Below are 144,179 nucleotides of genomic sequence, written 5' to 3'. Positions count from 1 at the left end.
AATGTGAAATATCTCACTGGGGGAAAAAAAAACAGCAAATCTGGAAAATGGATCCAGGAGAGATAATCTAAGAATTATTTAACTACCTGAAAGCCATGACCAAAAAAAGAGGCTAGACATCACCTTTCAAGAAATTATCAAAGAAAACAGTCCTAATGTCCTAAAACCAGAGGGTCAAATAGAAATTTTTAAAAGTACCAATCACCTCCTGAAAGAGGTTCCAAAATGAAAACTCCTAGGTATATTATAGCCAAATTCCAGAGCTCCCAGGTCAAGGAGAAAATACTGCAAGAAGCCAGAAAGAAACAATTCCAAATATCGTTAGGATTACACGGGATTTAGCAGCTTCTACATAAAAGAATCAGAGGGCCTGGAATATGATATTCTAGAAGGCAAAGGAGCTAGGATTACAACCAAGAATCACCTACCCAGCAAAATCACCTACCCAGCAAAACGGAGTATAATTCTTCAAAGAAAAAAATTGATATTTAATGAAATAAAGGACTTTTAAGCATTCCTGATGAAAAGACCAGAGCTGAAACAGAAAATTTGATTTTCAAATAGAAAACTCAAAAGAAGCATAAAAAGGTAAACAGAAAAGAGAAAACATAAGAGATTCAATAAGGCTAAACATTCTTATACAGGAATATAATACTTATGACACTTAACAATTTATCACTATTAGGGCAGTGAGGAGTATACACAGACAGAGGGCTAAGGTATGAATTGAATATGATGGGATGATATACAAAAAATTAAAAGGTGAGAAAGAGGGATGCACTGGGAGAAACGGGAAGGGAAAGGTAGAAAGGGGTAAATTATCTCACATGAAAGGGGCACAAAAGAGCTATTGTTCCTCCTTTTGAAGAGGATCAATAATATCACATGGTGATGTCTTGACTTGCATACGAACTAGATTTAAGTGAGGCAGAGTTGCACAAACATCAGCCTCACTCCCTCTCCCAGAGTCAATGAAGTTCAGGGGCAAGACAAAAGTCAAGATGACCAGCCATGGCCCAGGATGCAATGGATGACCCTGGCAACTTAGATGTCTGACTAAACACTCCACAGTGCCTGTTTCAGCTGCCTTCATGGCCCCTGGAACAAACTGTTTGCATCTGTCCACTCCACTGGGGAAGTCTTCACAGGCTGGGGTAGACATCCCCCTAACTTCCCAACCAGTATGAGGCCTGTCAATTATCCCCAACCTGGTTTAGCCCACCTGCTAAGACAGTTTTAATGGAGTGTGGCCGCTGAACATGCTACAAATTCTTGAAGCTACAGGTAAAAGTCAGAGAACAGGTGAACACCAAAGGTGGATGAAGAGCCCTGTAAAAGGCACCGGAGGTGCTGTCCTCCTTGAACATCCCATACACTCCTTTAAAAAGGAAAGCCATAGACTACTTGGGGGAGGGGGTGTGGGAGAGCTATTACAATGGAGGAAAAATGAGAGGGGTGGCAGACAATGCTTGAATCTTACTCTATTGGAATTAGCTCAAAGAGGGAATAACATACACTATAAGTTGAGTATAGAAATCTATAAACCTATAGGGAAGTAGGAGGAGAGGGGAATAAAAATAAAAGAAAGGGAGGTTATCCAAGAAGTTACCCCCCAACTTAGAAGAAGCAAAAGACTTGTGAGGAGGGACAGGGTGAAAGGAAAAAAGGATAATAAGGTGGAAAATGAGGAGGGGAGGGGAGGGAAGGGAAGGGGAGGAGAAGACTTCGTTCTCGAGGAAGACTATGACATCAGGGAAGTGATGCCATGACATAAAAGTGGATTGGATTTAAGTGAGTGCAAAGTCACCAGCCTCACTTTCTCCTCTGGAGTCATCGGGGTCCATTGGCAAGACATAGATCAAGATGACTGATTTCATGAATTTATGACCAAACAAAAGATAGAAAGTATTACAAGATGTAAAATGGATAATTTTGATTATATTAAATTTAAAAGGTTTTTGCACAAATAAAACCAATGCAACCAAGATTAGAAGGAAAGCAGAAAGCTGGGGGAAAATTTTTTTATAGCAAGTTTCTCTGATAAAGGTTTGATTTCTCAAATATATAAAGAACTGAGTCAAATTTAGAAGAATACAAGCCAGTCCCCAATTGATAAATGGTCAAAGGATAGGAACAGGCAGTTTTCAGATGAAGAAATCAAAACTATCTATAATCACATGAAAAAATGGTCTAAATCATTATTGATTAGAGAAATACAAATTAAAACAACTCAGAGGTACCACCTCACACCTATCAGATTAGCTAATATGACAGAAAAGAAAAATGATAAATATTGGAAGGGATATGGGAAATCTGGGACACTAATGCACTGCTGGTGGAGTTGTGAACTGATCTAACCACTCTGGAGAGCAATTTGGAACTATGCCCAAAGGGCAATAAAACTATATATACCCTTTAACCCAGTAATATCACTACTTTTTTTTATAAAAGGGAAAAAGACCTATCTGTACAAAAATATTTATAGTAGCTCTTTTTGTGGTGGCAAAGAATAGAAAACTGAGGGGATGTCCATCAACTGGGGAATTGCTGAACAAATTATAGTATGTGATTGTGATGGAATACGATTGTGCTATAAGAAATGACAAGCAGGATGATTTCAGAAAAACCTATAAAGACTTAGATAAACTAATGCAAAGTGAAGTGAGCAGAACCAGGAAAACATTGTACACAGTAACAGAAATATTGTATGATGATCAACTGTGAATAACGTTATTATTCTCATTATCATATGATAATGATTGTACATGTATAGCCTATATCTGATTGCATGCCATCTTAGGAAGGGGGGATATTTTAGAACTCAAAATCTTAGGAAAGTGGATGTTGAAAACTAAAAATAGATAAATAAATAAATAAATTTTGTGCAATGATCAATTGGGAATGACTAAGCTATTCTCAGCAATACAATGATTTAAGATGCTTTTCAAGTATTCACAATAAAAAAATGCTATCCATTTCTAGAGAAAGAAAGAAAGAAATGATGGAGTCTGAGTACAGGTAGAAGGATACTTTTTTTAATTTTTCTAGTTGCTTTTGTTGGTTTTTTTTGGGGGGGGTCTGTTTTCTCTTGCAACATGACTATTAAGGAAATGTTTTACATGACTACACATGTATAACCTATACCAAACTGCTTCTCAATGAAGGGGGAGAATAGGAACGGTGGAAGACAATTTGGCAATCAAAATTTTTTAAAAATGAATGCTAAAAACTATTTTTACATGTAATCGGGGAAAAAGAAAAAAGAAAAAAATTCACAGAATTTCATCTGCCTCCCAGATCTAGGTTCAATTCAATTAAAAAACCTAATATGTGTTGTACTGGGGCAGTGGTGCCAAATTCAAATAGAAACAGTGCCACTGAGCAGCTTAAGTATCCCTGTAGGATGTATAATGACTTAGTTTTAAAATGTAAAATTATCTATGTTTTACTATATTTTTATTTAGTTTGCTAAGTATTTCCCAATTACATTTTAATCTGGTTCAAACAGTACTCAAGAAACTATAGGCCTCAGGAGTGTTGTGGGCCTCAAATAAATAACATCTCTATACTGGAGGAGCTACAAAGTTTACATGGTTCCTAGCCCTCATAAAACTCAGAGTCTACTGGAAGTAAAGACACAACTAAGGTTAACTATACTGTTTTTGTTTTGAGGGTAGAAGGTAGGGGAAAGTACTACACCTATGATTTAATTGGTATGTGGTACTCCTAACGAGGAAATTCCTTCTACCAATGCAGATCAGCATTTGTTCTAAAACTTACAATCTTTAAAGGACTATGCTATATTCTGCCTAAGTTGCTAACTAGCTAACTGAATATTCCTATACAAGTCCTTGACTTTTCTCTTGGTTTCCTCATTTATTTTCAAATATAGATAATAATATCTGTCCTAAAATTAAACAAGCAAAGATATGAGACAATGTTTTGAAAAGTATAAAGCATTACTTAAATGTAAGGTCACATTTTTATTAAAATAGAAGACTTTCCAAATCACAGACACTATGTATAGCTACCCTTCATGTTCAAAAATAATGTTGCTGATGGTGATGGTGATTTTTTGACAAGTAAATCAATAGGATCTTACAGAAGCAGAGTGTCCAGAACAAAAATCTGCTGCCCTCCAACCGGGTCAGACCAAACAGGAAGTATTACATCCAATTCTGGGTACTACGGTTTAAGGAAACTGACAAAATAGAATGCATTCAAAGAATGATGACTAGGATGGTGAAATCAGGGAAAGAACTGGTTATACTACTTAAGAGAATAAAAGTGTGAGGAGGAAGCATCATCCAGTGATGGTGAAAGATATGATAGCTGTTTTAAATTTTAAAGAACTGTCTTGTGTACAAGTGATTAGACTTGTTTTCTTTGACCCCAGAAGACAAAACTAGAAGTAATGGGTAAAGATTGCAGAGTCAGATTTTTAGCACAAAATAAGGTCCAAAAGTAGAATACATTGCCTTAGGAGATAGTTTCCTCATCATGGATGGCTTCAAACAGAGGCTAAGTGACCATTTATAGAACTTCATAAAGAGGACTCATCATGGTCAGGGCTAGAGGTATGTTCAGGTGCTAGACTCAACTAGAGTAGTGGTCTCCAAATCTTTTTGATCACGCATAGGTAGGTGGTCCGGTGGATCTTTGCCAGTTGTTGTTTTGCTATTCATACATTTCAGTTGTTCAACTCTGTGTGACCCCATTTGGGGTTTTCTTGGCAAAGATATGGAGTAGTTTGCCATTTCCTTCTCCAGCTCATTTTACAGATGAGGAACTGAGGCAAACAGCATTAAGTGACGTGCCCACAGTCCCCTAGCCAGTAAGTGTCTGAGGCCAAATTTGAACTCAGAGAGATGAGTCTCCCTGACTCGAGGCCTGGCACTCTATCCACTGCACCACTTAGCTGCCCATCCTTGCCAAGAAAATCCTAAATGGGGTCACAAACCATTAGACATGACTGAAAAGAAAACAACTAAACACCACAACCCCTTTAATTAAAAAAAAACTTAACTACATATTCCCAATAAATTTTATTCATAAAGTATACACATGTACATGGTTCTAGAATCCGCTTATTTCAAAACTTAGATTTGAATGGCTATCACCAGTAAAAAAAAATACCTTCATCCAAATACATACTTACAAAAAGAAATAAGTGCATTTTTAACTGTGCTACTTACTAAATCATGATACTCATTTATCAATCCCATCCACCAATTATACAAAGATTTTTGTTGAAATTGAAGTAGTAAGTTTCCATCTTCCCCAATGTTAATCAACTGTTTGTACAAACTAATCCAAAGGTTATTACAGTTTTACATTTTCAATCAAAAGGTTAAAAAACAATTAAAAGTCTTCATATGAAAAAGTATTACCAGGTTATAAAATTCTGTTTCCAAGTTTTTCCAAATGTGCAGATGAGTTTTTTTGGGGGGCTAGGCAATGGGGTTAAGTGACTTGCCCAGGGTCACACAGCTAGTAAGTGTTATGTGTCTGAGGCCGCATTTGAATTCAGGTCCTCCTGACTTCAGCGCTGGTGCTCTAACTGCTGCACCACCTAGCTGCCCCCAGATGAGAGTTTTTAAAGGTGACATATTTCCACTGTTTTTGTTATCAAAATCATATAACGATAGAAAAAATTCCAAACATCCCTTCAAAAGATTCTTAACATATCAGTTTCTTTTGCAGTTACCTTCTCATTGTTAAAAACCCTTTGTGTGAAATACTAGATATAAAAAACACAAATATGTAATATTTAATAAAAATATTTAACATGTAAGACTAAAAACTAATCCCAGAACAGTTCTCAAACGAATTGCAAACTATTAACAACCCAGTAAAAGAAAGCTCCTAGTTACTAATAGAATAAATGCAAATCAAATCAACTCTGAGGTTTCACCTCACAATCAGCAAATTGGCAAAGATGACCCAAAAATGGAACTAGTTAATGCTGGAGGTGTTCTGTAAAGACCAGGGGTCAAAAACATAAAGGTCTCATATACACACCAAAATATTTATAACAGTTGTTTTTATATGGTGGTATAGGGAAGAAAAGATTTTGTGTATAAGAGCTTAAGTATTATCACAATTGGAGAGGCAGGAGAGGTACACACACACAAAAAATACACCCCAGAAGCTATTGTCAACAACCCTAACAAAAGTCAAAGGCTGAACCGCAGGCAATGGACAAATGAAGAGAGTGTACAGGAATCTAGACTAGTTTGTCAGCTGGCTCATTATAATGTGGTGGTAAGGCTGTGTTTCTATACAGTAGAAAAGTGAGAAAGGCAGGTAAGAAGACCTTTGAGTGACAGCAGACTGGCTACTGGGAGTCTGATTACCCATGTGACTTCCCCAGTACTGTGTATGGTCTGTAGCTAGTATCAGGATAAGTTACAAGCCTCCAGAGGTCTTTAGAAAAGAAATATAGCAAAGTGCTAGACAGTGATAACTCTGTGTCCCAAGACCAATGCTAGCTCCATTCTTAATATTTTCTGTGATTTCACCATTTTCTTGGTTGCCCGAATCAAAAGAATCCTGAAAGTCAGATTAAAGGAGAGAATTATTCCTCTATGGTATGTTGATATTCATTATTGAAAAGGAGAGAACTAAACATTAATTTATTAAATTTTCCTTTTTCTTGTCTATGTAAGATGCTTTAGAATTTTTCTAAGCATCATATAAGTTGTATCACATATCTAACATTTTAATTTACCCTTTCCCTGTATTTATTCAACAAATCAAATCTAGATACTGCTAAAAGATATGGGTCAAAGTACCCTACAGCCATTTCATTAAGTCAACAGTTATTTAAGAATTTATTACCTGCTGCCAGGCACTGTGTTAAATACTAGGAATACAAAAAAAGGTCAAAACAATACTTATCCTCAAGGAAATCGTAATCTAATGGTGCAGACAACAATACAAACAACTATGTGTAGTCTCAGGGAGAAAAGGTACCAATGTTAAGGAGAAAAAAGGTGGAATTTTGGCTCGAACTCCAGAGAAGCCAGGAGGCAAAGCTGAGAAAAGAGAGAATTCCAGGGATGAGAGAGAGCCAAAGAAAATGCATGAAGTTTATAGCCATATGGATAAACACTCTAAATCACTAATAATTAAAGAAATGCAAATTAAAACAACTCTGGTGTATCACTTCATATGTATCAGGTTTGGCTAAGATGACTAAAAGGAAAATAATAAATGCTTAAGGGGCTGTGGGAAAACAGGTACACTAATGTATTACTGATGGAGCTGTGAGCTAGTACAAGGATTCTAGAAAGCAATTTTTAATTATGTCACAAAAATTATTAAACTGTGCCTATTCTTGGAAATTACTCTACTAGATCCATACCCCCAAAGAAATCAAAGAGAGAGAAAAAGGACTCATGTATAAAAACATTTACAGCAGTTCTATTTGTAATAATTGGAAATTTTTTACATTGGAATACGAATTGGAAATTGAAACTAGAAATTGGAAAATGAGGGGATGCCCATAAATTGGAGTATAACTAAACAAAACATGATGTATGAATGCAATGGAATAAGACTGCGCTTTGAGAATTGAAGAGGGAGGGAGCAGCTAAGTGGCACAGTAGATGGAGCACCGGCCCTGGAATCAAGAGGACTTGAGTTCAAATCCGACCTCAGACATATAACACTTGCTAGCTGTGTGACTCTGGGCAAGTCACTTAACCCCAACTGCCTCACCAAAAAAAAAAAGGGAAGAAGAATTGAATTGAAGAGAGGAATGGTTTCAGAAAAACCTGGGAAGACATATGAACTGATGCAAAATGAAGTAAGCAGAATAAGGACAATTTATACAATATAATAACAATATTAATAACAACTAATGTTTATATAGTGCTTACTACATGCCAGACACTGCACCAAGTGCTTTACAATTATCATCTCATTTGATACAACTACCCTGGGAGGTAGGTGCCATTTTACAGTTGAGGAAAGTGAGGTTAAGTGACTTGCCCAAGGTCACACAGCTAGTAAGTATCTGAGGTCACCTGTGAACTCAGGTCTTCCTGACTCCAGGCCCCAATATTGTAAAGACAAACAACTTTGAAAGATTTAAGAACTCTGGTCAAAGGAATGACCAACAACAATTCCAAAGAACTCCTGATGAAACATGCTATCCATCTCCACACAGATAGCTAACGGACTCAGAGTACAGCATGAAACATATCTCTTTGTTTTGTTTTGTTTTTTGAACATAGCTAATATGGGAATTTGTTCTGTATGACTACACATAATTGAATTGAGTTTTGTTCTTTCTTTTCTTGCTTTCTCAATGGGTGGGATAGTGTAAGGGAAGGAAAGAATTCAGAACTAAAAACAAACGTGAACCTAAAAAAAAAAAAGAAAATTCATGGAATTAGGAGATAGAGTGTCATGATCAAGGTAAAACAAGGATGCTAGTGTCACTAGATCGTAGAATGTGAGGAAGGGACTGAGTTAAGAATACTGGAAAGGTAAGAAGAGGACAGGGCAGCTAAGTGGCACAATGGATAGAGTGCTAGGCCTGGAGTCAGGAAGACTCATCTTCCTGAATCTAAATCTACCTCAGGCCTCAAAGACACTTACGAGCTAGCTGTGTGATCCTGGGCAAGTCACTTAAACCTGTCTGCCTCAGTTTGCTCATGTGTAAAACAAACTGGAAATGAAAATGGCAAACCACTCTAGCATCTTTGCTAAGAAAACCCCAAACGGGGTCACAAAGAGTCAGACCTGACTGAACATGACTGAACAACAAGAAGAGGCCAGGTTATAAAAGGATTTAAAAGCCAAAGGATTTTAAATAAGAAGACATAAGAAGCCTCTGGAGTTTACTGAATGGGGTGGTTAGATTCATATTTTAAGAAGACCATTTGATAGCTAAATAGAAGGATGGACAGAAATGGGGACAGATTTGAGGCAGAAAGGACAACCAAAGGATTATTGTAATTGTTCAGGCATGAGGTGATGAGGGCATGCGCCAGTATGATGACAGCGGCAGAGGAAAGAAGGGGGAGTAAAGGAAAGATTTTGTGAAAGTTGAATCAACACAACTTGGCAACTGATTGGATTGGGGCAGGGGTGAGAGCAACCAAGGATCTGAGAATGACAACTAGGTTGACTTAATGATTGAGTGACTTAAAGGACGGTAGTGCCCTCAACAGTAAGAGAAGTTAGAAGATGGGAGGGTTTGGGAAGAAAGATAATGAATTCCATTTTGGGCATATTGAATTTAAGATATTTATAAGACATCCAGTTCAATATGTCTAATAAGGAGTTGGAAAAGACTAGAAGTCAGGGGAGAAATGACACTGGAAAAAAACAGAACTGAGAATCATTGATGGGGGCTGAACATCAAGTGAAAGTGGGGGAAAAGAGAATCTATGATTAATCACTGGGGAAAAGCCACCTTTTAGCAGAAACAGTCTGAAGCAAGATCCAGCAAAGGAGACTCAGGAGAGATCAAATATATAGGAGGAGAACCAAGAGAGAGTAGTGTCACAAAAACTTAGAGAGAAAGGAATATCAAAGAGAAAAGGGTGAGGAACTGTGTCAAAGACTGAAGAGGTCAAGAAGGATAAGGATTGAAGAAAGGCCATTAGACCTGGCAACAAAGAGATAATTAGTAACTTTGGAGAGAGTAGTTTCAGTTGAATGACTAAGTCGAAAGGCAAATTGCAGACAGAGACTCGGAGTAAAGGATGTATAAAAATTATAGTCAATTAACAATAAACATTAAGTGCCTACTATGTGCTAGGCACTGGGCTAAGCACTAGGGATATAAAAAAGGCAAAAGACCATCCCTGTCCTCAAGTATCTCACAATCTAATGGGGGAGACAAGTGAATAAATATGTACAAACAAGCCACATACAGGATAAAAAGGAAATAATTAAAAGAAGGAAGGCCCTAGAATCAAGAGTGGTTAAGAAGGGCTTCCTGTACAAGATGGGACCTCACTTAGAATTTGCAGGAAGTCAGGAAAGCCAAGAGTTGAAGATAAGGAAGGAGAGTATTCCAGGCACGGAGGAATAGCAAGAGAAAACACCCAGAGCCAAGAGATGGAATGTCTTGTTCAACGAACAAGGAGGAAGCCTGTATCACTGGATCAAAGAGTAAGGTGTAAGAAGACTAGAAGGTGGGGAGAGGGCAGGCGGGTTGTGAAGGGCTTTGAACACTAAACAGAGGATTTTGTATTTGACCATGAGGGTGATAGAGAACTAAAGGAGTCTGTCGAGGAGAGAAGTGGAATAATTGGACCTACACTTTGGCAATCACTTTCCAGGTGAGAGGATAGATATGAGTGGGGAGAAACTTGAAGCAGGCAGAACCACCAGCAGGTTACTGCAAAACATCAAGTATACGATGATGAAGCCTGCACCAGAATAGTGGCAATATTAGATTTGAGAAGGGGACATATTCACTAAATGTTGCAAAGGTGAAATCAATAAGCCTCAGTAACAGATTGGATGGGGGAGGCCACCACACAACCCTCCACCACCCCCCAACCCCACCACTCCCGCAGTGCTTAGAGACAGTGAAAAGTCTAATTCTGTTTTAGCCACAAAAGGGGAGATGCAGAATGACAGCTAGCGGGGATGGATGGATGGATCAAGAGGCATTTTTGAGGATGAGATGAGGATGAGCATAAGCATGTTTGTAGGCAATAGGGAAGTAGACAGTAAGAAAGGAAGAGAGTAAAGATAAGTGAGAGAGTAGAGATGAAAGAAAGAGCAATCTGCAAGAGAAGATGTGATGGAATGGAATTTCTTTGGCAGGTGGAGGGGTTTGCCTCGGCAAAGAGAAAGGCCACCTTTCATGTGATACAGAGCTGAAAGAGGAGATAGTGGCAGAAGGCAAAGTGATATGAGATGAAGGGAGGGGAGAAGAGGAAGATCTAGGTGAATAGGTTCAATTTTTCTCAGCTGAGAGGGGAAGGGAGATCTTTGAGACATTTGCGGTAGGATAAAAAGGCCTGGCAAAGCCACCATGTTGAGTAGGACAATTCAGGAGGTGTGAAAGAATTGTCTTGATCTAGTGACAGCCCAGTTGACATTTTGTAATATAAAGTTGTAGTAGACCCAATTAGCAGAATTTTGTGATTTTCTCCAGCTCTGTTGAGCAGCACTTGGGGAGAGAAGGTAACAGATGGTGGAGGTAATCCAAGACTCTGACTTGACAGGGCAAGATCAGCAACAAGATAATGAAGGGGGCAAAGGACTTCAGAAGAGGATAGTGTAGAGTTAAACTGTTCACCAAGGCGTCACAACAGGGAGAGTATAGCCAATGCACAGGGTGACAGTCTGGCAAAGAACTGAGGAGTGGAAGGCCTGGAGGTCAGAGGGAGGATAAAACATATTCTTTGGATTTACAAGGCAGAGAGAAAGGCAAAATGACAAAATACTATGACCAGATATAGGAATTTCAGAGTTCATAAACATGGAAGAAAAACTTGCAGGTGATGACAAGATCAAAGACATAACCATCCCTTACTTGTTAATGAGCTGGGGTAGAGGAAGAATTCAAGATAAATGAGTAAAGTGAGAAATAGGAAGGTTAGGAATGTGTTTGAGGGAGTAGCAATATGTATGTTGAAGTCCCCTAATATGAGGACAGAAAACTTTTCTATCTACTTTATATGAAATTATAGGAGTTCAAGGAAATGTAACTGAGCTCTACCACTTTCATTTTGACAAGGTAAATATGAGGTAAGTGAAGGCTGCCAATATTTTTATAAGAGTGGTTTGATGTATTTATTATTGCATTATACTGTGGCCCATGAGAAAATGTTGGCTTATGTAATATTTCAAGTGTGAGGAAAGATTTTTTAAGAGTTTTTGTCTGTTTTTATAACGCCTTTCAAACACTAGATAAAACACTTTATCCTTATTTTTTATACATCGTGTATTCAGTTTACCCGTAAACATGTTGTATCCCCCCCAATGACATGTAAACAGACACTGTCACTTTCACATTTGCTCCCCCATTATCTAGCTAGCACATCATAGGTAATTCATGCTTAGTGACTGATTAGAAGTTATTGAGAAAAAATCTAGAAGCTTATGAAAACTGTTCTATCAAATCTCTGAAAAGAAAATAGATGGCAGCAGAGGCTGCATGGCACAGCGGAAAGAGCCCTGGACTTAGAATCAGGTGACTTGGATGTAATTCCTGTGTCTACTACTTAACACCTATGTAACTGCGGGAAGCTGGCCTTAAAGACAGATATTCTGTGGTAAGTAGGTCCCAAGAATAGTAGGATAATCCATAGTGAGAAGGTCCCAAGGGCTGAGGGCAGTTCCAGAATTAGCAGTAGAGGCACAATTTTGATGTCCAGAAGGTCAGGAACACGGCCAGAAAAGGAAACAGAAAAGTGGAGCCAATCCTTGCACTCAAAGAGCTCCCATTTTAATAGAGAAGACAACACAGATTTCAGCTACATGTCACAAGGAAGTGTCCTATGGTCCTCTGAGTGCAGTGGGAAGGCAGACAGTAGTGCATCTTCTTTAAAGTTATTTTTACTGATAAAATCCTATCTATTGATGATTCTGAACCATTAGATAGTGTCAAAACCTTTGGTGGTAAGGAAGTGTATTACACTGGGGAAGAGTGAAGATAAAAGAACAGGAACAAGTGATATAAATGTTGCACAGGAGAGATAGCAAAAAGGCCAGTCTAGGGAGGGAGTAATATAACAAGGTTGGGTCAGGTTGTGAAGAGCTTTAAAAACAGAGAAAAATATAATAGGAGAATATAGTAGGAGAATAACAGTCAAAACTAAGCTTCAAGAAAATCACTTTAGCAACTGTGCAGAGGATGGATTAGGAAGAGATTTAGAACCAGGAGACCTATTAAGAGGCTGTTATAACAATCCAGGGCAAAAGGTGATGAGGGCCTGAACTAGGATGGTGGTCCTGCGAGTAGAGAGGAGAAGGACATGAGAGATATTATGAAGTAAAAACAACATGATCTGGCAACTAACTGGATATGTGAGGTGAAGGAGGATGAAGAGTCAAGGATAACATTTTAGCTGTGAACCTGGGTGACTAGAAGAATGATGATGCCCTCAACAGAAACAGGCAAGTTCAGAAGAGGAGGGTAGGGGGGAGAAGATAATAAAAAAGCTGAAACCTGTAACTGAATTCAGCTACCCAGGCAGCATACTTTTTGAAACTGCATCAATGACACTGAAAAAATAAACCAACCAAGGGTGTCCAATATATGCTTTGGGATGGTGGTTACAAGGGAGGGGTAACAGTTCTTAACCAATGGGAGAATCAGGAAACACTTCTCAAATAGAATTAGAGACTCCAAGAAGTGAAGGTGAGGATGGAGAACAGGCATGGAGAATCACCCACGCAAAGTCAGTAAGGCAGGACTTGCTAAGAAAAAATTTCCAGACAACCCACAACCAATACCAACTCCCCAATCCCTTACTATATCCTATGAGAAATACTAGCCCTATGACAAAATCTGCTTCACTCTACTGTTGAAGAGAACTAACTCAAAAATAACAGTATCAATTTAGACATGTCCAACCTCACACATAAAGTTGCCTTAGAAATCCTGGTGAACATTTTATAGCCAATCAAATTTACTCAGTAGCTACTAGGACAATTCTTCTGATGGGGTCAAAGGATTAAAAAATACAATTATTACTAAATATGGTCCTGTATATTAAGTACATTGTAAACCATAAAGCAATTCAGAAAGGTAAACTAATATTACAATACTGTATTTGTTACTGTAGTACCAAGTTGTCTGTACAAAAAATTTCATTATATTTTAAAAGTTTCTTGAATCTATTTCCCCAGCCTATGGCAATATGGCACAGTAAACAAAGAACTAGCCTTTTAGTCAGGAAGATGTAGGTTCAAATCCTCTCTGAGACATATATTGAGAGACCATTGGCAAGTCACTTAACACCTTTCAATACCTGCAAGTCAACTCTCTAAATTGCACACAAATTACAGATCTACATCCCCATACCGATGAAATCACAAATCTGGACAAAAATAAACCAAAAAAGGCATCATATAATATCCCTGAAAGAAATATTTGCAGTTATCAGCTCCTGTCACTTTAACTGAAACAATTAAGGTACCAAGAAAGGCACCTTAAAATAGGTAGAATCCTATTTTACAGAATATGATTAAAATATAACTAGGCTATTTCCATATCTCAACAGATGGCTCCCAATAACAGTGCTTTGCTGATCTGGTTATAATAAATCCTATTAAACCAAAAATTCTCTATAGCAGGTGCCTTCACCAATCTCCTCAGAAATCAATCTCTATAACAAAAACATTGAGCTGTGGTTCTTAAGATTTGCAGCATAGCTTTATAAATTAAAATATTCTTAAAATCTGAAATTTTGTAAAATGTCTATAGTAGTGGTTTGTAGGTATTAAAGAATGACTCTGTAAGGAAGTGATGGACATACACAAATGTAGAGAGCCTAAATGAATAGCAATGGGGGCAGTCCCAACATAGTATAGAAGAATAAAAGTGGGCCAGGTTCTGGGCCAGGGTCTCTGAATACTTCATGAAAGGGTGGAGAACTATGCATAACAAACCAAACAATATGGATGGATGAAAATGGCGCAGGTTCTGAGTTGGAGTCTGTTAAAAGAAACAAAAATTAAAAATAAACAAGTACCTGGAAAACAAATCTTAGGACATTATAGCAAGAAAGAGCAATTGAAATGTTTGTTTCAGTCCTGAACACTTCTCTGCTCCAAATTCTCTGCTTCAATTTTCCCCACTAAAGAATAGAATACAAACTCCTCCTTAGTCTGGTATTTAGGATTTTCCATAATCAGGTTCCAACCTATCTTTGCACTCTTATTTCACATTACTCCCCCTTCACAAACTCTACATTATATTTTTATAAATTAGAATTCTCATTTATATAATGGTTTATGGTTTAATCAAGGACCTTACCAATCAGTACAATTACTATTCTTATTTTTATAGATGTGGAAAGGGATCATTAAGAGAACCATTCAAGGGTCATAGAACAGTGACAGTCAGGATATGAATTTAGGCCTACTGCCTCCAAGTCTACCACTCTTCCCACTACATCAGACTGCTTCTCTAACTAGAAGACTACTCACCACTAATCTTGTTTTGTGCTCTCTTCTGTCTCCATGCATTCACTTATGCCCAGAGTTCACTGTCCTCACTTCTACCTGCTGCATTTCTCTGCCATCAATATGATGCTGAGATTCCACCTCCTACACAAAGCCTTTTAAGGATCAAGGGATACAAGGTGGAGGAAAAGACCTTAAATCCCATCTAATACAACACTCTCATTTTACAGAGGAAACTTGACTCAAAAACATTAAGTGACTGTCCAATCACCAAGTGGTGTTAAGTAGCAGAGATGGGACTGAAACCCAGATAGTCAGACAACTCCAAATCCAGGGCATGCACTTTCCAAAGCATCAGTCTTCCTCTTTACTACATCCTGCTTCTTTCTGATTTTCCCTTTCCCCAAATGAAGTGATCACTCTCCTGGAATTTCCATATGAACTTTGTGTTGATCTCTCCTTTGCCCTTATCACCTTCTATCTTAGGATAACATATTTGAACTGGGAGAGATCTTAGGGCTTACTGAGTCCAGCCCTGTCATCTTACAGATAAGGAAACTCAAGCCCAGAGAGGTAAAGCAATTTGTCCTGTAACACAGATAATCGAATGGCAGGGAGATGATTCAAACCCAGGTCACTCACTCCACTGCACCTTGTATCAGACTGGTATAGATGTATACACTATATCCTCACATCAAGATCATAAGCTTCTTGAGAACTATGCCAAGTTCCCTGGAGGCAACTGTACTGCCATTGGTACTGTGGCTGCCAGAGCCAACAGCACTAACATTGGTACTATGCACTTCCACCTCTTACTCTGAGACGTTATCAAATCAACTTTAACAAATGTTTCAATGGACTGATTTTATTGCTTTCCTCCCTATCCCTTTGACTTGCCAGGTCAAAATACTTTTCCCTGGCCATCACTCACCTATATGTAAATTTGCCCCCCTACTAGAATATAAGTTCCTTGAGGGAAGGAACTCACTTTATCTATATCCAAAGGCTTAGCAAACTGCCTGGCACATTCATTCATGGGACTGAATCCACAAATCATACAAAAATAAGCAGTTTACCTAATAATCACACCTCTATATGAAATAATATCTTAAATGCAAATTACTAGAACACCAATTATTTATGTTGCTTTTCTATATAAACTTCATGAACTCAGTCCTTACCTTGAGCTTCAGTCTCACATCATTAATTGTATACTGGACATTTCAAATTAAATGTCTGGGACACATCTTAAACACAACTTGCCCCCAAACAAATCATTATCTTTTCCCCCAAAACCCTCTCCTCTTCCAAACTTCCCTATTTCTGTGGAAGGAACCACCAACCTTCCTGTGTCCTGGTACTTCCTGAAGTCCTCACTTCTCCACATTCCACATCAATTGCCAAATGTTGCCATTTCTACCTCTAGGATCAAATACAAACTCCTCTGTTTGGTTTTTAAAGTCCTGAACAGCCTGAACTGCAACCTATCTTGCAAGGTTTACTGGACATTACTGCTCCGTCCCACACAGAGCTCCTGCTAAACTGGACTCTGTTCTTCTCTCACAACACTCCATCTCTTATCTATGTACCTTTACAATAGCTATTTCAAGTGTCCAGAATGCTTCCTTCTTAACTATACCTCACAGAATTCTTTTCCTTTAAGACCTAGCTCAAGTATTACCTTCTTCAAAAAGGCTTTCCTGATCCCTTCAATTGCTCATGTCCTCTCCCACACATTATCTTGTACTTTCATATTTATTCACTTTACACTCGTGCTGTATATATTTGTAGAACTTATCTCGCTCATTAGAATGTAAGCTCATAGCAGGGAGGCATTGCTTCATTCTTTTTACTTTTAACTACTGTAGGCAACTAAGTGGCACCCTAGATAGAGAACTGGACATAGATCCTGGAAGACCTGAGATCAAATGTAGCCACAGATATTTATTGGCTGTGTCATCCTGGGCAAGTCACTTAACCTCTGTCTGCCTCAATTTCCTCATCTAAAATGGAGATAGTAATAGTGCCTACTTCCTAGGGTTGTTGTGAAGATCAAATGAGACAATATTTATAGAATGCTATTATTATTGCATCTCCAGCCACCTAGCACAATGCCTGGCACATAATAAGCACTTAATAAATACTTGATTGACTGTCTGATTGATACCCTACAGTGAGGGGAGAAGAGGTATGAAACTGACTTGTATTCAGGTATTTAGGAAGTAAATAATAGACAAAGAATGCAGGTCTCTGAACTTTCATCTCGGGTCTACCCGCTGAAAATCAATTAATTCCCCAAAACTTACAGAACTTCCTTTTCCTCCTGTTTTCTATGATTCGTATGAAGAGCCTCAAAGTTAGAAACATACTTTAGGAATTAAGAGTTGAGAAAAGGATTAGGCAAGCACAGCAAGGAGTAAATCAGGAAAGTATGGTTTGAAAGTAAATGACAAGGGGCAGCTAGGTGGCACAGTGGATAGAGGACTGGCCCTGAAGTCTGGAGGACATGAGTTCAAATCCGGCCTCAGACCAAACACTTGACGCATACTAGCTGTGTGACCTTGGGCAAGTCACTTAACCCCGATTGCCTCACTTAAAAAAAAAAGTAAAGGACAAGTAAGAAGTATATTTGGTCAAGGGTACAAAGGAATAATAGCTAAGACTTGTGAAAATATAGTTTTGGAAGAAAGAAAACATGAGTTATCAAGTATGACGTTAAGAGAAACTGGGAAAAGAAAAAAAATTTTTTTTAATTTAAAAAAAGAGAAACTGGGATATTAGAAAGGTGCTTGTAATTCAGACAGGTTTATCTTTAGATAGGAGGTTAAGAACTAAAAGTGAGGGAGATATAAAGAAAAAAATTTAATAATTACCACATCACACCATGTTGCTACAGATCTTTCAAACAAATTTGGTTTATGAGCTTGCCATTTTGCACCCTAAAACCAATGGGCATTGCCATCTGCCTTCTTCCTATGTGCTATCTCCCCTAATTGGAATGTAGGCCTCTTGAGAGGAGGAAAGGGTAGGGAACAAGTATTTATTAAGCACCTACTATGTGCCAGGTACTGTGCTAATAAGCACTTTACAAATCTCTCAGCTTAGAGAGATTTGTAAAGACAGAATCTATCTTGCTTTTCTGCTGTATCCCAGGGATTAGCACAGGGTATCTTCTTAATTATTATCCTTCTAAACCTCCACACCCCAAATAATGCCATCATCTACCCTTTTTTCTAGAAATTCTTTCTTTCCTTTGTTTCTGTGACACATCCACTGCTTCTCTTAGATTCTTCCATCTTCCCTCAATCTACTGTGTCTCCAGGACAGAGTCCAGTCTAGGGGTGAGCAAGGTGAGTTGCAGGACACAACATGCAGAGGATGGCTCGATGAGACACTTTAATAACAAGACTTTATAAATGTGGGTGCTTAAAGCCAGAAAATTCTGCTCTCCATGACACATAGGCCCTTTTGTGTTAAGCTGTATATGGCTCAAAGCCTCAAAGTGTAAAACACAGAAGCACCAACTTTCAAACCCTACCTAAGGAGCACAAATGCCTCATCTAAACTCAACTATGCCAGGTTCAGTTCAGACCTTTGTCTTTCCTTAGTTTACACTTGATCCTTCCCAAGATTAATACATTCCCATAATTTTCACTATTGCAGATAGCCCTTAAAACTACAAAGAAATTCTCCCTAACCCTTCACCCTCTCTATTCCTCCATTCTGGATGTTTAAGATATACAAACATGATCAGAATCAACTTTTGGTTATCTGCACAAATGGAAGAAGGATTAGTGAGTGCTACCACTGAATTTGAAAGAGACAGCCCAAAAAGAAATTTTATTCCATTTTGGTGTATGATATACACAGACACATTTCCCCTCAACAAACTTCCTTTCCTAATGTTTTCTTCAGTTTAATATGAAAATTGATCATACGCATATTCATAGACTCAGAAGCAGAAAGAACTTTATAGACCATTTTGTACAACTTCATTTCAGAGATGAGGAACTAAGGCCAAGAGAAGTGACTTGCCAAAGGTCACACAAGAAGTAAGTAGTCATCTGTATTTCCAGAGCACAAACCAAATAGGAGTTGGGGCTAAAACTGTCAGGAATATGCCAAGTAGCAGGTTAAAGCTGGGCTGGCATTTAAAAATTGATTATGAAAAGTGTTGACCTTTGCAATGTCTCTGGCCCCTTCCTCTCCTCTAATACTGTCACCACTCTTGTGCAGGCCCTCAACACCTTACTCCTTGATTACTACAATAGCCAGCTGGTGGATCTGCCTCCCTCAATTCTCTCTCCATTCCAATCCATCTATTCTGCCATCAAAGTGATTTTCCTAGCACAGGACTGATCATGTCACTACTCAATACATTCCAGTGGCTTCCTATCACTTCCAAATACAAATACAAAATGCTCTGTTTGGTATTTAAACTCCTTCATTACCTAGCCCCCTCCTACCTCTCCAGTCTTTTTATACCTTACTCCCAACCATGTACTCTTTTGATCCAGCGACACTGGCCTCCAGGCTGTTTCATAAGACACTCCATATCTCTTGGTTCCAAGAATTTTCTCTGGCTTTCCCCTATGCCTGGAAAGCTCTCCCTACTCCCTTCCAAGTACTGACCTCTCTGGCTTCCTTTAGGTCCCAACAAAATCCCATTGAACATTATCTTTCTCATTAGATCGTAAGCTCTTAGAGGGCAGAGATTGTCTTTTGCCTCTTTTGTATCTCCAGCTGTCCTGATCTATATCTGAACACTGGACTCAGATGGCTCCTGAGGTGAAAGAGAAGCTGCTGACTTTGCACAGCCCTCCCTCACTTATATCCAATTCACTTGCATGTCATGGCATCACTTTCCTGATGTAATGGTCTTTTTCAAGAATGAAGGACAAACAGCAGCAACAGTGCCTGGCTCATAGTAAGTTAAACATTTATTGGTTGATTAATCATGTCAAAAAAAAAAATGAATGACTCCACCCCAATAGTGAAACCTTCATAATCTAGGCACTATCACCAATGGCAGAATCATTTGCCCTATGAATTACAGAATCTGAAGGGACCTTAGCAGCTATCTAATTCAACTCATAAATCAAAGAAATTCTCAGTATTAAGATACTCAACAGCTGCTCATCCAGGTTCTGCTAGAAGACCTTCAAAGAAGAGGATCCCACTACCTCTCAAGCTCTTTCTCCTCTTAAAGAGTTCTGTTGGCAATTTTTTTTCTGACAGCTAGATAAATTTGCCTGGGTATGTAATTTTTTTTGTTCCTTTACTTTGCCTTACATTTCCAACCTATTACCAAATCCAGCCAACTCTTTTACCACATCTCACAGAGGTAACTCTTCTTAGACCTCCTAATTACTATCGTGGTCTTTTCCAATCCATAAATGAACTATTTCATCTATATCTTCAAATTCTCTGCAATCCAAGTATACATGGTTACTAGAAAAATCTCCCATGTATGCACAATTTTCATCCTGTTATTATCCTCCATTGAATTAGAACCAACAGTGGCTCCCCATTATCTAATTTATCAAAATCAAACTTAAGCAAAGCATTCCAATTCAACCTCCTACCTATATCACCAAATTCATTTTTCATATTTATCAATAGGCTTTCTGTTCCAGCCAAGCAAATATGCTTGGAATTTCCTGCCTGTCGTTTGCTCATTCTCACCTCCTTACCCTCAAACATGCCATTCCCTTCTTGAAAATGCCTTCTTTTCCACTGCCAATCCACATCTCTCCTCTCTAAAATCCACCTACACTTTTGCTATCCTCAAACCATTATCCTACTGGCCAAGTGCTGACAAACCAAACAAGGAGGATGCATGAAACAGGAAGGTCTGAGTTGAAATCTGTTATCTAAAAAAAAAAAATTATTTCTAAAAACTAGGTACTCATATTTTTTTAGACTTGCTTAGATGTTTCTTGGATTTTATTTTAGGTGCGTGCCTGTTCTACCCCACCAAATGGATGTGTGAAGATAAGAACTATGACCTTTATTTTCTTGTTATTTTTCTACAAAATTCATAATTAGTTCTCACACTCTGATTTAATAAAACTAAGTAAGTCTAAGTCAATCATTTCCTATTTTCACAAAAAAGTAAAACAAGTATAACTTCTAATCACTGAAAGAAGCAAACATAGAAAGAAAAGCCTAACAATTATATTAACACCTCTCTTTCAACAAACAAGAATGGGTTACTACCCCAAAGAGATAGTACACAACAAAAAATTTAAGAAAAATCAACATAGAAAATAATGGCAATGGCCATCTGGGCAAAAAAAAAAAAAAAAAAATACAAGCAAGGCCTGACAGAAGAAAAGCAGTTGTACTACCCTTTTTATGATTAAAAATGTGATCCTACCCGGTAGGCACATGACTTTGGGAACCAAACTGAGGAACTGGACAGGGATAAAAGAGAAATAAGAAAATAACACTCCCCCAAAGGCCTGAAAAATAAATAAGACAACCAATTCACTGAAACACTGCAAATTATAACAACACTACCACAAAAAAATAGAAATCCTCATAACCCTACAAGAAATGGAAGAAATTAACCACTTCCAATATGTTGCATAATGAGAAAATGGGAAAAACATCCTCTTCCTTCCCAAGCATCTAAAAAGTCTAGGAGAAATGAAAAAAGATCGTCTTCCACTCCACTTTAACTTTATTGTTAAAAATGTAATCTGAGGCCATGAACCAAAGAAAAATTAACTGGCTCACAAAGCGTTGAAATGTAATCCTAACAAACCCAAGAAGCCAAACTATCTAACACATACATACATAGCCCAAAACTAACAGGAAAGTGGACTGGACAAATAGATGCTCAGAAGACAGAAAAGTTTTTTTCAGCTTCCACAAAAGTGGCTGACTGAGGCTAATACCTAACCAAAGTATAACTAAGCATATAATAATACCTCTACAGCATGCAAACGTATAATTCCTATACAGAGGAAAGGATATGTTAACTTACCAAAAAAAAATAGCAAAAACAACAATTTATATCTCACAGCCTAGCTCAATTTTCAATTTATGTCAATATCCACCTAGGAACAAAATAACTGCAAAAGACAGTACAAGAAACCTTCCCCAAATACAGAAAAACAGTACGGATGATTGAAAAATTCTACGGACCAGTAACAATGTTCAAACCCAGTCTAAAAAGGGCAGCAGAAAAAAAGAGCAGTGAGAAGAAATTGGGGGGAGGGGGGAGTATCAAGAATAGGAATGCCCTTCTCAGTGTCTCCAGACCCCCCCCACCCTTGAAAAGGTGAAACCTGACTAATCTCTTCCTCTTCTCATTTGGCAATAACTCAAAAGCTTCAAGTGTCTCCTCATCTCCACTAAAGCAACCAAGCCCCAACCATCAATTCCACCCAGGACCCTCATCCCTCCAAGCCATAAGAAGAAAAAAAGGGGGGGTTGAGATTTGGACGGGGGAACAGGGGACACACCACGTGGGCAGGATGCAAACACATCCAGAACAGAAACACGTCTGCACCGAGCAGCTGCCGGCTGGGGTTGGCCAGATCGCCAGCAAAGGACACGGGGACAGACAGGATGGGTGGGAGGCCGGCCGACCTGGCTATCCCGAGGAAGGGGAGCAGCGCAGGAGGTGTGAAGTCCTCCCGAAAAGCCGCATCCTGCCGTGGCTCTGTCCTCACTCCCCAGAGAGGGGGCGGGGGAGGCTGGAGGGGGGCGCGGCGCCCCGCAGCGCAGGGGCCCGGCGGGGGAGGGGCGCGCGGCGCTCTCTGAGGGGCAGCAGCAGCTGAGGGGGGGAGGGGGAAGGGCGCATGGGGGAGGGGTGGCCGCAGCCCTCGAGCCTTCGCAGGCCCGCCCGCCAGGCTCTGCTCCCCTCCCCCGCCCCCTCGTCGGCCAGCAAGCGGCCAGCGAGCACCCCACACCGGGCTGGACTCGGCCCCGGCCCCGACCCTGGAGATGCCCCAGCCCCGCCTCCCCGCTCCGGCCGTCCGAGGGGCTTGTCCTCACCTCAGGCTTCGGAGGCCGGGGCGGCCCAACCGAGCCCCCGGCCCGCTCCGTGCGTATCCGTCCCCCCAAGAAAAGCCCCAACGGCGGCTAATGTGAGCGAGCGGCCAAGGCACCGAGCAGCGCCCACGGTGGCGGCGACAGCGACGGCTACGACGGCGGCGGCAGCAGCGGGAGCAGCCAACATCCGGGGCCGCGCACCCGGAACTACTTCCCTCCTCCCGCCCCCCCCTTTCCCCCCTCTTCCCACTACCCACTCCCGCGGGCGGCGGCGACGACGTCGCTGCGCTCCGTCCTGGCGTCAGCGCCGCCTCTTCCCGCGTTCCGGTATTCCTGGGCGCAGCACGGCACTGGAACTCCGAGATCCCTCCGCAGGGAGAAATAGTGCTCCGGGCCCCCACTAGTTGGCTCTCTGACGCTTTGCCCTTGGACGCGGCGGGCGGACGGGGGCGGGCGGCTCCGGGGCTGCGTCCTTGCCTCTCAGCGCGCAGCGTGACGACCCCTAGTGGCAGGGAGGGGAGAGGAAGGGAGTCTGGGGTCCGGGAGAGCCAAGCTTGGTAGCCAGTGTGGGCATCCGAGGCAAGATGTCACTGGCCCCCGTAAAGAGCCTGATCCTCATGGAATTTAGGGTGGAAAATGGGCCTTAGGGACTGTCTGACCAACACGCCCCATCTTTCATATAACAGAAAGAGAAACTGAGGCTTAGGGAGCTTGAGGGACTTTCCAGAGGTCACACAAGTCAACAAGCAAGCAGTAGTGGGAATCGAAGGTAATCGATTTAGTGTGCCCCACCCCTTCCTTAGCTTTGTGCGGGATGTCCTCCTATTCCTGGAGTGCCCTCCCTCCCGGCTCCCCTGGACTCCTTCAAATTTCACCTTCTGAAAATCTCCACCACCCCCCCCCCCCCCCCCCCCCCCCCCGTTCCCTACCCCTAGTGCCTTCCTTCTGGGACTGCCTAACATTTACATTGTATTTATCTGGATTGTACCTAGTCCAGGTTGTCTCCCCCTGTTAGGATGGAAGCTTGAGGCACGGTCCTGTTTGCTTTTTTTCTGGGGGGGTTCCCCTTTCTTTGCCTTCTTTGTGCCTCCCCAGTACTTAGCACAGTGTCTGACCCCAAGTAAGTGCTATATAAATGTTTAGCTATTATTTTATTTGTACATACCTAGTCTTTGGCATGAAATGCTAGTTGACTGATTATCTGATGCAGCTAGTGAGTGGCAGAGCCAGGATTTGCTCCTAGGGCATAGGCTAAAGATTGATAAAGCTATAAGAGACCTTAGAAATCATATAATCCTGTCCCTATGTTTTGCTAAGGAAGAAACTGAAGTCCAAAGAAGGAATTGCCCAAAGTCACACGGACAGGAAGTAGCTGAGTCAGAATTCTAAACCAGGTGCTCTAAGCCCAAATCCATTCATTGCTCAGCTGGCCTGAACTGATTTGAAGCAGTGAAATCCTAGTAGCTCAGAGGTAATTGATCAATCAGGGAGTATTTATTAAGCATTTACCACATGCTAGGCACTGTACTAGTTAGGGTTCAAAAAAAAAGATCTAGGGCTCAAAAACCCAGGGAAGCCTGATGAAGGTTAGGATAGCAGAAGGAAGGTATGTGTATTGGGGGGGGGGGGGGGGAGACCTGCAGCCTCAAAGCCACACGTGGCCCTCTAAGTCCTTCACAATTTGGATTCAGTCAAAGGGCTGCACTTGAAGACCTAGAGGACCACATGTGGCCTCGAGGCCGAAGGTTCCCCACCCCTGTTATAGGTGGGTGTTTGGGTTTTGGGGCAGAGGGATCCTTGTGAACGATGGAGCCTCCAGGTGTAACAGCCCTTGGGCTCTTCTACACACACAACTGAACAGCCTAGGTGAGCAGCCTAGAAGAAAGGAAAGGACCGGATTTGACATCAGGAAGACCTAGGTTCAAATCCCTCATTTGCCACTGTGACTTTGAGCAACTTACCTAAATTCTCTGGGCCCCAGTTTCTAGTTTCTGTGTTTGAATATGAAATGGAAAGGGGTGGGGAGAAGGTTGGACATGTTGTTAACATATCTGAACTCACTTCCAACTCTAAATCTATGTCTTTGTGCTGCTAATAATAATATTCCTCCCTGACTGACTCCCTCCTGTCCACTAATTCAACAAATGTTTATTTAGTGTCTGCTGTGTAAGTACCCTTGGCCAGTGTATGCTTGAGGGGGGAAGGTATCCACATATCCACATATTTACTAATGCAATAATTACTAATGGGCCAATGAACTTTAAGGTTATAGATTTTAGGACTGGGGGAAAAGTTAGCATGCTATCATCTCCCCAACTAGATGATAAACTCCTTATTTATTTATGTGTTACCATACAACACTTAACATAATACCGTGTATGCCTTGTAAGTGGTCAGTACATATCTATTGGATTGAAAATTAACTTGACTGCCCTGTATTGTTTACTGCTATTGGTATGTTAGTCATCTTCCACAAAGGTGAGGCCCCTTATCTTTTGTATTGCCCATAGCCCATCACATAGTAAAGAGCTTATTTCAGTAGGAGGAGCCTCTCTCTGCCCACTCACTGATGAACTGATCAACTGAATGAAGGGGGAAAAAAAGAGAGAGGGAGGTCCTCGTAAAATGGCCCTATAACAGAACCTTGCTTTATATATATGGTCTTCCATGTCTGGCACCGATGTCTTTCTTTCCCCAGGCCTCAGAAGGGGCATGACTGGGGTCCATTAAAACTTAGCATCAAGGGAAGATGGCAGCTCAGGTGCCACCTGACCCAGGCTTTTTATGATCCCTGGGTAATTTAAAATCCTCTCACTCCAAACCCCTAAGAATGTTCTCTTTTCGTTTTTCCCCCCAACCCTGATTCCCCCATAGGAAATAAGATCACTATCAGGAAAGAGAAGAGCTCTCCATGTATTGTGCTGAGATTGTCCTGCATCCAACATGTGGAAAATAGATGTGATATGGTAGAAAGTACACTGTAATGCAAATCAGAAAACTGAGGTCACGGTCTGAGCTCCACTACTAACTAGCTCCATGATAGTAAATGAACGATAAACTCTCTGAGCCTCAGTTTCCTTATCTGTAATGGTTGGACTAGATCTCTAAGCGCCCCCTAATATTCCATGCTGCATTGTAGTAGCCACAAAAGAAACTTTCAAAATTTGACTCTGCTTCACATTCAAATTATCATCTACCATTTTGCTCACCATTATTACCATGTCTATAAAAAGTAGTCTACTTTATTTTGTCCTCGACCCCTTGCAATATGCCTGTTCACAGAATTTATGGGTTGGAAGAGACCTCAGTGGCCACCTAAGTCCAACCTAGACACAAAAAGAAATTCCTTCTACACCCTACCTGATGATATAACCTTTGTTTGAAGATCTCAGATGAAGAGGAAACTGCTACATTCTGAGGCCGTCCATTCCACTTCTGTGCAACTCTTAATTGTCAGAAAGTTTTCCCTTGTATCAAACCTAAATTTGTCATTATGCAACTTCCATCTATTCAGTCAGTCAATGAACATTTATTAAGCACCTCCTCTCTATTGTATGTCCCTATGGTGCTAAGCACTGGGGACAAAAATAAATGCAAAAGACAGTCCTTACCTCAAGGAATTTACAGTCTAACAGGGAAGACAACATGCAATAAATATATACAAAGCAAGCTATATACTAGATAAATAGTTCTCTCTTCTGGGGCCAAGGAGAACAAGTCTAATCGGTGTTCAGATACTTAAAGAATTCCACAGAAGCCTCGCGTTGGAAATACACTTCACCTCTCTGGCCCCTTCCTCTGTCTGGTTCCTTCTGGAATCTTCATTTTAAGGAAAGTGTCCAGGCCAACCATGTCTTCATTCTTCTCCAGGCTGTGTTCCTGACTCTCTGGGCTTTCTCTACCATGCCACAGAAGCCTCCTCACCCTGGAAGCTACATTTCACCTCGCAGCCTCTTCCTCTGGTTGGCTAGAACACCCATGCCAGCCATGTCTTCATTTCTGTCCAGGATCCACTTTTGATTCTCTGGACTTTCTCCACCATGCACCTATGCAAGGACCTTCTCTTCTTCAACCTCTCTCCTGGCTTTTCAGCTCCTTTTTATGTGTTGTCTTTTTTATTAGGTTGGCAACTCTTTGAAGGCAGAGACTGTCTTTCTGTTGGTAGTTATATTTCCAGAGCTTAGCACAGTGCCTGGAACATGAGTGCTTAATAAATGCTGCTTGATGACAAGTTGACTTGAAGATTGCTATCATGTTCTCCATAAGCCTCTTCAGCCTAAACATTCCTGGTTTCTTCAACTGATGCTTATATAATATGAACTCAAAGACCTACACTATCCTTTCTTTGGACAATCTCCAGGTTATCAGTGTACATCCTGAAATGTGGTATTTCCCGGCACTCAACTACTAGCTTTCTCCAAGGTCACCATTCGCCTTATTGGGTTTTACATCTTCCTTGACCTATTTCTAGCATCTGACATTGTTAATCACTGTTTATTTCTTGATTCTCTCCTCTTCCTTAGCCTCCTTGACATTGCTTTTTCCACTTCTCTCGTATTTCCTTAGTCATCTTCACCTCTTTCTCTCTCTACCAGTCCTAAAAGTGGGCATGCCCTGACAAGGCTCTATACATAGCTGACTGTCTCTGCTGTATTCCCTAACAATATTACCCACTCCTAAGACTTTTTTAAAAAATTTCTGTTGTCATTTATTTATTTTCTTTTTTTATTAATTTATTTTTAATTTTCAACAATCACTTCCATAAGCTTTTGAGTTTTTAATTTTTCTCCCCCTCCCTCCCTACCTTCCTCTCTAAGACAGCATACAATCTGATATTGGCTCTACATATATATTCCTATTAAACATATTTTTGCATTAATCATGTTGTAAGGAAGAATTAGAACCAATAGGGGGAACCACAAGAAAGAGGAAACAAAACAGAAGGAAAAAAAAGAGCAAATAGTATGCTTCAATCTGCATTCAAACTCCATAGTTCTATCTTCGGATGTGGATAGCATTTTCCATCATGAGACTTTTAGAGATGCCTAAGACTTATTTATACATAACCACCAGTCAGAATCTAGATCTCTAACCCAGTTCTCTCCTCTGCACTAAAATCTCTAATCACCAATTGCTTATTTAGCTTCCCTGCCAGCAACTAAAAATCAACATGTCTAAAACAATAAATTGATCATCTTCCTTCTCGAGGTCTGCCTGATCCCTACCTTCTTTGTTTCTATCAATGACAACACCACCCTCCCAGTTAGCCATTCCTGAAACATCAGTTCAATTCAATTCAATAAGCATTTTTAAGGTATTTTCTTTGTGCCAGGCACTTTGGTAGATACCAGTGATACAAAGATGGTAATGAAAAGTCCCTGTGCTCTAGGACCTTACATTCTACTAGGAGGATGCAAATTGCATACAAATGAGTACAAGGTAATTGGAGGAGAGGTAAACAGGTAGGTGGATCAGGAAAGGCTTTCCATAAAAGGTAGAGCCTAAGTTGAGCCTTGAAGAAACTAAGGGTTCTTAGAGGCAGAGGTGAGGAGAGAGTGCATTTCAGGTATGGAGGACAGCTTGTGCAACGGCATTAAGGCCAATGCTAAGTTCAGGATAAAGCAATGTCATTCTGGCTGGAATTTAGAGTACATGAAAGGAATAATGTGAAATAAATCTCAAAAAGTAAGCTAAAAACATTGTGAGGAGCTTTAAATTCCAAGCTGAGGAGTGTATAATTTATTTAAGGGGCAATAGGGAATCATTGAAGTTTCTGGAGCAGAGGAGTAACAGTCAGTCATACTTCAGGAAGATTAATTTGGCAACTATAGGAAGTATGGATAAGAGGAGAGATGAGAAGGCAAGAGTCCAATTAGAAAGCTGTGCAATAATCCAAATAAGCTGATGAGGGTCTGAATTCCAGTGAGGAAGAAGATGGATATGAGAGGTATTCTGGAGGAAGAAGCAACAAGACATCAATTGATTGGGGAGGGAGGGGGAGGGAAAGGGGAAAATCAAAAGATGGCTGCGTAAACCTGAGTAATTAGAAGGATGTTGGTTCCTTCGACAGAAATAGGAAAGTTTGAAGGCAAAGAAGGTTTGGGGAAAAGAGAGTAAGTTCCATTTGGGACTCTCCAAATTTACAATACCTATAGGACATCAGAGTGAAGCTGTTGAACTGATAGTTGTGGGTTCAGGGCTCAGAACAGAGATTAGAGGAAATATATACATTTGAGGTTGATCTGCGTAGAGGTGATCATTGAACCGTTGGACCTGATGCAGTCATCAAGAGAGACTGTGAAGAAAGAAGCAGCTCAGAGTCTGGAGAGACACCCACAATCAGGGGATAGGACAGGGTTGTTGATCCAGCAAGGGAGACTGAGTAGGAATGGGCTGATAGGTAGGAGTAGAACCAGGAAAGCCAAAACATAAGAGAATATCCTAGGAGTGGAGATGGCCAATGGTGTCCAAAACTAAATGGGGCAAAAGGATGAATGAGAAAAGGCCATAAGATTGAGCAATTAAGAGATCACTGGTGACCTTTCAGGAAGCAGTTTCAGTTGAGTACTGAGGTCAGAAACAAGACAGCAAGGTTTTTCGAAGTGAGCGAGAGGTGAGAAAGTAGAGAGCCAGACCAGACAGCTTTTTCTAAGAGTTTGACTATGAAAGAAAAGCTGAAATGCTGAGGCACAACAGGATGGAATGAAGTTTTTTTTTTGTTTTTTTGTTTTTAAGGATGGGGAAGACTGAGCAGGTTTGTAGATAGTAGGGAAGGAGCCAGTAGACAGGAAGAGATTGAAGATGAGAAAATGGAGGGATTGGGAAATGGGCAGATTACCAAAATGGCAAGCTGCCAGAGAAGTTGGCAGGGAAGGGGATGGCAACAAGAGTATAAATAGGATTTGGCTTTGGTGAGTAAAAAAGTCAACTCTTCATTAAATATTGAAGCAATGAAGAAGAGAATGGGAGATAATGTTGAGGGGATTTTAAAGTAAGTAAGTAAAAAGAGGAATCTCCCTCAGGATTGCTTCTGGTTTTCTCAGTAACACAGGAGATGTGGTCCTCTGTTAGGGATAGGGGGAGTCAAAGGGGAGGTGTCTGGAGCTTGAGGAGAGAAGAGGGAGTTTAGAATAATTGCTGAGGGGAGGGTAATAGGAAAAAAATAAGAGGATGGCTTGTAACAGAAATTAAGCCTCAGGTGACCTTAGATAATTTAAGGTCAGGGCACATTGCTGATCACTTGCCTGATCTAGCTCAATAATAAAGACGAGGTACTATGAAATCCTATGCCCATCCAAGGAGTTCTGCTCTCCACCCATCACCAGATGCCAAGCTCTTTATGTTTTTCAGAGAGCTGGCCCCCTGTCTATACCTTTACTCCACACCTTTCATGGATGAGTGTCCCTCTTCTTAGTTGAGAGGTATACTCATGTTGATGTATCTAATTAGTCTCTTGTCTGAGCCCTTAAGTACTGGAATACTATGCCTTCTTCCTTTGATGCTAAGTTCTAATGGACCTCAGTCATGAGATAATGGAGTCCACCAATGGAACGTAAATGAGTTGCATAAAGTTCTTTATATATACCAATACGAGTCAAAAAAGAAAAGAAAAAATGTTAAAACAACCACCACACAAATTACATACCCAAGTCCTCTCCTCTTAGTCCTAGGCAGCCCATCTAAAGGCATGCCTCACACTCAGGGATTCCAGGAACACAATCCAAGTGCTTAGAATTAAATTTCCATCCACCTATCTCTGCTGGAAAGAGGAAGAACCATTAGCCATGCAAGTGAGTCTGGCTGCTCAGATTCTCTCTGTCCTTTCTAATGCCACAGATCATCTGTTCAGTTCTCATTTACACTCCAAGTATAGTGGAGATGGGTTCTCCCAGACTATGACTAGTCTATATCTCCCAGTCCCATCCAGTGACCAGGAAAAAGGGGCCCAGGTGTCCCATCAGCATTGCACCATATTCCCTTCATCATATTCGTGCTCCTTTTCCTTCAGAGTTTGAGTGCTGATCATGTCCATCACTTTCATCCCAAGTTCTTGTATCTTCCACTGCTGGTCTACATTTAGAAACTTTATGTACAAAGTTAGCTCTGAGACTTGGGGCCTTCAGTTTCTCTCCCCTACCCTTTTACTTTCTCTATTAGAGCAGAGTGAGGAGGCTATAATAATATAAATTTATAGTGTACTCAGCCAGCATAGTTGGCCAACTTCCTCTTTCAGAGGTGATCAGCAACATATGAATACAAGTAGAAAAAGTGGATGCTATGAAGCAGCCTGGTGGTGCAGTAGATAGAGCACCAGCCCTGGAGTCAGGAGAACCTGAGTTCAAATCTGGCCTCAGACATATAACACTTACTAGCTGTGTGACTCTGGACAAGTCACTTAATCCCAATTGCCTAAAAAAAGTAGATGCTAGAGGTAGTCCAGAATTGGGATTTGACAAGGCATGAGCAGTGGTAGGACAGGGGATCAATTGTTTCAGGAGTAGAGTATCACTTACCTGGTTAGCTATAATGTTAATGGAGAAGTGGTAACACTGGGAGAGCAGAGAAGAGTAGAAGGAAGTCATGGTAAGGGCACAGAATAGATTTAGGAGAATTAAGACAGAGAAATGAATAGAGGGATAGGTGGTTGTGATCAAAAAGAGAAACTTTCCTCATTGGTGCAGTAAATAAGGCTCTGGGACTCAAGTCAGGAAGACCTCAGCTCTGATACTGTCTCAGACACTTACTAGCTATGTGTACCATAGGCAAGTCACTTAAACCTCTTTGACTAAGTTTCCACAACTGCAAAATGGAATCAATAATAGCACCTACCTCCCAGGGTTATTGTGAGGATCAAATGAGCTAATATTTGTAAAGTGCTTAACACAGTGCCTGGACCATAGCATGTGCTTAATAAATGCCTGTTTCTTTCCTTCCTTCCTCCTATCCATAGAATAGAGCAAAACTAACAAGGTGGCTTGGGATGAAATTCGTGGCCTTGGCCTCAATCCTGAGCCTTTATTAGTCACCTGCATACTTAAAAATACAGTGATACAGAGACAGTTGGCTGTATGATCATTGACAAATTCATAAATTAAATACAGTGTTTACCTTACATATAAGCAAGGATGCAAACATAACTAGGTGCTACTAGGAAGGATGAGTAAGGGGATGTTCAAATGTTAGGACCAGGGGAAAAAAATCACTTCTTCTCAGTGTGTTGGCAAAAACTTTGAGAGGAAAGGAGCCCCTTTCCTAAGGGGAAAAATGCTCCAGCTCTGGTAAACAACTTGAGGAGACTTAAAACAAGGATTCAGGATGGGATAAAGGGGCTGTTGAATAAATGTGTCTGAAAGCACTGAGCAAGTAGAAGGCTTCCAATAAAGACTCATGGGTGATTGGGAGCCAGAGATGCAGAACTCAGGATAGAGAGCCGGGGGAGAGGCTTTAGAGGTCCTCTGGTCCAGTCTTCTTTATTCTACCAATGAGGAACCAGGCTCAGAGAGGTTTCCAGTGATCACACTATAGAAAATATCATTGCTGAGCCCGAAGAGACAAACCTAGAAGTCAGACAGGGAGTGGTAACTGTCTAGTTCAGTGATTCTCAAACTATAGTCCAGAAACCCCTGGGCCTCATGGAGATGCTTTCAGAGTATCCTCAAGGTCAAAACTATTTTCATAATAATACTAAGCTGTTCTCATTTTTAATATGGTAAATATTAATAGCTATAATTCACATGAACAAAAACTCTTTGAGGGGTTCTCAATTTTTAAGAATGTGAAGAGGTCTTGAGATTAAAAAGTTTGAGACCCCCTGGTCTAGTCTTGGGCAAGTACTATGTCAGCTTCAGCAAGGTGAGTGAGATGATCAGCCCCTTCCTCCTGTGAGAGCTGTTTGGTAGCAAAACACTTTGCTGCCCTTAGCACCTTAGTGGAAATAACACTATACTCACTCTAGCATGCTTGGTTTCACATTTATTTAGTGATATTCCCAAGGGTACATACTCCATAGTCAACTAGTCCTTGTAAGGATAAGAGGCAGCTGCCTTTGATCTCCCCAGTTCCCCAACTATTGGTCAAGTGAGTTTTCCACATCTACAAGGTCTGGGACCAACATATGGCCTCATGTCTATGAACAAAGATAGCATATGTCAAATTGGCCACTTCTGTTATTTATACTCTGGTCAGGATTATATTTTTCTAATCCCTTCATCAAAGTCCCTGTTTTGGACTTTTCTGCATTTTAATTGGTAATGACTGTTGCTTTAAAGTTTTATAGCCTTGCTTATGGCATGGTTCCTTGGCACCTAGATGAGGTATGTGTTAACTTGGCACAACTTTTTATCTTATGTAGAATAGTCCCCTTCAGAAATGTCAGAGAGGTGAAAGCTTTACAGAAAGATTGCACCTACGAATGTTTATTTTACAGGACTGGGGGGATGGGGATGATGACATAAATTTCCCAAATGGAAATTTTACCTTTGTGGTTAGGCTAAACACAGCAAAGCTTTCTTAAATTGCAGGGTAGAGTGGACTATGTTTACAAGCAAGTATTTGTAGAAATTCTAAAAAGAGTTTCTTCCAGCCAGTTCAATGTGACAAACCCCTATTAAATGCCTGTTACTGTGCTAGAGATACAAAGACAAGAATGATAATATTCCCTACCCTCAAGGAGCTTACTTACATCCTACGAGAAGAGATTCCATTCTGGAATAGGGTCACCAGTAACCTCCTCAAACCTTCTGTGCCACGAGTCTAATCTAACAGTCAACTTTGGAGCCTTAATTCACCATTCCTAAGGTGGGGTACAGCAGTAGTTCTCCTCCCCACTAATTCAAAGTTCTCCCGATTCAGTAGGAGATGTGTTTCCAGAAACATTCAAGGCTCTGTGAGATACTACATTAAGCCTACAGTGTTTTCCTCAGCAAAATCTGCAAACTTCATAGGAGTCACACTATAGTCCAAAAACCCCTGGGCCTCACAGAGATGCTTTCAGAATATCCTCAAGGTCAAAACTATTTTCATAATAATACTAAGCTGTGTTCATTTTTAATATGGTAAATATTAATAGCTATAATTCACATGGACAAAAACTCTTTGAGGGGTTCTCAATTTTTAAGAATGTAAAGAGGTCTTGAGATTAAAAAGTTTGAGAACCCCTGGTCTCAAATGCTAAAGAGCATTTTCTCAGCTTGCCGAGGGCTAAATATTCTAGGGGTTCTGACTCTACATTTTCCTTCTCCATATGTGTGACTCTTCCTATAAGCAACACAGGAAATAGAAGTCTGTTTTTCAATATATATGGAGCAGAGGGTCCCTTGCTGACATTTTCAAATGGAGAATGAAGATTTCTAGCTATAGAACTAGGTAGAGGAGAACTTCTGAGAATTTAGAAAAGATAAGTGAAAAGAAGTGATGAAATATAGCCTAGTGAATATCTTTAATTTGTTCCAAATAACTGAAGTATTTTATAGTTCAATGAGACAGTGGGAATGGGAATCATGGTGGCAGGGAACAATGGCAAAAATGGGTCAGATTATTCTTGCCAACAATTAATAAGTATTTATTAAGCACCTACTATGTGCCAGGCACTGTGCTAAGCTCTAGAGTTACATAGAAGGGCAAAGGTCCCTCTCAAGAAACTCATAGCAGCACTGAGGATTGACTTGAGGGGACTAATCCTGCTTATATCAGGATAGGAAAGAAAAGGTATTTTCCTATGATTTAGGGAAGAAGAGAAAGAAATTGAGGCAATAAAATGGTGGTAAGGAGAGGAAATTTCCTATCTTGAGAGTGAAAGCTATAATAAATAGTGTTAGTGGGGACCCTTAGAGGATGGGAAACAGTTTCAATGAAGCAATAACTTTAATAAAGTAGCAAAAGATAAAATAAGCTCACAAAATCATCAGCTTTTCTATAGGTTACCAATGAAGCTCAGCAAGAGACATAGAAAAAGAAATTCCATTCAAAATATCTTTACAGAAATAATGGGAGACCTAAATAATTGGAGACTTTGATAATAGTTGGACCATGCCACTATAATGAAAATGGCAAAAATAAATCAACTTGCCTTCTCTGTATTATACTAATCAATCCACCAAAGGTTTATTTTATAGAACTGGAAAATTAGAACAAATTTCATATAATGGGATCAAAGGTAGATGTGTTCAGGCAGCCTCGTGAGTTTATCTGGAGGTCCTGGGTCTAAAGAGAGGAGGCAGCTGGTAGCAAGGGAAGCCTCTGCCTCAGAGAAGACAGTTTGATGGTACCATACAGATGAAAGTTAAACCCATGCAAGCAGAAAGGCTGGAGACCTAGGACTAAGCCTTAATGAAGAGACCACAGGAGTTCTTGGTGAAGTAGCAGGCAAATGGGTTTCTAGCGAAAGAACTAGGTAAGTATTCTGTGTTCTCTTGAGTTCCAAAAATCAATTGCAAAAGTGCAGGATAGGAAAGGCATGACTAAACAAAATTATGGAGAAAAGACCTGAAGGTTTTAGTGGAATTCCAGTTCAGTGTTAGTTAACAGCATGACACGATAGCTATGCTAATATGATTTTAGGCTACATTAATAGAATCATGGAGTCTAGAATAATAGTGGTACAGTACATAGAGTGCTGGGCTTAGATTCAAGAAGACCTGAGCTCAAATCCCTCCTTCTAGTTATGTCACCTTAGGCAAGTCACTTAACTACCTTCTGCCTCAGTGTCCTCATCTGGGCACGAGTACCTACCTTCTCGGGTTGCTGGAAAGATCAAATGTGATAATACTTGTAAAGCACTTAGCACAGTGCCTGGCACATAGTAGGTGCTTAATAAACCTTTCTTCCTATGAAATCTTTCCTTCTTCCTCCTTTCTTTCCTTTCCTTCCTTCCTTTCTTCTGTTTATAGAATGTTCTAAGCTTTGCCAAGCACTTTGCATAAATTGTCTCATTTGATCCTTGCAGCCACTTTCTGAAGTTGGTGCTATTTTTATCCTTATTTTATGGATGTGGAAACAGAAGCTCAGGGAGCTTGATTGACTTGCGCAGGATCATATAGCTAATAAGTGGGTTAGGCAGGATTTGAACCCAGGTCTTTTAGGCTTCTTCAGGTCCAGTACTGTATCCATTATGCTGTGTATACCTGTGTGGGAAGGACAGGAAGAAAGCTGAAACACGTCTGGAGGAAAACAACCAGGATTGGAAAGGAGCTAGAAATAATGCCATAGAAGGATTGGTCGCAGAGAATGGAGATGATTAGACTGCAGAAGAAAACTGATAGCTGCCTTTTAGTATGTGTACAGATGTCTTGTGAAAAACAAATTAGACTCATTCTGCTTAGCTCCAGAGGGCAGAACTGAGATCAATGAGTGAAAGTTGTAGGAAAACAGATTTCATCTCAATGCAGAAGTGGAACAGGAGTAGTGATCCCATCACTGAAGGTCTTCAAGCTGAGGCTATTATAGAGATAATTCCTGTTCAGGCAAAAATTGGACTAGGTGATCTCTAAGGTTCTTTCTGGCTCTGGATCTATAATCTTTGGCTGAAATTTTAAAATATTCTGAAGAAGTTATTGACGAAAATCCTGAAGAATAATTGTTATGACTAGTATTATCAAAGGCAGGAAATTCCTCTGCCAGGAAAAGGCAGAGATTTATGATCGCATTTGGTTCCATTCCTAACCTAATTTTATCATTCACATTGGCGTAGTGGTTAATTCAGGCTGTAATGAATTTGTTGTTATTGTTGCCAAAGGCATCTAACTGGCACAGTGTTGGAATTAGGAAGATCTGAGTTCAAATCCAACCTCAGATACTTTACTAGCTATATGACCCTGGGCAAGTCACTTCACCTCTGCCTTCCTCAATTTCCTCAATTGAAAAATGGGAATAATAATAGCACCCACCTCCCAGGGTTACTGTGAGGATCAAATGAGATAATATTTGTAGAGGATTTAGCATAGTACCTGGCACATAGGAAAGCACTTAATAAATGCTTGTTTGTTTTCTTTATTCCTGAACAATCATTTATTATTGACTATGTTGTTGCCACTTCTTGTGATGTACAACTTCAATGACCCAAATCTGGTGACCATATTCAAGTCATTTAACTTTTCTGAGCCTCAGTTTCTTCTTCTTCAGAATGGGCAAAATGATTGATACAGCATTTACCGCAGAAGCTTTTGTGAAGTCTCATAGGAAATAATGTAGATAAAGTGCTTTACTGGCTTTAAAACAACATAAAGGCTGATTGTCATCCTTAAAATGGCAAAACACAACTTTCACCACATTGTGTCTCTTGTCTCAGGATTTCTCAATGTCTGATGTAAATTTCCAATGTAAATTTCCAGTGTAAATGCTTGGAAATGAACTCATGTTGAACCAAAAGGGGGACTCATAGCCAAATAAAAGTAGTTTTATTGTCCTTGGTCCCCAAATGAAGAAAACTTATTAAAGTTACTTATATCCATTTTTCCAAATGAAAATGAAAGATTCTAATCCTCTTAAGACTCAGGCAACTGATCTTGAAGTTTGTGGTGTTTCATTTGAGGAGTGGAATGAATCATAGCATTTCATGGTAGGTGAATGAACGGACAGATGAATGAATGAATGAAGCCTTTATTAAGGGCTTATTATGTGTAAAGCATTGTGCTAAACCCTAGGAATACAAATAGAAAAGTCGAACAGTCCCTGCTCTAGAGAAACTTGAATCCCAATGACGAGGCAATACACATGGAAGGTTTGAGCTGCAAGTCAGATGGAAAAGCCCCATTGTCCTTAGGGGTACATCAACAAAGCTAGATGCCTCTTCTTTAATGTCATTTCCATTGATTAAGTCATATCAGTTTCTGATGTTAAACTGTTTAAGAGCACCAAACACTTTGCTGGCAAGAATAAATGCCTGATTAATGTATTGATTGATTGATTTCAAGGTCATCTCCCCCAAATATCCCCACTACAACGTACCTTACAAGTGGTCAGCCATTCTTTGTGTGAAGATTTCCAATGAGGTTGAAACCACCATTTCCTGAGGCAGCCTCTTCCATTTTTGAATGGCCGTAATTGTTAGAAAGTTTTTCCTGACATTGTCTAAATTTCTGCCCATTGCTCCTAGTTTTGCTTCCTTGGAGCTAGGTAGAACAAGCCTAATCTCTCATGCATGTAACAACCCTTCAAATAATTAAAAACAGCTATCATGCCTCTCCTTAAGTCTTCTTTTGTCTGAGCTCCTGAACAACTCAGCACGGTATATAGCCTGCAGATTAAATGTAGTATTATTGCCACCATTAGCATCAACTTCAATCAAGCAGATATTTATAGGTGCCTACCATGTGCCTGACACTGTAACAGGCACCATGAGAGTTCCAAAAAAAAAAAAAATACAAGTGATCCCTGCCCTCTGGCAGGAAATAATAGACTTAAACACATGAAATAATTAGAGAAAAACATAAATTGAATATAATCAAGTGATGAAATATATGGTACCAACAATTAGTGCTATAGGTGTTCCAGTTTAGTGGGGGAGGGGGGAACAGAGGGAATCAATATTGGCAGGAGTTGCTGAGGAAGCCTCCATTAAGCAATGGCATTGTCCCAAATCAAAGAAAAAATTATAGCCAATACAAAAGCTTTATCAATAAGAAAAGGGTGCACAAGCACCCTCTACTGGGATCTGTTACACTGACATTAAGATCTTGTTGTCATGGCAACTGGTCATTGGACCAGCAACAATCAGTTGTTATGGCAACAAGATTGCAACTGTACTCCCACCAGTCACCTGTTCAGAATCTTTGCATCCCTCAGGTCACCTCATGGCCTCCCTCCAGTGCTCTTTCCTCTTATTTCTGATCTCTTTCTATCCCTGGATACCTACTTCTGGGACTAAGTGAAACTGAGAGGATTGTAGTATCTCAGAAAGGGGTAATAAGTAACTGATTGATGGTGATAATGATGATGATGGCTTATATTTATTTGCAGAGCAGTTTACAAGTTTCGAAATGCTTTCACATATGTTGTTATCTCATAATGATCTTCTAAACAACCTTGCAAGGTAGGTAAGATAAGTATTATTAGGGTGCCAAGTCATATTGCTGAATCATGAACTTGCAATCCATTAGCCTGCTGTTGGGGGAGGAGAATAAGTTCCGTGCAGACAACCAGGCCAAAGGTAATTGATTACTTTATGGGTAATTGATTACTTTCCCCCTTGGACCTCACCTAGCACTTTGTACCTCTCTGATGCACTTATCTGGTAATATTGTGGATTAAAGCTATCTGTGTTTGTGTCTTGTCCTATGACTTCCATGAAGGCAGGAACAGTATCTTATCTAAATTTGAAATTCCCCCAGTGCCTAGGACCCTGCTCTGCATGTAGCAGGTATTTAATAAATGTTTGTTGAATGGATGAATGAAGGAATGAATAAATGAAAGAAAATCCCAAGTATTTCCCATATGAACTACTATCTAAGCAAACAAATTAACAAACATTTGCTAAGTGATCACTATGTACCTAGTACTGTACTAAACACTGGGAATACAAAGAAAATAAAAAATAGTCCCTGCTCTCAAGGAGCTCACAGTATAATTTGGAGACAACACATGAAAAACTATGTACAAATAAGTTATACACACAATAACCATGTCTAGCCATGTCTTCCCCAGCCTGTACTTTTGTAGTTAATTTTTTGTTCTTAGGCACACAACTTTACATAGCATAGAATCACAATCTGGAGCTAGAAAGGACCTCAGATGACATTTGGTACAACACTCTTTAATTTATGGATGAGGAAACTGAGGCCCATGGAGGTTAAGCAACTTGCTCAGAGTCACACAGGTAGTAAGCATCAGAGGCAAGATTTGAACCCAGACCTTCTTATCCCTAAGCCAATACTTTTTTCACTGAACCCTCATAATTAAACTTCATTTTATTAGGCTGAGCCCATTGTTCCGGCCTGTTTTGGGTTCCTGACCCCATTCATCCAATGCATTAGCTATCACTCTCAGCTTGTGTTATCCCTAAAACTTGATAAATACCCATTAACATCTTCCATTAAGTCACTGATGATGTTGATGAAAGAGGACCAAGGACAGAACATTGCCATTCCTCTTCAGACTTCCCTCTAGATCCACATCAATCACTTAATCAACATTCTTTTGGTATAGTCAGTTATCTATTTCTGAATCCATCTAACTATACTATGATGCATGCCTGCATCTCTGCATTTTGTCCATATTTTAGTATCATCATCATCATCACCACCACCGCCATCATTATCAAAAGCAGTATTAACTGAAATGTATCAAATACAGTTTCTATTAGATGTTATTAAATGCTCAGAAGGTAACAAAAGTCAATACCTCCTAAAGGGATTCATTTGACTTAAAGATTTTTTTTGAAAGACAGTGGGCCATATTTGTAGGGCAATGACTATCTAATTGCCAACTGATGACAGTGTTATCTGTCAACTTCTCTGGAATAAGGAAATGCCTGTGCATGAAATTTACTGCTATTGATTTTACTAGGTAGGATGTGACTCATCTTAACTAAGGCATTACTCTAAGAACTTAGTTAAATGATGTAATAGTTCTGAAACAGTAACTTTATGTTGGCAAATCAATTGAAAATCTAATTTACTTGTAAGTATATTCCAAACATGATCATGTTAAATATACTATCAAAATTATCTTTTTTCATAGCAATGGGTGAAATTTGGAAAGAACCAAGATTAGGATTAATATAAGGAAAAGACTCTTAATAATTAGAGATATCAAAGAACGAAATATGTTGCCTTGGGAGATATCAGGTTCCTCCTCACTGTATGGCTATAAGCAAAAATTAGGTGACTACTTGCTGGGATGTTTTAGAGTGAAGTTTTGTTAGAATGTGAATAATGTTAGTTGACTTCTGGTCCCTTCCAATTCTAAGATTCTATGTGGTTGTGATAATCATTACTCTTTACCCTTTATGTTAAATAGCTAGATATTTCAGTTAATTATAGGGTTTGATTTTGCTCTTACTCCAAATATTGGATTGAGATAGGAATTTGCTCCTCTCTCTTCTTTCCTGTCAAACCTTTTTCTATTCCCTCACCCCATAGGCAGTCTACATTTCCACTTTAGGATACATTCCTTCTGTGCCTAATGTTCCTTTTCTCTCCTGCTTGAGCATGTTTCACCTTACTTGGAATTCATAGGCTCGTAGATTTAAAGTTGGAATGGATTTTAGAGGCTATGTAATCCAATGTCCTCATATTATGGCCGAGGAAATGGTAAAGCCAAGAGGCTGAAACTTATTCAAGGTCAAACAAGCAGTAAGTAGCAGAACTAATATTTGAACTGAGATCCTGATTCCATATCCAATGCTCTTTCCATTTTACCATGAGCCTCTGATTTCAAATACAATTTCCATTGTACCATGAAATAAGAAAAAACAATCTGGTATATTTCTTGATGATAAAGACAAGACTTCTGGGGAGGGGACTCCAGCTCCTCAATTATATATCTGTGCTTCACTGGGACCCTGTATGGTCCATGCTTGGAAGCCAAAATGCACCCAAGAAAGAATCTGAACAGTGATATGAGTCCTTCAATTATCCCATCTTTTCAGCTAATTTTCAGCTTCTTGTGATCTACCAGTTCCTTCTCTACTGAAGACACTTTCACTAGACCTTAACAACTTTTCAAATTATTGTCTTTTCTCTTTCTGAACCAAACTCCTATAAAAAGCTATTGCTCCGCTCCCTCACTTCTTAGCTCTCAAACTTTTGCATTCTGACTTCTGATCTCATTACTTAACTGAAACAGCTCCATTCAAAATTATCAATAATATTTTCATGGATAAACCTGACTGTCTTCTTCTCGGATCTCACCCTCATCAACCTCTCTGTTTCACTGGACACTGTTGAACATCTTTTCCTTGATACTGTTTTCTCTCTGGACTTTCATGACATTACTGTCTTCTGTTTCTCCTCTTACCTGTCTAACTGCTCTTTCTTATCTGCTTTGCAGGCTCATCATCTATATTGTGCTCTCACACCTGGACTGTTGCAATAACTTGCTGGTTGGTCTCCCTGCCACAAGTGTCTCCCAATTCCAATCCATCCTCTACTCAGCTGTCAAAGTGGTTTTACTGAAGTGCAGATCTGACCATGTCACCCACACACCCACACACACTCACATGCCTTCCTATTCCTTGCACAAGATACTCCAGGCATTTTCACTTGCTGTCCCCCATGCCTAGAATGCTCTCTTTCCTCATCTCCACCTCCTGGATTCCCAGGATTCTTTCAAGTTCCAGCTAAAATGTCATCTTCTCTAAGAAGCCTCTCTTGATCCTTCTTAATGCTAATGCTTTCTCTCTATTGATTATTTCCAGTTTATCCCATACATATCTTATTTGCACATTGCTGTTTTTATATTGTCTCCCCTTTTAGATTGTGAGGCCCTTAAGAACAGAGACTATTTTTTGCCTTTCTTTGCATCCTCAGTGCTTAAAACAATGCCTGGCACAAAGTAGGTGCTTATTAAGTATTTGTTGACTTGTCTTCAAGAGAGGGAGGCGGGAGAAATGAGGAGTATGAAGGAGCATGAGACTTGAGAAAAGATTTTCACATTATGGTGCTAGATTGGGATACAGAGGAACTATCTTCACTGTTAACAAAAGACAGGGAACCATGTCAGAGTGAAATGAATGGTTCTAGAGCCATAGAAGTGGTGAAGCCACAGACAAAGATGAAGATTACTGCTAGCAGATAAAACTGTGCGTGATATCAGAAAAAAGGGAGATAGGCTGTTGACAAAGAACTGACCCCCAAGATCTTCAATAATAGCATACAAGTCATTGACTTTCACAACTGGAATTATGAAAATGTTTTTCAGGGAATATAGTGACTCTAAGAAATGAAGGGAAGAAGGGAATGGAACTCACTGGGGATTGCTGGGTAATAACCATACCCTATTGCACTGTCTAAGGGATATAGGATATTAGCCCCTTCTCTGTCTTATATGTGCTTTTGCAATAAATCAACTTTATATCCAGATATTATCAGTTTGTTTGCAGGTATAAAAATGAGAGAGATCTAGAAACAAGTCAGATCCTTATTTTTCTGAGATAAATTCTGGATGGGGACATGAGAAGCCCTCAAGATTAAAGGCAGGTTTGTAAATGGCCAGAGTGTCTGTTTTGTGTGATAGATTATACTTATTTTCTTCATCTAGCTGATTAAAATAGGTAGTGGTTTTTGCTTTGCTTCAAGATTTTTTTTTTATAATTAAGGAAATTTAATTCTCTGTGTAATCTTTGTCATAAGGTCATAAGGTTTACAGCTGGAAGCAAAGTGTTCCAAAGATACTTTCACTCTGATAGTCTTCCTATTCTGAGACTTCAAATCAGATCCATAACTAGCGGTTATAGCACCTTGGGCAAGTACCACAAAATAGGAGAGGGGGAAGGGGATAAGCATTTATATAGTGCTTACTATATCCCAGGCACTGTGCTCATCACTTTTTTTTTTTTTTACAAATATCATTTCACTTTATCTTCACAACATAGCTTCAAGGAAAGTGTATTATTATCTCTGTTTTACAGTTAAAGAAACTGAGGAATACAGAAGTTAAGTGACTTGCTCAGGGTCACATATCTTGTAAGTTATCTGAAGTGAGATTTAAACTCTGATCTTCCTAACTCCAGGTCTAGGGCTTTATCCACTGTATCACCAGCTGTCACAAGATATACTGGGGGAGGGGGGAAGGGGAGATGGGGCAGAGCCAAGATGGTGGAGAAAAGGCAGGGACTTGCCTGAGCTCTCCCCCAAATCCCTCTGAACACCTTTAAATAATGCCCTAAAACAAATTCTGGAGTGACAGAATCCACAAAAGGATGAGGTGAAACAATTTTCCAGACCAAGACAATTTAGAAAGTTGTCAGGAAGGGTCTGTCATACCAGGGTGAGAGTGGAGTGCAGTCCAGTGCAGGCCAAGCCAGTGCAGATGAGGCCCCAGCAAACCAGGAGCAGGCCTGGGGAGCGACTGAATCAGCAGCGGTAACAGCTGCTTCTGGAGTTCTCAAGACGACAGGTGATAAAGCGGTTGTACAACTAGTCAGAAGGAGATTACCTGGGTCTCTACTGGCACTGGGGGAAAAACTCTGTTGCTTTGCCTGTACTTGGATCCAGGAGGTAGTCCTGGGTGGCAGTCCCAGGGCAAGGAGAAGCATTAGAACACCAGAGCATGTGGTTGCGGTGGAGCAGGGACCCTTGTCACCGTTCCAGGGCAAAAAAGAGTATTTGTGGCTGCTCACATACCAGAACATAGGCCAGGAGAATAGTAAACACACCTCTCCTTGAAAGAACTGAAAACTTACAGGTCCCTAGAAGTATCTCTGAAAACAGCTGTACAAACCCCCTGAAGCTTGGAACAGGGTACTCTCCACCCTGAAAGCAGATCTCCACTTTAACAAAGAGTTAAAAGTCAAGAAGTAGGCTAGAAAAATGAGCAAATAGGAAAAAAATCTGATTATAGAAAGTTACTATGGTGACAAGGAAGATGAAAACACAAACTCAGAAAAAGACAACAAAGTCAAAACTCCTACATCCAAAGCCTCAAAGAAAAATATAAATTGGCTTAAAGCCATGGAAGAGCTCAAAAAAGATTTTAAAAGTCAAGTAAGATAGGTAAAGGGAAAATTGGGAAGAGAAATGAGAGTGATGCAAGAAAATCATGGGAAAAAAAGTCAACAGCTTGGTTAAAGAGGCACAAAATATACTGAAGAAAATAACACCTTTAAAAAAAAAAAAAGAATAGACCAAATAGTAAAAGAGTCACAAAAGAGAATAATGACTTGAAAAGCAGAATTGGTCAAATGAAAAAGGAGGTACAAAAACTCACTGAAGAAAATAATTCTTTAACAATTAGAACTGAGCAAGTGGAAGCTAATGACTCTATGAGACATCAATAAACAATAAAACAAAATCAAAAGAATGAAAAAAATAGAAGACAATGTGAAATATTTCATTGGAAAAACAACTTGCCTGGAAAACAGATATAGGAAGGCTAATTTTAGGGACAGTTAGGTGGCACAGTGGATAGTACTCTGGCCTTGGAGTCAGGAGGACCTGAGTTCAAATCTGGCTTTAGACATTTGACACTTATTAGCTGTGTGACCCTGGGCAAGTCACTTAACCCTGATTGCCTCACCAAAAAAAGAAAGAAAAAAAGAGTTAATTTTAAAATCATTGAACTTCCTGAAAGTCATGATCAAAAAAAGATCCTAGTCATAATCTTTCAAGAAATTTTCAAGGAAAACTGCCCTCATTGTCTAGAACCAGAGGGTGAAATAGAAATCAAAAGAATCCACCCATCACCTAATGAAATAGATCCCCAAATGAAAACTCCCAGGAATATTATAGCCAAATTCCAGAGCTCCCAAGTCAAAGAGAAAATATACAAGTAGCCAGAAAGAAACAATTCAAGCATCATGAAGCCACAGTCAGGATAACACAAGATTTAGCAGTTTCTTCATTAAAGGATTGGAGGGCTTGGAATATGATATTCCAGAAGACAAAAGACATAGGATTATAATGAAGAATCACCTACCCAGCAAAGCTGCATATAATCTTTCAAGGGGGAAAAATGAACATTCAGTGAAATAGAGGATTTTTAAGCATTTCTGATGAAAAGACTAGGTCTAAATAGAAAATTTTACTTTAAAATATAAGACTCAAAAGAAGTATAAAAAGATAAACAGGAAAAAGAAATCATAAAGGACTTAATAAGGTTAAACTGTTTACATTCCTACATGGGAAGATGATACTTGTAACTCATAAGAGCTTTCTCATTATTAAGGCAATTAGAAGGAGTATATAAAGACAAAGGATACAGTTGTGAGTTGAATATGATGGGATGTTTATCTAAAAAAATAAAATTAATGGGTGAGAAAGAATACACTGGGAGAAGGGGAAAGGGAGAGGTAGAATGGAGACAACTTAATGATTATGAATCTATTAGAAAGATACCACAAATCAAAAACCTAATCACCTTAATGCAAGAAATTATACAAGAAAACTGCTCAGAATTTCTGAACACAGAAAACAAAGTGTCCATCAAAAGAATACATAGATTACCTCCAGAAAGAAACTCTATGATGCAAACACCAAGACTTTTAGTGGTTAAATTTAACAATTCCACAGTCAAATAACAAATTCTTCAAGCAGACAGAAGAAAAACTTTCAAATAACACAAGGAGCTAGTGTGCACCCACCAGAAATTGTGGGAGTTGGGGGGGGGGGTGGGAAATAGAATAATGTTTTCTGAAAAGCAAAAGAGATAAAGATGGAGCCCAAGGTGAACTACCCTTTAAATCTGAATCTGGCCATAAATGGGAAAAAGTGGAAGTTCAACAAAAAGAAACATTTGAAACATTCTTAGAAAGAAAACCAGACCTGAAGAAATTATTTGCTTCTCAAACACTCCAGACAAAAGAAATACAAGAAGGATAAACAAAATAGCAACCAAAGACAACAACAAAGAGACCAGTAAGAGATTTCTTTCTACATGTACTTGAAAAGACAGGGCAAAAGCAGAAGTCAAATGAAAGTGATGATGGAGAAACAGACCTGAAATATCATGGACTAAACATCACTACACTCCCACATACAGGTGAATAGATTTTTTAAAGGACTAAATTATAGAATGGCTAGGCACATAAAAGGGGGAGAGGAGGAAGAAAATAGAGGAAAATGTGATATATCCTAATCAAGTCAAAGGATAAAAAAAAAGAGAAAAATAACTTCTGTAGTCTCTCAGGAAGAAGAAGCCTACAAAAGAATGGAAAAGGAGGGAAGGGGGGAAAGAAAGGGAGAAATCTTATTTCAGTGGTGGGAAGGATGACATCTGATGAATGTTCCTATAGGAGAAGAAAGATATTCTATAAAAGGAAATGGAGGCCTTATACTGTGTATGATCTAAAGGAATTTGATACTTAAAGAGACCACTCATCTTGCCTCAGGAGGAAGGGAATCAGAGCTCCTAGAGGCAACTGATACCCAAAAGAGTAAAAGATTATGGAACCAGGGAGATTTCAAAATAAATAGAAAAAAATAACCAAAGAGAGAGCAAAGGCCTTCACAGTTAGGGACATAAGAAAATTCCTGCCATGGGACAAGATTTCCTCTATCACTTGCAGTAACTGGCATTTCTAAGGGTGAGCCACAGCAAAAAAAAAAAAAAAAAAAAAAAAGCAGAGAACAAGGGACTAGCTCTACAAGGCAATAATATAGAAACTACTTATAAGAAGGAACCCAAAATAGGTACCTTAGGAGCTTTAATTCCATGAAGAATACAGAAACTAAAGAAGAACCAAATAGATGTAAGGGCTATGAATCAAAGAAAATTATGGCTGATGGTGTGAGGAAAAGAACCAGTGGCACAAATTCAGTTGCAGGGTTGTAGTGGGGGCAAGGAGAAATTTCAGACCTTAGGATACAAGGTCTAGTAGGGGAAGAGACCAATGGATACCAAAATATGGCAGGTATATAAGTTCCAGGTCTATGGGGTTAACTCCAAGGGTCAGAGAAGTGATAAGGCTCTCCTGTATATTACTCAACATTTAGCAGATTATTTTCTCTAAATGCACAATCATATGGTAAATGATATCCCTGTGCTACTAACAGATGAAAGTAAAACCAAGTGCCCAACTCACATATATTCTAGCATGATTTATTGAAGGACATGAATTATTACAGAGATTAGAGTAAGCTGAATCGAGGATAGATAGCCAGTGCTTGGTGCTCATGGTTCCCTTGGGTTCTTACAGAAGAAGAGCACGTTCCTCTGGACCTGTAATGTTTCTTCTGGTTTGACACTGGCCTTCTTTGCACCACTAGGATTACTCACATCTGTGTGAGAGTCATAGGATAAGTTCTTGACAGCACTATGAACTGAAGCCAGATTGTTCCTGTCTATAAAATGAAAAAGCACTAATTCTGATCTCAATCTTAATCAATGATGCCCCTTCCTCTTCATATACTTTGGAGGATTTGTGAGAGCTAATTCACCAGCTAGTGTATGCCTGAGCTTATGGATAGTCCTATCCATACTAATGATTGTTCTTTAACCATTGTTAACCTCAGGTGTGGGCAAAGTTTGTCCCATGGGGAAGCCTAAGACAGACTGGTTCCCATAATTAACCTAAGGATGACAATGACTTTAGGGAGTGACTATAATCTCAGGATGGGCAATTTGCTCAGCTTGAATACCAATAAGCATTCTGAGAATGAACTTGACAGTTCTGTTTAGGAAAAGAGTCTCTCAAAATTGTTGTTGTACTTGCAGTTACAATAGACAGTAAGGAATAACAGTAACATCAACAATAAGGCTTAATCCTTCATTTAGCTTCACTTCAACAGATAGAAATTAGCATATCTGTCACACCTCAAATTGGAAGGTGGGTCACAGAAGTCATAATAATGGACTAGCCAACCACCAAAGACAAGGGAAGCCAAAGACCCTAGGACACTGACTTCCATGCATGTAAACTCCACAACAACATGAAGCCATTACTATGTCAGGGAAGGAAACAGAAGACCCAGGGTGGGGAGGAGCTCACCAGGAGGCAGAATACAACATTTGTTAGCCTCTTATATTGGGGCAGCTAAGTGGTACAGTGGATAGAGCACTGGGCTTGGAATCAAGATTTATCTTTGTGAATTCGAATCTAGCCTCAGATATTTACTTAGTCTGACCCTGGGCAAGTCACTTGATCTATATAACTCAGTTTCCTTACATGTAAAACGAGCTAGAGAAAGAAATGGGAAACCACTTCAGTATCTTTGCCAAGAAAACCCCAAAAGGGGTCACCAAGAGACACAACTCAACAAAGCTTCCTATCTTAACTAATTGTTCTTGCTAATTAGGTACTAAGACTAGGTTTTTTTCTGCCTGCCAAAGGAATAATAAGAGTTGTCAGTGACCTTTAAATTTCAGGGCTCTGATGCAGAAAGGGGGAGAACCCCAGTAACTTGACCTTAATTAGAGCCATGCTTCAAAATATTAGAAAACATAGTTAAATGTACTCCTGAATTGTGTTAGTTTGAAATGCTACATATTAGGTTGCCTGATCCTGAGCCCTTCACAATCTGGTTCTTCCTATCTTTCCAGTCTTCTTACTTTATTTCCTTCCATACAATCTGTAATCTAGCTACACTGCCCTATACACTGCACCCCATCCATTCACTCCATACCTTTTCACTGGTTGTCCTCCATGCCTGGAAGGCTCTCCCTCCTCACCTCCATGTCCTAGCTTCAAGACTCATCTCAAATGCCTCTTTCTTTAGCATACCTTTCTCAGTATATTCAACACCCCCACCTCACCTCCCACTGTCAATGCATTTCCTTGAAGATTACTTCCCATTCATGTATATCTTATATGTATAAATTTTTTGCATGTTGCCCCCCCAATTAGAATGTGAACTTTTTTTAAAAAAATTTTTATTAATTTATTTTGATTTATCGATAATCACTTCCATATGCTTTTGAGTTTAAAGTTTTTCTCCCCCTTCCACCCCATCACCCTCCCCAAGATGGCACACAATCTGATATAGGCTATATATTTACATTCATATTAAACATTTTCACATTAGTGATGTTGTAAGTAGAAATTAAAACCAATAGAAGGAACCATCAGAAAGAGGAAACAAAACTCAACAGAAGAGAAAAAAAAAATAACAATTCGGCTTCCATAGTTCTTTGTTTGAGTGTGGATAGCATTTTCCATCACAATGCCACTGGAGATGTCTTAGATCCTTGTATTGCCAGGAAGGGTTAAGTTTATCAATATTAGTCATCACACAACGTGGATGTTATTGTGTACAACGTTCTCTTGGTTCTGCTCACTTCACTCAGCATCAGGCCATACAAGTCTTTCCAGGTTTTTCTGAAGTCAGCCTGTTCATCATTTCTTATAGCACAATAGTATTCCATCACAGAATGTGAACTTCTTGAGGGCACTGACTATGTTTTACCTTTCTTTGTATCCTCAATGCTTAGCGCAGTTCCTGATACGTAGTAAGTGATTAATAAATGCTTACTCATTACTAAATAATACTTATTCTTTAACAAGGGCCTGTTAAATGTTCAAGATGGCTGTATGTATCATGTCATACTCCTAAGAATGTTTTTCAATATTAAACCAATATTTGATTTGGGGAGGTATCTATTAATCCCCTTTATTTAACTATACAGGATTTTACTTTAAGAACAAAGAAAAAATTCCTTCTTCAAAGCCGAACATACATCTTTACTTATCATGTTTAATAGTTTTTTTTTTTTAATTGGGAAATGGTGTGGTATAGCAGAAAGGGCTGTGGCTAGCAAGGCAGGCAACCTTGCTTCTTGTCTTGGCTTGATTTCTAAATGTGTTATTTTGGATAAGACCCTTGTCTCAGGTCCTCAGTTTCCTGAGGTTGTATTAGATGACCTCTAAGTTCCCTTCCAATTCTGACATTAAGTGATGCTATCACATTAGCTTTTAAAATAAGTAAATTGTTAACTCATTTAGTTTGTGATTCATTAAACCCCTAGGTATTTTTTTTTTGCCATATTTAACACTCAGGTCATTTTCCTGCTACTTCTCAAGATGCTCTACATGGAGTAGACATTTAATACATAACTGTTGAATGAATGAATGAATGTTTATGCCTGAACAATTTTTCCATCCTATATCTGCTATGGTTGCTTTTGGTCCTTAAAAATTGTACTTTGCACTTATTGCTATTGACTTTTATCCTGTCCATTTCTCTAACTGAGTCTAATTTGAATCCTACTCCTATATTCCAGGGTCTTAGGACTGCCCAAAATGCTTGTTCTATATGAAACTAAACAAAGTCTCACTTTTTTTCATCAGTCTGGACCTACTCTTCACTCTCCATTCTTAACACATGTTTGAGTAAGGGTAAAAACAATATTAGATATGTCCAAAGATACTAACTAGTTCATAGATTATAATATCTGTAAGGAAGTACATGTGTTATCACACACACACATATAAATGCTATGTGTTGTCACATAGAATTATAGAATAATATATCTGGAATGACAAATATCAAATCAGCCCAGATGCTGGAGAATATAATAATAAGAATTACAGACTTTTACAATGACAGAATTTCAGAATCTCTGAAAAATGTCCTAAGGTTGATGGGACAAAATCTCAGACAGTTGTCATCTTAGTGTAACAGCCTAGGTTGTCTAAGAATGCCTTCTCAATATACTCGAATCAGAAGACCAAACCCTATCCATAAGGTGGGGGGAGTACCTAGACAGTCAAAACATAGAAACCCAGAGAATAGAAAATATAGACATAATACACAACTCCTCTGGTGTCCTCCCCACACTCCCAGGGAAAGATGCACTGAAATATATCTGCATTAAAGAAGTCTCCTGGGGCACACCAAACAATAGGCTCACTTTTCTGATGCCCAGGAGATTCACCTGGATCTAGATCACTCTCCAAAAACAAAAGACCAAAAAGTACCACAATAGCAATCAACCTAATTTTTAAGGTCAACAGTCCCTAATCTTCCTCTCTCTCTTAAACCTCCATATTTTCTCATATGACTAGCACTCTAGCAAAAAGAAGACAAGAAAGATCCTATAGCTAGAATGCCTGGGCTGCTCTTGCAGCATTATGAAAAGAGACATTGCCCTCAGGATTTTTAAAGAGGAGGACTGGGCATCTCTAATCCTGGTAGATTTAACTACTTGCATCAAAAAATCAACTAGTTGACTTTGGTGCCTTTAGGTCAATTGATAATTTTACGGAGTGACAAGACAAGTTTCTAGGAGTTTCTAGGGCTTGAGTGAGGGTGAGGTACCACCTCCTTGTCTGCATTCCCTGAGAAGGGCCTTCCTAATCTGGGTATACTAGCCAACAATGAGACAACTGAAAGAGTCTGTGTATCAGATGTCTTCCTCAGATATCTGGTGTCTTCTGGCAGGCTTTGATATCATGACATCTGCCGAGCATGTGATGAAAAAAGCCTTTTAGAGACAGCTTTATTTACTTGTCCTGAGACTGTCCCATCACTCTAGGAGAATGTTTGAAAGCTAAAGATGTAACATTTTCCCTAGCCATGGTGCTGACTAAGCTATTAGCAACTTGCTTCTCCACTATCCCTGGCCATGGTACTGATACTCAACACTAGAAGAGACCTTAGAAACCATTTATTTGAGCAGGATCTGAGCAGGAATCTCCTCTACAAATTTCTTAGCAAGTGGTCTTCCAAACTCTCTTTGAAGAACATCTTCAGTGGTGGAGAAATTTTCTAACTTCCAAGGAAGCCTTTATATATTTGGAAAACTTGAATTGTTGGGAAGTTTCTCATTTTATCAAGCTAAAATCTCTTCCCCCAAAGTTTCCAATTCTGCCTTTCTCATACCAAGGATGAGAAATCCCATACTTCATCCACCTGATAGCTTTTCAGGTACTTGAAGGCAATTATCATGCTCCACTCCCATACATTCTTCAAGCTAAATAGACCCAGTTCCTTTAAAAAACCTTTGCAATGCATGACTTTAAGTTCATTTACCCACCAGGCCTTTTGTAAAATGTGGCGTATGGAACTAGGAACACTACTCTAGATATACTCTGATCATGGCAAAGGACAGCAGGGTTATAACTTCTGCTCATACTTGATTAATGCAACATAGGATCATATTTGATTTTTTTTTTCAGTTCCAAATTCCCTTCCTCCCACCCATTGAGAAGGCAAGAAGTATGATACATGAAGTATGCACATGAAGTCATGCAAAAGACATTTACACATTAGCTAAAAGGGGGAAAGCAAGAAAAATAAGGAAAATGAAAGAAAATATGCTTCAATCTGCACTTAAAGTTCATCAGTTCTTTCTCTGGAGGTGAATAGCATTTCTCATCATGAGTCTTTTGGAATTGTTATGGATCATTGTATTGATCAGAGTAGCTAAATCTTTCACAATTGGTTGTTGTTACAGTATTTCTGCTACTGTGCAGAATGTCCTCCTAGTTTTTCCTAATCATTTTGCATCAGCTCATATAAGTCTTCCCACATTTTTCTGAAACTTCATTTCTTATAATACAATGGTTATTTCATAACAATTGTAAACCACAACTTGTTCAATCATTCCCCAATTGATGAGTATTTCCTTAGTTTCTAATTCTTTGCTACAACAAAAAAGAGCTGCTTTAAATATTTTTGTAAATATGGGCACTTTTCCTTTTTCTTTGATCTCTTTGGGGAGTATACCTAGCAGTGGCATCAGTAGGTCAAAGAGTATGCACAGTTTTATAGCCCTTTGGGCATAGTTCCAAATCTTTCTTCAAAATGATTAGACCAGTTCACAGCTCCACCAACACTGTATTTGTGAACATATTTTTCCACATTCCCTCCAGATTAAAATGTAATTGGGAAATATTTAACAAAACAATTAAAAATACAATAAAATATATATAATGTTAATATGTGGTTTTCTGAATCAATGTGTAGCCTGCAGGTAGCCTTTTGTATGGTTTAGAGGCTCCTGTTTCTATTTGAGTTTGACACCACTGGCTTAGAGATATAAATTTTGGCTGCATCCCAAATGTTTTAGTATGTTGTCTCATTGTTATCATTATCATGAATGTAATTATTGATTGTTTCTATGACTGGTTCTTTGACCCAGAATTCTTTAAGATTAAGTTATTCAGTCTCCATTTAATTTTTAGTCACTTCAGCAGCAGCTGTTTGTTAGATATAATTTTATTGCACTGCAATCTGTAAAGGATGTTTAATATTTCTGCTTTTCTGCATTTATTTGTGAGGTTTTATGCCTTAATGCATGGTATATTGTTGTGAAGGTGTCATGAACAATTAAGGAATATGCCACTTTCTTTTCCTATTCAATGAACTCCAAAGATCTGTTCTATTCAGGCCCTTCTCTTCTTTTTTGCTTATTTAAAAAAAAATGTCTAGGTTAAAGAGGAACAAATTGAGGCCCTCCACTATTACAGTTTTACTATGTATTTCTCCCTCAAACACATTTAACTTTTCCCTTAAGAATTTAGATGCTATGCTAATTGGTACATATATGTTTTGTATTGATACGAATTTACTACTATGGTACCTTTTAGTGAAACATAGTTTTCTGTTTATCTCTTTTAATTATGTCTATCTTTGATGCTGCTTTGTCTGAGATCATGATTGTTACCTTTGCCCCCCCCTTTTTTTTACTTCAGTGGAAATATAATAGATTTTGCTCCAGCCCCTTATTTTAACTCTGTGTGCATCTTTGTTTCAATTCTGTATCTAGTAAGCAATACATTGCTTTCTTATTCTGCTGCCCCCTTTCATGTTATGAGTGAGTTCCTCCCATTCACATTTACAATTATTATTGTTAATTGTGTATTTCCTTCCATCCTGTTCTCTTTTACTTATCCTTCTCTTTATCTGTCATTCTCTCTTTAAGAGTTTGTTTTGCTTAAACAATCCTTCCTTTAATCTCTATCGTCTCATAATCCCTTTTCTCTTTTCCCCTTTCCCTCCTCTTTCCTTGTTGAATAAAATGTATTTCTGTATTTAATTGTGTGTATGTATTCTTCCCTTCTTGAACTAGTTCAGATGAGAGTAAGGTTTAAATGTTACCCACTTCCAGCACCCTGTCCTCCTTGTTTTTCAGACTTCTAATTGTACATCTCAATTAAATGAGATAATTTTCCTCTCCTTCCTCTCTTCCCCCATTGTATTCCTCTCCCTTTCCATTCTTCTTTTAACATCATCAAAACATTACAGAACTATTCCCATGCTCTCTGTGTAATTATTTTTCCTCTACAATGCTTGATGTTAATAAATTTCTTTTTTTTGTGTTATCTCCCCCTATTAGAATGTAAACAGTTTGTCCTTATTTTATCCCATATGATTGCTCACTCTCATTTTTTTAAATACATTTCTCATAATACCTGTGTTCATATTTCAAATTTTCTACTCAGCTCTGGTCTTTTAATAAAGAATTCTTAGATATCCTTTATTTTATTTATTTTGTTAAAGATCCATTTTCCCTCTGTAGCATTATACACAATTTTGCTGGATAAGTTATTCTTGACTGTAAGCCCATATTCTTTGCTTTCTGGAATATAGAGTTCCAATCTCTCAGCTCCTTTTAAGTAGTGGCTGCTAAATCTTATGTGATCCTGAGTCTGGCTCCTTACTACTTGAATTCTTTCTTCTGACCACTTGCAGCATTTTTTTCCTTTGATCTGGAAGCTCTGAATTTTGGCTACAATGTTGCTAGAAGTTTTCATTTGGAAATTTCTTTCAGGAGGTGAGTGGTGGATTCTTTAATCAGTCAATTGATAAGCAGCTACTATGTGCCAGTCACTGTGCTAAACACTAGGGATGCAAAGAAAGGCAAAAGATAGTCTCTGCCCTCAAGGAGCTCACAGTCTAATGGGAGAGATAATAAGTAAACAAAAATGTACAAACCAGCTATATACAGGATAAATAGGAAATAATTAGCAAAGGGAATTTACTATAATTAAGAGGGATTTGGATTCTTTCCATGTCATTTTGCCCTCTGATTCTAGGAGATCTAAGCAGTTTTCTTTTATGATTACTTGAAATATTGTGAATAGGTTATTTTTTTTTGTCATGGCTTTCAAGGAGTCCAGTGATTCTTAAGTTTTCTCTCTTTGATTTGTTTTCCAGGCCAATTATTCTTTGCATAAAATATTTTGTATTTTCTTCTATTCTGTCATCAGAAACTGGTTCATCAACATCTTTACTTTTGTCTACTTCCCTATTGTTGTAAGGTAGAATGGATGATAGTTGGAGCCTGGAGACATAAGTTTGGTTCCTGGTCCTCCTATTTACTAGCTATATAATCTTAGGTATGTTACTTAATGTTTCTGAGTGTCCATTTCTTCACTTTAGTAATGTCAATAATAACATCTTTATTACCTACATCATGATATTTTTTGAGGATGACAGATGATGGATTTAAAGTGTTTTATAAACTGTAAAGTAATGATAATAGCTAGCATTTATACAGCACTTTAAGGTTTGCAGAGCACTCTACATGTCTCATTTGATCTTCACAACAATCTACAAGGTAGGTGCTATTATTATTCCCATTTTACAGATGAGGAAACTAAGGAAAATAGTCTAAATGACTTGCCCAGAATCACATATCTAGTAAATGTCTGAGCAAGATTCAAATTCAGGTCTTCATGACTCCAGATTCAGTGCTTTATCCACTGTACTGCCCAATTGTGTATATAAGTACTTAGAAACATAAATGTATTGGTTTTAAAAGGTCAGGTTGAAGGTCCCATAATTGTTGTGTCTTTTCATTTTTATTCTTCTACTTTGTTATTGATTTTTGCTTTTGCTATAATCAGTTGATGATCTGACTGGACATTTATAACTGATGCTGAAATGAATCCCACATTGCTAATTAGTCATTTCCTCTCTATTAAGGTATAGTCAATTTTTTTCTTCTTCTTGTTAATGTTCCATGTTCACCATATCTACTGCTTTCTGATTCTCATCTTGAAGAAAGTACTCAGAAGATGTAGGTGTGAGACTTTTGAGGCCTATAAGGATTTTTTTAATTTGAAAGCACATTTTTCAATATAGTGTAACAACTAGGCCTTTATATACTCTGAAAATTCCTAACAGAGGATGCATTAGCTACTCTTCCCAAAGCCAATGAAACTGTTTGGGGTCATCAGTTATATCATCATGGCCCATACATCCATCATTATAAAACTCTATCATAAGACCATATAAGAACTGCCAGCCAGTCAGCCAACAAGCATTATTAAGTATTTACATTATTAAGTGTCTACTAAGCACTGTGCTAAGCAAATGTACTAAACAAATATAAGCCAAAAAAAAAAAACAGTCCCTACCCTCAAGAAGCTTACATTGTAATGGAGAAGACAGCACATAAAAGGAAACCAAAAACATGGGGCAGGGGAAAAGTACCCTTCAAAAATGGCATGATGATGAGGCAGCTAGATGGTGCAGTGGATAGAGCACCAGCCTTGGAGTCAGGAGGACCTGAGTTCAAATCCGACCTCAGACACATAACATTTACTAGCTGTGTGACTTGGGGCAAGTTACTTAACCCCAATTGCCTCACAAAACAAAACAAAACAAAATGGCACGATGGAGAAATCCAGAGGAGAACAGTGAATGAATTTAAATGAATATATACCAAATACAATATGATCTAATTTTAATTAGGACATAAAAACAATGAAAATAACAAGTGGAAATCAAGTAGCAGAATGATTCTCTTCTCTTTCCCCCAAACACAAATGAATGGGCATAATCTCTTTTGGAGATCCAGGAGATTATAATCTGATCACCAGCATATCAAGAAGAGAAACATAGTCCTTCAGAATTTATAGACCTAGTGATAAAAGCTTTAGTTTCAGTGCCATCTGCCTCATAGAAAATCTGTAGAAGTCTGTTAGGGATAGGCTGGAGAGTAGCTGAAGATTTAGGGCAGGCTAGAGATCTGCAAAGCCTGTTGCTTCAGTCTTGGGGTGGTTGGGATCCTGCTGAGACTACATAATTCAGGACACCATGGTAGGATCACTACACAAGACTCCTCTACTCTGGTCAAATGGTTACAAGACCCCAACATGTAGCTTACTGCTCACTATTATGACTTTGGCAGCCCTGGCTCATCAATGTCCCAAATCCTTGAAGACTTCCTGCCATTCAGAATCCTCAGACTTTATAAAACCACTTCTCTGTAACCAGACACGATCTTATAGGAAATGTAGTCCAGAAAATAGCTTTCAATGAGCATACCCTCTAGGATCCCAAGCAATTGGAAAATGAAGTCCTGAGGACTACTATCATCATCATCACCATCATCATCATCAATAATAATAATAACTGACATTTACATCACTCTTTAAGATTTAGGAAGCATTTTACATACATTATCTCACAATAAACAAGTGAGATAAGTGTATTAGCTCATTATTATCTCCCTGTTGTAGATGAGGAAACAGGCTGAGAGAGATTAATTGGCTTTTTCAGGATTACATAGTTAAGTATCAGAAGTAGGATTTGAATATAGGTCTTCCAGACTTCAAGTCCAATCCTCTGTGTACTATAATACAGTACCTCTCTCTTATGCTCACTTTATCCTCTCCCCAGTATTAAAAAAAATTGTTTGGAGTCTCTGAAAATTTCACTGGAAATACAAGTATATATCTCTAGGCCCATATCATAAACATCTATTCTTTTACATAAAATGTAGTTATAAGAAATTCACCCAACTACCAAGGCCACATGCAGTTACAAAGTACTTAACACATCAGCATCATCATCATCAGCAGCATCGTCACCACCACCACCATCATCGTCATCATCATCATCATCATCACTATCATCATAACTAACATTTATTTAACACTTATTCTGTGGCAGGCCCTGTGGTAAATGCTTTATAAATATCATCTCCCTTGATCCTCACATCAACCCTGGGAGGTCAGCATTATTACTGTTACCATTTTATTTTTTTAATAAATTTATTTTTAGTTTTCAACATTTACTTCCACAAGATTTTGAGTTCCGAATTTTTACCTCATCTCTCTTCTCCCCCCACCCCAAGATGGCATGCATTCTGAATACCCCTTCCCCTAGTCTGCCTTTCCTTCTATCTCTCCCCCTCTTCTCTTATCCCCTTCTCCTTCTACTTTACTGTAGGGCAGGATAGATTTCTGTACCCTATTTCCTTTATTTCTTATTTCCCAGTTGCATGTGAAAACATTCTTTTTTAGACATATGTTTTTAAAACTTTGGGTTCCAAATTTTCTCCCTTCCTCCCTCCCCACCCACCCTCATTGAAAAGGCAAGCAATTAAATATAGGTTATATATGTGCAGTTATGCAAAACACTTCCATAGTAGACATGCTGTGAAAAACTAACTCTATTTCCCTTAATCCTATCCTACTCCCCCCCCCCATTTATTCGATTCTTTCTTTTGAACCTGTCCCTCCTTGGAAGCATTTGCTTCTGATTACTCCCTTTCCCAATCTTCCCTCCTCTCTATCATCCCCCTACTCTCCTGTCCCCTTCCCTCTCCTATTTTCCTGTAGGGTAAGACAGATTTCCATACCCTATTGAGTGTGTGTTATTCCCTCCTTAAGTCAAATCGTATGAGAATAAGATTCACTCATTCCCTCTCACCCTCCCCCGTTTCCCCTCCACTGTAAGAGCCTTTTCTTTTCTGGTTTGTTTTTTTTTTTGGTGAGATAATTTACCCCTTTCTACCTCTTCCTTTCTCCTTCCAGTATAATTCTCTCTCACCCCTTAATTTTATTCTCCAGATATGACCCCTTCATCTTCAACTCACCCTGTGCCCTCTATCTATCTATCTATATCTGTATATACGTACATATAATTTTTTTCCCTCCAACTACCCTCGTACTGACAAAGGTCTCATGAGTTACAAATATCATCTTTCCATGCAGGAATGTAAACAGTTCAATCTTAATAAGTCTCTTATGATTTCTCTTTCCTGTTTACCTCTTCATGTTCCACTTGAGTCTTGTATTTGAAAGTCAAATTTTCTATTCAGCTCTGGTCTTTTCATCAAGAATGCCTGGAAGTCCTGTATTTCACTGAATGACCATTTTTTTCCCCTGCAGGATTATACTCAGTTTTGCTGGGTAAGTGATTCTTGGTTGTAATCCTATCTCCTTTGCCCTCCGGAATATTATATTCCATGCCCTTCAGTCCCTTAATGTAGAAGCAGCTAAATCTTGTGTTATCCTGATTGTGTTTCCACAATACTTGAATTGTTTCTTTCTGGCTGCTTATACTATTTTCTCCTTGACCTGGGAACTCTGGAATTTGGCTACAATATTCCTAGGAGTTTTCCTTTGGGGATCTCTTTCAGGAGGAGATGGGTGGATTCTTTCAATTTCTATTTTGCCCTCTGGTTCTAAAATATCAGGGCAGTTTTCCTGGATAATTTCTTGAAAGATGATGTCTAGGCTCTTTTTTTGATCATGGCTTTCAGATAGTCCAATAATTTTTAAATTCTCTCTCCTGGATCTATTTTCCAGGTCAGTTGTTTTTCCAATGAGATATTTCACATTGTTTCCTAATTTTTCATTCTTTTGGATTTGTTTTACAGTGTCTTGATTTCTCATAAAGTCACTAGCTTCCAATTGCTCTATTCTAATTTTTAAGGAAGTATTTTCTTCAGTAAGCTTTTGGACTTCCTTTTCCATTTGGCCAGTTTTGCTTTTTAGGGCATTCTTTTCCTCACTGACTTTTTGGACCTCTTTTGCCATTTGGGTTAGGCTATTTTTTAAGGTGTTATTTTCTTCAGTATTTTTTTGGGTCTCCTTTAGCAAGGTGTTGACTTGTTTTTCATGATTTTCTTGCATCACTCTCATTTCTCTTCCCAGTTTTTCCTCTACTTCTCTTACTTGCTTCTCAAAATCCCTTTTGAGCTCTTCCAAGGCCTGGGACTGATTCATATTTTTCTTGGAGGCTTTGGATGTACGAGCTTTGGCTTCATTGTCTTCTTCTGGTTGTATGTTTTGATCTTCTTTGTCACCAAAGTAAGATAACATAGTCTGACTCTTTTTGCGCTGCTTACTCATGATCCCAGCCAATTACTTGAGTTTTAAACTCTTTGTTAAGGCAAAAGTCTGCTTCCAATATGGAGAATATACTGTCCCAAGCTTCAGAGGTTTGTACAGCTGTTTTCAGAGATACTTCTAGGGACCTGTAAATTTTCAGTTCTTCCACGGTGAATGATATGGGGTGAGGTGTTTCTCCACTGTCACAACAAGCTCTACCATGCCAGCACTCCTCCTCGCCCCAGGACCGCCCCTCAGAACTGTGACCTAGATCCAAGCACAGGCAAAGCAAGAGATTCCTGCCTCAGCACTGGCAAAGAGATCCCTGCAATCCCCCTCTGATCAGCCACTCGATTTCCCCTCAGTCTGTGGGCTAGAAGCTCAGGAGGCAGCCGCGGCCCATACTCGGGACTTGCGGCTGAGACCTAGCTTCTCTCTCACCACAGTCACAGACTTTTCGCACTGACCTTCTAAGTTGTCTTTAGCGTTTGTGAGTTGAGAAGTCTGGAAACTGCTACAGCTGCCCACGATTCAGTCGTCTGAGGCCTGCTCCAGGGTTGTTCCTGCAGCCTGCACACCCGCGCCAAACTACTCCTCTCCCTGCTCGGTGCGATATACCTCTTCAACTAAGCATTCAGGTTGTCTTGAGCTGGAAATTTGTTTCACTTTGTCTTTTTGTGGGTTCTGGTGCTTTAGAATTTGTTTAGAGCCATTTTTAATAGGTATTTGGAGGGGTTTGGGGGAGAGCTCAAACAAGTCACTGCTGTCACTCCACCCTCTTGGCTCCGCCCCCCTGGAACAACTTTCTTAAGAATCTTGTTCAGATCCCACCCCTACTGTTATCATTTTACAGATGAAGAAACCCTGTGATGCAAGGTTTTCTTGAAAGCTCCTGTTTGTGGATATCATTGTGCTGAAGCTCTTTCAGCCCTACAACAATCCAGGGTCATTGAATTAGTCTTGAATATATGTAGATTATGTAAATTTTATTGATACTAATATAAATATAGACGGAAAAACTAGGTTGACTTTGAGGTCCCCTCCTGCACTCTGTCTTCTCTGTGTCTCTATCTTTTTCTGTCTCCCTCTCTCCTTTTCTCTCTGTCTCTCTCTCTCTCTTTCTGCCTATATAAATCTGTATGCACACATATATTTGTGTGTGTGCTTGGGTATGTAGTTGATTCTATAGGTGGACAATGATCTGGGCTCAAAATTTAAAAAGAAGAAATGGGGGAGCATTGTTCCTTTAAGAAAATTCCATCTCTTTAATATTGGTATCCTCTAGGTCAGAGGTATCAAACATAGGGTTGCAACTAGAACCAGATTAAACTGTATTTGGGAAATGTTTAACGAAATAAATATACACTAGAACGTGGATAATGTTAATATGTGGTTTTCTAAGTCAATATGCATCCCATAGGGATCTTTATTATAGTTTGGAGCCTCTCCCCGTCCCCAGTTTCTATCTGAGTTTGACATCACTGCTCTAGATGATGCTATGATGCTATATGGCTGACTGTGGTGGAATATCATGATCCCAGAAGAATCAAATTTTCAAGTGACCCAAAGAATGGAAATACCCTGTGCGTATAAGTAGGCCATACCATATTGTTGTTGTTTAGTCATTTTTCAGTCATGTCTGACTCTTTGTGAGCCCTTTTTTGTGGTTTTCTTGTCAAAGATACTGGAGTGGTTTGCCATTTCCTTCTTCAGCTCATTTTATAGATGAGGAACTGAGGGTTAAGTGACTGGGCCAAGATCACACAGCTAGTAAATGTCTGAGGTCAGATTTGAACTCATGAAGAGGAGTCTTCCTGACTCTAGGCCCATCTCTATTCACTATGCCATCTAGCTGCCAGCCCTGTCCCCCAGCCCCTGCCCATACCATATTAGCAGCAAGTATATATGTCTAGGAAGGGGGAAAATGACATGATTAAGGCTATGTGTGTATGCATTTATGTATGTGTAAATATTAAAGAATAGTAATCTGAACTCTCATATAGGTAGTATGGTCTAGTGGATAGGGAACTGACCTTGGACTCAGGAAGACCTGGGTTCAAGTCCTCTCTCTGAAAGTTACTTATCAATGAAAGTATGAAAGTCACTTAACCTTTCAGGCAGCTCTTAGAGAGCTCATAATACACATCAAGGTAGGGAAATTTCCAACACTATAAAATCACAAATCTGAAGCCAAAAATAAATATTCCATTTGTATTATCAATCAATAAACATTAAGCACCTACTATATACCGGATGCTGCTAAGCACTATGGATACAAAAAGGGGTAAAAGACAGTCCCTGCGCTCAAGGATACACACACACACACACACATACACACACACACACACACACACACACACACACACACACACACATATGTAGTGCACCAGTGTTATGATTTCATTGCTTTGTCCATAAAGGACTCCCTGTACCAATGTAGATTAACTCTTACTTTATAAAATATAATCTTGGAGAACTGACTGGAAAGTTATTTGCTCAGGATCACAGAGTCAATATGTGTCAGATATAAGACTTGAACTCAGGACTTTCTGCCTCCAAAGTCGGCTCTCTATGCATGACACTATGCTGATTCTATAGTCCACATGTATTTGTGTATATTTATCTATCATCTACCTATCTATGTATAGATAATTTATCTAATATACATGTATTCATTTTTTATCTTCCTCTAGGGAGGTCTTATTAATTTATTGGCATTTTATGAAAACTAGGTTTTGGTTTGATCATTTCTATAGTTTTTCTAATTAATTTTATCTATTTTCCCTCTAGTTTTCAAGATTTCTTCTTTTGTGTTTATGTTGGGTTTGTTTATTTATTTTCTAGTTTTTAAGTGACAGCTCATTAATCCTCTTTCTATTTTGTTAATATCTGGATTCAGAGATGTGATTTTTTTTTTTATCTGACTTCTTTGGTTGTAACTTTAAAGCGTTAGCATTTTTCCTCATTGTTATTCTCTTTTACATACTTATTGTTTCTATAATTTGCTATTTTACACAGTATTCAGAATATTATTACTTATTCTCCATTTAGGTCTATATATTTTGTTTATGTTTGCCATATACTAGTTTTACTGCTTTATGGTCTGTAAATTCTATTTGATATTTCTGTCTTTTTATTGCATGTCTACTTATTATTGTGCTAAATCATTTAGTCAACATATACATTAAGCACCTATTATGTGCTAGATACCATGCTAAGCACCAGGGGTACAAATGCAAAGGATGGAAAACCTCTCCTTATAAGGAGTTTTACATTCTAATAGGGAACTAGTCACTTAACCCTGTTTGCCTCGGTTTCCTCATCTGTAAAATGAGCTGGAAAAGGAAATGGCAAACAATCCTAGTATCTTTGTGAAGAATACCCCAAATGGGGTCATGAAGAGTTGGACACGACTGAAACAACTGAACAACAACAAAGGTAAAACAAGGACATATAAAAATATTTAAAGCCTAAATAGAAAGAGAATAAATATAAATATAAATGTATACAAAGTGGATTAGTGTAAAGTAGTTACTGCTAGGCCCCTAGCAGTTGGGGAGATCATGAGAGGAGAAAAATCCTGAGAAAGAGGTTTTTGAACAGCATCTTAAAGAAGTTTGTGGGCTAGAATTTTTTTTTTTTTTATTAAGGAACACACCTAAACCAAATCATCCTGGCTCTCATTGATTGGCCAACAATAGGTCCCAGGCCAAGCCCCACTTGGTCATTGTTTGGGCCCTGATTGGCTCAGAGTGAATATAAGTAGCAATTGTTTCTGTTCTAGCCAGAAACCCAGAGGGTCTTCCCCACCCAGATTGATTTTTTTTTTAACTAGGTAAAGAAGCCATTCTCTGCCTTATCTCTTATCTAACCTTAATCACTGATTGGGCATTGCCATCTGCAGACATCCTGATCTATATCTTGCCACTGGACCTGGTTGGCTCCAGAGGAGAAAGTGGGACTGGTGACTTTGCATAGCCCTCCCTCACTTCAATCCAATTCTCTTGCATATCACGGCATCATCTCCCTGAAGTCATGATCCTCTTCAAGAATGAAGGACAAACAACAACAAAGAAAGGGACTCTGCAATGCAAAGTGTGGAGGGAGTGCATCCCAGGCAAGTGGAATAGCCAGTGCAAAGGCATGGAGACTGTGTGTGAGGATTGGAAAAAAGGACAGTTTATCTGAATCAGAGAATGAGGGAGGGGAATAGTGTCCCATGAAGCTGGAAAGATATTGGGGTCATTTATATAGAGCTTTAAAGCTAAAGAGAAGCTTACATTTAATCATAGCATATAATTAATTTTTTTAAAATATACAATACAATATTGAGAACAAGTTTATTACTTGATGTTTCCATTCAGCATATGCCACAAGCCTTTAAAATGTTACTATTACAATAGTGTGTCCTGCTATATGGTTTCATTTTTATTTAATTTCTGTTAAAATGTATTTAGTACCAAAAAGGAGCATCATTAAAGTCTCTTATTTGTTACCACCAATATCTTTTGAAATTTAATAGATTTTCCATTATTAATTAAGATACTATGTCACCTGGTGCATATCTATTTATAATGATATTGTTTCATTGTTTATAGTGCCTTTAAGCATAATGCAGTTTCCTTCTTTGTCTCTCTTAATACTGTGAATTTGGCTGTTTGTCTGAAATTACGATCGAAACTCTTGCTTTCTTGGAATCACCTGGACATAAGTAAATTTTGTTTCAGTTTTTCATTTTAATTCTGTATGTGACTTTATTTTTAAATTTTTATTTACTTATGCAGTAAATTTTGGAGTTTTGTTTTCTTATTCATGTTTCCATTCTCTTTCATTTTATTGGGGAATTTAACCCATTGATATTTAAGGATATAACTGTTATGTTTGTATTTTCCTCCACTTAGTTCTTTTGTATTGATTTCTACCACAAGGATGCTATTCTCTTATCATCTCTTGTTCTGTGCAATTAGTGTTACTTACACTAATTGCATCCCAGTCTTAATTCTCTTTTTTCTTTTTTTTTTGTTTTTGGCTAGGCAATGGGGTTAAGTGACTTGCCCAAGGCCACACAGCTAGTAAGTATTATGTGTCTGAGGCCGGATTTGAACTCAGGTTCTCCTGAATACAGGGCCAGTGCTCTATCCACTGCACCACCTAGCTGCTCCCCAGTCTTAATTCTCACAGGTTCTCCCAAAGATCCCTCCAATTTTCCTGCCTTATCAGAAGTTTCTTGGGTTTACTTATGTAGCAATTTTGAGGGGATGGTGTGGTGGTCAGATTTGTTCAATCACTCATATTTGTCCTTCACCCTACTAGTGACTCATTGTCCAGATGGGATCCTTTTATAAATGGTATAAATGCTCCTTTTCCACTCTGGAAAGCCTTATCAGAGCTGTAACTATATTTATCTTTTTGTTGGCTTTTTTGGTACTAAAGACAGCACTTCTGATAAAAAACACCTCGGTGTTGGATCTCTTTTTCTCTTCTCTGGGAATGTATGCCCCTTCAGTTGGTTGTTCCCAACTGCACTACCAGTAAGTACAACCCTAACTACCAATTGTTTATGGTTACCACTGTTTGTAAAGACAAAGTAACCATTTAAAATAAAGAAACAAACTCCAACTCCCCCCCAAAAGGCTTCAAAATCTCCAAAAGCTCAAGAGTCAGGGAGGAGGAAGATAAAAGATTACCACATTCCATGTGAAGTTGGGTGTCAAATTTCTTTTATGTATATTGGGTTTGTTTATTTTTTAGTTAAGTGATATTCAGTCCATTAATCCTTTTTTCTATTTTGTTGATAGCTGGTCTCAGAGATACAATTTTTTTTTCTCTGGAGACTGCTTTAGCTATAACTTAAAAATGTTAGAATTTTGTCTCCTTATTATTCTTTTACGTAGTTACTGTTTCTCTGATTTGCTTTTTTAATCACTCATCATTTAATATTTTATTACTTATTCCATTTAGGTCTCTAGCTTACTGTTACCACCAATATCTTTTGAAATTTAATTAGATTTTTCATTAATTAATATGCTATTTCACTTGGTTGATGGTCAAGTTCTGCAACACAGCTTCTGTTGACACACAGCTTGTGCCTAATTAGCCCAAGCAGCTTTGTTTCCTGGGTCCAGGCACTTTTCTATGTGGCATTTGCCTCTACCTGTGTTTCCACTGTTATGTTCATGTGACTTCTTATAGCTTCCCTTTCTCCCACTCCACATGGCTTCCTATAGCTTCCCTTTCAAAGTTCCATGCTTCTTCTGCTTGTCCTGCCTAAAAGTGGGTTTCTCTTATGTCTTCAAAACTCAGTGAGCTGATTTGTCAAGGTCACTTTGAGTCATGACCTATCATTCTTCATCCTCTCTGTTTCCTTTTTTATTCATTCAAAAGAATTCATTCACACTTCAAAAAGTGGATACCCTAGCTGACCTACATTTTATGGTAAGTTTAACACCTCATTATCTGGACCCTTTTTCCAGTTAGTGAAAAAAAACTCCCTTAAACTTGTTTTCCCATTTTTTCTTCCTGCTTTATTTATTTTTTCCTTTCATTTCTTTTTCATTTATTCATTACTTTTACCCTTCTCTTTTCTAATCCAGTGAAAAATAAGCCTCAAAATCCTCTCTGTCCCTATCCACTTCTATTTAGTCTCAATCTGAATAACATTCATTTTTGGTATCTTTTTTGAAAACGTGTTAATTTACTTCATTAACCTTTTCATTTCTTTCTTTTTCTAGTTAATGTGAAACATAGTCAGAGCTGTTCATTTACATATTAATTCTTTATACTACAAAGTAAGACTTCTGGAGAACAACAATTTTGTTGTCTCAGTTCCATTCAGCCTATCACAGATCATACCTATACCTGTTTTCTCTGCCTTTGTTTGTTAAATTTTATTTGCTGTTTGAAGGGCTTTTTCTTGAAAAGCCTCATTCCCTAATATCTTGATTGATACAGAATGATGTGGTGAAAGACACTTCCCTAGTCATAGCACCTAGTCCTAATATATGGCCTTATATTCATCACTTGTCCATCCTAAGGCAAATCTATGCCAACTCTAGTCTTATATCTCCTGGTCCACCCTGGACACTGGAAATTCCTTTGGGCTCAAACATCCCATCAACTGAAATGGAATGTATTTTTGGTAACCATGACCCTTGTTGAGAGAAGAGAGTTTCTCCTGATGTGTCCATTCTCCCTGATTGAGGTCCACTCTTCCATTATGAGTTTCCTATTGCTCACCACCTCTTTCATGTGAATGTACCTCAATATCCCCCTACCGTCATCCCATCCCTTCCTAGGATAACACTTATTTTGTGTTCCCCAATCCCATCTCCATTCCCAGTACTATTTCTCCCACATTACTTCCCCACAACCCTACAGTCAGATCAGGAAATTCAAGAGACCATTTTTCCCTTTCCTCTCAAAGCCTGGTTGGGTGGGAGCGTGTCTCCAGCTTCCTCCTGTCACTAACTTCCTTTTTCTTCACCCAAGTGACTTCCCTTTGAGTTATTCTCACCCACAACAACAATTTGTTGTACTTATGAGGTAACATGGGTTTTAATTAATGTAAGGTTAATTCAATTCTTTCTCCTTCCCTCTGGATCCAGTCCCCAGGAATCTTTAGTCCCACAGATCCCTTTGTCACTAAATGTCTTGTTGTTCAGTTTCTGACCCTGGATGTATGATGTTTTAAAATGCCCTTATCTTTTCTTAGAATCATTAAAGAGTTGGTTTCATTATTTAACATTTTCTTGTTAATTGTACACATTTGCCTTTTTTGTGTGTCTTCCATTTGAAGTGTTAGCTTAGCAAGTAGACTGATTAGTCTATTGTTGTTGGGATTTTTTGGGGGGAGGTGCTAGAGGAATTACTCAAATGTCTCATTTTCATTGAAAAATCATCTTCTCTGTAGAATGTTCTTTGTTGTTAATTTGTTGTTAATTTGAAATTAATGCTCTGGTTAAGTTAAACTACGAAACAAAGAAAAATACAAGTGGTCCCCCAGTCCATCAGGGCCTCCTTCCATCTTTGCAGTGACAGTGGCAAAGTGGCTGAAATGGAGAATGAAGTGGAGAGGGGATGTTAAGAATCACATTGTTTAGACTGTCTATAAAACATTAACTTAATTGTCAGTCTTTTAAATGTGAGATTCTTGCACAGTGACTCATGAGGGAACATAATACTTGAAGAACAGAAGCATATCAATCTTGTCATTCCTACTATAAATGAAACCAGAAGACAAAAGGAAGTTGATTAAATGGACAGATAGCTCATGGTTTAACCTTGGAGAGGAAAGTAAAAGTCACTTATTCATTGAACAAGCATTTATTAAATATCTACTTTGTGCCAGGCACTGTGCTAAGTGCTTAAATAGGGTTCAGTGACTTGTCCAGGGGTCACATAGTGTCTAAAGCTAGATTTCAACTCAAGAAGTTGAGTTTTCCTAACTTGAGGATCAACATTCTATCCATTGGATACAACCATAAAGGTAGTAGCTTTCTTCTATGATGCAGCAAGTATCATCATCAAGAAATGTGCTCACCAAATGTGTGATGTGTGTGTGTGTGTGTATGTGTGTGCGTGTGCGCACGCATGCCAGTGGAAAGTGTCTTGCCAGAGTCCAAATAGAAGAGTGAAGTAAACTGTCTACAAATGCTCTTTTGCATCTAACATTGTGCTGATTACACTCAACTTCAAAAGAGCTACATCAGAGAGATCAGCCTACCTGGCTACATAGGACAGAGAACATATTGCTTAGATCATGACATCAATTGGATTGGCAACCCATTGAATTGATCCAGAAATGGATTGAAAGATGGGATTGGAAAAAAAAAAAAAAGAAAAAAAATTACAAAAAAAAAAGAAAGATAGGATTGGGCTAAAGAGCGCTTGGGAAATTGTACAATGATTTCTATGATCCCAAACTGTTCCCTCCTCCCCACTAGTCTTTAAAATCAATATTTAGGAATAACTTGTGTGATACAGGTATCATTTATTCTTTGGAAAGATTTGCTTATGAATTCCATCTGAACTGGGTGACTTTTTAAAATAAGGTAATTCAATTATTTCTTCTTCTGATATAGGTCTATTTAAATTGTTTCCTATTGTGTCAGTTTTGTGTGTATTCACACACACACACATATATTTTTCAAATAATCATTGATTTCCCTTAAGTTCTCAAAGATATTTCCCTTTTTGGTTTGAAAGTTTGACTTGTTCAAAGATTTCCTTGAAGAGCACATGCCTCTTTGAAAACATTTTAAGGTCCTAATTTTTATCAAATGTCTACTAAGTTTTGCTAGTTAGATAATTCTAGGCTCATAGCTCATGCTTCTAAATTTTGCATTTGTTGTACAGTTTCTCAGAGATGGGGAGAAATTCTTCCTAACAAGAGGTAACACCTATTTTGTCTAACCCTCTCAAACTCCAGCATCTATAACTCCTGATGGAATTAAATTCAATTTGTTTTTTAAACTATGTATGATTCTTTGAGGCTTGATCCATTTTGGGTTAAAATTTTGCTTACAGCTAGCTAACTAGCATCTTTTCTTTGTTTATTCTAATTATTTTTCTTTGGAAATTTTCAAAACCAACATTAAGATACATATATAGTATATATAACATGTATACATTTATAAACTCTTTCCCATTAATCATGATATACATTATTTTATCCTAAAACATAAAGTTTTAATATAATTTCTTCTTGTAAAATGATATTCCATAGAATACAAAATTTATAAAAATTACTTTTGTATTTTGTATATTTGTATTTTTTATTACAGGTAATGACAAACTTGAAGCATCCTTTTTTGTTTGTTTAAGCACTAGGGTTCTTTCCCAAAATCTTTGTTTTTAAATGCTTTCAATCAGAATGTTTAAATTCCTAGGAGAGGTGATCTTTTGAACCAAACTGATTCCTTTAAATCTTATCAGAATGCTTGTCTAGCTTAAGTGCTGGATTTGGAGAGAACCCGAGTCCAAATGCTTTCTCTGTTACCTGCTCCTTCCACAACCTTGGGCAAATCACCTCATGTTTCTGGATCTGTTTCTTCTCCTGCAAAATAAAGGGGCTAGATTGGACCCCTGTGCTCCAGCTCTAAATCTATAAGTTTATGGTTCTGTTTTGCTGCAGAGAAATGAAAGAAAATTCTAACTAGTGCTTTTATTAAAATGAATTTTTTTTTCAATTCAACAAACATTTATTAAGCTCCTACTATGTACCAGGCACAAGGGAAAAAATGAAATAATCCCAGCTCTCAAGGAGCTTCTAATCTACTGATGAGACTTGAACCTAACACTATCTTCAAATGAAATGCACTCATTTAAAAAAAATAAAGTTTTACCTCAAAATAACATTCTAGTTTCAGAACAATTTGCCAATACTTGCTTCAGATAGGTTAAGTACTCCATAGAAACCAAAGTATCAATACTCCAAATGAGCTAGCAGGTAGGCAACAAATGAAATGTTTGGACAGGAAATCTTTGTCCTTAAATTCTGAAATCTGTTAATTATGTGTACTGGAGATTTTAGCTTTCAGCTTTTAAGTCAGTCCTGTGAATTTTTTTCCACTTGTGGGGTGACATCTATTCTTCTCCACTCTGGAAAAATTTCTCCAAGTATTCCTTCAAATAATATTAAGCCATCTCCTAAAGCTGTAAATTGTAAAGCAGATGCCAATCTGCATTAGTAGAGGGAAGTGCCTCACTACAAGTGGCTATGCCAAGGTCACAGGTCCAGACCAAAACTATATTTTTTGGTCCAAATATATCTATGGTTTGGTGTTTCTTTTTTCCACTCTTTCCATAACCACCTGGATGCCTGATTTTGTTAAGAACTAGTCCGTGGAATTTTTATTTGGGGTCTGTTCTTTGATTTCATCTTCATTGTCCATTGATATTTTTTTTTTGCTGCATTTATTTTTCTTGTTCCACTGATGTTTTAAATTCTAGATTGCCTTGCACTTTTGTAAGCTTATATACATATATATATATATATATATATATAAAATTTATTTTTTTTATGTGGGTATTTTAAGCATCAACTCTGGGGCTGATTCAGTTTACAAAGCTACCAGTTTTGTTTCCTTATACTAGAAAATTTCTTTACGGTGTCAGAGTTTTTCTTTTCTTTGCTCAGTATCTGTCAGATAAGTTGTTTTCATTTTCCACAGAATATCCAAGTTGGAAGAGACAGTAGATTACATTCATGCTAGCAATTACAGCTAGCTAATGAGGACCAAGGACAGCATGCAGAGAATGAGACTTGGAGCCGAACAACATAGTGGTACTTCTGACTGCATGAAAATATGCATACATGTGGAGCCACACAGATGAAAAAGTGATGGTGTTAGTCAGGACCTCAGGAAAGTCCTTCTCTTTCTAGGCCCTACCGTTTCCTCAGTCAATTGAACTCAATGGTCTATAATGTCCTTTCCAGTTCTGCTGTCCCATTCTGCAGATCTGTGACCAAGATGTACCAAGGAGAATCTCGGAGAACAAGAATGCTTTTTTGGTTTTTAACAACATGTAGCTTAAGGTGACTGAAGTATGTGTGAAGAGGATGAGACTGACATAGAGTAGGACAAAAATTCTCCATCCCAATTGTAGTTGAAAGATAGTTCTGTGTAAGATGGATGTTACTTCTTTGGCTTTGCTCTCCAGAGGATAGAACTAGAAGCAGTGAAAACCACAGAGAAGTTCTGTGTGCATATATGTATGCATATCACATATGTAATATATAGATTTATATAATATACAATATAGAGAACTGTGATGTAATATATATGTATATGCACGTATGTATGCATACACATATATGGGTATTTTATTGCATGTGTCTATGCATGTGTATATGTGTATATATGCTAAGGTTCTACTTATATATGTATATATACACATATATCTGTTTTAATAGTTTAAAACTCCATTAAGACTTTGGGGACACTGGGGATTGGCTAATCAATGTAAGGAAAAACTTCCAAACGATTAGAGATATATAAAAGTAGATTCAGAAGGGGTTAAGTTCCCCAATCTCTAGGCATCTTTAAGAGGAGACTAAATTGTCTCAGTGAAGATGCTGCATGCAGGAGGTTTTCTATGAGTTGGTCCTAAAGAAACAAAGGTGGGGGGAGGAGGAGGAAGAGGGAGAGGCCAAATGACAGTCCTAAAGAACAAGAACCATTTTTCTGCTTTTTCACCTGTTTTCAGACAGTAAGATCCATAGAGGCAGGAACTGTTATAAACAGTTAGTGCTTAATAAATGTTTATTCAATTGAATTACATTCTCTTTTTCATAAAGATTGGACTCAATGACATGGAGATTTGGAGTCAGGGGACTTTACTTCAAATTTCAACTCTGCTATTTACTATAATGCAACCTGCATGACCCTTTGAAAGTGACTTCATCTCTGGATGTTTTGGACTAAGTGGTCTCTAAGGCCCCTTCCAGCTCTAACCCTTTGATCCTATACAATCAGGGTGATCCTGAGCAAGTCATTTCCTCTCTCCAGGCCTCAGTTTCCTCCTCTCTAAAATGAAGATGCTTGGACTAGCTAAAGTTCTATGGCCTTCTTTTTCAGCTCTAAATCCTGTGATTCCTACACCTGAGGTTCCTTTCCATTCAGTCTATGAACCATCAGCTGAGACGAAAACTTTCCCCCCCTTTCAGGGGCAGTTAGGTAGCTTAGTGGATAGAACAGCTGCCCTTGAGTCAGGAGGACCTAGCTTCAAATCCTGCCTCAGACCCTTGATACCGAGTGTCCCTGTTGGAGTCACTTAAACACCCATTGCCTCTAAAAAAAAAACAAAACCTCTTTTGGGTAGGAAAATAGCCCTCCCCCTTTCCTTCAAATTCCTGCCTAGACTCCAGACTACAGGAGACGGTAGGTCTTTACAAGCTGTGGGTTAAGGGTATCTTAAATAGGATGACTGTTCACGCTCCAAATCTAGCTCACCTACCTCTTCATGTTATCATGATATACCATGCAATCAGAGCTGGGTTTCCAGAGACTATATAATCCAACACCCTTATTTTCCAGAGAAGGAAATGGAGTACTCTGATTCAAAACTAGTGGATTTATTTTCCCTTTCCTTTTTAAATGGTTTTATCAAATGGAGGCTTGTGCTATAAATAGATTCATAAGATTTAGAACAGGCAGGACCAATAGCACTCATCCAGTCCGGTGCCCTCATTCTACAGATGAGGAAACTGAGGCTCAAAGTAAAGCGACTGGCCCTTAATCACACCGATCTTATAAGGGCCAAGATTTGAAGCCCTGGTCTGCTGAATTCAAATCCAAGGCTTTTTCCACCACACCCAAAATGGAGGGAAAAGAATCACTTCAGGCAGTAGTTTCCAGGGTCAGTAATTTAAAGCTCGAAGGGACCTCAGAGATCAATCAGTCCAACCAGGCATTTTTCAGAGGAAGAAAATGAGTCCCGGGGAAGTGAAATGTCTTGCTTAAGGTCACACAAGTAGTATAGGTTATATAATTAGAGCTGGAAGGAACCTTCGAGAGGAGATAGTCCAACCCCCTCATCTTATAAATGAGGTAGCTCGGGACACAAGAGAGGTTTAGGGACTGTCCAAGGTCAAATCGTTAGCATAGGTCCATAGATTTAAGAACTGGAAGAGACCTGGGAGACTTTGAAATTTAGAACTGGAAGAGATCTTAGAGGTCATCAGTACCCTCCTCCCACTCCCATTTTACAGATGAGAAACTGGACCCCAGACTTGCCCAAGATTAGGGAAGAAGTAATTGGCAGAGGTATGGCTTAGCACGCAGCTCCCCTGACTTCAAACTGTGTGGTCTTTTCCTGCACTACGCAGCCCGTTCCTCAGGACCCCTCTTGCGCGACAGCGGCCACGTTCAGGTCTCTCTTGGCAGGCGCCTATTTTCATCCCATCCTGGCCCCGTCTTCACTCCGCAGCCCACCTCGGAGTCCCACACTAATGGTCCTACAGGCTCAAAACCCAGGATTTAGGTCCGTAATGCCCAGAAGGAGCTGATTGCGGAGCTGCTGTCCCAGCGTCCGAGGTCATGGTCACTGTCACCACCCCCGCCAACCTGCAGCACTGCGCTTTGGCGGTCCCCCCCTCCCGCTCCTACACCTTCCCCCCATCTGCCTTCCTTCTCCCTCCTCCTTTCTTTTCCTCCCCCTCCCATTCTAATCCTCCCTCCTCTTCTTTAGTGCTCCCCCTTCTACTCCTTCTCCTTTTCCTCCTCCCCTCTCCGTCTAACTCCCCCCTCTTCTTCTGTACCCCCTCTTCCTTCTCCCCACTGCCTCGAACTCCCCTTTCCTCCCCCTCCTCTTCTCCAGCCCTCTTTCTCCTCCTCCTCCTCCCCTCCCCCTCCTCTTCCTTTCCCGAGGGAGCCGGAGGCCCGGCCCTCGGCTCACTGGCAGTGCGGGTGGGGAGGTGATGCCCGAGCACTAGCTGACTCGCTTCGGGCGGGGCCACGTGCCAGCCCAGGCGGGAGGGATGCCGGGGTGGTCCCCTGAGCCGCGGCCCCGGCTCCGTCCCCGGCCGCCGCATTCCGTGAGACCCGACTAGCGTACAGCCCCCACCAGCATACTGGTCTGTCCGGCTGCCGGCCCCGCGGGCTGGCTAGCTGGCGGGCTGGCTGGCAGGCGTCGGCCCGGCGCTGGGCGCGGCTCCGGGTGGGCCGACACTGCAGTTGGGCCGAGGCGCCGTCCCGCGTCCCGCTCGCGCGGGCGCTGATTGGCTGGGCGGCCCTGGGGCCGGGCGGCGGCGGCGGCGTTGATTGGCTGCTGCGCAGACTCTCTGGGTCAGGGCTGCAGAGGCAGCGGCGGCGGTGGCGGTGGCGGCGGCGGCGGCGGCGGCGGCTGTGGTGGGGGGTACTCGGCTCGCGGCCGTCGGCAGATCCCGAGCTCCGAGTCCAGAGCCCCGAGTCCGAGCCTGAGCTGCAGCCGCCGCAGCCGCCGCCGCCGCCCGGCCCGCGATGTTAGCGGCTTGAGCGAGCCCGGAGAGGGGGAGAGCGGGCGCCGCGGTCCAGCTTCTCCCTGCCCTGCCCTGCCCTGCCCTGCCCTGCCTTGCCCTGCCCGCCCTCCCAGTCCTCCTGCCCGCGCCCCCGGCCCCGACCCCCCAGTCCCCGGCCGCCATGTGCTCCAGCCTCTGGTTCCTGACGGACCGGAGGATCCGCGAGGACTACCCGCAGGTGCAGATCCTGCGCGCCCTCCGGCAGCGCTGCTCCGAGCAGGACGTGCGCTTCAGGGCCGTGCTCATGGACCAGATCGCCGTCACTGTCGTCGGCGGCCACCTCGGTGAGCTCGGGCTGCGGGCAGGGTGCGCGCTGCGCTGTGCCCCCAGCACTACCCGCGCCCCGGGGCACGAACCCCCAGGGAAGAGGGGGCCGGCGCCCCCTGCCCTGCCGCAGGCGCTCTGGCTTGCGCTGGCCAGTGTCCCGATAGACAGGCAGGTGCGTGGACGGGGCGGGGGCTCCTGGACCAGCAGGCAGGGTGCGTTTGTGGGCGCTCTTCACTCATTCTGCCTGCCCCCCACTTTAACACCTAGTTCCCAACTGTGCGGGTGTTGGAGTCACCTCTGGGGTGTCCCACTGACGATCTCTCATGTCTTTGGCACATAAAAAAAAAAAAGAAAAACCATTTTTAAAGCTTGAAATCTGCTGAATATTATATATTTGGCTATAAAATAATTTCATATTGAACTTAGGTTGGGTTTTTTTGTTTTGTTTTGTTTTGCATAGTGCATGAATTATTCCTAAGCCCTCTGTGCTGTCAGTGAAAAATGTAGCTTCTTTCCAAGATTTCTAAACATTTTCACTGTTTGGATGCCTCTTCTATGAAGACCTGGAGACCTTGGAGAAGCTGATGACAAAATTCACAGAATTCTCAGGGCAGTATAAAAAGAAAAAGTTCTGTAGAAATGTACATTAGGAATCAAATGACACACTTAATAGGGTATATAGGAACCAACCTAAACTGCCCATGGGGGAGGGGAGGGGAAAACTCATGAAATCTGATCATAAAGTTTGAGGTGAGTCTTAGTGTTAAGGAATAAAGTAAATCCCTGATCTAATGTCAGGTCCTAGACCATTGTTTTGCTCAGATTTGTTCAGATTATATATAGAGTACCTGGAGCTGGAATGTTTGCAGGAGTCACACACCTTGTTAATCCTTCTATAAAGTAGTGATTAAAGGAATCTTTTGCATAGCAAAAACAGGTAAGTTAGGAACAGAAGGAATGTCACTTTGGCTCAGCCTGGTGATCCACTCAACCCAGGGTTTCACTTCTCCCAGAGATACCAAGAGCTCTTTTGTAGGAATTGGTGTGTTGACCTCTATGACACTGACCCCATAAGGTTAAGAATGCCCATACATCTTTATTTTCCCATTAATACCAGTGTTCTCCAGCTTGGGAACGCCTGACTTACAAATGACTCATCCTTCACAATAAACCATTCCCATTTCCTATTAATTTCTGAAGCCCAACCTAATACTGTCTCTGGGTTTGCCCACCAAACCCTCCTGCTATTATTCTTAACCAGTCTTCCTTACCACTCCCTTCCCCAAAGGGATCAGGCTGAGTCAGGCTCAGTTTCGGATAGCTTAGGCCTCAAGACTCAGGTAGACTTAGGGCTTCTCCTGTTACTCAGTCATCTCCTTGGTTCAGGACTTCAAGGATCTGTGGTCCCCTTGTTTTGTACCTCCAACAGTACAGGTGACGTTAGTAGTGAGTCTTTTTTGAGTTAATGTGGCTAGCAGAATTCATTCCCTGGTGGCCAGCTTTCTAATAAGCCTCTCCACACTTTAGCTGGTCCTTGTGTGACAGATGAAGTTGGTAGCCAGGCCTGTACTCAAAGCCTTTTCAGCCTAGTGGATCTAGCCAGAGGTTGTGCTTCCACTTGAATACATCTCTTTTGAGAGCCCAGGTTCGGGTGCATGTTAAGATGAGGCTTAGAGGTTACTGCAAGATGGGTTACATGAGCCTTTATAGGCTAGACTGTTGTTGTTCAGTCGTGCCCGACTCTGTGACCCCATTTGGGGTTTTCTTGGCAAGGATACTGGAGCGGTTTGCCGTTTCCTTCTCCGGCTCATTTTACAGATGAGGGACTAAGGCAAACAGGGTTAAGTGACTCATCCAGGGTCACACAGCTAGTAGGCTAGCTAAGGTCAGATCTGAACTCAGGAAGATCCAGGTCCGGCACTCTATCTACTGCACCATCTGGTTGCCAGCTACTGTAGGAACCTAATATTCATTCATAACATTGCTTCTATTGTAGAAATGTGTTCTAAATGCTAGATGACCCACTTAACAGAGAATATGTTGGAAAACAGATCATTTGTAAGTTGGAGACTGCTTGTAATCTGCCATGAGGCAATCATCCATAAATTGGTCTAAACTGTTGCCAGATATTTTCAGCTTATACCAACTGATGGGGACATGTATAAAATCATGCTGAGGCATGATGGAAAGAATGCTCATCTTGGAGTTAGGACGATTTGAGTTTGAATTCTGCCTCTGATACATATACTTGTGGGACCTCGGACAAATCATTTGACTTCTCTATACCTCAGTTGCTTTATCTGTGAAGTGGGGATGATAATGCCTGTATTACACACCTCACAAGATTGTTGTGAGATTCAAATGAGAATGCGTATGTGAAGTGCTTTGCCAACTTTAAAATACTGTATAATTGTCAATTATTAGTGGGGGTGTTATTTTACTAATGTCTCTTAGGCTTCAGGCTCTCACTTATAGCATTTCCAAAGTTGATTGCCTTCTATTCTGTTAAGGAATTTTTAAACCATTTTGACTATCTTCTCTTTTTCCAGTCTGGAGCCCACACTGCATTGAACATCCAGATTTGATGTTTCCCTCCTGTTCTATTTACAGTTCTAAAAATCTCGTGTTTAGACTCCATAATACTTTCTTTCCAAGCTGGAATCTTAGAAAACTTTTTTTTAGTCTCTCTGAATGTTGGAAGGAAGTCCTTCTACTCCAGTGAGCATTTTATTTTCTATCCTGTTGATTAACTCTGGTCTGTTTTGGGTTACCATATTCCACCCATATTACATCAGTCAGTCAGTAAACATTCGTTAAGCACTGACTATGTGCCAGGCACTTTGCTAAGCACTAGAAAGGGAGAAGATGGTCCCTGTTCTCCAGGATCTCACAATCTAATGGGAGACAACGTGAGAACAACTGCATACAAATAAGCCTAAATACAGGATAAATTGGAGATAAACAAAAGGGAAAGCGCTGGAAGTAAGAGGGCTTGGGAGAGGCTTCCTGAAGAAGGTGGGATTTTATCTGAGACTTGAAGGAAGCAGCCACGTGGAGATGGGGAGAGAGAGCATTCCAGGCATGGCAGACAGCCGATAAAAATGGAACATCCAGGAAGCCAGTGTTGCTGGATAGCAGAATACACAAAAGAGCTGTCAGGTATAAGAAGACTGGGAAGTTTTTGGGGGGGCAGGTTATGAAGTTCAGGGTATGTTTTTTCCCACTCTAGAGAACTAAATCTAGAAAATGAGACCCCAAAATGGCAAGAACATCATTAAAAAAAACCCTCACTAAATAAATCCTCTCCTTGTTTGGAAAAGCAAAGGCTACTGTCTTTTTGACTATAAGAAAATCTCATCATTTGTTTGTATCGTTCATGGTGGCTAAATGGGCCATTGTATCAGGATTCAGAGGTTATTTTCAGTTGGGCTGATTCTGGTGGATAGAATACTATACCTCAAGTACAGTTTATAAAACAGACATTTTCTCGCCACCCATGGGAGGATGGGAGTTTATAGTCAGAGGCTGATTGATTAAAGCAAGATATGAGCCCTTGTTTGAAGTTTGTTCCAAAGGTAAGATAAGTCAAACTGTTCAGCCAAAGTGCTCTTCTGAAAGGATTCCAAACTCTTGTTGTTCAGTTGTTTTTCAGTCATGTCTGACTCTTTGTGACCCCATTTGGGATTTTCTTAGCAAAGAATACTGGGGTGTTTTGCTGTTTCCTTCCCAAGCTCATTTTACTGATGAGGAAACTGAGGCAGACAGGGTTAAGTGCTTTGCCCAGGGTCACACAGCTAGTGTCTGAGGCTGGATTTGAACTTAGGAAGATGAGTCTTCCTGTGTATGGGGCCAGCATTCTATCCACTGCTCCACCTAGCTGCCCTGTTCTAAACTCTACTGGCTCTAAATTTGGATAAGCTGCTTCTCTCTGGGCCTTAGTATCCTCATCTGTGAAATGAGAGGATTAGATTTGTCCATCGTCAGGGTTCTACCACTAACAATACTCCACTCTTCTATGACTCTCAATTTCAAGTTATCATGATATACAAAACAGGCTGTGTAGTATAATGGGTGGAGGGCTGGTCTCAGAGTCAGAAGGCTCTGGGTTCAAGCCCCATCTGTAATCTGAACTGGTTGCCTGACCCTAGGTAAACACCTCTCAGTGCCCCAGGTAATTATTTAATACCTTAAGTTGGATCTACATTGGTTACAGGAAATTCTTTACTGGAGGTTCTTTGCACTGGCAAACTCACAGGTCAGGACTGTCCCCCTCTCCCTGCCATCCCCCACCGAAAAAAAAAAAAAGATAGATGTGAATGAGAAACAATATGGTAGCACAGAAAGAATACCAATCCTGGAATCAGAGGCCCTAGGTTTGATGGGTCTGCCACATACTAACTTTGTGAACTAAAGCAAATTACTTCAACCACTTAGAGCCTTTGTTTCTTCATCAATAAAATAGAAATAATAATGCCTTTACTTCCTTCCTCACAGTGTTGTTGGAAGGAAAGGGCTTTGTAAGCCAAAAAACTATCAATATGATCTCTCAGTATGTATGCTGCTTAACATTTATTATCTCTGTGTATGTGTGACATGACATGCAGCGTAGGTTAAACCTTGCTTGGTTTGGGCGGTTGGGGGTGGGAGGGGAGGTTCGTGTGAAACTAAGACCAATGGGTAAAAATTACAGGGAGGAAGATTTTGCTGAAGCATCAGGAGGAACCTCCTAATCATTAGAACTGTGGAATAGAAAATGAAAAGAATTATAAGGAAGTTAATTCTCCGTCATAGCACAGATCCCTGAGATATGCTGGAGACTTCTTTTCAAGTTGATACTCAGCCTTGCCTGGCATATCCCTCCAGCCTTTTTTAGGCTAAACATCCACAGATCTTGTTTGAGAAATTACATTTAATGTGAGGAATGCTAAATAAAGCTCAAAATTAGCTAAGGCCAGTAAGAAAAATCTACAAAAGAAGTTTAATTTTTTAAAAAACTGTGTTGGGGAAAAGAAGAGTAGCAAATTCAGAAAAACTTGGGAAGATTTACATGAACTGATGCAAAGCGAAGTGAGCAGGACCAGGTACATAATAACCAGCAATACTGTAGGATGATCAATTGTAAATGACTTAGCTATCCTCAGCAATACAAAGATCCAAGACAGTTCCAAAGGACTTAAGATAAAAAATGCTATCCTCCTTCAGAGAAAGAACTGATAGAGTCTGAATGCAGATTGAAGCATGCTTTTTTACTTTATTTATTATTCTTTGTTTTTGTCTTTTTTTTAGGGGGAGTCTGCATTTTCTTTTGCAACATGGCTAATATGGGAATGTTTTGTATGATTGCACATGTATTAATCTATATCAAATTATTTGCCTTTTCGAGGAGGGAGGCAGGGGAAGGGGGAAAGAATATGGAACTCAAAATTTTTTTAAAAATGAATGTTAAAAATGTTTGTTTACATGTAATTTGTGATTGAGAAAAATAGAATTAAAATTAAATGTAAAAACAAAAAGACTAGCAAAGAAGGTATAGAACTACTGTTCTGGGTAGATTAAGACAGAAGAGAGGAGGTAGAACCACTCCGTACTTATTTTGCCTCTACTTTCTTTGCCAAGGAGAAGGTGACCACAATAATGGGCTAATGATGACTTTTGTTGATGTCTGTGGCAGAGGACAAGGGATTTGATTGATAGACCTGAACTACTTCTGTCTTTCTCTGCCAAAGAAAACAATCTTTAGATTAGAAAGAAGAAACAAGAATTCCTAGTAAGGAGTTAATCTCCAAGTAAATGAGGGGGCAGAGCTCCTAGCTGTCCTAGGTGAGTTTCAGTCACCAAGCTTGAATGGACTTCTTCTTAGGAGCACTGAAGGAACTGGCAGATTTGTTTGCTGAACTACTCTCTGATCTTTGAAAGATGATGGAGCATGGCTGTGGTGCCACAGACTTACAGAAGGACTGATGCCTCAGTTGACAAAGAAGGAAGAGAAAATGATCTGTAAATTTCAGGGGCAGTTTGATTGCACTGTTGGTATTTTGTAGTATATTAAAAAGTATCATCACTAGGATTCATGAACATCTAGAAATAGAGACAGTGATTTCTAAGACCTAGTATGATTTCATCAAAGACAGGTCACGGCAAACCTCTTTTTTTTTGTGAGGCAGTTGGGGTTAAGTGATTTGCCCAGAGTCACACAGCTAGCCAGTGTTATGTGTCTGAGGCCAGATTTGAACTCAGGTCCTTCTGACTCCAGGGTGAATGCTCTATCCACTGTGCCACCTAGCTGCCTCCCTCATTTCCTTTTTAGAGAGGGTTACTAAGCTGATAGATCAGGGGAACGATGCAAATATGATTTACTCTGATTTTAACAAAGCATTTGCCATAGCCTCTTGTGCTTGAAGAGCAGATTGAAAGATGTGGGCTAGATGATGGTACAATTAGGTGGATTCAGAACTTATTGAATGACCAGACCCAAAGAAGACTTATTAACTGATCATTGCAGTGTTACCTCAGGCAGAGGGCTTAGTGGAGCGCCCCTGGGATCTAGGCTGTTGAACATTTTTGTCAGTGGCTTGGAAAAAGACTGATGGTATATTTCTTAGATTTGCACATGACCCAGAGCTGGGAGTGATAGATAATGCAATAGATGATGAAGTCAGAATTCAAAAAGATTATGTTAGAATAGTGGGCCAAATCTAAGATTAAATTTAATTGGGATAAATTGATGAATTCTTAAATGAATTGTGCAAATATCGCATAGAGAAGGGGTCCGGTTTTGTATAGCACATGGAAAACCTGGGGAACAGCTGACTTTTGTTGAGGGCAGATTATTGTGAGCCTCCTTTTTTTTGCCACGGAATATATTTAGGAGGGACATGATTGCTGTACGGTGGGACACAATTGCAGCATTGGAAGAAACTTGGAGTAAAAGAGAGATTAGATTTCTTCTGCCTGGTCTCAGAGAGCAGAGGTAAGAGCAATGAGTAGAATAAAAATTAGTATACTTTTAATTATAATGTAAATGTTAAGGGGCTGATGTAAAGAGAAAAACTTTCTACAAGAGCAGCAGCATGGCTCAGGGAAAAGACTGCTGCATTTGGAGTTGAAATCTGGGTTTGAATTCCTCCTTGGCTACTTATTTGCCTATGTGACCTTGGGAAATTCCCTTCAGTTTCTTCATCTGTAAAATGAAGGGTCTGGACCAGATAACCCTTGATGTCCCTTCCAGATTGAAATGTATGATCTTGGCATTCTAACCTTCCCATCCAAAGATGGAGCCACCTGCCCCAGGAGGCAGTGAATTTCCCCTCACTAGATGTTCTTAAACAAAAGCTGGGTGGCCATTTGTGTGCTGTGTTGTGGGAAAATTCCCGTGAAGGTGCACATTGGAGTAGATGCCTCTCAAAGTCTTGTCTAGCTCTGAAATTCTGTGAAGAAGCGCTATAAGAAGTTAGCCATTTTCTTCCCTATTGGAGTTGTTTTTTTCATTGCTTCAGTGGAATTTAATTCTTGTGACTGTCCCATCCCCCTTTAGCTTTTCCCTTTGGAGGGAGCAGTTTTACTGAAGGGGCTGGGAAGGAGTCCATATTGTAAGATGTTGGTGCCTGAATGGGTGATGGGAAATTGGAGGTAAGGACTCTTTTTAGAACAGGAGTTCTTAACCTTTTTGAGTCATGGACTGCTTTGGCCATCTGGTGAAACCTTCTCAGAACAATGTTTTTAAAGTAAGGAAAAACTAAATTTCAGTTACAGTCTAGTGAAAATAAAGATAGATATATATATATATATATGTATATGTATATGTATATGTTTTTCCTTCCAAATTCACAGACCCCTTAAAATCTATCCTTGGATACCCTTTTAAGAACCTCTGTTCCAGAAGTTCCCTCCCAGAGCAAGCAGCAGGGAAATTATATGGTTAATGTAATTTTAAGGCTAATTTATATATCACGTAAAATTAGGGGTCCCTAGCAAGCAGATTGGGCTTTTTCATTGAACCTGGAGCCTAAGACCTCCAAGGTCCAGTGCCCTAATTTTCTGGGGTTTTTTGTTTGTTTGTTTTTTGTTTTTTAGAGATATATTTTGTTTTGACACGACAGACTCTTCAGGACAAACGCCCGTACATTCCCTGAAAACAGTTAAAGAGAACCGCCTAGTAGCGTGATCAGACTGCTAGTCCCTAACACTTTCCATTTTTGCTCTTTACCCATTGTTAACTGGAGGGAAGGATGTGTGCTTTAGTTTGGAGAGCTTCCTACTGACTTTGTCCATTGTCTTTGACCTGAGGTTCCTTTGGCCTTTATTTACTTTGTGGAAGCAATTATGCCTGTTCTTTTGGTTATGCTTTGGCCCTACTGTCACCCGCTGCTCTGCCATGAGACCCTTCTGAGATCTGTCCAGATTTCCTGAGTGGAGGAGACTGCATTCCCCTTCAGCATCACCCTCAGGGGATTCAGTCCTCTTCAGTCCTCTCAAGGCTTGCTGAAAATTAAAAGGAGCTGTTCACAAAAAAGTGAGAGATCTTCTGGTGAAAATTATCCCACAACTCTGTACAGTCCCCAGGGTCTAGATGCTCACTCTACCTCCAAGCAAACATTAGAGGGAGTGGTGGGAATGAAAGGTAGGTTTGATCCAGACTCCCGCCAGCTAATATCCATTGGGTCTTCTCTCTTCCCCAAGGTAACAGATGTCCCCCAAATGAGCGATGTGTTTCTTGTAATTTTTCGATAAAAACTTATGCCTTGTCTCAGATTGGCTTTAATGATGTAATCCCCATACAAGTACCCACAAGTGGTCATCCAGTATCTAGTGAGGGGGTAACCACAGCCTCTGGAAGCAGCCTATTCTGCTTCTGAATGGCTCTAGTTTCTCAGACTTACTTCAAAGCTCTTTGCATCTTTCATCTTTTATTCTTAGTTCTGCCCCCTGGAGTCAAACAGAACAAATTCTTCTTATATTTGAAGGGCACCAGTTTATCTCTACCCACTACTCCCACTCCCATTGTGACTTATCTCCTCTAGGCAAAGTATCCTTCCTTTCTTCAACTGATCCTCACATGGTACGACCTCAAGGCCCCTCTCCTCTTCTCCTAAACTATGGTCTCCTGAATTGAGACAATACTTGAGATGTGGTCTGACCAGAGCAGAGGACAGTGGGATTCTCACTTCCCTAGTCCTTGATACTATTTCTCTCGTAATGCAACCTAATATTTTATTACCTTTGTTTTGGCTACCATGTCACACACACTACTGACTTAGTCTACTAAGATTGCCAGATCTTTTTCAGACAAACTGCCATCCATCCAGTTCATGTGCAAGTCAAGACACCACCTGTGATGTCATTGGTCCTCTTCAAAAATGAAGTACGAACAGCATTTATTTCTATAAAATTTCATCTCAGAGCCTTTTGGATCATGACTGTGTCATCTCATGTGACTGACTCCATCTCTCCCTACCTTGTGCTAAGTGCACATTTGCTAAGTAGCCAATTTGTGCCTTTATTCAAGTCATTGTCACAAATGTAAAGCCAACTACAGACAGGTGTCAAGGGCAAACCACTTGAAATCACCTTACAAGTTAACCATGATAATTAGTGGCTGTTCTTTGGGCTGGATGTTCACCTAGTATCCAATCCACCTAATTGTACTATTACCTAGCCCACATTTCTGTGTTTACCATAAAAAGGAGAGACTTTGTTAAAATGTAGAGAAACTATGTCAATAGCATTTCCCTGATCCATCAGTCTAATAACCCTATCAAAAAAAACAAAAACAAAAAACAAAGAATGGTTAGTCTGGTGTTATCAGTTTGCAGTGAAACCCCACTCGATCTTTGTGATTACTGCCTTCTTCTCTACACCTTCACTAACCATCCCTTTAAAAATACATTCTAGACTTTTGCCAGCAATCAAAATCAAGGCCACTTCCCTAAAGTTTTCAGATTCCATTCTTTTCCCTCTTTTTGTAAATTGAGGCATTTGTTTAAGTCTGCCATGCCTCTCCTGAGGTCTGTAATCTTTCATGGATTCCTGACAGTGGCTCAATGAGAGATTATAGTCCATCTGGGCCTAATAACTTTAATTTACCAGAGACAGCTAGGTGCTCTTACTTCTCCCTCCTTATCTTGGATAGCAGTACTCTAATAAGTATTTTTGTTCTGTTCTTTCCAGTCCAAGGACTGTTCTCCCTGGCAGAAAAATACAGAAACTGATCAGGTCCATTATCTGTTTCTTTCATGCTGGCTTCTGCGGCAGAGCACAAATTTCATCAGTCTGTTGTTATGACTACTTAATCTTAGATCAATTACTTGCTGTAAAATCCTATCAGATTATTTTTTTTATCCTCTCTCTTAACAATTTAATACTCAGAGTAACTAATGTCAGTATACTTTCTTGAGCCTTCCTTCTGAAGAAATGGAACACTGGGGAATTCTTGAATTTTATATGTATAGGTGTGTGTGTGTGTGTGTGTGTGTGTGTGTGTGTGTGTGTGTGTGTAGCTATTATATCATTCTTCTATCCAAGCTTTAGACATTTTAATTTGCCATTTGGACATAGAATCCCAGTGCCTTGTGGCTATTCTCTCACTTGATACTCCACACTTATTGAGGCTGAATAATCAATTAACAAGCATCTATTAAGTGCATATAACTTGTCAGGTACTGTGATAGTCACTAAGGATGTAAACATAAAGGGCAGATGATCCCTACCTTCAGGGAGCTTATATTTTACTGCAAGAGTATGATCCATAGCTGGAAGTGGTAATGTAGTCCCATAGATTGTGAATAGAGCTAGAAGGCAGTAGATTGTCTCAACCTTTCCAGTAGCAATGGTAATAATGATTTGAATATGTTCCTGAGCAAGCAACAAAAAATGGGGATGTATATGTAGGAATAGGGCAGGTGACAAAATGTCTATGCTAGTTGTATCCTGGTGTCCTATTGGATGGCTAGATGGAATGAAGCATGGTCTGAGGGTCTGGGGCTGCTTAACTACAGGGGGCTAAGGTTAGTATTGATTCATTCCCCAATCCAAGCAGTTCTGTCCTAAGAAGAGAACCTGTTATGTTCAGGAGATAGATCTAAACTCTCAGGGAACTTCTATTCCCTAAAAGTAAATGACACTTAATGGAATAATACCTCTGTAGGTCTAATTGAATTAAATAATAAAAATAACTCCAACAATTATTAAATACCTACTTTGTGTATGTACTATGCTAAGTGCTGAAGTAGGTATAAAGATAAATAAAAGAAGGATGATCAGGGTGGTGAAGGGCTTTGAGATCATGTTATAGTAAGATAGACTGAGGGAAATGGGGAGCCGAGACAGGGGATGATTAACCCAGAAAAAAAGATACCGCAAGGGAACAAGGATCCAGTATTTATAAGGTTGCTATGTGGAAGGAGGTATTAGATTTGTTCCCTTTGATCCCAGAGGTCAGAACTTGGAGCAATGGGTGGAAATTGCAGAGAGAAGGGGTTTAGCTTGACAAAGAAAAACTTTCTGACAATTAGCACCATTTTAAGGGGAATGGTCTGCCTTGGGAGGTCATGGCTTTTTTCTTACCAGAGGTCTTCAAGCAAAACTAGATCACCACTTTGGGTTATGCTGTGGAAGGGATTCTTGTTCCTCTCTGCGTTGGTCTCAGCAACCTCTGAGGCTTCTTTTAATGCTACCATTCTGTGACATTGTGATAGTCTCAGCTCACCAAGGGAGTTGACATACAATGAAGTCATAATAATACCAAGTAAAGTATGGTAAGGCAGCTAGTGGCACAGTGCATAGGGCACTGGGCCTGGAGTCAGGAAGACTCATCTTCATGAGTTCAAATCCAGCCTCAGACACCCACTAGCTGTGTGACCCTGGGCAAGTCACTTAACTGCATTTGCCTTAGTTTCCTCATCTGTAAAATGATCTGGAGCAGGAAATGGCAAACCACTCTAGTATCTCTGCCAAGAAAACCCCAGATGGGATCACAAAGAGTCTGACACGACTGAACAACAAAAAAACATGCTAAGTGTGTGAAAGGTAAAAACTGGCATGAGAATTCAGAGGAAAAAGAAATCATTTCTGGCTAGAGCAGCAAGAAAAGAAGTTTTGTGGAGAAAGGGGCATTTGAGTTAGGCTTTGAAGAATTTTGACAGGCAAAAATGAAATTAGAGAGAGCATTCAGGTTGTCAGGAACAATGTGAGCAGGACCTAGGAGGAAAGAAAGCGATGGACAGACAGTAAGTCTTCCATTTTCTTTTTTTTCTTTCTTTCTTTCTTTACTTATTTTTGGCAAAATTTTTCATTTTAAACTTATATAAAAAATGAGAAAAGAAACAAAAAACATTGCCATGTATACAGAAGACCATAAGAGAGGATTCAATAAGAAATAAGAAATTTCCATTTCAGGAAAACCTATATAATAAATACTGCACCATGTTTTCAAAGCTGCCCAGCTTTTCTTTGCTTCCTTGCTGCTTTTCTTTTGTTCTCTGCTGTGTACTTTTTTACTTTATTTTTTCCCTTCCCTCCCCCTCCCCATCCTAAAGAAGGCTACAAGTAAGTTAAGCATGGCTATATACAAAGACACATACATATACATAGATATCTATAAACATACACATATACACTCATACACATATATGTAAGACCATACTATGCTTATTTCCTCCTATCATCCATTTCTCTGAAGGTGGATAGCATCTTCCTTCATAAGTCCAAGTCTTTCCATGTTTTTCTAAATCAACCAGCTCATCATTTCCCACACCATAGCATAATTCCAACTTGATCACATCCTGTCTGAGAGATTGTCTACAAAAGTTTTTTTCCCCCAATTTTCTGCATTCCTTCTATTCTTGGCTACAGAGGTTTTATTTATACAAGAAAAATTTTATTTTTTTATGGTAATTTTTATTTACTTTTTGTTTTCAACATTTACTTCCACAAGATTTTGAGATCCAAATTTTCACCCCATCTTGCCCCTCCCCCCACCCCAAGATGGCATGCATTCTGAATACCCCTTTCTCTAGTCTGCCTTCCCTTCTATCTCTCCCCCCCTTCTCTTATCCTCTTCCCCTTCAATTTTCCTGTAGGGCAGGATGGATTTCTGTACCCCATTTCCTGTATTTCTTATTTCCCAGTTGCATATGAAAACATTTTTTTTAAACATGTGGTTTTAAAACTTTGGGTTCCAAATTTTCTCCCTTCCTCCCTCCCCACCCACCCTCATTGAAAAGGCAAGCAACTAAATATAGGTTATATATGTGCCGTTATGCAAAACACTTCCATAGTAGACACGCTGTGAAAAACTAACTCTATTTCCCTTAATCCTATCCCACACCCGCCATTTATTCTATTCTTTCTTTTGACTCTGACCCTCCTCAGAAGTACTTGCTTCTGATTACCCCCTTTCCCAATTTGCCCTCCTCTCTATCATCCCCCTCCTTTCTTGTCCCCTTCCCCCCCCTTATTTTCCTGTAGGGTAAGATAGATTTCCATACTCAATTGAGTGTGTATGTTATTCCCTCCTTAAGTCAAATTCTGTGAGAATAAGATTCACTCATTCCCTCTCACCTTCCCCCGTTTCCCCTCCACTGTAAAAGCCTTTTCTTCTCGTTTTTTTTTGTGAGATAATTTACCCCTTTCTACCTCTTCCTTTCTCCTTCTAGTATAATTCTCTCTCACCCCTTAATTTTATTCTCCAGATATGACCCCTTCATCTTCAACTTACCCTGTGCCCTCTATCTATCTATCTATCTATCTATCCATCTATCTATCTATCTATATCTATATATAGTACATATCATTTTTTCCCCTCCAACTACCCTTGTACTGACAAAGGTCTCGTGAGTTACAAATATCATCTTTCCATGCAGGAATGTAAACAGTTCAATCTTAATAAGTCTCTTATGATTTTCTCTTTCCTGTTTACTTCTTCATGTTCCACTTGAGTCTTGTATTTGAAAATCAGATTTTCTATTCAGCTCTGGTCTTTTCATCAAGAATGCCTGAAATTCCTCTATTTCACTGAATGACCATTTTTTTCCCCTGCAGGATTATACTCAGTTTTGCTGGGTAAGTGATTCTTGGTTGTAATCCTATCTCCTTTGCCCTCCGGAATATTATATTCCATGCCCTTCAGTCCCTTAATGTAGAAGCAGCTAAATCTTGTGTTATCCTGATTGTGTTTCCACAATACTTGAATTGTTTCTTTCTGGCCGCTTATACTATTTTCTCCTTGACCTGGGAACTCTGGAATTTGGCTACAATATTCCTAGGAGTTTTCCTTTGGGGATCTCTTTCAGGAGGAGATGGGTGGATTCTTTCAATTTCTATTTTGCCCTCTGGTTCTAAAATATCAGGGCAGTTTTCCTGGATAATTTCTTGAAAGATGATGTCTAGGCTCTTTTTTTTATCATGGCTTTCAGATAGTCCAATAATTTTTAAATTCTCTCTCCTGGATCTATTTTCCAGGTCAGTTGTTTTTCCAATGAGATATTTCACATTGTTTCCTAATTTTTCATTCTTTTGGATTTGTTTTACAGTGTCTTGATTTCTCATAAAGTCACTAGCTTCCAATTGCTCTATTCTAATTTTTAAGGAAATATTTTCTTCAGTAATCTTTTGGACTTCCTTTTCCATTTGGCCAATTTTGTTTTTTAGGGCATTCTTCTCCTATTGGCTTTTTGGACCTCTTTTGCCATTAGGGTTAAGCTATTTTTTAAGGTGTTATTTTCTTCAGTATTTTTTTGGGTCTCCTTTAGCAAGGTGTTGACTTGTTTTTCATGATTTTCTTGCAAAACTCTCAGTTTTTCCTCTACTTCTCTTACTTGCTTCTCAAAATCCCTTTTGAGCTCTTCCAAGGCCTGGGACTGATTCATATTCTTCTTGGAGGCTTTGGATGTAGGAGCTTTGGCTTCGTTGTCTTTTTCTGGTTGTATGTTTTGATCTTCTTTGTCACCAAAGTAAGATAATATAGTCTGACTCTTTTTGCGCTGCGTACTCATGCTCCCAGCCAATTACTTGAGTTTTAAATTCTTTGTTAAGGTAAAAGTCTGCTTCCAATGTGGAGAATGTACTGTCCCAAGTTTCAGGAGTTTGTACAGCTGTTTTCAGAGATACTTCTAGGGACCTAAAAATTTTCAGTTCTTCCAAGGTGCTATGATAAGGGGCAAGGTGTTTCCTCTCCACCACCACCACAAGCTCCACCGCACCAGCATTCCTCCTCGCCCCAGGACCACCCCTCAGATCTGTGACCTAGATCTAAGCACCAGTGAAGCAAGAGATTCCTGCCTCAGCACTGGCAAAGAGATCCCTGCAATCCCCCTCTGATCAGCCACTCGATTCCCCCTCAGTCTGTGGGCCAGAAGCTCAGGAAACAGCCTCGGCCCCCGGGTGGTGGCTGAGATCTAGCTCCTTCTCTCACCGCAGTCACAGACTTTTCCCACTGACCTTCCAAGTTGACTTTGGCGTTCGTGGGTTGAGAAGTCTGGAAACCACCACAGCTGCCCGCGATTCAGTCCTCTGAGGCCTGCTCCAGGGTCACTGTGGCCTGCACGCCCACACCGAACTGTGCTCCTCTCCCCGCTCGGTGCGATATACCTCTCCAATTAAGCATCCAGGTTGTCTTGAGCTGGAAATTTGTTTCACTCTGTCTTTTTGTGGGTTCTGCTGCTTTAGAATTTGTTTAGAGCTATTTTTTTATAGGTATTTGGAGGGGTTTGGGGGGAGAGCTCCAGCAAGTCACTGCTTTCCCTCCGCCATCTTCATAAGTCTTCCATTTTCATGGGAGTTTGGAGTCAGTAAAGGGAAGTATTATAGGCTGACAGATTTAGAGCTGGGAGGGACCTCAGAAATCATCAAATCCAACCTTCCATTTTACAGATGAGGAAACTGATACCCGAGAAGTTAAGTGACTTAAGATGTGATGTAAGACCGGAAAGATAGGTTGGAGCCATATTGTGGAGGGCACCAAATATAGATCTCAGAAATTTGTACTTGATTCTGTAGGCAATGAGGAGTCATTGAAATCTTTCAAACAGGCAAGTGACTTCATTAGAGATTTGAGTTTCAAAGATTACTCTGACAGCAGGATGTAGAAGGAACATTCTTGAGAAGGATCAGTTAAATCATTAGAATAACCAGATGAGAGATAATTAAAGTCTAGAATAAGATGGAGTTGGAGACCAAACTTCTCTAGGTTGCATAATAAATACTTTATTCTTTTTTTTTTAAATAAGGGTATGAGTGTTAGGTTAGGGGAGGAGTCTAGATCTGTATCCTTTTCTTTAGTGTAGCAAACTCCCAATGAGGAAACATCTCCTCTTCCACCTCCTTGCCAACCCTGCCCACATGCATGTGGACAACTTCTTTTCATCTATAGTCTCAGTTGGTTGGAGTTCAGGGTGGTTAAGTGATTTGAAAATAATCATTTAGCTGAAATGTATCAAAGGTAGGACTGAAACCTATGTCTTCCTGACTAAAGCCAGCCAGCCTTTTATCCACTGGTGGACATGAGCAGAATGTCTTTGATGACATATCTTCCTTATAATACAGTGAGACATGAGCTGTTAAGTGCATTATACCACTGACATTGTTATTGATTTCCTTTTTATAAAAATGTAGAATATGTATCCCAGCTACTGTTATATGATCCCTCTGTAGTATGATGATACTGGAGATTGTAATCTATAAAAATTTAATTCTGTAATATCCCTTACTGTTTTTCTGTTTTTTGTTTTTTGTTTTTTTTTTGCTGCTTCATTTGGACAAATTCATTGTCAGGGTAGGGAGGGGAGGGGGATGTGTACTAGTAGATTCGAAGAGAAAGAATTTGGAGCACTGGGCTTAGAATCAGGAAGACTCATCTTTGTGAGTTCAAATCCAGCCTCAGACACTTACTGTCTGTGTGACCTGGCCAAGTCATTTAACCCTGTTTGCCTCAGTTTCCTGATCTATGAAATTATCTGGAGAAGAAAATGGCACACCACTCCAGTATCACTGCCAAGAAAACTCTAAAATGGTATCATGAAGAGTTAGACATCACTAAAACAATCAAACAACAGTCATTTAAAAAGAAAGTTACATATGGAGTTGTAATTTGCAAATTACAAAAAAGCTAGGGAGTTATAGCTTGCATGTTGGCTGATAGATTTCAGATTCAAAGAGATTTTTTTTATTTTGCTTTTTAGTGAGGCAATTGGGGTTAAATGACTTGCCTAAGGTCACACAGCTAGTAAGTGTCAAGTGTCTGAGGCCAGATTTGAACTCGGGTCCTCTTGACTCCAAGACTCTATCCACTGCACCACCTAGTTCCCCTCAAAGAGATTGTATTGGCAGTTTTGAACAATAGGCTGAATCTAATTGAATGATCATTTAATAGGGATAAAAAATAAAGTCCTTTTTTGGTTTTTAAAACATTAGCAGGAGAAGTCCAGGATTAAGAAGGTGTTTGCTGGGGTAGCTAGATGGTGCAGTAGATAGAGCACCGGCCCTGAAGTCAGGAGGACCTGAGTTCAAATCTGGCCTCGGACCAAACCCTTGACACTTACTAGCTGTGTGACCCTGGGCAAGTCACTTAACCCCAATTGCTTAAAAAAAAAAAAAGGGAAAAAACAACAAAAAAAAGAAGGTGTTTGCCACATAACTGTTTGTATATAAAAGACATATGTGTCTTAGTAGACTGGAAATTAAGTATGAATTGACAGTGTTGATGCAGCAGCTTATGAGAAAAAGCTTATGAGGTCTCAGCCCAATTAATGGAACCATATAGAATGAATGAGGAATGAGGCAGCTGGTAACCTTGTTGGTCTTCTGGCTTGGTTAGATCACATCTGGGATATTGCTCAGTGACTGGAAAGCTGGAACGTGTCCTGAGAAGAAACTCCAAACGCACAGCATCTGAGGATGACTTGGGAGATTTGTCCTGGAAAAGAGGAGACTGAAAGGGCTTATGATAGTTATCTTCAGGCGTTGGAAAGGCTGACATATGGAAGAACAAGTAGAGTTCTGCTTGGCTCAGACAGTCAAACTAGGAGCAATGAGTGAAAATTGCAGAGAAATCAATTTTGACTCTGTAAAAGGAATAACTCCCCAATGAACAGAGTTATCCAAAAGGGAAATGAGCTGCCTCTGGAGGCAGGTAGTTCCCCATCACAAGACACCTTCAAGGGGAGGTTGGATAGTCACCTGTCAGGTATGGGCTGGACCCCATGGCCTCTGTGTTCCCTTCCACCTCTGACATAATGTGAATCTTTCTATAAACATCTAAATCTTTTTAGAAAGGTTGCATTTTCCAAACAGTGATGATCCCTGTGTATACTTCTTTTTTGTTAATTCTACAAGTTTGTGCAATAACTTCACCTCCAACCCAGACCATTTTTGATTGAATAGTAAACCTTCTAACACTTGTGTTGGTTTTAAATAAGTTCAAGGAGATTTATATTACATTCAGCTCTTCCCTTTGATTCCCTGCTGCTGCATCTTGGGCGGGCTACATCTTTCTGCTTAAATACTTATTTCAGGCAATCTCTTTATTTCCTTGTGTTATTTGTCTACAACCACCCTATTTCCATTTGTTCTTACTGGCAAGCAGTCCGCCCTTTCAGCCCATAAGAGTTACCTCCCTTGGGGAGGCTCAAGCTTCTGCTTAGGTTGGTGTTTTCCATCAGTCTGAGAGGTAATCTGGAGTGAAATGTGCAGGGAGGTGTCGAAGAGGGGGCAGGATGAGAAAGCTTGCCAGTTCTTCCTTTGTGAAGTTATCTGTTACCAGAAGTAGTCTGCAGACATTCAAATGTAAGCATAGGAACCCAGCTTTGATAAAGTCAACTATAAATGGATTTTTCCCACCATCTGCCATTTTGGATGATCTCTTTCTTATATCTCTCCATTGGAGTGGATAATTGAAAGTTCTCAGTTCTTAGAATCATAAGATGCCTGCCCACTGGGTGATCTTTCTAAGTGATGGACAAGTGAGCTCAGCTACAGCAGATCAGATAAGCAGCTCTTGGGTCATCTCAGCTCAGATCTCCTCTTTGATATGCTTAGTGTGCTGGCCATGGTGTAGCACAGGTCCCAACAGTAGGCCCCATGCAGACACCTGAGGAAAAATGGATATATCACATGAGCTCCTGTCTGTCTTCCCCAGAGGTTCAGTAACCAGGACCACAGAAAACTAAAGCAGAGAGACACAGGAAGAAATACCAGGCCAAATAGACCCTAGCTTGGCGCCAGTAAGCTTTCCAGACCTGTAACCTGAATGTCCATTGACACACTACCATGGGAACCTCACCAAAGACTGGCTGCTTTGACAGGTGTACTCTGTCACTTAATGCAGCACGAAGTAGGTTAAATGCCTCCTCTTCCCTAAACTAGGTGAAGGTGAACTCTCCAAGTTCACTTCTAGCCCATAGCTCCAACTGGGTTCCTTCATCTTCTCTCTACTGTTAACAATTTTAGCAATGTTTCCCTTTTTTTCTTCTAAAAACGATTGTATGCTTGTTTCTAGATTAGTTCCATTCCATCTTACAATAAAATAGCATTTCTTTGCTATTATTGCACACGATGAAGTTTATTTTGTGACTTGGTTTAATATGGATACAATTTTTGTAAACTGATTCTGTGGGAGAAGCCACCATTTTTTTGGAGATCTTTTACTCACTAATATATTTTAAGTTAGAGTTCCAAAAAGAAGCATGGTGATGCTGGTAGCTAGGTGGCTCACTTGGTAGACCACTGGACCTGGAGTGAGGAAGACCTGTGTTCAAATCCAACCTCAAACACTTACTAACTATGTGACTCTGAGCAAGACATTCAACCTCTTCCTGTCTTAGTTTCCTCATCTACAAAATGAGGATGATAATAGGTAGGCGTTCCCAGGTTGTTCTGAGAATAAAATTAGATAATATTTGTAAAGCACTTTGTAAAGTACAATTTAAAAAGTTAACTGTTATTAGCTGGTATTATTTCACCATGTGAAGAAAATAGAAACTTATTATTTTTATATAATATGAAAAGTCTTATTTTTCTTTTTTAATTTTATTTTTAGGATTAATTTTTTTAAAAATTGTGAGTATTCTGTCCTTCCCTCTAGTCCCTCCCCCACTCATTGAGAAGGCAAGCAATCTCTTTTCCTTTAAAAAAAGAAAAAGTATTCAGGCCATGTCTTCCTATTGAATTGACTGTTTTGAGGTTTAGTCCTTTTTGACCACTGTAAGGGCACCTACCTTTGGCACTGTCAGCCAGGATTGGATTTGGTTAGTGAAAAGAGCATCAAAGGAGTGTCAGAAGACAAGTACTTGTCTTGGCTGTACTATCTGTGGGACCTTGGGCGAGACTTAAACTCTTTGACCCACTGTTTTCTTACATATAACAGAGTGTAACAGAGGCTGGGAAAGATGGGTTGGGACCAAAAGTTCTCGAGGCATTGTAGAAAGATTAATCTGGCTGTGTGTACAGGATAGATTGGATAGAGGAGAGATGAAGGGTGAGGAAAACCAGTTGGGAGACTATTGCCAAAGATCCTAGGTTGTGACAGTGTGATATAATAAAACAGAGTAGAGAAATTGACATCAGGAGAGAACTAGGTTCAAATCCTGGTTCTTCCATTTACTACCTGAGTGTTGTTTACCCTTTCTGAGCCTCAGTTTCCTAATTGGTAAAATAAGGGTAAGAATGCCTGTAGGTAGTTCTCACTTCACAGGGGTGCTGTGAGGGCCAATTTTTATGATGAATTTGTGTATATATGTGTATATATATATATATATACATATATATATATATATATCACCTCATAAAACAGCATTATCTTAATATTGGGGGCCATTTCCAGTTGTCCTGATCCATGTCTTGCCATTGGACCCAGATGGCTCCAAAGGAGAAAGTGAGGCTGGTGACTCTGCACAGCCCTCCCTCACTGAAATCTGATTCACTTGCATATCATGGCATCACCTCCCTGATGTCACAGTCCTCTTTGAGAATGAAGGACAAACAACAACAACAATCTAAATGTTAGCTAGTATGATGATGAAAGGTAATTGATCAATCAACAAGCACTTATTAAGCTCCTACTGTTTGCCAAGCACTGTGTTAAGTGCTGAAGGGCTTGACGTGGGCCTGGCAGTAGACATGTGCAAAGTCTTAATAAATTTCATAAAGGTAGAAACTATAGATTTTATCAATCAATCAGTAATTAGATGGGGTACGGACAATGGAGAAAAGTCAAAGATAATTAAGTTTTTAAGCTTTAGTGACAGAGAGGTTGTTGGTACCATTAACAGAAATTAGTTAGATGGAGAAGAAATAGGAAGCTGAGTTTTGATGTGAGATATAACTCATATTTATATAGCTCTTTAAAGTTTGTAGAGTCCTTTCCTCACAACAATCCTATAGATAGACAGAGCATGGATTGTTACGCCCATTTTGCAGGTGAGAAAATTGAGACTCTGAGGTGTTTTGTGACCTGCCCATGGTCACACAGTCAGTAAATGTGTAAAAACAAGAATTAAAACAGGTTCTCCTGACTCCAAGTTCAACACTTTCTGTTGTGTCTTACTGACCATCATGTTGAATCTGTGGTGCTGAGATTATATTCAAGTGTAGAGGCACCCCAGACTGTAGATATTTAGGCCTGGAGGTTATGAGCCAAGTAAGAGTAAACGCTATAGATTTGGAGGTCATTGGTGTAGAGGTGATGCTAGTTGAAGTTATAGGAATGGGTGAGCTCACCAAAGAGGAGGAGAGGATAGCGAAAGGGAGCCAAGAATAAAGCCTTGGAGAATGCCAACTATTAGGGTGTAGGAAGATGAGAAGGAGCCAGAGAAGGAGAATGAACCCGAGGAATGCTGAATCACAGGCACCAGAGAGGGAGCGTCAGTCACATGCTCTGTGGTCCAGTCATACTGGCCTATTTGCTCCTTCTCACATGTGATTTTTCATCTCCTGTCTCTTTGCCCTTGTGTTGGCTATCTCCCATGCTTGGTAAGCTCTACCCCCACCCCCTTCACCTCTGCCTCTTGGAATTCCTGGTTTCCTTTAAGACTCAAAATAAATAGGTGTCTTATAATAACCTAAGTGAGCTATGGAAGCAGTGGGTACCATCCCTTGTGAAGTGGCCTTGTATCTCCTTTGTACACATCTGGCATATGTTCATGTGGGCATGGACTGGTCTCTCCCAAAAGAAGCTAAGCCCTTTTTGTCTTCATATCCTCAGTGCCTGGCACATGGTACCATTTAATAAATGCTTGTTGATTTGATTGGTTGGCCAACAGTGCCAAATGCTGCAGAGGGTTTGAGGGTGAAAATTGAGGAATTGCCTCTGCATCTGGTCATCTCCAGGGAAGCTTCTTTTTGTTGCTGTTTGGAGAGAGAAGTTTTAGAAGATTGGTGGAAATGCAAGTGATTGTGAGGGTTTGAGGAGTGAGTGGGAGGGAAGGAAGAAAGAAGAGGCAACGGTCAATCAGTCCACAGACATTTATTAAGCACTTATTCTGTGTGAGGCACTGTGCTAAACACTGATGCTGCAGGATACAAAGAAGGAAAAGAAAAGAAAACAAAACAAAACAAAAAGCCCCAATCCCTACCCTCAAGGAATCTACATTTTAATATGAAAGGCGGGGGCAGCTAGGTGGCACCATGGATAGAGCACCAGCCCTAGAGTCAGGAGGACCTGAGTTCAAATTTGGCCTCAGACACTTGACTGTGTGACCCTGGGCAAGTAACTTAACCTTGATTGCCTTACCAAAAATAAAATAGTAATAATATGAGAGGTAACATGTATAAATCAGAACACACAAGATAAATAGAGTAGAGGAATGGTAACCTTCGAGGTGATGGCTCTAGCACTTTGGGGGACCTGGAAAGGACTGCAAAAGAGCTCCCACACTGGAGCTGAGTTTTCAAGGAAGGCTCTAAGGGTCAGAGGTTGGGAAGGAGAACATTTCAGGCTTTGGGAACATCCAGGGCAAAGCCCCAGAGACAGGAGATGAATTATTATGTACAAGGAACAACAAGTTGGCCAGTGTGGCTCCACTGTAGAGTGCATGGACAGAAGTGGAATATTGGATTTGAAAGGTAGGAAAGGGCCTGGTGTTTTAAAGAATGTGTTTAAGTGACAAACAAAGGACATACTATGTGATCCTGGAGGTAATAGGGAGCTACTGAATTAAGAATTGTGGGATTGGGGGGAGGAGCGTAGGTGACATGGTTGGGTCTACACTTGAAGAAAATCACTTGGGCGGCTTTCTGAAAGGTGAATTGGAGAGAAAAGAGACTTGACGTAGGGAGAGTAACCAGAAGGCTACTTCAGCAGTCCAGGTGGGAGATAATGAGGGCCAAAACTAGTAGGGAGGTAGTTATGTGAGTGGAAGAAAGGGAACCTAGGCAAGAGACATTGGGGAAAAAGAAATGACAAGATTTGGCAACTGATTTAATGCGTGGGGGGAGTAAGATGGAGGCGTCAAAGATGGAAGATGACGCTGAGGTAGTGAGCCTGGGCACGCAGAAGGATAGTGGTGCCCTCGACAGAGGGATGGGAGAGGCAATGATAATGAGTAGTGGGTTTAGAGAATTCTTTCGATATTTTGGCATAAAGGATATGCCAAAATGGTAGCTATATAGATTAAGATCAAAAGTAAGTTATTGCCTTTTTTGTTGTTGTTAAAGGATGAGATGTCCTAAGCATGTTTTTGGACAGAAGAAAAGAAGCCAGTGGAGAGGGAGACCAGTGGTTTAAGAGAGGAGGGGATGATTGACAGAGGAGGTTCTAAAGGAAGTGAGAGAGGGTGCCTGTTCTCAATTTTCTTAGCAATGGGCTTAATCCCTATAGAGGAGAATGATTGTGAATCCACATTCTTTGGTAACACCTTGTAACTGTAACCAGTGCACTCTTTGATGAGTAAGCATCTTGAGGGCAAAGATTGCACTTTACTGACATTCACCATCGATCTTCATGTGCCTAGCACATGGTATCAGAAAAATGTAATAAATGTTTTCTTGAATTAATGGTTTCTGTGGCAGAGTGGATTTTCAGTTATGCATATAACTGTGTTATTTTTTTCAGACTTGAAGGTGCCTGCTCCTAACAGATGATCAGCCTCATGCAGAGTTTAGAATTGGACACATCTCTGGGGTTGAGGGACACATTGATAATCCAGTGGGGTTACACATGTCATTTTCCTCCTCATACATAATGGACAGAAGCGAAGCAGAACTTGGTCTGGCTTCCCCTAAACACCTGACCTTTAGGGCTTGGGTTGAGGCTAAACCTGGTAAATCCAAGGCCGAGGGAAATACTATTCCAAACTGATGAGCAGTAGGGAGGCAGATACAGGCAACAGCCATTCACAAATGGAGGCCAAAAGCCCCCAACTAGTTCTATTCTTCAGCGGAATGCACAAAAACTATTTTCAGTTCCCACTGAAGGAAGTAGAATACGTATTTCTTTGTCAGATTTATTTCTCAGATGCTGAGTTACATACTTAATCATATGAAAAGACTTGCTGTTTGAGAAAGGCACACCCTACTTTTCCTTCCCACCCACCCCCCAAGACACACACACACACACACACACTTCCTCCTACTTGTAGTGGCCCAGACTGAGGACAGAGCAGGAGGGAGGTGATTTTAAGGCCTGGAGAAGGTCCCTTTACCCAAAGCTGTCCCTTCCCCAATCTGCTCATCCATGGCTGACATTCCATAATTAAGGGCTCGTTCCTTTGGGCTAAGTTTTCTCATTTGCTCTTAAAACCAATCTGGAAAGAAGTAATACATTAAGCTTTATTGGTCAGGTTTACCTCATCATGACTCAGCTGGTCAGATCCTTTCCTAAGAACAGGCTTTGACAGAGGAGAGGAAGGAGAGAGAGCAAGAAGAGACAGCGGATACTCTCTGTCCCCTATGTCAATGAGGGGAGGGGTACAGAAAGGGGAGTCTCAGAGCAAAAAGAGAGTCTTCAGCAAGGTGGCAAGCAGACAGCTCTGGATTTGGAGTTCAGAGGACCCATTTTGAGTCCTGGCTCTGCCACACAGCTGTGTATAACCTGGGGCAAGTCACATAACCGCTCTGTGCCTCAGTTTCCTTCTCTGTAAAATAACAGTGTCAGACTAAATAATTTCCAGCTCTGAATTGAACCTCCTTCCTCGTCCTGCAGCTGAGTAGCCAGAAGTTTCTGGCAGCAGAGTTAGCTTTGTTCTTTGTCTCTCTTCTCACCTCCCATCTCCCGTATTCCCTTCTTCTCTCCAGCATAGGGGGTACCCTTTTATACAGTCTGTCATCTTGTTCCCCAGTGGCATTCTCCAGCTCATTCCTTGGTCAGCTCCCCATATCCACCTTCTTTCCCTCTGTTTGTCTTCTCCTCCCTAGCGGCTTGACCACTTTCACAGAAGCTGTAAGGGAAACTGCAGAAGCCATTGACTTTGTCAGCCTCTCTCCTGCTTCCAGAATTGTAGCTGGGAGTGAGATGAGGGCATCAGGCCTGGAGGCGAAGCTGGGGCAGGCCTTAGCCAGAGCAGTGAGGGGGACAATATACCAGCCCTGTCATGGGGCAGAACTAGAAGAGGGGCAGAAATGTGATTGGACCAGTGACTGCCTCTTTCAACCAATCATGTATCTCCCAGCGCAGGGATGGACAGACAGCCTGGAGCCCAGAGAAATAGAGTGTAGATAACTGCTTTACCCGAGCCTGTTGGGCTGCGCCTTAACCGGTTCCAGTCTTCATTTATTAAAGGCTCCAGTTGGAATGAGCCAAGCCCAAAGCTTTACCTTTGGAGAAGAGAGATGAAGTTCTGGTAAGATTTCCTAGGTGTTTGTGAACCCACATGTTCAGGCTGAGCTGTCTTCATCCACTTGTTCATTGTTGATATTTTTCTGACTAGTTCATTTTTTTTTTCCTATAAGAGTTTATCTGTCCATGGTTTTGTGTGGGGTTCCGAAAGCCAGAAGCTTCTGCCGCTTCTCATTCCTCTGGATTATTTTTCTGTTGCAAAGTCATTCTTCTCATCCGATGGCAGGATTTCCATAAGTCTTCTGCCTTATTCAGTACCCAGCGTTGTCTCTGTAGGTGGTGTTGGTTTGGCCCTGGTGCTTTTTTCTAGATTGAGGACACATAATATGTATGTTTGTCCCATTTCCCACCCCCACTTCTCATTACTTTCTACTATCACCTTTCCATGGCCTGCCTGAGGTTGTCACCAGCAGCTATTCAAGGCATGATTAGAGCATGAATCAGGCTGCTTTACAAAAGGTGGAAAAAAAAAGAATGCAGAGCATTCTTCAGAATCCTCAGGAGTCTAGGGGAAAGAGGTCAGGGGGAATTAATTACCTAGGGCAGGTTCCCCACCCCTGAGGCTCCGTTGGTCTGCTAGATAGAGTGCTGGACTTGGAATCAGGGTGACCTGAGTTCAAACCCACCTTTATGAATAGCATCCCAACTATGGAGTCACTTGGCCTCTCTCTGAGTCCCAGTTTCCACCTCTGTAAAAGGAGGATGATAATACCTAAAGAATCTACCTTGTAGCATAGCAGTATCATGATGACATGTTAAAAGCACTTTGCACACTACAAAGCAAATTATAATTGTGCCCCTAGTGTGTAAGATTTACCCCCAGCAGCATAGGCATGGGCATTGACAAAATGAGATCATGTTCTTAAAGCACTTTGCAAGCCTTAAAATGCTATTTTAATGTATAGAAATTGTATGTATTGTATTGATATATATAAATGTGCATAAGATATTTTAACATATAATGATATTATATAAATATATTTTTATATTTTCTTATGAATGCTAGCCTTTATTTATTAGCAACTTCTCAGAATAATTCCTCTCCTCTCCTTCCCCTTTTCTTAGTAAAATAGCTGTTAAAATGGGGAGGCGTTTTGTGAGTCAATGGTAATAGGGTGGCGTTTTTTCTTCCTGCCTCATTTCTGATATTTCCCTCCCTAGAGAATGTGTGATCTGCTTGCTGCTTCCTTATCATCAGATGTCTCGTACCACTTACTTGGTTCTGCAGCCAACACTTGGTTAAAGTTAGGGAACGTGAATTGCTTTGAACTGGTGGCGAGTAGTGCTAGTGTTGGAAAAAGACCTGAGGGGACATTTAGAGAAATGGTGCATCTCCCCTTTCATCCACATGGGGTCTTGGGTACATAGTAGGTGCTCAAATAAACTCTTACTGGATGGACTCATGGTAGCCAGCCTTTTAAATGAATCAACTACCATTTATTAAACACCTACTATGTGCCAGGCACTTTGCTAAGTATTGGGGATTCTAAGAAAAGCATAAAACTAAAGTCTCTGCTTTCAAGGAGCTCACAGTCTAATTGAGGGGGGGTTGTTGGGTTTTTTTTTTAAGTTGAGTCATTGAAGGACTGTTAGATCTGAATTCCATAAGTGAGATAGATGATTCCCTTTTCTTTAAGCCTTCGCTCTCCCAGATAATAGGTATGAGGTTTGACTTCTACAGGGAAGCAGGGGCCTGGACGAGATGATCTCCTGAGATTTCTTCTAGCTATAGGACTCGCTGTTTATTGCTCTTGCTTCTGGGTGATGCCCAATGTTTTTTACCATAATCATGCTGTCTACATTTGTGGGGAATGTCAAGTTGGGCTGTGCTGTGTTGTGTTGTGTTTTGTTTTGACAACAGAATGACCACTTCAAAGTCCATCCTCCAGATAGGCTTGCACTGAGGACTGTGAGGGGGAGGCCTTTGCTGCTGGACACTTGTAGATGCACAGAGATAGTCTCTGGCTGCACCCCCACCTCCCCCACCATGTTCACTTTTGTTCTTCTCTTTCAGGCCTGCAGGTGAACCAGAAGGCTCTGACGACATTCCCAGATGTGGTGCTCGTGCGGGTGCCCACGCCTTCAGTGCAGTCGGACAGTGACATCACTGTCTTGAGACACTTGGAGAAGTTAGGGTGCCGCTTGGTCAACCGCCCCCAGAGCATCTTGAACTGCATCAACAAGTTTTGGACATTCCAAGAGCTGGCTGGACATGGGGTCCCCATGCCTGACACGTTTTCCTATGGTGAGTTCACTTAAAATGGGGCCAGACTTCAACGGCTTGGATTCTTGGTATCTTTCTATCTTCCCCCCGAAACCTCTTCATATTTCTTTTTGTTTGTTCTCCAAGCAGGATCCTCTGTATCAGTCAAAGCAATCTCGCTTTTTCTCACTCCTGTGTCTTAGCACGAACCATGCCCTTCTTCTGGAACGTCCCATCCTTTTCCTTTCTTTCAGTCTCCATCCCTCTCTCCTCCAAAACCACACCCACAACTCATCTCCATCAAGCCTTTCATGATCAGCTTCACCTGGCTGATTATTTCTTTTCTTAGACTACCCATAACATTTTTGTATTCAGTTTGCACTACAATTTTTGAACAGAAACTGAATGTAATCATATCTCACCTATTCAGAATATCACCACTTGGCATTTTTGCCTGCCCCAAACATTGCTGAGCAGGTGTCCTAAAGCATGTGCACTCAAACTCATGTACTTTATTTATTTTAGGCTATCACTTAGACCCTCTTTGCTCCTATCTCACATACAATTCTGATTAGCTTGGTTATTTAATTTTCTGTCTCCCTTATAATATCAACTACTCCTTAACTTGATGAGGTAGAAAGACTAACAAGCACTGTGCCTGATAGCTTCTAAGGCCAGTTCTGGCCAGCAACGCAGCCAAGAGATAAGTGAAGCCTACGACCCCCAGTTGCTAACCTCAGTGAAACCTCTGCTTTGATCTGTCCTATCCACATCTATATTTCTATTTATATCTGTATCTATAGGTAGATATATGTGTGTGTGTGTGTGTGTATACACACATACATAAATACACATATACACATATACATACATACATATATATATGTGTATATATGTATATGTATATATGTATCTTCTTGTTAACCTGTGATTTTGTACTTGGACCAGATTTATCCTGAAACCTCCTTTGAAGTGATTGTTCCCTGGTGAAGGAGCTCTGCTGGTCAAACAGATAATCCTTTTCTGCCCCATGACTCCATGTTGACATTCTGTACCCGGGTCACCTTGAGATATTGTCAGCAGACTGCTCCCTTTCATCACATTTCCTCCATGTGGACAGCCAGGCTCCCTCCCTAGTAGGTGAGGATCTCTCCTGGGCTGGGGAACCTGATGTTTGAGTCCTGAGTCAGACATACTCGGTTGGCAAAGGGGCCACCTAATCCCCTTAGGGACAAACTAGTTTCAGTAGAAGTGGCTGAAACCTTATCCATCCTGATTCGGAGCTGTATTTGGTCCAAGTCCTGACTAGCTGGAATTCCCACAGCACTGCTTGAATTCCTTGCTAGCCTAGCCCTATTTCTCAAGGATCTTGGGAACAATGGCCCAACTACTGACTAACCTCTTCAATTTTCTAGGCTATGTTCCCAGACTACTGAGGATGATGGATTGAGGTGCTTCTGGAAACTTACGATTTTAAAAAATTCATGTCTTTATGTTTTTTTCCATCATAATCATTCCCCTATGTGCCCTTCCTCCAACCTCTAAAATGCATATGCATGTGCTTGCAAGCACATACATACACACATATACACACACACACACGTCTTCCCTTTAACAAAGAAAAACCATTAAAACCAACCCATATAGCAATTAAGGTTCTGCTGCATTTGCTCTCTATGGTCAGCTGGACCCTGGTCATTGCATTTATTCATTGTCTTTTTGCATGGTTTTTATTTACATTATTGTAGCCATTGCATACAAGATTCTCCTGCTTCTGTTTCTCTGAATTCCTCATGCTGGCCATTTCTTACAGGGGACCACAATATCCTGTTATATCCAACAATGTATTTTATTCGGTTATTCTCCTAGTCAGTGGGCACCTAACTCATTTCCACTGCAATATAGAAAGTGTTGTAGTGTATGTTTTGTTATATATGAAACCTTTCTCTTTGTTGTTGACTTCCTTGGGGCAAGTAACCAGTTACAGAGGTCAGATTGCTGGGTCAAAGACCATGAGCTATTGAATAACTTTTCTTACATGATTTGCTTTTAGAAACATCTTAGACCCCAACATCTTCCAAGATAAGCAGGTACCTTGTCAACCCCAGGCATCATTGGTGATGCTGCTTCTCATAAATGGTGCCTGAGGTCAGGACCCCTGGATTCATGACGATGAATCCAGGATAATATGACTGGGAGAACATTATAGATTATAGAATTCAAGATGTCATCCATTCTCCCCTACTTTTAGTCATACTGTGGTTTGATTGGCTAGCTAGCCACACAGTCAGATATTCCTTCACACTCCAGAAGTGAATATTTTGCTTCCTTTATTGTTACCAGAATTACCAGGTTTCCATTCATTCACCATCCTCTATCAGATCTGAAATTGACCTCCCATCTCAGTATCAACAGTTTTGTAGTGCCCTTAGTGCTTGAGAGATATACATGTTGCCCTGGACTAAACCATATAATTTCCCTTAACCTGGTTCCTGGTGTTTCTACCTGGCCAGGCAGTTGCATATGAGAGTTGAACCTGAGACTACTTCATTCCAGGAATTCATGTACAAAACATCTGCAAGGGGTTAGTCAGTTAAAGGATCTGGGGTTGTTTAGTGTGGAGAAGAGAAGACTTAGGGGGAAAAGGGAGAGAATATGAGAGCTAGCTTCAGGTATCTCAAGGGCCAGCAGTGCTGAAGGAAGATTCAACCTACTCCGTTTGGCCCTAGAGGGCAGAACCAGAAGGAAGGGGCACAATTAGGCTTGGCAAACTTCCCAACAGTTTGGGCCATCTCAAAGTAGAAAGACCTCCTCAGAAGGCAATACAGTCCTCCTCTTGAAGGTCATCAAGCGAACGCTAGATGCCCGATTGTTGGGTAGGTTATAATGAGGATTCTGGGAATGGGTTGTTGGTCTGGCTAGTAGCCAAGGACTGTTACGTCTCTGGGATCCTGTGATACTGTGATGGAATCTTGTGATTCCACCTCGTCCAAGGGGACCCCAGGCCGGTCATTTTTGCTTGTTTACTTATTTTCTTTTTAAAGAGAAAAGCAAGATGATCATGTTTCCCTAGCATTTAGTGTTATGATCATTCATTCATTTTATCTCCTGCTGTAAGCTCTAGCCAGACTGACTGAATCAGCTGAATCAGGCAGGGTTTGGCTTGGTCTTGTTTTATTGTTTTTTAACATGTTGGACATCTGGCAGGACGTAGAGGCTCTTCCATATATGAGAGGGCAAATCATGCCTTCCAGGCACATTGGTCAGTATGAATCAGTAGTCATTTTTTCTGGTTATGCAATGCCCTTCTCCCTTTTCGTTGCTTCATGAACTCCTGGCCATCTGTTGGGATGACATCCTGATTTACTCTTGGAACCTTGACCAGGGTACACTGACCTGGTCTGAGCCATGCTTTTCCCTCATCAGCACCTTTAGCAACTCATTTTTTTCAAGAAGTTTTTTTTGTTTTAATTTTCAATATCTCCTGTTTTTATATTATCTGCATTTTCCAATGCATATCTCTCTTTTCTCCATCTCCTCCCAGTGAACCATTCTTTATAACACAGAATAAAAAAGAGGAAAAAAAACCAATGCAGCAAAACTAACCACTGCATCAACCAACTACGCCAACATAGGCAGTATTCCGTTCCCATAGTGCCCAGCTCTGTAAGAAAGGAGGGAAGGTGCCTTCCTAGATCTTTTCTTTGGGGCTAATACGGTCACAGCATTCATTCAGTTTCAATTATTTTCAACAGATAGGTATTAAGCACCTCCTACGTGCAAGATGTGCTAGGTGCTGGACATAGGGACAAAAATGAAATAATCTTTGGCTTTGAGGAGCTGACATTCATTGGGGGATTATAAAAGACAGAGGCAAGGAGGTGGGGATTCAAGCTGAAAAGTGCTGGCTTGAGCAGGAAGAACTAGAACTGCAGGGGTACCTAATAACCCAGTAGGAAATGCAGAGAGGGCCGTGCAAGGTGGGGAGGTACCTTTGCTTCCTGGGGGTTCTGGGATGGCTACCAGCACTTTATCCCCAGGTTCTCAGCAGTGTCAGCCATTCTTTACCTGAAAATATTGTGTAGGACACCCAAGATGGAAACGCCTTTGGCAAATAAGAGGCCTTCCTTGCCCAGCCCCCTTTAAGCCTTTGTAGTTAAGGCCAGATACATGCATGTGTGTGCATACACAATACATACATATACACACCTATACATATATACATATATGCATATACATGTATATACATGCACATGTATACATTTAAGCTCGATGGCAGGACATTCTTCCCAACAATTAGAACTGTATATACGTGTGTGTACACACATATAATACATAACACATATATACATACACACATGTACACTTATTTGTTTGTTTGTTGAGGGGAGACACTCCGTCCCCTCCAAAGTACGTGAGCCTTACTCTCTTTGGCTGAAGGGAGCTACCTGATCTAGGGGAAGGAATGACTGGGTATCAAGGCTGCATTTGAAGCTCTGGGCCACCACCTTCAGGGTCCCAGCGCCCCAACAGTGGTGCACACCAACCTCAAAACCTTGCAGCATCTCCAGGCTAAACAAGCTGAAACATCCTTAGGTCCCAGTAAAAGAAAGTATGGAGCCCAGAACAAGGAGGTGTGAGGGAGATGATGGAGCTTTTGTGCTCTGCCCTGGTCAGATCACCTGTGGACTATTTAATTCTAGACACTACAGTTTAGGAAACGCTTTACAAGCTAGAAAACATGAGGCAACTAAAAGTCATGCCATATGACAAATTGAAAGAACCAAGAGTGTTCATCCATAAGAAGACAAACTTGGGAGGTAAGGAGAAGACTGTTGGTTTCAGATTTTTGAAGGGCTAGCCCATGGAAGAGGGTTTAGACTTGCTTTGCTTTATTTCAAAGGACAGAACTAAGATCAGCAATGGAAGTTAATGAGACAGATTTCAGGTCAACCTAAGGTGAAATATACTGACTATTAGAGCCATCCATAAGTGAAATAGGCTGCCTCTGGAGGTGGAGAAGGGGAAAGGAAGGGGAGAAACATTTATGAAGCACCTACTATGTGCCTGACACTGTGAGAAGTGCTTTATAAATATTATCTCAGTAATGAATGCCTTGTCTCTGGAGATCTTTAGGTGAGGGATGGATGACCTCTTGTCAGGGATGTAGAAGGGGTTCCTATTGCTCAGGTATGGGTTAGGCTATCCCTCGAAGCATTGAGATTCTTTACCCTACCTGTGTTATTTCCTATTGTATCTGGTTTAATAGCTGTTGTCTCAGTACTTTTCTTCCTTTCCCTCTATTTTCAGTTTTAAAACATTTTAACCAGATCAGTCAGTCTCCAGGCAACTGCATTCTTCCTGGTCCTTTTCAATGTTTTCAATCTCTGGCCAAGAGCCCTTTAATTCCTATATCTTAAGCCATGATACAGAAAGCCAGCTCCTGTTCTCAGCACAAACTTCTTATCCATCTGTTCACAGCCTACTTTCTCTTCTAAAATCTCTGCTTTAATTTGTCAGCACAGATGGAGGCATCACCTGGACCCAGAAGTCTTTTTTTTTCTTTTTCTTTAATGCTGCTGCTTTAAAAATTTTTTTTCAGTCGTTAAGCATTTAATCTTTTTCTCCTTTTTGTCAACTGGGAAACAAGGAAAACAAAACCGTTATAACAGATAAGCACAGTCAGGCTTATCAGTGTAATTGTTCAGTCATTTCTAACTCTCCATGACCCCTTTTGAGGGTTTTCTTGGCAAAGATACTAGAATGGTTTGCTGTTTCCTTCTCCAGATGAGGAAACTGAGGCAAACAGGGATAAACAGACTTTGCTCAGGGTCACACAGCTGATAAGTGACTAAAGAAGTGTGTCAGGAAGATGAATCTTCCTGACTCTAGGCCCAAAACTCTATCCACTGTGCCACCTAGCTGCCCTAGTCAAGCAAAACAAATTCCCATATTGACCATGCTCAATAATGCATGTCTTATTCTACATATTAGTCTGTCACCTCTAGGTCAGGACGTGGGCAACATTCCTCATCATCAGTCCTCTGGAATCATGGTTGATCATTGCATTGATCTGAATCAAGTCTTTCAAAACTGTTTTTACATTGTTGATGTTATAGTATAAATTGCTCTTCTGGTTCTGCTTACTTCATTCTGCATCAGTTCATACAGGTCTTCTGATGTCTCTCTAAAAGAGCCTCATAGTTTCTTGCTGTACGATAGTATTTCATGATATTTATTTATCATGATTTGTTCAACCATTCCCCCATGGATAGCCACCCTCTCTTAGTTTTCATTTCTTCGTCATAACAAAAAGAGCTATTATAAATATTTTTGTATAAATAGAATCTTTTCATTTTTCCTTCATCTCTGGAGTATAGGACTATAATGTTTGCTGTCTTTGAGTTAAAGGGCATTATGCACTGTACTGGGTGGTGGAGAGGAACTGTATATCCCAAAAACAGAGTTGAGTGGCTAACTCAGTTCCTTCCTTCAACAATGGGAGGGGGAGAGTTTGAATTTAAGTACCCAAACCGTGTCTCTCCACAATACTTAGAGACTTTTTTCAGTTGTATTATTTGCTCCTAAATAGTTGCTGGAATGGATAGTCATCATTTGGTTTGACGGGCCTCCGGCAGCTGTCTGCCAAATTCCATATCTGAACTCTCAGAAGACTCACTGTTGTAATCTTACTGTTGTTCCATTCGGAATGTGGCCATCTTGGCCTCCTCTTCCTCTTCTTCTTCCTTCTCCTACTTCTTCTTCTCTTCCTCCTCCTCCTTTTTTTGCAAAATCTTATTGTGCTTGTTTGTTGACTATATATATATATATGTATATATAGTCAATATATATTCCAATTCCAATATATATTCCAATTACACATAAAATTTATTAACATTAGTTTTTTTTAAATGTTGAGTTCCAAATTCTCTCCCTTCTGCCTCCCCCTCTTTGAGAAGGCAAGCAATTTAGTATAGGTTATGCACATGCAGTCATGTAAAACATTTCCATGTTAGTCATGTTGTAAAAGAAAACACAAACAAAAAAAAAACAAGAAAAAATATGCTTTGATCTGCTTTCAGACTCCATCAGTTCTTTCTCTGGAGGTAGGTAGCATTTTTCATCTTGAGTTCTTGGAAACTGTCTTACAACATTGTATTGCTGAGAATAGCTAAGTCTTTCACAGTTGATCATCGTACAATATTGCCGTTAGTATACACAATGTTCTCCTAGTTCTGTTCGCTTCACTCTGCATCAGTTTATGTGAGTCTTTCCAGGTTTCTTTGAAAGCATCCTGATTGTCATTTCTTATAGCACAGTAGTATTCCATCACAATCATATACCACATCTTGTTCAGCCATTCTTCAATTGATGGGCATCCCCTCAATTTTCAATTCTTTGCCCCTAGAAAAAGAGTTGCTGTAAATATTTTTGTACATATAGGTCCTTCCCCCCTACCTTTTTTTGATCCCTCCTTCCCTCCCTCCTCTCCTACTACATATAAGAAAATCTCAATACTAGCAGATAGGGAAAGTGAGGTTCCTCCCTGCAGGCCTAGGCCTGTCCTTTGTGGGAAGAACATAACAATGTCTATCCAGCTCCAGCTTTTTCCTTTTCTACGTCAATCCTTCTTTCTTCCAACCTTCAACTAAGATTTGGGCTCCAAATCTTAGTTCAGGTCCCCTTGCTGTCCTCTTAGAACCTTTCTTTGTTTTCAGGTCTTTCTACCACCCATCGCAGAAACTGGAATAGGGCCTGCTCTTCAAGGGGGCCTAGAGCCACCTCTTCCATACATGCTAGGATTGAGATCTTATTTATCATGCCTTCTAGCTCTTCCTACTGCTGATCTACCCATGCAGCTTGTCTGCCAGGGCCTGTTGGCTAGGCTCCAACTTTTACTAGCTGCTAGAATACCCTTTTTTCCTTCAATTCTTGATCTCCTAGTTCCCAAGGTTGGCATAATTGGTAATGAAGAGACCTGCCAATGTCCTGCTTGCCCCATGCTCACTCCCCTTGATGTAAGCCACAGCTTTGGTTAGAAAATGTCTTTGGGAACCCTGAAAAATTCTAAACTCACCTTCTCTTTCTGTTCTCCCTCCTGTGTCTCCTGGGTCATCCTCCTAAAGGCAAAGTGAATTGTCAGGCACTAAGTGTGCAGTCAGATTTAGTGATTGTATGATGGAATTAATTGATGTCTGACTGTCAAGGGTTGTAGAGCATTGATGGGTGGGTCTAGCCACTGGTGGCATTGGCAGGCCCCTAGGGCTAGAATGTGGCTTAGAGAGTATTGTTAGGGACACCTTGATCCTGGACATGTCTTTTAATTACAGACCTTCCCTCTGACTACAGACACCATAGGCCCAGATGTCCATATACAGACAGATACCTCAGGGACATAGCCAGCACAACTTTCCTGCTCTTTTCAGAGGAAGAGCACCTAAGTTTCCTACAGAATAGTTGTGCCTGGCCACATCTGCAGTGTGGCTGGGGATGACTTGACCCCTTCTGTGCTCTACCCTTATACAAAATTGATTGTAGCTTGGAGAATATTGTGGTTGGTTCTTTCAAAAAGATTCACTACTTCAGAAGTTGATGAAAGAATAACAGAATTCATTTGGAGGTGGGGAAAGTTGAGAATTTAAAAGGAAACAATTAAAAAATGTGGGAATGAAAAGCAGCTTGGCATTACCTGTCTCAAACTCTATTACAAAACACTAATCACAGTTTAAATGGTAAGTGGGAAGTAATCTTATAGGGAAGGCAGTAGCATGGGGAGGATGGGAGGAGGGGGAGACAAAGAGAGGCTTTCTGCAGACAGTGGGATTTGAGCTGAGAATTAAAACCAAGGAAGCAAGGAGACTTCTTCATTCCTCCCACTCAGTCACACTTCTCTAGACTTTTCCTTCATGCCTTTCCCTACCCCTTCCAACCTGTAATTCCACCCACCCCCCCTTTTTGTGTGCTGTCTTCTCCAATTAGATTGTAGCCTCCTTGAGGGTAGGGACACTCTTTCTTTTTTTCATATTTGTATCCCCAACTGGGCACAGTGTGCCTGGCACATAGTAGGTGCTTAATAAATAATTATTGACCGACTGATTGACAGGTTAAGAGGGAAAGCATTCCAGGCATAGGGTACCGCCAGTGAAAGACACAGAATAGAATTAAATAACTTTCATCTCATATCCATAACATGATAAATATGATAAAAGACAGAATTAGCCAATGTTGGAGAGACTGTCAAAGCCAGGCACATTTATATACTATTGACAGAGGTGCCAATAGGTCCAACCTTTATGGAAAACAATTTGGAATTATAATTAAAAAAGGCCACTTAACTCAAAACCCTGTGACTTAGTGATTGATACTATACGTGTGCCTCAATGAAGTAAATGACAGCAAGAATGGTGCCTTATTTGTTGATACTACTGTGTAAAATTTAATATACAAATAAAACCCAAGCTGTATGTGAAAAAAAAAAAAAGAATGGTGCCTTATATGCTAAAATATTCATAGCAGTAAGAAAAAGCTGGGAAACAAAGTGGGTAACTCTCCATTGAGTTGGTTGAATAAACTGTGATACCCAAATGGATCAGATGCTGTTCCATGAGAAATAACATGCGGAATTAAGAAAAACACAGGGAGCATTGATGCAGAATGAAAAAAGGCAAAGTCAGGAGAAGCACCTATACAATAACTTGTTGTTCAGTTGTGTCCAACTCCCTGTGACCCCATTTGTGGTTTTCTTGGCAAAGATACTGGAGTGGCTCACCATTTCTTTCTCTGGCTCATCTTAAAGATGAGGAAATTGAGGCCAAGAGGGTTAAGTGCCTTGCCCAGGGTGACACAGCTAGTAAGTTAAGTGTCGGAGAGCAGATTTGAACCCATGAAGATGTGCCTTCCTGATTCCAAACCCAGTGCCCTACCCACTGTGCCACCTAGCTGCCCCATGATGGGATAACTACAACATAAATGAGAACAACTCGAGAGGTCATCATTCAGGTTACAGACAGAGTTTGATCTCGGGTGCAGAGAACTGATCCCAAAATGCAGTTCTCTCACGGTGGAGAGGGGGACGAACTGGATGGCCTCTGAGATCCTTCCAGCTCAAGGCCTATTAGGTTCTGTCTCAGTCTGGGTGGGGATTGTGGCATAATGATGTCAGCCGCTGTGGGTTTATTCTCCTGAACTGTTTTTCTTTGTTATAAAAGAAGACTCTCTGGCTTGGAGTGGGTGAGGTGAAGTGTAATTAGTGGAGATGGGACAGGACAGTGTTGTAAAAAACCAAAAACATCAATAAAACACTAACTATTCTAACTAGCTAAAAACATTTTATTCCCCTGGCTTCCTTTCTAATTTCACCTTCCTCAAATGGCCTGGCTTCAGCCGCCCCAGCAGAATTGTAGAGGCAGTGGAGGGGGGGCACAGGGAAGAGGGGGCTGGTGTTGCTCCTGCTCTGGTAAATAGATGCCTCCCAGAGGAGTCTTCTGGGCCCTGCCCACATCCTGCCTGTATTGTCTTCTCTTAGCTGCATTTCTTAGTTCTCACTAGACTGAAAGAAACCTTGAAGCCTCATTTATTTTATCTTATCTAATTTTTGGTCATTTCCTTGCTCCTTTGTGTTTTTTAAAAAAAAATGGTATTTTGTATAAGGAGAGGCCAACATGTGTCACTGATGGTGGGAGGGGAGGTATGGAGCAATCTGCTCTTAGTAATATGAGTGAGGTCCAAACCAGGAGCCCAGCAAGCATAAAGCAAGGTTGGTAAACCCTGGTAAAGGCCAGGTTGGTACTGAGGGTTTTTCAAAAGGCCAAAACATTGTGTGGCGGTGGGTTGGAGGGGGAAATAGTCAAATACAGGAATAGAGATTTGGGCCAGAAGGTCAATGTCTAATCAGGAGGTAAGATATATAGGATCACAGATTTAGAGCCAAAGCTTAAAGGCCATGCAGTCTAACCCCTTTGTTTTATAGATGAGGAAACTGAGGCACAGAGATGTTAAATTCCTTGCCCAAAGTCACCCAGGTAGTAAGTGATAAAGATGGAATTGCATCCAGGTACTTTGATTCTAGGCCAGCCACTCTTTCTCTGTTCTGCACTAAATTCTGGGCTTGGTTCAACCTGTCTCTCCAGAGCTTTGGTGACCAAATGCATTCTCTTACCTTTGCCCTGCTCTGGTTATGTGCACCCACAGCACTCCTTCCTGATTCAGTCATGCCAATAAAACAGTGGGTTCATACACTTGCCAAGTAGAGTCATGGAATGTTATTGCCATGAAGGCCCTTAAAGGTTATTATTTTACAGGTAAGTAAACTGAGGCTAAGAGAAATGAAGTGGTTTGCCTCAGGTCACACAGTGACAGAGCTGGAACTTGGTTTCCCCAGCTCCTAGTCCAGGACCCTTTGCATTCTACCCCACTGTCCCTCTGGAAGTGGGAGCACGAGCCCTTTCCACTGAAGCACTGCTGCAAGGTTAGAGTCCGGGTATTGCCTTCAAACCAAGTAAGTATTCTAGGGTCAGGGTCAAGACATACCTTTTGTATGTTGTCTTCCCTCATTAGACTGTAAGCTCCTTGAGGGGAGGGACTTCTTTTTTTGTATTTGTATTTCTGGGGCTTAACCCAGTGCCTGGCACTTAGTAGGTGCTTAATGTTGTTTGTCTCTTGTTCCAAAGAGGACCAATGACATCACAAGTGAGGTCTTGACTTGTGAGTGAACTGGATACGTGAGGCAGACTTGCACAAAGTCGTCAGCCTCACTCTCTCTTTCAGAGTCATTGAAATCCAGTGGCAAGACAAAAGTCAGGATGACTGGTGATGGCTCAGGATAACCTTGAAAGCTTTAGTGTCTGACTAAGCTCTCAGTGTCCCACAGTACTTGCTTCAGTCTCCTTCATGGCCATTGGAACAAATTGTTCCCATTCACCCATTCCACATGGGGGGAAGTTTGCACATGTTTGGTGTAGACACCCCCTTAATTACTGATGGGTTTGAGGCCTGTCAGTTACCCTCAGCCTGGTTTAGACTGTCTGTTGAGTTGGTTTACCAAGGTGTGCTTCTGTGTATGCTTTAGTTTTTTCTAGTCACAGGTGCATAATAAATGTTTATTGATTGGCTGACGTCAGTGTAGGGTCACAAACTCAGAGATTGTGATCGGAAGAAAAGTAGCTGTAGCAAAGGTTAGGAATGAAGGAGATCACAAGGGAACTACCAAACCAAGATTAGAACCAGGACGTCAGAATTCATGCAGATGGACAAGGGGGTTTCTGAGGCAAGAGCAAGTTAGGGCTGGAAAGGCAACTCTCCAACAAGTGGCAACCATCCTTAATTATCAGCAATGTCTCCTCCCTATTTCCCTGAGTGCTCAGACCATCTGCTTTCCCCCTAGGCCCCAACAGAAGGCCGTAAGAGTCTCATATACAAAGGTGGGAAAGAATAGAGGTTGGGGGCATAGGGACAATAGAATTGGGGAAATGGCGAGATGACTGGTTTGGTTGTAAAGGAAGGGCTGCCCTGAGGAATGGTGAAGGATGAGGGTAGATGGGTAAGTTGGTGGTGGAAGGCCTTGAATGCAGAAGGGCCAAGACTTCACCTGGAAAGCCCAACCTGCCTAAGTCAGCTAGCCTGTGGTGATAGCTGCTTGAGAAACATCATCCTGGTAGCCATTCAGAGGTGACCTAGAACTCTTATTCACTAGCTCATAGAAATTGATGGTGTAGACACTGATGGGAGGAGTATTGCTGTCCTTGAGAAGGCCAACCTCTAGCTGTCATGCTTCTTTTTTCTCCTTTCTTGGCAGGTGGTCATGAAGACTTTGCCAAGATGATTGATGAAGCTGAGCCTCTGGGGTACCCTGTGGTGGTGAAGAGTACTCGAGGACATCGAGGTCAGTGCTCCTTAACATGTGGCACTCCCAGGAAATTCACCAGCATGCTTGGGAATTAGGGGGAGAAGCATTCAGCTCTCACACCCAGCCCATTTGAAGTGCTTAGTAAATGCTCACTGATTGATTTTTTTTCCTTCTGTAATGAACACTTAATAAATATCTGTGGAGTCTTATGGGGAATAGAAAAGACAAAGCATATGGTTCCCACTGTGGAAGAGTTTAAAGGCTGGCCGAGAAGCCAACATCGGCATTCCTGAAACACCAGGAGACCAAAACTCAGGCACTTCGTGGTCAATTGCATAATGAAGTGGTGCAACCATGGATGAATTACTTAACCTCTCTGGACCTCAGTTTCCTCATCTATAGAATAAAGGAGTTGAAGTAGATGGTCTCTGAGGTCACTTTTGATGTCTGTGATCCTGTCAGTTATACCAATAGCTGTCTTATTGTTCTTGGTAAGTCTTTTCAGCCCTGTCCAACTCTTTGTGACCCCATTTGGAATTTTCTTGGCAAAGATACTGGAGTGGTTTGCCATTTCCTTCTCCAGCTCATTTTACAGATGAGGAAACTGAGGCAAATGCAGTTAAGTGACTTGCCCAGGGTCACACAGCTATTAAGTGACTGAGGCCAGATTTGAACTCACAAAAATGAGTCTTCCTAACTCCAGGCCCAATGTTATCCACAGCGCCCCATAAGTGATTTGTGTTCATTGAGTGCCTGTGGTATGTGGGACCCTGTCCCTGGTGTTAGGGAGACAACTCAATTGTCACAGGATCACTGAATCTCAGAATTGGAAGGCGCAAGGAGGAAGACAGACTGTGGTTATTTAATCCAGCCCATTCCTGGGCGAGAACTCCCTCTGCAGCATTCCTCCAGGGAGGAGGAAGCGGCTACCGCCTGAGTCTGTGCATTGATTGCATTTGGGGATGGCTCTCGTTGCCAGAAAGCTTTTCCTTCCTTCCAGCTTCAGCCTGCCTCTCTCTGCCTTTTGTACCAGCTGCTCCAGGTTCTGCCTTCTGGAGCTGACAGAACAAATCGAATCCCTGTTTCAAATGTCATCCCTTCAGATACTTGGGGATTGCCCTCATGTTTCCCCTGCGTCGTCTCTGTCCCAGGCTGAACGCCCCTGTTTCCTGTAACCTATTCTCACATGGCATGGACTCGGGGCCCTTCACAAGCCCAGCTGCTTTTCTCTGGATGCTCTCCAGTGTGTTGGTGTCCTTGCGTCATGTGGCACCGACAGCTAAACACAGTATTCTGTATGTCTGCCCAGAGCAGAGTATGGCAGGACTGTCACCTCTTTATTTCTGAAAGCTGTCTCTCTTATTTTGGCTCAAGGCTGCCATGTCACACTGCTGACTCATGTTGAGCTTGCAATCCATTAAAGCCCCTAGATATTTTTCAGATAAATTGCAGTCTAGCCTACCTCCCCAGTGTTTTACTTAAGAAGTTGGTTTTTTGAACCCCAATGCAAGACTTTATTCTTATTCCTACTAAATTTATCTTACTCAGTTCAGATCAGCATCCTAACCTGCAAAGATCTTTTTTGAATCGTGACTGTCTCCATCATGTTTGCTATCCCTCCCAACTTTGGGCAGATTTGATAAGCATGCCACAGAGGGCCTTTATCTAAGTCACTGATAAATCTATTCAACAGCACAGGGTCAGACATAGCTCCCCAGGGAGACCTCTTTCCAATTTGAACCATCGATGATCACTTTTTGGTCTTGGCCCATTTACCCATTTCTAAATCTATCAGTTTTACTGTCATCTAGCCCACAGTGGTCCCTCTTTTCCACTGGAATAGCATGAGACACTTTATCAAATGCTTTGCTGAAACACAAATGAACTACACCCACGGCCTTACCTGCATCTACCTTGATTGTGTCAAGAAAGGACATAAAGTTTGTCTGGCATGATGTCATCTTGCTGAACTCTTTTCAATCCCCATTTCCTTTCCTAAATGTTTGCCAACCGTCTCTTTATTAATACGCTCTAGATTTTTGCTGGAATCACAGTCAAGCTCACTGGCCTATAGTTTTCTATTCTCTTTCATTTTTTGAAAACTGGGCCAACATGGATCCTTCTCCAATCCTGCAGTACCTTGCTGATCTTTAAAAGATCACTGATAGTGACTCAGCAGTCACACCCAGCACCCATAGATATAGTTTGTCTGGCAACTTGAACTTACCAAGGGCAGCTAGATACTCTCTTACTCTCCCCATGCTTTCTGTGCATCATTTCCCTGTTAGCCATTTTTGCTTTTTTCCTTTTCAGTCCAGAGATCATTCTTCCTGGCCAAAACAATAGAAGCAAAATAAGCTTCAGGGCAGCTCTGCTTTTTCTTGATCATCATTGACCCATCTACCACAAGCAGAAACTCCATTTCTTCTCTGATTCTACTATTGCTCCCAATATATCTTTCTTAAGTTTTTTAAAGTTCATTTTGAACTTGAATACTTTAAAAATTACAAAAAAAGCAATTTCTGTGTATATAGCACAACCTATAAGGATTCACTATAGCACCATGAATTTACATTTCACGCTGTTTACTTTGTTTGAAAAACTATATAGTAAGTCCTACTCATCATTTTCAAAGCTACTCTACTTTTTGTGCTTCCTTCTACATTTTCTTTTATTTTCTGCTGTGTACTTTTTGTATTTTCTCCCTCCCACCCACCCTCGCCCTAGAGATGACTACCATTAGACACGAATATGAATATATATATAAAACTATACTATACCTATATTTATCATTTCTTGAGACAGATAGCATCTTCCTTCATGGGTCCTTTGTAGTTAATTTGAGTATTAATAATACTCAAAATGACTTAGTTGCTCAAAGTTCTTCTTAAAACAACCCTGCTGTTATTGTATATAAAATTCTCTTGGTTCCACTCATTTTGCTTTTCATTATTTTGTGCAAGTCTTTCCATGTTTTTCTAAAATCTACCAGCTCATCATTTCATACAGCACAGTAGTATTCCATCACAGTCATATAACACAACTTATTTAGCCATTCTCCAGTTGATGGCTATCTCTGCAGTTTCTGGTTCTTTGCCACCACAAAGAGAGCTGCTATAAATATTTTAGAACATATAGATTCTTTTCCTTTTTGCTTAGTCATCTTGGGAAGCATACCTAATAGTGGTATTACTGGGTTAAAGGCAGTTTAATAACTGTTTGGACATAATTCAAGATTGCTCTCCAAAATGACTGGATTAGTTCACAGTTTCACCAATAGTTAATTAGTGTTCCAATTTTTTCACATCGCCTCCCAATATATCTTTTTTTAAATTTTATTTTCCCCCAATTATATGTTAAGATAATTTAAACTTTTTTTAAAAGTTTCAAGTTCTAAATTCTATCCTTCCCTCCTTCCTTCCCCTACCCCCTCCCTAAGGTAGTAAGCAATATAGATTATGCATGTGTAATTGTGTGAAACATTTCCATATTCATCATTTTGTACAAGGAGATGAATTTTAAAAAAGAATCGAAAAAGAAAGAAAGTGAAAAATAGCATGCTTCAGTCTGTATTCAGATATTATCGGTTCTTTCTCTGGAGGCAGATAGCATGCTTCATCCATCATTAGTCCTTTGGGATTGTCTTGGATCATTGTATTGCTGAGAATAACTAAGTCATTCACAGTTCTTCATCATACAATGTTGCTGTTACTGTGTACAATGTTCTTCTGGTTCTGGTCACTTTACTTTGCATCAGTTCATATAAGTCTTTCCAAGTTTTTCTGAAATAATCCTGCTTGTCATTTCTTATAGCAGAATAATATTCCATTATCATCATATAACACAGCTTGTTTACCCATTCCCCAGTTGGTGGGCATCTCTTCAGTTTCCAATTCTTAGCCACCACAAAAAGAGCTGCTATAAATATTTTTGTACATATAGGTCCTTTTAATTTTTCTCTGCTCTCTTTGGGGTACAAATCTAGTAGTGTCATAGCTGGGTGGAAACGTATGCATAATTTTTAGCCCTTTGGGCATAGTTACAAATTGTTCTCCAGAATGGATGGACCAGTGCACAACTCCACCAACAATGCATTAGTGTACCTATTTTCCCTCATCTTCTCCAGCATTTGTCATTTCTAATAGGTACCTCAGAATTGCTTTGATTTGAATTTCTCTAATCAATATTGACTTAGAGCATTTTTTCTGTGACTATAGATAGCTTTGATTTCTTCTGGATTAAATTATTATTAAAGCTAGTCAATAAATTAATAGCCACTCTGCTTTTGACAGAGAAATTTATAATAGTTTTTTTGATAATTGAAGTCCCTCATTTCTCCTTTAATACATCTCTATATTAGGCCTGAGACTTGCTTGCCAAACTCCTCAACCTTTTCTTCTCTCTGACCACATGATCTATACTATCCTTTGATTACAATAATGGTTTCTGGGTAGGCCTCCATTGATTTTCACCCTACTGGTGAAATCCAGAGCCCCCTCAGGTTCCTCAGTTTCATCACATGAATATACCTTTCTAATATAGTGTCCCAAAAGTCTCAGTGCAGTTTTAAGCTTTAATAGCTTAATAAAGTTTTAATAATTTTGGAAGGTTCTCAGTCACATCTTGAATACTTTCCTGGTGAGATAGCAAGTTGCTCTATTAGTCTTCATGGACCTTAAAGACTGGTTAGAAATGTCACCCAAGGAAGGACATGAATAATTACAAAACAAGGTAGAATGTGATTGTGTGATTATAAAGAGAGTAAGTATCTGGGGTCAATCTGAACTCAGGTCTTCCTGACTCCAAGCTGAGCTGTCTGTGCACTGTGGTGCCACCTAGCAGCTCATAGGACTAGTTTTGCTGGAAAAAATGGAACTCATAGGAGAGTTGTGAAAGAATCAATTCAATGATCCTTTATTAAGCACCTACTGTGTTTAATAGGGCCCTGTGTTAGGCATTAGGGATAAAAAGATGAACTAAGACAGCCCCTGTCCTCAAGAACTTTTACAATCTAATGAAGAAGACAAGAATCATTCACAAGCCAAGATAAGGATGGCAAGGGAGATTGAGGCCAGGGTGAGAAAAACCTTGGATGTTGGCTCATGAGATTATATTTTGTCCTTTGGGCATTGGGGAGCTATTGAAGATTTTGAGCAAAGGTATGAAATGGTCAGAGACCTGCTAGGAAGATTACTCTGTCAGCACATACAGGTTGGGTTGGAGGTAGTCAGGGGAAGTAGGGAAAGACTGATGTCAGATATACCAGTTTAAATAATCTGGCTGGGGAAGAGTTGATGAGGGCCTGTACCAGGCTGGTGGGAGTAGAGAGGAGGGGATGAATTTGAGAGAAACTAAGCAGAACCTGTTTACCCAGGGATAATCAGAAGTGCTCACTGGGGGTAAGTGCATTTCAAATCTGAGGTGGGAAGTGGAGTAAAGCCTTCATGTAGGCAGGGGAGCAGTTAGGAAAGCGCCAAGGCCAAGTGAGCTCTTTGAGCGCATGAGGCCATGTTGTTCTGTAACAGTAAAGCCTTGAGTGCAGCGGTTGCTTGGCTGAATGATAGTATGTACTCTGTTCTGTCCAGCCATTGAGACCTTTGCTGTTGGGGTTGAATGGGTTGGGAGAACAAACAGGTTAGATACAGAGATCATGAGCCATGCTCCAGCTCATGTTCATGTTGTTCTGCTTCTGAGAAGGGTTTCCTCTTTCTTTTTTGTATCAAAAACATTTACCTGATGGGGTCAGCCCAGCTCAGAGGTCAGCACATCCTTATGAGAGAAGATATCCAGTCCAGAATATCAAAGACCAGATCATCTGGAGGAAGTGGGTCCTTGTGAGGAAGGGGACTTGATCCAGCATCTAAGTCTGTGTATGGCCATCTTGTCACTGGCTGGTTCCTTTGGTTTTTGCTTGACCTGACTCACTGCTGCTTGCTTCCAAAGCTTCAGAGTAGACAAGACAAAGCAGCACTTTTGTGATAGCTCTCTCAAGAAGATACCACCACTCTACCCTTTCCCCTACTCCGAGGGACCTTGAGCCTAGGGGTATCACACTAGCTATAGAGGATTTATAAGGTGACACCTAGAACACCCAAAACAACCATCACTCACCTGGTTCACTTATATCACAGTTCTGCTCCCAGGCTTTCAGTACCAGGGGCTTACTGCCACAAATCGATGAATCCGCAAGAATCTACTATGAGCCAGGCATTGGGCTGAGTGCTGGGGAAGTAAATACAAAAAAAGATAGGATCCCTACTTTTTTTTTAATTAAATTTTATTTTTTTAATCAGCAAAAATTTATCCTCTCTCCCTTCCAATCTACCCTCCCAATTTGAGAATGAAAGAAAAATAAACCCCCTGCTACAAATAGTCAAGCAAAGCAAATTTTCACATTGGCTGTGTCTGAAAGGAACATAATTTGTTTTTCCTTGACTATATGTATTTGTAGCAAAGGCTTTGTTTTTCTTTTCATTCTCAGTTGAGGAGAATGGACTGGGAGGGAGAAAGGATAAATTTTTGCTGATAAAATAAATTAATGAATGAGTGATTAAATGAATAAATGTACATGTGTATACTTATGTATATATATATGTTTGTATATATGGGTGTATACTCTATATATACATTTACATCTATATATATATTCTGTATATATGAGTGTGTATATATGCATACATATGTGTGTGTATATTTTTTGTTTCTTTGTTTTTTCTGTACTCTGAGTATCTTACCTTTTCATCAGAAGAGAATTATAGCATGTTTCATTGTCAGTCTTCAGGAATTACATTTGGTCTTTAAGCTTATCAAAGTTCCTAAGTCTTTCAAAATTTTTTGTTTCTGCAATATTTCTATCATTGTATAAATTATTCCCTTGGTTCTGTTCACTTCACTCTCCATCAGTTCATATGAGGCTCCCCAGGTTTCTTTGAAACCATCCCCTTTATCATTTCTTACAGCACAATAGTAATCCATCACATTTATATTTATAACCATAACTTGTTTAGCTATTCCCCAACTTGTAGTCGCTGCCTCAGATTCCAATTCTTTGCCATCTCAAAAAGAGCTATAAATAGTTTTGTACCTCCCTTAGAGTTGTTTTTGCTTAGGACTGATCCCTCCTCTCTACTGCCTCTTTCTCCCTTCTCCCCTTTCCCTCCCATTTCTTTGCTGAGTGAAATTTAGGTCTGTATCCAACTCTGTGTGTGAATTCTTGCCTCATTTGACCATTTCAGATGAGTGAGGTTGAAGTGTCAGCTTCTCCCCCCAACTCCTTTCCTCTTATTTGTATCAATTTCTATCTGTGTACCCCATTTATATGAAATAATTTTCACTAATCTTTCTTTCCCTCCCCCTCACTCAGTGCATTCTTCTTTCTTCCATTTCCATTCTTCTTTTAATATCATCAAGGCATATCAGAACCGTTCTCCAGCCTTCTGTTTAATTAGACTCCATTTGTAACCTCTAATGATAATGGGTTTCAGAGGGGACACATATCTATCCATATTAGAATGTAAGCAGCTTATCCTTATGTAGTCTCTTGTGATAGTTCATTTATGTTTACCTTTTTATGTTTCTCTTAACTCCTGTTTTTGCACTTCAGAGTTTCTGCTCAGCTCTATTCTTTTCAACAGGAATGCTAGAAAAGTTTCTGTTTCATTGAATGTCCATTTTTGGAATATTATATCCTAAGCTCTTCACTTCTTCGTAGTGGTGACTGCTAAATCATGTATTATCCCAACTATGAGCCTGATCTTATCTTCTTGTACTTGAATTCTTTCTTTCTGGCTTTGCAGTACTTTTTCTTTGACCTGGAAGCTTTGGATTTTGGTGACAAAATCCCTGGGAATTTTCATTTTGGGTTTTTTTTTTCAGGAAGTGACCAGTGGATTCTTTATAGTTCTACTTTTCTCTGTTTTGAAGAGGTCTAGGCAGTTTTCTTTTATGATTCTTTAAAATATAGTATCTAGGATCTTTTTTTGGTCATGGTTTTCAAGTAGTTCAATGGTCCTTAATTTTTTTTCTTCTTAATCTACTTCGCAAGTCAGTTGTTTTTGTTATGAGAAACCTCACGTTTTCTTCTATTTCTCCATACCCTGGAATGCTTCCCTTGGGTATAGATTCCCCTCCCCAGTCCACCCTGGATCTGTGACCTGAAACTAGGTAATGAGTGACAAAGCCGCCAGCTGGCACCTGTTCACACACCCTGCACAAGGTCATGATGCCCCAGTATGGGTCTGGGACCTCGTCTTGCCCCAGTGCACAGTCTTGGTCCACTTTCAGGCCCTGGACATTGTGATACTCTTCATGGCATGTTTCTGGCCAGAACCCATCCCCAGTGTCCATAGACCTTACTTTCTGTCTCCCAGTCCTGTGACCTGTGTGGGCAAAATGACTTCCTGTGATTTTTATTCTTGGATTTTGCAATCAGGACTTGGTGTGGTGTGTTTTCTGGATCTGTTTGGAGGAGTTTTGTTGGGGGGAGCTTCCTGTGCTTCCCTTGCTACTCCACCATCATGACCCCCCCAGACCAACAGTGCCCCGAAATAGAACATAATACTCCAGATATGGTCTGACCAGAGTATTGGAGGGATTATTACCTCCCTAGCTCTGGACATTTGGCTTCTCCTAATGCATTTTTAGGATGTTATTAGGTTGTTGTGTTTTTTGTTTTTTTTTTGGCTGCCGTGTCACATTGTTGAGCTAATGAGATAACATATGTAAAACTTGGCCCCAAAGAAGAGATAAGAAATACCTTTGCAATACCTTCTACCTTTGCAAAGGTAGAAGTTCCATGGGTATGGAACATGGCACATAGTAACAGATTTTTTTGATATGTTAATCAATTTTGCTGGGGTTTTCTTCTCATTCTTTTCCTTTCTTTAAAAAAGTCTTTTGTTATAAAGGATGATTCTCTGGAAGAGGGGAAGGGAAGGCTATAAAGGGAAATCTATGCATTGTGAAAACAAAAGTTAGCAATTAAAATGTATTTTTTAAAAAGAAAAAAGAAGCAAGGTTTCCTCCAGAAGTTAGTAGTAATATCTCCAACATTTCCTTGGAAGTTCATTCTTTCAGAGGTTGTTGAGATAGTCAGAAGTCATTTCCCGGACTTTGAAAGGAAACAGGGCTGTAGTTCTTTGGGTTCTAATTCCTTTCATCATGGAATGTTTCTGGCATACAAGCTGTTTTCCTCATGCTCAAAGCAGTTGCTTGCACTGCAATCTTCCCCCAAATCTTCGTTATGGTATAGAAGTGATCCTGGGTTCTGAAAGGCCAGAAAGGCTCTAGCCTGAGGAGGACCAGCCAAGCCAGAGAATACGGTCGTCAGGGATGGATTGTATTTGGCCCAAGGAACTCCCTAAACTGCCTGTCAAAATGTAAAGCCGTGCCAGTCCACCCTGTTGGGAAGAGTCCCTGTATGATAGTGCAGTAGATAGAGTACTGAATTTGGAGCATGGAAGACCTGACTTCACATTCTGCCTCAGATACTTACTGGTCGTGTGACCCAGGGCAAGCCTCAGTTTTCTCATCTGTAAAATGGGGATAATAATAGCACCTCCCTTGTAGGATTCTTGTGAGGATGAACTGAGATAACATATATAAAGCAATTTACAAACCATAAGGCACATTAGAGGTGCTAGCTGTTATCATTTTAAGTAAATAAAAAAATCAGTGGAAGAATTACACTTCTCTGAAAATCAGAGGAAAGCCTAGGAGGACAAGGTTCACCACCATGCTAATGAAAACCAGGTCAGGTGAGTGAGAGGCAGGTTAGGGACAAAGCAAAATGAGGTTTAGGAAAAATTAGATGAGGGCATGGGTTGGAGTGAAGTAGCATCTGAGAAGCTTAGTTGGACACAGGCCACAAATAGTTGCCTTCATTATCTTTGTGGTGTGTCTTTATTTTTCTTTAAGGAAAAGCAGTTTTCCTCGCAAGAGATAAACACCATTTATCAGACATCTGCCACCTGGTCCGTCATGACGTGCCCTACCTGTTCCAGAAATACGTGAAGGAGTCTCACGGAAAGGATATCCGCGTGGTGGTGGTGGGTGGCCACGTCATTGGCTCCATGCTTCGCTGCTCCACGGATGGGAGGATGCAGAGCAACTGTTCCTTAGGTACCACCCCGTAGCCTATCCGTCCCACAGTGAGAATTGACCCCGTCCTCATCACAGAGATGTATTCTCAGTGTTAATCCCTGTATCGTGGCTAGGTCTCGGTCTTGGCACTGGGGCCAGCTGGGGTTGCTCAGGTATTAGGTTTGGGTAGGGATTTTTTTCTGTCCCAGTTTTGGGCTGCATGTGTAGGAGTAAGGTGTGTTTATTTAAATATCCATGACAGAATCCTGCCAGCTGATAAGGGACTGTGCATGGCCAGGGAGCTGTGAAATGTCAGCATGCCAAATTTAGCTGAGGCATTTAGAGCAGCCCACAGCAACCGGTCTTAGATCTGGTCGAACGCCATACCAGTAGAAAGGCATGGCGGCACCCAACTGAAGAGAGAGGGTTACCCTCTTGGAGTTTATTTGACTGGAATTTGACCCAGATCAAGTCATTACCAAGTGAATTAGGTGCTGGCCAGGTCCCTGCTATAGCAGCACTCTTTGAACTGTTAGCATAAATGAGGAATGGGCAGGAAGCCAAATTCTTATCCTGATTTATATCAATCACAGCAATGATGGTCAGTGGCAGGAATCCTGGTGGCTTTCAGAGGCCTCGAATATCATTTCTTTCTATTGACACAATAAACAAGCAAGACAAAACACACGAAAGTCATGATATCTGCCTTTAAAAAGATTTTATTTTACTGATAGTCAATAAACAATACGCAATATGGATGAATACAATGTTCTTTCTTTGTGAAGTAGCATGGTATAGTGGGGAAAGCACCAACCAGGAGTCAAAATAACATTAACAACAACAACAATATTAGCTGACATTTATATGGTAGCTTTAAAGTTTATGTAGGTTACATTTTAGCTTCATGAGAACCCTTTGAAGAAGGTACTATACCATTTTACAGGTGAGAAAACTGAGGATCAAAGCAGTTAAGAGAATTTCCCCAGTCATATATAATAAGTGTTAGAAGTGGGATTTGAACCCACCCCAAGGTCAGCACAATGTCCTCTCTACCACAGTGTGTTCCCAACCAGAAGACTTTGATTCCAGGGTTTGCTAGTTGGGTGACTCGGCAGGTCAACCTCTCCCAGCCTTGGTTTCCTCATTTGTAAATGGAGATAATAATATTTGTAGTAGCTGTCTTGTTGGAAAGTGCCTTGTAAGACCTAAGGTACTATGTAAGTGAGCTATTGTTACTTTTATTTTCTTGGCTTTTAATTGATTGCTTTCCTTTTTCTACACTGTTTTGGGAAGGTCTTGGAAAAAGCAACAGTTTTCAAATTACATCCTAGATTAGTGGGTAACCTTGCTCTATTAATCTTTGGTAGCAGGTAGTAATCATAATAATGATATAATAGCTAACATTCATACAGCACCTACCTATGTGCCGGGCACAGTGCTAAGAACTTTACAATTATTATTTCACTTGATCCTTACAACAACCCAGGGGAGGTAGGTGCTACTATTATTCCCATTTTACAGGTGAGGAAACTGAGGCAAACAGGGACTTGCCCAGGGTCACATGGCTACTAAGTGTCTAAGGCTGGATTTGAACTCAGGTCTTCCTGACTCCAGGCCTCTGCACCATTTAACTACTCAGACTATCTAATAAGGGGACTCAAGGGCGTTTAAGGTAGAGGGTGAATTGCCCCTGTCCTTATCACAGAAGTGCATTCTCAGTATTAAGTAGATTAGTTAGTAATGTGAACAAGTAACTATAATGACTCAGATGTACCAACACCAATACCAAAATACCCTGCAGAGCTCAGCAAGGCACAACCTTGGAGCCTGGGACAATGCCTCATAGCCTAAGATAGGATCCGAACTCAGACTCTGGAAGGACCTCAGAGGGCAGCTGGTCCGACAGAGGAGGAAACCAAGGCCCGGGGGGTGGGGGGTTGATGATTGGCCCAAGGCCATCCAGGTAGTACGCTCCAGAGGAGCCATTCAGGCCCAGCTGGGCGATTCAGACCTATGGCCAGTGGCTCCAGAGCCAATGCTGTTTGCATTGTTTCAGAATAAGAAGTAGTGTGGGTGTGGTAAAAAGAATTAGAGTGAGGACATGAGCTTGAGTCCCATTTCTCCCCCTTACTCTGTGACCTTGACTAGTCACATTAACCCCTCTGAGCTTTACTCTCCTCATTTGCAGTGGGAGAAGGTTGAAGTAGATGATTTCTAAGATACTTTCCAATGCTAAATCTTGCAGGGGGGGGTGGGAATTTTGGGGGATGTTCCATTATTTGGGAGGAATGTGCTATGGAAGCCCCTTTGGGCTTGAGCCCACTTTTTCAGGCTCTGAGTAGGTGTGTAGAGGATAGGGTGTACCCCAGCTCAGGGAGCCACGCTTGCACTTCTCTGCTCACTGTATCTTCTCAGTAGGTATCCCTTTGCTCAGGCTAGACCCCATGCCTGGAATGTTCTCCATTTTTATTTCTGCCCCTTAAAATCACTAATTTCCTTCAAAGCTCAGCCCAGGTACCACTCCTAGGCACAGCCTTTCCTTAAAACCCTACCCTCTAATTGTTACTATCCTCTACCTCCCAAAATGATTTTGTATTTAATAATAACTAATAATAATAGCTAACATTTATACAGTGCTTGAAGGTTTGCCACATTTACCTCATTTGATCCTCACAACAACCCTGGGAGGTAGATGCTTTTATTAGCCCTGTTTTACAAATGAGGAAACTGAAGCAGACAGAGATTCTGACTTGTCTGAGGTCACACAGCTAATGAAGTGTCTGAGGTGGGATTTAAACTCAGATCTTCCTGACTCCAGGCCCAGCATTGTATCCACTGGGCCACCTGACTGTCAGACACACTCCTCTGTGTACTGATTGTAGAATGCAAGTTAAATAGGTTCCTCGAAGGAGACTGATTTTCATTTCTTTTCTTTCCTCTTCTTTTCTGTCCTTTCCTTTTTTTCAACTTAAAATTTTTTTAGTGATAGATTTTGTTTTTACATCACCTTCATTTCTGAGTAGATTCTTCCCCTCCCCCATTCATGGAATCATTCCTTGTAAAAGAATAAAAAAAGAAAGAAAGGAGAGGGCAATCCGGCAAAACCAGCCAGGCAACTGAATCGGGTGGTAAATGGATGCCTTAGTCCACATCCATAGTACCCCACCTCTATAAAGAAGAGAGAGAGAGGAATTGTCTCATCTCTTCTTACAGACCAGTCTCAGTCAATATAATTACTTGGTGGTCAATTTGTATTGGAGGTGGCTGTTCACCTTCCTCTTCTTGCCATTTACGTTGTTGTAGCCATTACACAAGGGCTGATTTTCATTTGTCTTGGTATTCCCATTACCTAGGACAGTGCCTGTGCACTTACTAGGTGCCTAATAAATTTGTTGAATTGAATTGAATTGAATTGAATTGACAGTACCTACCACGGAGGAACTTAGAAGATTATAGGGCCCAAGGCTCAGAACTCTAGTCTGGTTGGAAAGACAGGATAATCTGACAGAAGAGCTTTCTTCTTACTTTTGTTGAGTATTGTGGGGATATGCTGTTATTGTATGTTTAAAATATACTGTAAGAATATGATTAACAGACTTTGGTTAAAGAGTCCAACCCTTTCCCTGAGAATAGCTGAGTGATGAGTTATGGAGGAGAACCAGAGAAAGCAGGTGAAGGTATTAACCTGAGCTGCTGGACTCAGGGTGTGTCAGTTATCCTGATCCATAAGTAAACTGGAGACTAGAGATGGTATTCCCAAGGGCCTCCATAGGCCTCCTAGAAGGGGAACATGGTCTCTAAAACATGGAGAGCCAGAAAATCTGTTTCAGGCTGGCTGAGAAAGCTGGTCCAGAGCTAGGGATCTCTAGGGAAAGATAACCTCTGTCATCTCAAAGCCACACGGCCCTTCAGGAGACTAAATCGAAATGATAGCTTAAGACAGTCAGTCTATAAACATTTATTAAGCACCCACTATATGCCAAGCACTGTGCTGAGTGCTGTGGATTCAGTGAAAAGAAAGAGACAGTCCCTGCCCTCAAGAAGCTTATGGTCTAATGGGGTAAAACATAAAAATAAACTGAAGGGAATAAGCTGGGCTACCAAGTGTAGGGGCATGATGAAGCTTTGTAGCCAAGTGGGAAATGATGAGGAGTCTGCCTAATCCTCCTCCTTCAATAGAAAATCTGGAAGGGACTCTCCAATGTCCACCCTCCTCCCTTTCTAAGTAGAAAGAGGGAGAGGCCCAAGGGCAGAGGGTACTGAGGAGGTAGGTATCAGTTGCAGAATTGATTTGACCTTGTAGGAGAATGAATTTCTGGAGACAATGGTGAGATCTAGGTGAACAGCCACATGGGAATTATACTATTCACCAAATAGTGCAGTCAGCCTTAACAACTAGCCAGTGAGAATGTCTCAAATAAACTTACCAGGAAAGAAAGAAGTGGGCTAGGGCTTGCATCATCAAGACCTCCAGGAGTTAGGAATTGTGGCAACTTCAAGAACAGAGAAGGATGAAATGAAAGCCAGAGGAAGAATATTATAGAAAATTGCCTTCCTCATCTTTGGGTGCCAGGACCCAGAGCAAGACTGCCAGGAGCCTAAAGAGAGGCTGTGGGTTGGACATAGGGGGTCCAAGCTGAATAAAGGACTAGGAAATGGGCCCTGGAAGGAACTGAGAATGTCGCCTGTTCTGGGGGTGGAGTCCCCTTCTCTCCTGCCCCAAACTACCTCAGACTACAAGTTTGAAAATCTTGGTTGACTCCCCCGGCCCAGAACAATTCAGAAGCCTTTCTTTGGCAGCATCCATCCTTGAGGTTACACCTCAATCCGTATTGTTGGTATACTATCTTTTTGTATATTTGTGGCCCCCTGGGTGTTTCCTTTTTGAAACTTTCAGGATGCTTGTGGATTTCCTAGGGTATGCAGTATATATCCCCAGTGACCCATGGAGACTATATTGACTTTAACAGTCTGGGGAAATCAGGAACCCTGAAGTGTGGGAGCAGGAGCAAACAATAAGTGGGAAGAATTTAGAGGAGGCAAGGGCAGGGCTGGAGGTGGACATTGGTCTCTTCCCACCACCTGTTCGTCCCCTCAGTCATCCCTACATTAGTACACAAAGTAGCACATACATGCCAAATAAATGATACAGACCATAAGCCCCATAGGAGCTTAAAGGAAAGATTACAGTAGGTTGGGTCAATCAGTGATTTTATAGAAGAGATTTGTAAGGACCTGTCGCCCAGCAGGCCCACCAGCTGAGGCAGGAGGAGGCTTGGAGATCCATGTTGGCACATGAACAGTAGTCCCCAGGGGCAGGGAACATCAACCTCTGCAGTAAAAAGACTGAACTTGGCACTCCCTGAACTTGTGTAGGCTGACCTGGCGGCTGGCCTTCCTGCAGGACTCAGCCCTGAGATCTTGGCCTTCTGTAGACACCGTAGTGCAGAACCAGGCCTGTTATTGTTTATCCTCACTCTTCTCCCACCTTAGTCCCTTCTTCACTCAGGCAGGGATTGCCTTTCCCCCCAAGCAGTGGGGAGGAGGGTGGGGAGGGGAGATTGGCCCTAACATTTCTTATTCCTGCCTTTAGCAGAATATGACAAGTTCTAGAAAAGCGCAGGGGTAAGAAGGGCATTTCAGGAAGGGGCGACTAAGCACTTGATCATAGATCCACCCTTCTCATCTCTGTGTCTTGGCTCCCCTGGCTTCCTTCAAGTCCCAGCTAAAATCTCACCTTCTACAGGAAGTCTTTTCTGATCCCCTTTAATTTTGCTGATTATTTCAAATTTATCCTGTCTGTAGCTTGTCTGTCATTGTGTACATGTTGTTTCCCCCATTTGATTGTGAGCACCTTGAGAGCAGGAACTGTCTTTTGCCTTTCTATGTGTCCCTGCTGTAAGCACAGTGTGGGTGCCTAATTAATATTTGTTGACTGACATCCAGTCCACATTTTCTGAATAAGCATCACCTCTATAACCTAACAAACAAGTGGACATATGGTTTTTGTTTGAAGACCTTCAATAAGGGGTAACCTGCCTACCTACCTACTTACCTACCTCCAAGTGCAGCCTCTTTTCTTTTGTAAGCAAGTTTTTTTCTTGACCTTCAGCCTAAATTTACTCCATTTGAAGCATCTACCCGTTGCTCCAGTTCTTTTGTCTGGGACCAAACAAAATTGATCTAATCCCTTTCCACAGCACCGCCCTTCAAACGCTTGGAGATTTAAGCCAAGGCAGAGATGGGTTGAGCCACCCTTGGTTCTAAGTTTGGATGTAGGATGTACCCTTAGTCTACCCATCTTTAAAATAAGAAAATTATCCTCAGGCAGAGATGTTTTTAAATGAAACATTCAGAAGTGAACCATTTCGGGTTCCAAAATAGGAAATTATCTTCTGCATCCTTGGTAATTAAAAATGGTATTTGGAGCTCACCCTTTATATCATAGCCACATCCTGTAACTGTTGGTTAGAATTAGACCTGGCCACGCTGTCCCTGCACTGTGCCCACGTGGAGGCCTGTGGGACATGGTTTTGCCTCTTAAATCATCAAGTAGAATTCATTTTTTTGTACTAGTGCCCAGACACTTGTACAGTTTTGCCATGTCACTTACCTTGGTATGATCCTTCAAACTGACAAGAGAGTAAGCCCCTCTAGGACTGTTAGGTCAGGAAAAGACTTTGTTGGGCTTGAGGCAGCAGCTCATGGGCCTCAGAATTTGAAGATTTTTAAGAGTATTAGTAGACCCAGCCCTCTTGAAATCCTGCTCTGAGGTTGGACAATGGGTTCTTGAGAGCTATGCTGGTGATCAACCAAGCTGGAGAATCATCATCATCATCATCATCATCATCATCATAATTATATTGATCATAATGATTATAATAATAATGTTAGCTAGCATTTATATATCACAAAGAATTATAAAGTATTTCACAAAGATCTCATTTTATCCTAACCACATCCCTGGGAGGTAGGTGCTATTATTATCTCCTTTTTATAGATAAAGAAACTGAGGCAGATTTGCCTCAGGTTACTAAGCGAGTGAATGTCTGAAGCCAGATTTGGACTCACATCTCTAACTCTAGGTCTAGTATTCTGTTTACTAATCTACCTATCCGCCTCTTGAAAAGCTCCCAGTTCAAGGCCAGGAATGTCGATCTCTCTCTCTCTCTCTCTCTCTCTCTCTCTGTTTATGTCTTTCTCTCTCTCTCTCTGTTTATGTCTTTCTCTCTCTCTCTCTCTCTCTCTCTCTCTCTCACTCTCTCTCTCTCTCTCTCTCCCCCCTTCCTCTCTCCCTCTCCCTCTCTCTCTGTCTCCTATATATCTTGCATGTATATCTCCCTATGTTCATCTCTATCTCTGCTTACTCCCAAGAGAATTTAATATATGTGAAGGCAGAAATTTTTTGCTTTTTCTTTGTACACCAAGCATATAGCACAGCGATTCACACTTAATTGGTAATTAACAAATGCTTGTTCATGGACTGATTGAGGACGAACGGGGCTAAGTGCAGAGGGGCTCCTCATGAGGGGTTGTCCACTGAGTGATCTCTTCAGGTGTAGAGCAGCTCATTGCCTACTGATGCATGGAGGGGTTGAGATCAGTGTCGGGAAAAGGTATACTCACATGGATAAAATCACATATCTTTTTTTTTTTTTTTTGTGAGGCAACTGGGGTTAAGAGACTTGCCCAGAGTCACACAGCTAGGAAATATTATGTGTCTGAAGCTGGATTTGAACTGAGGTCTTTGTGACTTTAGGCTGGTACTCTATCCCCTGCGCCACCTAGCTGCCCCAAAATCACATATCTTTTGAAGTATTAGGTGAAAAGTATTAGGCTGGACTTGGGGTCAGAGGGCCTGGGTTCAAATCCTGGCTCAGCTACTTAGTACCAGTGTGACTTGGCCCAAGTCACTTTACCTCTCTAGGCCTCAGTTTCCTTATCTGTAAAATAAGGGGGTTGGGCTAGGTGGCCTCTAAGATTCCTTCCAGCTCGAGATCTGTGTTGCCATGGTAACGAGCTTCACTTGAGCCAGCAAACAGCCCTTAAGGGTCCTGTGCCTTCCCCCTTCATAGGCCTATGGCTTTCTGCCATGCCAGAATTTCATCCATCTCTGTCTCTCTCCATCTGTCTCCATAAAGAGGTCACTTCCTTGTGTTTGGAAATGGCATTTGTCAGTGTTATCATTTATGTCAATGTGCTTCCTTTGCAGGTGGCGTGGGTGTCATGTGTCCACTCACTGAGCAAGGCAAACAGCTGGCCATTCAAGTGTCCAACATCTTGGGCATGGATTTCTGTGGCATCGACCTCCTCATCATGGATGATGGCTCCTTTGTGGTGTGTGAGGCAAATGCCAACGTGGGCTTTGTTGCATTTGACCAGGCGTGCAACCTGGATGTGGGCGGGATCATCGCTGATTACACTATGTCCCTGCTCCCCAGCAGGCTGACCTCGAAGATGGCCCTTCTCCCAGGAGTGTCCAGCACTGGTGAGAAGAGCGAGCCTGAAGCATGTGCTTCTGCCCAGGCCGGCCCAGAAAACATTTACATCACCAACGGCGGCTCTACATCCAGTGAGAGTGAACCAGAGCTGGGAGAAATCAGGGATTCTTTGGCAAACACGGCCAGGGCCCAACCCCCTTCACTGCCAGGCCCCAGCTACAATATTAACAACATGATTGCCTCTGAATTAAAACTTAAATGAATTCAGCTTTTGAATATCATTTAAACCAAATCCTGCTGCTTCCCTGATAGTTTTGAACGAATAAGATCTTGACTAATGTGTGTTCATTTGCACAGAAAATAGGAATTCCATCTGGGCACTTACTCACTTTACGGTATTCTTTCTAACGATGATTTAAGAAAATTGCTTGGCTTTGTGGTTTGTCCAAAGACTAAAGAATGCTCCCTGAGAATAACATCCCAGCTGATGAAGTGGAGCTCGGTGCCTGTGTTATGGACACTTGGCTATAAAGTACTAGCAGCCGACTGCCAGGCATTGAATCTCTATGCCGCTGTAGTCTGCATGTTTCCATCTTACAACAACAGAGTCCAGTCATTCAGAGCCGCTTGTAGAGAGAATATTTGAAAGCTTCCAAGAGATCAGGGCAACCGCCAGCCAGGAGCTGTGGAATCCAGATGCGATAATGAGCTCTCTTCTGTTAATGGCCATTCAATGCTTCCAGCAGCGCCATGCTGGAGAACCCATGCCTGCTTCCCACCGACCAACATCTTGGCTTTATTGAGACCTGCCTCTCTGTCACTTAGGATTCAGTGATTTGGGAGTGTCTCCATTAGCGCCTTCAAAGAAGCGCTTCCTAAAAAGAGGAATTTCATCTCTTCTGGGCCTCTTGTCCATTAGGACAAGGGAACGCACGCTGATCTGTAAATAGAGCCTGTCTTACAAAGTGCTTTGTTGTCTCCATCGCAAGATGGAAAGATATGCTTTAGCAGGTGCCCTGGCCCCAGTCCCAATCTACTCTTCCTGTTCTCTCCTCCCTCTGCCTTTTGGTTTCAGTTGGACATGCATTTCATTGAGCCAGGGGACGTACCCTTTCTTTTCTGGAGGAGATAATCAACCCTTCCTCATGTGGGATTTGTGCTCCCTGGAATTGTGCGTGTTAAGCGAAATCCATTTGATGGATAATGTAGCTGATGCCTGGAGAATAAGCCTCGCTCCCATGTGGAAGAATCTATAATTTGGTGTGGTGTGGGTGGGTCGAAGGTGTGCCTGTTGGGCTTGGTACTTATGTGGGTTTGGCTCTGTGGAATTATAAAGGGGCAGAGCAATTGGAAACACACCAACCCTGTGGGACATTCTGAAGTCCAACATAACCCCAGAAATCTGAATTTATGTACCTCTTGAAATGAGGGAGAATTACCCTTCAGAAATCACTATACATCTTGTTTTTATTTTTGTTTTTTGGCTAACGTGGGCATACCCTGTGCTTTTCATTCCAACTGTCTGTGCAGTAGGTTATGAACATCTCTATGGGAAAGACTCATTGAGATAGATAGTTGAGATTCTGATAATATAGGAAATGTCTGTTAACTAGTGACATTTTAGAAAAAAAAAAAAAAAGCATACCACAATTCCCACATCCAAGTGAGTATTGTCCCCTTCAAAGCCTCACCTTGTGGGGCAGCTAGGTGGCACAGTGGATAGAGCACCGGCCCTGAAGTCAGGAGGACCTGAGTTCAAATCTGGCCTCAGACCAAACACTTGACACTCACTAGCTGTGTGACTCTGGGCAAGTCACTTAACCCCAATTGCCTAAAAACAAAACAATACAAAAACAAACAAAGCCTCATCTTAGGAGAGTATACCTTTATTCCTGCAAAGCTTTGAGAACTGAATTTAGACCCAACTGATAAGCTCCAAAAGAAAACCAGTGATACTTTATAGTTACCTTTTATTATAGGGGCTCATATTTTGTTCCCAGTTTTAGCTTAAGATCACTTTTGACTATTTCTAGAAATCAGAATTACCTTCCAATTGTTGGGGATGAAAAAAAAAATTGTGTCACAAACATTGAAGTACATTCCTAAAGATGAAGAGGGGCAAGGGACAGGGGAAATTATTTGAGCAGTGACAGCTTTGGTAGAGCAAATCTACAGCCTTCCGATGGTGATTGCTTTAGTGAGAACCACACCCACCCATATGTACAGGATTTGGTCTGAATAAAGAAATCATTCACCTTAACTTACAGCCTCATACTAATTTAACATAACTGACTGTAAAAAACTGTATAAAATAACAGTACAGCAATTTTCACAACATAATTTAAAATAGGATTTGTCTAAGAACACTGTGATGGAAAACAATTCTATAATTTGGGAGAGTTGAATACTCCAAGGCCAGAGCTCTATCCACTGTGCCATCTAGCTGCCCCCTTTTTTTTGGTTGGTCCTGCTGATGATTTTTCCTCGATTGAAATTGACCTAAGTCACATGTCCTACAGCCAAGATATCTCTGGAGCTGTGTAGAGGAATTTCGCCATGCACAGAGTATATTTTATACCTAGCCTAAGGTAGCTCAGATATCACCAAACAATGTATTTGTGACTACATATCTGGTTTAGTTTGGTGGTGGGAAGGGAATGATAGTATTTCACTTTTATGTGGGTTATGACACCTTTTACCACTCAGGGGAGATTAGGCAGTGTATGAGTTTGCTTCTGTATTCACTGAAGTTGACTAAATGCTTTCTTTGTGTCTGAATGTCTGCTGGAGCCAAGTGAAGCCCTTGTGGAAATTGCTTTTGTTCTTTAGCTCTTTAAGAACCTGCCCCTCCACACATACACCCCCTGGGGCACTTTTCTGGGCACAAGCTCTCTTACCCCAAGAAAAGATCCTTCCCTGTCTATGAGCATCCCCCGTCCAGGAGTAGGCACAGCAGGTTATAGGGGTGAGGAGTATAGAATCTCTGCTTGCTTATGCCCACCAGCTTTGCCTGAATCATGCTTTGCCTACCTTCTCCTCCCACTTAAAATCCCCTGGCAGTAGCCAGTGTGACTCAGTAGGAAAAAACCCCATACTTGAGGTTGGACAAACTAGTTTGTTTCCGTTTCTAAATTAGTCATTGATTAGCTGAATGATCTTGGGCAAGCCACTTAAACTTTGTGCCTCAGTTTTTCCATCAGTAAAATGGGGGAAAATACCCTGCCCTAACTACCTTGCAGGATTGCTGTGAGGGGAAAATCAGTTGCTAGATGTGAACTATAATTTGAAAATTGCATTGCAAGAGGTGGAAGGAGGAAGGAGGAGCATGTCTTCTTCCTTTCGTGACTGCAAGATGGGACTCCCCAACACCCATCCCCCTTCAGGAACTTCAGGAGGAAAGAGGCCAATAGATTTCTATTTTTGCATCCTGGGCAGCATGAGAATGCAACTTCTCAGCACCTTCAGTTCCAGCCTGGAAAGCCTGCAGGGACCATCTGAGTGTGACAACAGCCTTAGAGCTGATTCCCTTGTTCTTCCAATGAAGGATGTCTTCCCTACATGACATACGTGTCCATCTCTGTGTAATGCTTCTTTTTATTTGGTAGGAGTATCTTGAAACTGGTGAAAACTTGAATGCCACTAGCTGAGTCACTGTGAATATCTTTTGTTTTGCACTGATGAAAAAAAAAATTCCTTGTATCTGTATATGTGTGTGTTAGGGCTTGCAAAGGTAGCTGAAACTCTGGCTTTTAGCTTTAGATCTTTGAGAAGCCTGATAAGCAATACAAGTGAGTCCCAAGCCATGTGGGGGCCACACACTCAGACAGATCTCTCACCCACCTATAAGGGAATCCCATAACAGGAGAGACCCTCCCCCCGCCAAAAAAAGAATGAATTTGTTAAAGGCAGCATTTGAAAGAAATGTGGCTAGGGAGCATAGGTATTGTTTCCCTAGGAAAATAAGGAAATGGGATGATGTGTGTCATTTTAATGGAAGAAATAAGTCTTCGGGGTGGTGTTTATCATTTTAGTGAGAGAATAAGAAAAGAGGATGGCAATCCTTTTAACTAAATCCACTCAGAGGTAGGAGGAATAGGACCTCATTCTTTCATTTCAAGGACTGATTAAGGTTTTAGAAATGCTCCCCTCCATTAAATGCATATCACAGATGAAACTAATCAACTTGACTAAGAATTATAGTTATTTCAACACCTCATAGCCTTGTATTAGGCAAGAGGCAGAATACCTTCCCTTTGTAGGCCCCCAAACCTTAGACACCCATGGCTAGCTAAAAGGAACCAAACAGAAGGTTATCGATAGTAACCTTGATTAAATTAGTAGTCAAGTCATCCCCAACTGCTGCTATGGGATAATTCCTAGAATGTGCAGGTATGTCTGGAGTGATCAGTGTTGACCAGCTGTCTTTACTACCCTGGCATCTATTGGAGCATCCTTTGATTTTGGACTGTAAGCCACTCTTTCCAGAGCCTGGTGCTGGTTTTGGAGATCTACTTGTTAAAAAAGACTGGTCCAGGGGCAGCTAGGTGGCGCAGTGGATAGAGCTCCAGCCTTGGAGTCAGGAGGATCTGAGTTCAAATCTGGCCTCAGACACATAATACTTACTAGCTGTGTGACCCTGGGCAAGTCACTTAACCCCATTGCCTAACCAAAAAAAAAAAAAAAGACTGGTCCAGACCACTGTTTATTGTATGGCAATCTGCTACAGTAGATAGAGCACCAGACTGGAAATGAGAAGAACTGAGGTCTAATTCTGGCTCTTCTACTGATTTGAACATGTTGCTTCACCCTCAGAGCCTCAGCTTCTTTATCTGTAAACTGAAGAGCTCAGACTAAAAGATCCCTTTCAGCTCTAACATTGTGACTTCATGATCTCATTCCACTTCCTAGTTTCTAGTCTCTGCAGTCAGTAGCTAGGTACAAATTGCCCCTCATCACTGGAAGTCTTTCCAGGTAGAGGCTGGATGTCTACTTGTGAGTGATATGATAGGGATTCCTGTGCAGATGAACTGAACTAAATGACCTTTGAGATCCTTTCCAGCTCAGAGACTTTATGATTCTATGAACTCGAATGGAAAGAAATTGATAATAGCAGCTGGCATTAGCCTAGTCCCATCTCCTCTTCAAGCCTTAGTTTCTTCATCTGCTATGTTGTTGTTCATTTGTTTAAGTCATGTCTAACTCTTTGTGACTCCATTTGGGGTTTTCTTGGCAAAGATACTGGAATGGTTTGTCATTTCTCCGTCTAGATCATTTTACAGATGAAGAAACTGAGGCAAACGGGGTGAAGTGACTTGCCCAGGATCACACAGCTAGTAAGTGTCTGAGGCCGACTTTGAACTCAGGAAAATGAGTCTTCCTAACTCTATGCCTGGTATTCTGTGCACTATGGCACCACCAAGCTGCCCTACTAGGGGATTTTGACTAGGTGAGCTTTCTGACATTCTATGATAGCTTTATTGGTTACAAAACACTTTCCTTCCATTTTCTTACTTGAAACTCACAATACAGGTATTATATCATCCCCATTTTATAAATGAGGAAACTTGCTTAGAGGTAATTAACTTGACCAGAGTTATATGGATCACTAAAGGCAAAGCCATCACTAAAGGCAAAGCCAAGACTCAATCCCTTGTATTCTGACCCCAAGTTTGGAGCTACTATTCTTTCTACCACATACAGTTATCTCTGAGCTCTCCAGGATCAGTATAAACAGGCTCCCTCCTGGCCTCAGGGCCCAGAGGAAGGCACTGGCGGGATGGCAGGATGACAATTGGGCTTGCTTGGGTGGAAGAAGGAGAGAGAGTGTGAAAAAAGGGGCTTTTGAAGGAGTCCAGGCTGACCCAGAAGGAAAGAGGAGAGATGGTGGTGGTAGACTTGGAAGAAACAGGCAAACCATGAAGCACCTATTACTTGCCTCCTTTGTCCATGGCACAATGGTAAAGGTTAGAACTGTCCTTACCCTCAAGGGGCTGACATTCTACTTGACTTCTACTCCCCAGAGTTGTTTAAGAGTAGAAAAGAGACTGGCCAACAACCTGATGTGGAGTTATTTGGCACCTAATTTATTTTGCAGTTTCGTGTGTTATGATTTATTGATTTGGGGTGAGAATTGAATGGGAAATGCCATAATCTCAAACATGTAAGATAGGTGATGGAATAGGGGAACCACAAGCTGGTCTTAAATTCCATTCTACAAACATGTAAAATGTGTACTATATACATGGACCTTTACTTGACATTGGGGGCATATAATGGTAATTACAACACAGCCTCTCTTCTCAAGGATCATACAGTGTCATGGGAGCTGGGGGGAGGAGGTGGGTTGGAGAGAAAGGGACCAGGAAATAAATAACTATGGTACAAGGGAGTGTAAGATAAATGCAATGGAGAGGGCCAAAGAGGAAACATTTGAGAGGCAGGATTACTTTCAGCTAGAAGAAAAGGATTTCTGTGAAGATATGGCATCTGAGTTGGTCCTTAAAAGCAGGGAGGATTTCAATAAGCAAGTCCATTATAGGCATATTCTGTGTCAGCAAAGGCAGAATGCCTGGAATGCACCCTCTCCTCACCTCCACCTCTTGGAATCTCTGGTTTCCTTCAAGACTTAGCTCACCTCACCTACGTTTTCCTGGTGCCCCTAGCTACTAGTGCCACCTCTCCCCTTTATTCATTTTGTGTGTATTTGGAATATATTTATATATTGGAAGACTGCAGGACTATATATGCACATCTACCCCATAACGTTTAAGATCTTTGAAAGCAAAGACTTTCTTAGTGTCTGAATATAATAGACACTTCATAATTGATTGAATGAGAACAAATCATGGAGAATAGGCCAGTCTGGAATATGTGAAGGTGAATATTACAGACATCAAATGTCATTGTTGGTGGGCATTGGAGAGCCGCCACAGACCTTAGGTAGAAAGTGAAATGGTCAGAGAGGTGCATTAGAGTACATGCCAATTTAAAAATAGTAATAACACATGGCATCTGATAATGCCTCATCATACCCCTACATGATAGGGTGAATAATTTCCTGAGGGATGGAGAGCTCTGGGCCTGTCTTATGGGTTCCTATATGATGAAAGGTAGTAAAGTGAGGGAGTAAAGTTGGGAGAGGAGATGGACTTTGCTGACCCAGGAACATGTATGTAGGAATGTTGTTGGGCCAGGAGGTAGTAACAGTAGTAATCAGTATGAGGAGTGTGGCTAGACTGAAGGTGCCACTGGAGTTTCAGCTTAGCCTTGAGATTGATTTTTGGCCTTTCCTGAGTTCCAGGGCTGGCCAGTTATGAGGGGAGTACATCGGCAAACTCGTGAGAGGCTCATTTATGTGGTCATGGAGCAGATTGGCCAGTATTCTCTTTCCCAATCTGGTGTCAGTTTCCCTTGGGTATTTATGGCACAGGGAGTTGGCAGGGCTGAGGGGATTTCCCAGTGAGCGGTGCAATTGTGACATCTTGTGTTCTGATGCTCACTAGACTCAAAATTGACTTGGTGGTGGAATAGGCATGGCTCTGATTCATCAGTTACATGTTCACTGAGATTACCATTATAAAGAAAATTAATATTTGAGAATTTAACCAGGCAATTTTTGTTCTTCAAAGAAAAGCATAAAACCGTTACGTAGACAAGATAACCAATTCCCTTCACTCTTGATTATCCACCATTCTAATTATGAGCCAATATTCTTTCAAAATCCTGCCCCTTCACATTGCTCAGAGACCAGACCATGGACAAAGAAAGCATGAGTCTGAGTCAACTCCAATTCATAAAGCAGATCTGTCATCAAAAGTCATAGTGCTTTCTGTAACCTAATACCATCAACGTGAGAACACAAAGATCTTGGTCCTGATCTGTCATTAACTCTGTGACTTTAGGTAGGTCACACCTCCTTCATGTGCTTCAGTTTTCCTGTCTGTAAAATTATGGGGTGGTACTAGTGGTTTTCTAGTTTCCCTTCAGCTTTGACATTCAGTGACTGTGATTTTAAACTATCTCCTTGTTTGGATCACCCACTCTCTTCTTTGCCATTGCCTTCCTTTCCTTTCCCAGAATTCAGCTTATGTGAGGGAAGTTACCTATTCCACCTTCTAACCCAGAGACAAGGATGAAATCAGGAAAGCTGAGAGAGCAGCACTAGAGGCCCTGGGGAAAAGTGTCTCAGGATCACTCAGGTATAACTCTGGCCAATCTCAAGCCCAAGGTTCTAATATTAGTTGGCACCCACTTAATCCATGTTTATTATGACTTGAGATCCAGGGAGAAAGGGATGGATGAGAAGAGGGAAATAGAGAATATTGCGGGGAAATCTCCATTCTGCCTGGCTGGCTGCAAACTGGGTTCTAAGGCTCCTTTATTTTATCAGAAGGCTTTCTGGTATTCACAAGGAGAGCTGGGGCTCCTTATGGAATCAGTCATATTTTCTATATTGCAAACCCATGATATTATTTGAAGTCCCTGTCTAGGCCACTGTATGACTGGAAGCAGGAAGCCATTTGTCAGAGGGTGACCAAGCAATCTCTGGGGCTTGTCAAGTCCTGAATGACCACGGCTGTGGTCCCCAAGTCTAAGGTGCCTACAGGACTGAATGTGATTAGGCACACATGGTGATGGTGAGGCTCAGACTCAGGAAAGCAGCACACAAGGCCAATCTGGCAGAGGCATGTTCTAGTCCATTATGCAATTTTTATATATGCAACTTGAAGCAAAGAATAACACTGGAAACTCATGTGCTTCCCTTCCTGTTTCTGAAAACTTCAGGTTTTTCATATCTGGGGGAAATCTTAGTTTTGAATCTCAGTTTCTGAACCTACTGAGAAAAGCAACTCGAAGAGTCCAACCTGGGGGC

General features: G+C 40.7%; 2 protein-coding genes across 3 annotated transcripts in view; one reads left to right on the top strand and one right to left on the bottom strand.

The window, feature by feature from the left end:
* Positions 1–23,241, bottom strand: part of FOXJ3 (forkhead box J3) — a 169,033-nt gene extending 145,792 nt beyond the window's left edge. Inside the window, exon 1 of one of the 2 annotated variants that reach the window (XM_027864685.1) lies at positions 23,116–23,241. The gene's annotated coding sequence lies outside the window, so the exon portion shown is untranslated. The remainder of the gene's footprint in view (positions 1–23,115) is intronic. The other variant, XM_027864684.1, reaches the window with a different exon arrangement.
* Positions 23,242–75,831: 52,590 nt separating this feature from the next.
* On the top strand, positions 75,832–137,073 carry RIMKLA (ribosomal modification protein rimK like family member A). Its single transcript, XM_027864364.1, has 5 exons — positions 75,832–75,994; positions 103,754–103,984; positions 116,736–116,822; positions 126,702–126,905; positions 135,079–137,073. The coding sequence occupies exons 1-5, from the start codon at positions 75,832–75,834 to the stop codon at positions 135,567–135,569; spliced, it is 1,176 nt and encodes a 391-aa protein (XP_027720165.1). The 3' UTR covers positions 135,570–137,073.
* The last annotated feature ends 7,106 nt before the right edge of the window (positions 137,074–144,179 follow it).

Source organism: Vombatus ursinus, unplaced genomic scaffold, assembly GCF_900497805.2.
Source record: "Vombatus ursinus unplaced genomic scaffold, bare-nosed wombat genome assembly UNPS02014775.1, whole genome shotgun sequence".
Classification (NCBI taxonomy): Eukaryota; Metazoa; Chordata; class Mammalia; order Diprotodontia; family Vombatidae; genus Vombatus; species Vombatus ursinus.
The sequence above is the reverse complement of the archived record's forward strand: the minus strand, read 5'-3'. Positions and strand labels throughout refer to the sequence as shown.

What these genes read in the sequence shown, in the direction of transcription:
- RIMKLA (XM_027864364.1), top strand. Translation starts at nt 75,832, where the DNA reads ATGTGCTCCAGCCTCTGGTTCCTGACGGACCGGAGGATCCGCGAGGAC. An exon ending in GAGTACTCGAGGACATCGAG is followed by an intron (nt 116,823 to 126,701) that starts GTCAGTGCTCCT and finishes TTTTTCTTTAAG; the next exon opens with GAAAAGCAGTTTTCCTCGCA. An exon ending in GCAGAGCAACTGTTCCTTAG is followed by an intron (nt 126,906 to 135,078) that starts GTACCACCCCGT and finishes CTTCCTTTGCAG; the next exon opens with GTGGCGTGGGTGTCATGTGT.